Genomic DNA, 144,179 nt, shown 5'->3' with positions numbered 1-144,179 from the left:
ATAAAGGTTAGAGGTGTGTAAGGGCTTATGTATGGGTATGTGATTTACTGAGGGGAGGGGACACTTGGCTGTACCTGCTCCCTGGGCCAGCCCTCCCCTGATGGTATTTAAAAAGAAAAATGTAACAAAAAACAAAGATAACTCCAGCTCACCATTTAGATGTTTTGCAGAGACGCTTCAAATTGCAGGGAGCATGGGATAGAAGGCCGAGCCATATCCTCGGTTAATCCAAATGACAGTTTAGATAGAAGATCCAGCTCCACAAATAAGGGTTAAAAATTCAAAATTTAATTAGACCAGTTAAAACATGATAGACAAAAAAAGAGAAAAAAAGAGAGATGTGCTCAAGTGATTGAGAAAAAATACGCCAACGCGTTTCAAACCTTACGGTTCTTAATCATGGCTTAAAAGTATGTTGCTGCTACTGCACCTTATATATAAATGACTCTGTCTAGAGATTGATCTATGCTCACGCCCCCTCGTTAACCCATAATTAGTCAACATAGGGAGTGGGTGCAATTAATACAAACCAAACCAAGGGAGCGGGTGCAATTGATACAAATCAAATCAAGGGAGCGGGTGCAATTGATATAAATCATGGTACACATGGAAATTCTACACCAAATGATAATTCCAGTACGTATAACAAATGAACAAAAATCAACTTAATAATAATAATATAATATATAAAGTTTAATAAATATATGTTAGGTCATTTCTATAATTCATGCCCACAGGAAATCTCGTGTCAAGGCATAAAATCCAAAAAGCTTCCCTTAGGCGAAGAGCACGGGACCAATCACCTCCCCTTTTAGGGGAGCCTACTGGGAGGAGAGTCACCTGTATGTGGCCACAAATCCGTTTACATCTTGGATTAGCTGGTATGGCCGATATATAGATGACCTCCTCTTGGTATGGACAGGGCCACGATTTGAGGCAGATCATTTTCTACATCATATTAATTCTAATGAATTAAATCTCAAATTTACATTAGAATGGGGTGGTAATACCATTAATTTTCTAGATGTGTGTTTAACCGGTGACGTGGTTGGAGCCAAGGTGGTTACGTCTTTGTTCCGTAAACCCACGTCTGGGAACAGCACATTACATGCTTCCAGTTGCCATCCTCGACATGTAATTCGTAATCCCCCTGTAGGTGAATATATTCGTGCGAAAAGAGCCTCTTCCAATGAATTGAGTTATGACATCACACGTAATGATATTACCAATAGACTCAGAAGAAGAGGTTACTCTAATACCATCTTAAATAGAGCCCAAAATATTGTAAGCTCAAAAAAACGTAGTGATTTATTATTCACCATAGATTCAGATGTTTCATCCCATAAGCCCAAAAAATACGCTAATTATGATCCAAAGCATATTACATTTTCCACTGCATATAGCACTGAGTTCACACACATAAAGGATATTTTAATCAGGCATTTACCAGTGCTTTATGAAAATGACATCCTCAGTTAGATTCTCAGAAATGGTGTTAAAGTAGTAGCGAAAAGAGGCTGTACACTACGTAATCAATTGTCTCCTAGTGATTTTTCAACCAGTGATAATATACGTAGTTGGTTACATCTTAAAGGATGTTACAAATGCTCTAAACCCAGGTGCAACTTGTGTAGTTACATCAAGAAAACTAATTTGTTTAAGTCACTAAGTAATCGCAAAAGCTACTCTATAAAAACTTTCATCAATTGTGATACAACGCATGTCATATATTTAGCAACATGTACTTCATGTAATGTACAATATGTCTGGTGCACTACCCGAAAGTTTAAAAGACGTATATATGAACACATACATGATTTAGGTACAGCTCTTTCTTCGCTACGATCCATGTCTGGTTTATCCAAACATTTCAGTGAAATACATAATGGTAATACAACAAACTTAGAAGTAATAGGCATAGAACGCGTTCACCCCCCTAAAAGGGGAGGTGATTGGTCCCGTGCTCTTCGCCTAAGGGAAGCTTTTTGGATTTTATGCCTTGACACGAGATTTCCTGTGGGCATGAATTATAGAAATGACCTAGCATATATTTATTAAACTTTATATATTATATTATTATTATTAAGTTGATTTTTGTTCATTTGTTATACGTACTGGAATTATCATTTGGTGTAGAATTTCCATGTGTACCATGATTTATATCAATTGCACCCGCTCCCTTGATTTGCTTTTGATTTGATTTGTATCAATTGCACCCGCTCCCTTGGTTTGGTTTGTATTAATTGCACCCACTCCCTATGTTGACTAATTATGGGTTAACGAGGGGGCGTGAGCATAGATCAATCTCTAGACAGAGTCATTTATATATAAGGTGCAGTAGCAGCAACATACTTTTAAGCCATGATTAAGAACCGTAAGGTTTGAAACGCGTTGGCGTATTTTTTCTCAATCACTTGAGCACATCTCTCTTTTTTTCTCTTTTTTTGTCTATCATGTTTTAACTGGTCTAATTAAATTTTGAATTTTTAACCCTTATTTGTGGAGCTGGATCTTCTATCTAAACTGTCATTTAAAAAGAAAGCTACATCTGTCCTTGAAAGAATTATGTATAATTTCTATGGGTACATCACTTCGTCATGATAGCTCCCCATCTCACGCTTTTTTCATCACTCTCACTTTTCTTTATATTCCTCCTCTTTCTATGTATCCCTTCTTTCTCTTATCTCATATCTTCTTTTTCTGTATCTCTCCCATTTATCATTATCTCTCTGTTTCTACCCATCTATCTTGTTTCTCTTTATCTCTCCTTCTCTTTCTCATTATCTCCCCTTTTTTAATCTATCCCATTTCTCCTCATCTCTCTTTTTTTCTCATTATTTGTCCCCTTTCACATTAGTTGTCATCTTTCTCTTTATCTGTCATTTCTTTTTATCTCTCCTTTTTTTCACTATCTCTTCCATTTCTCATTATGCCTCCCAATTTCTTTACATCTCTCCTCTTTTTTCCTTATCTCTCCCTCACTGTGTATCCTAAAGGGAATATAATGATAACACAATTGTAACCTATGGTAAATATTTAGTATTGTTTTAAATTCAAATAAATTGATAGTGTCCTTTGCTAAATCCAGCAATATCCCTGAGTATGTGTAAGCATGAGTTTGTGCAAATGTGAAAATTTGTATAAGGATATATGCCAGTGCTTAAGGGGCCAATGAGGCCACTTGGCATTACCTATATTCTAATCATCCTGCAGGTCAAGCTAGAGAAGTGTGCACATTTCATACCCACTGGAGAAGTTTTCAGTTTTGTAACTTGCCATTTGGCACATTTGGAAGTGTTTGGAGATATACGTGGAGTACACCTCATAACAGAGAGTTGCTGCATCTTCCCATATGCAGCATGTCCACATTCTGATCCAGGTAATGATCACAACGCTAAATTAAAAAACATCAGGTTTAATCTTGACAAAATCTAGTTCAAAGTGTCTGAAGTTTGATATATGTTATAACACCAGATGGAGTATGACCAGATAAGGATTCAAGCCATCAGCCAAATGCCTAATCCTCAGGATAAAAAGAGTTGGCAAAGACTGTTGGGCATGGCTAAATATCTTGCAGGATACACACCTGAGGAAGCAGAGATAACTATACCCCTAAGCAGACTGCGTTGAAAGGGTATCATTTGACAAAAAGACCAAGAACATACCAAATCTGTGGAATCCTTGAAGCAAGAGCTGGTTACAAGACAGCCCATTGTACAGTACTGCAAAATATGATGGTGATATATAAAAACAAAACATAATAACAATGACTATGCATAGACTGATTCTCCAGAGAATACTATTACAACTGCAAATATATGAGTTTAACATTATACACACCCCAGGACACAGCAATTTCCTGTCAAGAGCTACTATAGATTCACCAGGAACAGATGAGCTCACGCTCTTTGAAGAAAGATAATTTTTATTGCTCATGAGCAACTGCAACTATTGCGACAGAGAATTCTGTCCTACATGTAGACATTAACAAAAGAGTTATGCTTCAGAAAGCATGATAGTACGGACCCTACTGGTGCTTTGTAACCAAGCAATTACAGAAATAGGTTATTTTCCAGCTCAGCTGTTAATTGTACAAAATTTTTTTGCAAAATGATCCATAGTTAAATAAATCTTTTTAACTAATTGCATGAAATTATGATGCTATTATCATTATCATCACATCCCTTCACTATAGAGACACCCTTTTCAGATCCAGCTCAGCCACTCCATTAATGGCAGAGATATCAACGCATTCAAACCTAACCACGTTGATGAAGAAGCGGAAGTCATATAAAGTATGCATTTTTTTTAAAGTTGAATACAAAAATACAGTATGCTTACCATTTAGAAAGTATTAATAGCACTAAGTAGTCAACTTTCAAAAGAGAAACAAGAAATGTAAATTTATGATCGCGTGAGGTCAATCAGGGCGAAACAGCTTTTTTTTTTAAAACATGTTTGCAAAATAATGTCAGTATAAAATGCATAGACCTGGTTTATTTTGCTTTACTTTTACCATTGTTTATGATGGAAGGGTTTGAAGTATTTGTTTTCTAAAAAGAATGAGAGTAAAATTCTACAAAATAAATCTACTAAAACTGCTAACCTACATCTGAAACTATGTTCTCATATAGAAACTGGTAGTGGAGCTATGAATAGTTTATTTAAAGTGTGAGGGTTGTAAACGCACTCAAACGCACTCAATACATTTTAAGTAGCAGTGATTAAGGTTCAAAGGTTAAATATAGCAAACGAGTATGCAGTGTCTATGTGAGTAGTAGAGTCTACAGGGTGTAGTTTAACAAGAATAAAATGTAAGATCTGGGTAGCAGGAGAAAACACATGCCAAAACAAACTGTATGAAGTCCACATGTACATCCTGTATAATGAGAACTCTAATGACACATGGCTAAAAAGAACATGCGTGCTGTTTTATTCAACAAAGTCTGTTGATTGCTATCTTGAGACAATTTGCTCGTTACCTTTTAACCTAATTGGAAGCAAAGCAGTAATCATTAATATATGAACAGAGTATATATCAAAAAGACTAATTACAGACATTATTTATATGTAATGTTTTAAATGCAATACATTCTGTATCTGAAACCTGTTAAAAAATAGCTATTTAGCTATTAAAGGTATAGAAATAATGTATTCACAGTTTTTTGACAAGCCGTCAAATACGGGCATATGGAGGTGAAATAAACTTAAACCAGTATAATCATAATGGTTAGATAATTCATATAATGGTTTAGAAACATGGGTGCATGCTATATGATAACTATGAGTGTGTCCCAGATTATTAAAACATTTTCTAACTTCAGTTAAAATGAGAGCCACCACTTTTTTTACACCTTTAATACTGAACTAAATGTAATTTAGTACTGAGAATGAAGCATATGGAGAAAAAAGAATCTGCATAAATGTCATAAATACCATATGGTAAATGCTAAGCATTCTTGGACCCACTCATAGGTTTCACTGATTCCTTATCTATGATAAGGAAAATGTCTACCAACCCTTACTAAGCAGATGAAGGGTGCTTGGAGAACTCTACATGAAGACACAACTAGATCTTTCTTCTTATCCATTAATGTTTTACTATATATATATTATATTGGTTCAGACATTTAAATGACCTCTCCCAACATTTAAAACTAGTACTGAGAAAGAGTCAAGAGGAAAATTATCATTATTTTCTTGAAAATATATTAAAATATCACATGGTGTCATGTTTACTTTTGGTGATGGCCACTTTTGCTGTCTCTCAAAATTCTAAGTGAAACATTTATATTCAAATTATTACTATATCACGTAAAACGCACATTCAAAGGGTGTAATTTGTTCACTTAAACAAAATTTTCTCCTGTCCATGAATATTTTAACTAGCTTTGTTCTTTATGGGAAATTAACGAAAACCCACAAAAAAACAATTTCCAATCTGTTTCATGAAGTAGAATAGAAGGTGATAGAGGAGCAGTAGAGCAGCGTATTCATTAAAATGAGAAAGCTTCCATTAAACCAATGTTATGGTTTTTTTTTGTTGTGATCTCTAAGTGACTCTTGAAGAAAGAGGTAAGCAGTTTGACTGAGGAAAGCATCTATTTATTTTCTTCCAAAGGAAGTCGCCTTTACATTCCCACTATCCATCTGAAACAAAAAATCTACAACAGATGGAACCCTTTGTTTTCTAATGAAAATACCTATTGATAATGAAATATTCTGAAGTATACTTTAAAAAAGCCAGCACGAAAAGGCAGACTTGAAGATGTAGCACACAAATGCATACCTCACAGATGTGCCCCCAAACAGCATCCAGTCTATTCTAATATGATGAGTGTTTGAGTGTGTTCGCAAATACATAACCTTGATTTTCCTTGAATGTCTTCTATGTGTTATTTAAGTAGGCTTGATTTATTTGAAATAAGCACAACCTAAACAAAATTTTACTCCCTTAAATTTAACAGAATAAATAAAACTGAATGCAATACATTCCATTTCAATGATGTGCATACCCCAAGCTTCTATGTATAACTCTAGTCCTTAAAGGAAGTCAATATTTGGATATCCCAGCTTGTGCATTTCTATTTAAAAAAATGAAAATACTTATTTTCAGCCAAAGATGCACAGAATACCTGGCTTGTTTGCAGCCCTTCAAGCTAGAGTTGTGCAGCTGTAGTCTATATATAACTCTTTTTGACAGTAGCTGCTTGCTTGGCTTCATGCTGCAGTGAAAGTGCCCAGCAATCTTATAGCTGCTTTTAATTAATTGTGAAAGCCTACAATGTCCATCAGTTGGAATAGTTACCTTTACCACTAGGTGTAGTATATGTGCTGCACAATCTGAACCCACAAAGTCGCCATCTCTAACTGCTTTCACCACGTTTGCTGCCCATCAGTAACCACCATTCCCATTTTTACTTCTGTGCCTGCCTGGTCCAATCCACCAGCATCTTCCTAAGAGCTGCCAAAACCTAAGCTGATGTGTGCTGCTTATCCAGAGTCTGCGATCTCCCCAACCAGTCCTGGAGGCTGCAGCTGCTGATTGGGGGACTGTGCGCCCTCTCGCAGCTGTGCCCGAGGCGAGTGCATCACTCGCCTCACCCTTCCCTGTTGCCTCTGCCTACACAGGCGACAGGGGTCCTGTAATTGTCCTCTAATTTTTTTTTTCTTTCCATAATTGTATTCAGGATGGTTGTGATGGCGGTGATGGTAGTGCTTATAGTAGGAAAATAAGTGGCGCACATCTCAAAAAAAAATGAAAAATGAAATATGATACTTCACAATTTATATTTGTTTATAACTTTCAAACTCTCAAGCAGGGAGATGAAAATGAAATAGAACAGTGTATAGTGTAGTCATTTTTAGAAATAAAATGAAGTATGAATATAGCTGGTAGAGTGGCCCCTTACTTTAGTAGAGCAGTTTCTGCTCAGATTGGTAGGCACAGACAACCCCTTGAAGTGGATTCCACAGTAGAAAAATCAGCCTTCCAGGAAGGGGTTACAAACTGGATCTCAAGAGAATGTAAAGGGGATGGAGACACAAGTTACGATGATAAACTTTATGAAATAGTATAAAAAAGTAGAATCTTACAGTATAAATTGTTGTCTAAGGTGAGCTGAGTCTATCGGTGGAGGACACCGTGGGACCTCCCAAGTCTGAGTTCCTCCTCCAGTAGCGTCAGCTTGCACATTTACACTATGCATTTTGCGGCTTTCTCCAGGTGCTTAGCAAAAGTCTCCATCCCCCTCTCCTTATATCGAAGTTCATTGGCATGACAGCCATTACCATCTCGGCTGTCATTTGTATATATACAAGAACTTAACCCCATTCTTCCTTTTTGGATAGAAGTTAATAATGTATACCAGGTATTTTATATACATGTTCTTCAAATAAAAAACATTAAAACAATATATAAGTGTGTTCTCTTTATACAAAATTATAAACAAAGAATAATTGGTAAGCTTATGCATTTACTCAGAAACAATCAGTTGGCTGACCACCGGTTATAATATCATTGTACTGTATATATACACTTGTGCTTGTTATATACAATCTGATTCTACATTTTACATTAACTTATAGATAACAGAGTATAAATTCAACAGTAAATATTAATACATCCTAAAATGAATGACAGTAAAAATGTCAATATAAAAATGGTGCAATCTTATCATTTTATTCCCCAGGAAAAGAACATCTTTTTGAAGTCTTGCTGCTTTGGTTTGTGATACATGTTTTTCTTTGCAGAACACCGCAAAGGTTTGTGTTCTGTTAATAAGGTGAATTATTTTTTATGTATTTCATGATTAATTAAAAGTCTAGAGTTTAAGGCTACTTTTTTACTTGATAAAATGCCTCTTCACACTAGTTCACTCTAACAGGTCTATTTTGAATTTGTCTCCAATAAGTGATGTAAAGAGTATAGTATATGTGTGATATTTGGCAATTATCCTTTTGGCCAAATATCCAAAATTTCAGAGAAGTCTCTCTGTCCTAGGTGAAGGGTATTTGTCCACTAGTAACTGCTTGTTTAATACAACATGGAAATCAAATCTTTCCCAACTTCTTTTTCACCGGAACAATTGGTGAAGTCAAAGTACCATGACTAGGTACTATAATTCCTTGTCCATTCAGCCTTTTTTTTTTAAGTTCAGCTTCTACACCAGCTTTCAGTGAAAAAGGTTCTGGTCAAAGACTTAAAAATGTTGGTTTACATCTTCCTTCAAAAATAAGTTTACCACCATGCTTTTTACCTCGCCTAATATTTGGTGCAAATTTAGTTTTCAGTTGAATGTTTTTTCTTAGACAATGTACAAATGATGAGTCTGCGAACCAAAAGCTTCTAGCCACTGTCTTCCAAATAAAGGTGGTCCCTCTCTCTTTTGTATGTAAAGTGGTAATGTTTTCTTTTTATCATTGTGAATCACACCAGCTTGTACACGTGCTAAAGGCTTAATCATTTTAATTGAATATGTCTGTAATCTCACTTAGTGGTGATTTCCATTCATTGTCAATGATTTAAAGTCTTCTGTGATGACTGAAACTGCTGCCCTTGTATCTAAATCCATATATAGCTTCTTGTTATTTATCATTACATCAATGGGTACATGTTACCTTTGTCGGTTTTGACAGTTTCAGCAAGAGTCAGCTTTATTGACATAAAAATTCTACATATTTTAACATCTGAATGATAGACTAGTACCAGTTTGCATCTTTAAAACAACATGTAGCGATCTTGTGAAACTGACCACGGCAACGGAAAGACTGTTTTATCCTACTGCTGTACTGCTACTTGTGTAATCTCTATTTATATCTTGTTGATCCTTACTTCAGTCTAAAAAATCCCCCCTTTTATTGTTTTCTCATTTAACTGGAATGCATCATTTGTAACAAGCTCTATCATACTGTTGATCTCTAATGTGTTTCTAAAAGTCTCTTCAGTTAAAAGCCATTTTTGGGGTGGTATCACATTGTATTCCAGTTATCAACATATCTCTTATGGCTAATTTCCTCAATACAAATGAATATTCTTTCATATTTTCATTAGCAGCTTGCTTTCTGCTATAAAAACAGCACCATATCCAGTGGTGTCGGTTTAGAATGCCTTTGTTGTATTAAGTGTCTCAAAGTATCATAGGTTTAGGGTCCTATAATAGTAAGAAAGACTGTAACCACTTTATCCTTAGGTATATTATTTGCGTTTAGGAAACGGATGAAACGTTCATACCCAGGTGTCCACTGATCAGTGTTGTTGTATATACTTCTCCTCTCTCAAACCAATACCACCAATTGATATGCGTGGAGAATAATCCGCTCTGCGTTGTGTATTAATGATAAATGTAATACCCTTGTTACCTCCTCCAAGAACTAACATATAACCGTATCCCCTTTTCCAGATAATATATATGTCTAGTTCTACTAAGGTTTTCTACCTGATATTACAATAAAACAGCCAACCCAAGATTCTTACGAGAGAGAGAGCTTTAATTAGAATCTACCCAGATTAATGTTACAGCAAAGACAAAACCAGAGTTACAGTGATATACAGATGACAATCATTCATACCACTCACAAACATCCCATCTATCTAATATCTGCTGCTAAGTGTGTATGCTGTGTGGGTGATGTGCCAAAGGTGAGACTCACCAATCTAGTCTTTTTCTATGTGTTTCTACAATGTCTTTTTAAGGGATTTCTCTATTGATGTGTAAATGAGATCCCTGTCCTGTGTTCCCAAGACCCACCGTGTGATGTTATTGACTTGCTATGTTTCCCATGCCTATCTCCAGGTGATGCATTTCCTTCCTTCTCTACATAGTGTATAGGTGTGATATCTTCTTACAGCTGTCTTTCCTGTTACTTCCCCCCTAAGTGGCTTGCAGCTATCATACATACATATATACACACATAAACTTAATCAAGCACATATTAATTACAAATATACATACTTTGTATTTACCCCAACAAGTGTAAGGGTTAAAATTAAGAATTGTACCATTAAGTGCCATTGGACAATATGAATGTTCAATTGTTAACAGCAATCACACTCCTGTCAAATCCAGATTGAAGCATGCACTGGCTGACTTAGCATGATATGAGTGTGATTGCTGTTGACAATCATATCTCTCTCTATATATATTTATATTGTTATTGAATTTTTTTGTCCAGTTTTTGTGTGTTACTTACTTTTAAGAAAAGTGTGGTTAACACACCAAAATTGGACAAAAAAAACAAGTATATTATATATGTATGTATATATATGATTGCTAACAGCAATTACACTCCTATCATGCCCAGGCAGCCAGTACATGCTAGAACATGAGCATGATAGGAGTGTAATTACAGGCCCCCTATGCCATGCTATCCCCCACCACTTACACATCTATGGTATAACACACATTCATTCATTTACTCAATCACAAACATTCATCCACTCGTTCATATACTCATTCTTTCACATACAAATCATTCACAGATACTCATCCATTCCCTTAATCATGCATACTTGCTCATACACCCTCCCTCACCACCTTATCTGAACTGCAGATCAGAGGTACAAATCGCAGTGGCAGGAAATTATTTTTTCATTCATCCTTCAATTATTGTATTGTATTTTGTATTGTCAAAACTTATGTAGAGTAGACATAAACCAAAGGGGGAAGAGACAAGACCTCCAAGGTAGTGGGGTGAAATGCCAGATGTTTTTTGTGGCTTAACAATGCTTAAATATTGGCTATTGAATGACTAAATGCTGTTAAATGAGAAATATGTCTGGTGTTTCATCACCCTACCTTGGAGGTTTTCTTTCCCTGTTGGTGGATGTTTGCTCTATCTATGTTACATTGATTGAAGGATGGATCAATAAAACATTTCTGCAGATCCGATTTTCCTCTGTGTGATTCCTTTGGTGAGGAGTTCATCCTATTTATATTCATCCTATTTATTGTTTAAGTTTGAGTCAAATCAAATGGCAGTTATAGCATGGAAGAATGTAATATTGGTTGTTTGATCTGTTTGAATCATTATAATATGGTATATTAAATACCATATTATAATGATTTCATAGTTACATGTCAAATGATTTTATTATAATGTTAAAACAATGGACAGTATAATAGACTAATTTATGTATGTTTTGATTTTTGTTGTATAGTTAAACACTCATATGAATGCTGTAAAACTAACTTTTATATTTTATGATAATTATTTTAAACTTGAACTCCCAAGACATGACAATACATTTAAGAAGCATCTGTTAGAATTTATTCAGCAGCTGTTGAGAACAGTTTCAGAAATGTACACATTTGCTGAAATGCTGATAATATGCAGTATAAAGTGTTTGTTGCATTGGTCGCCTGCTTCTGCTCTCCATTTACATTTCTGTATTTGCTCAATAAACAGGATTACCTTTGACTGCAGTGGCATCGACTCCCGTGCTAGGTCTTCCAAGAAAACCCCAAAAAGACACAACAACCAAGGTTAGGTTTGAAAAGGTCACAGTGGGATAATTTTCATGCAGACCTAAACCAAAATAGGTGCATTAACAGGGAAATGACCAACAAACTGAAATCAATAAACAAATTAACATAAACAATTAACCATTTAACATAACAACCCCCCCAACCTTTCCAGGTACCACACCACGCAAGAAAGGACATACTGGGATGGCCAAACCCAGACATGAGGTTCCCAGCTACACCTGCCAGGAAACCTCCCACCACGAGTACCATGCTCTCTCAGCAGTATTAACCCTCTAGGTAAATGGCAAGCTTCCACACTACCATGACAAAACACATTACAAAGAGGGAGGGATGGTGGTCAAAACAACAAGAGATAAGATGACAACAAAAAATGTCACCCAACCTCATGGAAGATGCACACACAGACACACAGTTTATTACAATAGTTTGCAGTTACATGTATGTAGGTAGTGTGTATCGTGCATTGTAAACCCAATACCAGTTTAACCCACCAAATAACGACACGGAGACCGAAATTGGATAAAGCAGGCCACAGCACAATTTTATTATAAAACCATAAAACACTGTGTTGGCCCAAAACACCATAAACCAATAAGAATAATATACAATAACCGATAAATAATAAATACAAATATACAAATATACATAACACATTACAGTAACATATTCAAAACATAACCAACACAGGAACCGAATTAACCCCGTCCTTGCCAGCCTCTCACACTGCACAATCCAGACCACAGGTACTCACCTCCCCCCTCGTCCAAACAAAATTGACAGCTAACTTTCGCTGTCCCACCACCAATGCTAACCACCAGCCGTCCAACAAGCTCGGTGGGCACGTCCAATAAAACACCAGAGGTTAGGGGAGGATTGAGCCTTCCATTACACCAGCATCCAAACTCCATCACTTACCAAAACCAGACCGGCAAGGACACACAAACCGCCACTAACCCCGCTGTTTAACCCCTTAAATCAGCGGGGGCCCCCACCAGCACACGCCATGGCCTGACCGATAGCCTCCTGCAGAGCCAAATTGAAAAGATCCAAACCGATGTCATTCAAATGAACGCCATCACTCCGAAACAAATTAGCCGCGTCCCTCTCAAACACCCTATGCCGAACCGTCACGCCATTAACGCTAGCCACAAACTTGGAAATCCAACGATTAAACTTAACCCGCGACCGCTCCAGGGCCCGCTGGTTAGTCGCCACCCGCCAAAAATTCCGAGACACCACCTCGGACCATACCAAGCGGACATCAGGAAACAAAACAAGAACCCTAGCAAGGTCCCGAAGAACCGTGTCCCCCAGAGACCTGACCGGGACTACCCCAAGATCATTCCCCCCGAGGTGAATCACCAGGACAGAGGGAGGACCCAATAACCGAGACAACCGGACCAGCTCAGGGAGGAGATGAACCCACCGCATCCCCCGCTTCCCGAACCACCGCACCTCAACCGCAAGAGGAGAGAACCCCAACTGCTCCCTGTTCAGGCGAACTGCCGCCCACCTCCTGGCCCAGAAGATGAAGGAATGTCCAACGAGCCAGACTTGAGGGAGAACCACACCTACAAAAAACAGAGAACATTAAACAGGCATATCCAAACGAACATACGACCTAAAACGACCCGATCGCCAGCGCCCAATACGTTGCACAGAGGAATCAGGCAAACCAACCCGGGTAGCCTCCGTGGCTGCACCAATCCGAAAGGAATAACCCCCAAAAGACCCGGCAGGAACACCCAAGACCGACAGCGACTTCCGAAAAACGCTGACAAACTGGAAATGGGATAAAAACGACCCATCCTGATGCACCAACAGCGGACCCCCCACCGCCGGGCGAACCAAGAGAAACTCGTGAACTGACGACACCGGGCAAATAGGTGAGCCCGCAATGGCACCTAAACGAACACAAGACCCCCGACCCAGGACATCCGTTTTTGAGCGCCGAATGCGAAAGCTCAGACCACCAACCCCCAAATTCACATCCTCCGCCAAAACACCGCCAGGCACACGCTTACTAGGGCTAACCAACTCCCCTATCCGCATAGCCCCGAAAAAGGCTAAGCTAAAAGCCGCCCTGAACAACCGAACCTCGAAGTCCGAAACACAAACAGAACCCAACACCCCACACAACCGAACCAGCAACTCAGCCGAAACCGGCCTCCGAGTATCCCTCGCAACAACCCCCTTGCGCCATCCCCTCAAGGCCTGGCGAACAAGGAAATCCTTGGTAAAATCGACGATGCCCATCAACTTACACAAAAAACTAAGACCCGACAGGCGAGCCGAAGCCGCAGACGGGGACACCCCGGTCGAGTCCCACTGACACAGGAGGGAAAGCAAGCCACGAACCCGAGCAGCGTGATCCGGGAAACCCCCACAGCCGTCCTCAAAGGCCGCCCACTCGTCCCACACTTTACCATACCTCCCCCAGGTGGACCTGGAAACCGAATTGCGAATCCACTCCGTCACTCGTCCAACCCAAGGGACCACAGGTCCACTGGACACGGGACCCCGTCTTCGTCCGCGAACGGTGCCGTAGCTCGAAACTCCGCCCACTGAAAGCGAGAAAGAGCATCAGCCGTCACGTTTTTGACACCAGGTATATGCACTGCCCTACAGGTCACATTCAGACCCAAACACCGCAACACCAGCCGACGCAAAAGGCGAACCACCGGAGGAGAGGAAGCCGTCAAAGTATTGATAGCCTGAACAACCCCCAAGTTGTCGCAATGAAACAGAACCCGCCGATCCCGGAGAACATCACCCCATACCTCTACCGCCACCAAAATGGGAAAAAGCTCCAGGAACGCCAAGTTCCGGGTGAGCCCCGACTCCCTCCAGGAGACCGGCCATTTCCCGAAACCCACTGACCCAGCCGCATCCGTGTAAAGATGCAACTGGGAATTAGAAACCTGGGGTGCCTGCCAATACGACCGACCATTGTAGGTATCCAAAAAGGACCCCCAGACAGCCAAGTCGTCCCGCAGCGGACGAGTGAGCCGAATAAAATGGCGGGGCCGGACAACACCCGCCGTCGCCGCAGCCAGCCGCCGGCTAAAAACCCGACCCATCGGCAAAATGCGACAAGCGAAGTTCAACTTCCCCAACAGCGATTGCAACTGACAAAGCTGAACCTTCCTCATCCCCCGCACCCTGGCAACAAACCCCTTCAAGTCAACCAGCTTATCAACAGGCAAGCGGCACTCCATCGCCACAGAATCGATCTCGATTCCAAGGAAACTCAGACAGGTCGAGGGACCCTCCGTCTTGTCGGCCGCAAGAGGAACTCCAAAACGACACATCACGGCCTGCACAGTGTGAAGGAGACGAAGACAATCCCTCGAATCCCCCGCCCCGATACACAAGAAATCGTCCAGATAATGCAGGATAGAAGCCAAACCCGCCTCCTCCCGAACAACCCACTCCAAAAACGTGCTAAAACATTCGAAATAGGAGCAAGATATAGAACAACCCATCGGGAGGCACATATCAACGTAAAAACAACCCTCAAACTGACAACCCAACAAATGATGGCAGGCCGGGTGAACCGGGAGAAGGCGAAACGCCGCCTCAATATCCGTCTTCGCCAACAGGGCGCCACGACCCGCCGACCGCACCATGTCAACCGCCTTATCAAACGACGCGTAAACAACCCGAACCATGTCAGCCGAAATGCCGTCATTAACCGAACTACCACGGGGGTACGATAAGTGATGAATCAAACGAAACTTACCAGGATCCTTCTTAGGAACCACCCCGAGCGGGGACACCCGCAAATTTGCCAAAGGCTGCACGGCGAAAGGGCCCGCCATGCGCCCTAACTCAACCTCCTTACGCAACTTGTCCCTAACAACATCCGGAAATTCCGCAACAGAGCGCAAATTCCGAAAATGAACCGAACCAGGGGCATCCACAAAGGGAATCCAAAACCCCTCCGAAAACCCCCGCAACAAAATGTCAGCAGCCCGCCGGTCCCTATATTGGCTTAGCCACGGGCGCATCGCGGCGACGTCCACTGGTGTCGTCGCCCTTTGATCCCACATCTGTGCGCTCGCCCCCCTTAGCCCGCTTGAAGCAGCGGGAATGGGGATGGGCTCCGCCACAGCCGGAGCACTCATGCTTGAACCGACAGGACGCACCAAACTTACACTGCCCGTCGTTGAACTGGTAACAGCACCCCGGCCGCCGCTGACCAGCCGTAGAGGGCATGGCACCAGATACCCCCCCGGCCCCCCCAAGAAACGACGAGAAACCACCCTGGTGCGTGGCCGGCCGAGTCATAATGGCCAGCCACAGACCAATGTCCATCTGATCCCAACCGATAGACGGCCGGACCGCCAAGCGTTGGCGGAACTGCTCATCGTACCGCCACCAGCCCAGACCCCCATAAGTCCGACACGCACTCCAGATGAGATCTTGATACGCAAAAAGTGCCGAACATTTCTCAGGGCACTTTTCGCCTATCACACTAGCCAAAATAGAAAAGGCGCAAATCCAATTCCCAAAGGTCTTTGGAATCCGCCGATACCGATACTTCTCTTTTTCCTTCTCCTTTTCCTTATCCTTCTCCTCCGCCGCAGGGGGAGGTGCCTCCTCCAGCGGCAGAAGGGAGAAAATCTCCAAAAACTCCCCTTTCCAGATCTTGTCTTTAACCTCCTGCTTCAAATGCAGCCCAAGCGGGCCCGACCAACACATGTAGGCCGCCCCCGGAACCCCGGGGGCCACCGGGCCGGACGTCCCGGCACCAGCAGACCCCGCCACAGCAGGCACAGAAAGGGAAACCGAACCTAAAGACCCCGTGCCACCCCCAGGTTGCTCCCACACGGACCTAACCTGACTATCCAGCCCCGACCCCGACGGACCAGCACCCCTGTCGCGCTCCCACGCATCCCTGTCGCGCTCCCTCGCGCGCGCCCCGGGATCCGGACTCCTGCTCCGGTACCGAGCCCCCCCACCCGACACGGGGCTCAGCCGAGCAGGAGGGCGGGCGCGCCGGCTACCCGAAACGCGCCCGCGAGACGGTGCCTCCGCGGCCCCACCAGACCCGGCAGGCACCACAGGCATCGCAGCCTGGGGAAGCAGGTGAGCAAACTGCTCACGCAGCGCCCTACCACCGTCCTGGTCCGCACCAGCCCTGAGAGCAGCGAGGATCGCCTCCACGTCCATACTCCAGGCCGTCACACCGAAGCTCAAGCAGGTAAGACTGTTGTCCGTGTCTGTAAAAAAGGACAGTAACCGGGGTCACCCAGAGGGCACCTTATATCACCTAGGGTCTCCCACCCCTCAATTAACATACCCCAATCAAAACACGGACATGCCCTGAGCATGCACTAACCCACACACATACATGCTCCCTGTCCATTTAGCTACGCTGATTCCCAGGGGCCTGGTTAGCTAATGCAAAACAGAGACACAGGGGTCCATAGGGGGCGAAAACATCCCTTCAGTCACATTTCAAGCACACATCATTTCCTCCCAATCTCTAAACAAGTGGTGGGGTCAATCAATTCACAAACACAAAATCAAAGAAGTTTAGTTAGGTGTCTAAAGGAGTGCCACAATGAGACATGTCAGTGTGACCTCCTACTGATGTCAGCTGGACTACCTGCAGGCATGCCGCAAGGGGGGGTACAGGTAGCCAGAACCATAAAGTTCCCATGTATGATCATGTCCAGCGAGCTCCAGCTGGATTCGGGAATGCTGCAGGCAGGGGTTGGTTCAAACCAACGTGCTCATATGTGGAAAAATGCTACCATTGATTTCAATGAGAGCACTCTTGTATGGACTTGTTTGCAAATTGTGGCAGTTCGTAAGACTCCCTGTAAACAAGGAGGGACCCCCAACAAAACAAATGACAATAAAGCAATAACCTCTGAATTTTCATTGAAATTTCATTGGTTATTTCACTCTTACTCACCTACTGCCTTATTCACACTTTTTCTCTCTCTCTCTCCCTACCTTCTCTACTGACCAATTCTGTATCTCTGTCTTGGTGTCATGCAGCTCCGCTTCTGATCCATCTTCTCTCTTGTTTCTGCTTCTCAGTGGATAACAGGACAGGGACATGATCTCCCATTAAACTTCTGCTAAATGGCGGGGGATGCCATTCGCTAATTTTCAAATTGCAATTTTAATAAAATTTGCATATTTCAGCAATTCATATGAATCACCGAAAAAAGGGAGGGACCTGCAACAAAACAAACCCTTAACTCAATTGACTTTTTAATGCATAAACACTCTAGAAAGAAGTCCCAGTAGCAAAGGCGTATATAGGGTATGGCAGCCATGGCACGTGCCATGGGCGCCATCTCAAGGGGGGCGCCGGTGAGCGGCTTTTAAATGCCGCTCACCGGCATTTTTTTTATTTTTTTTGATGCGGAGGAGAGAGAGGGGCGCCTAGCAACCGCTCGGCGCCCCTCATTCTCCTCCACGAGCCCTCTACCCCCGTCCCAATGCCAGCATTTCACGCAGAGCGCCGCAATATGCCGGCATATTGCGGCGCTCTGCATGAAATACCGGCACCAGCGAGCGGCTTTTAAACACTGATGCGGAGGAGAGAGAGGGGCGCCTAGCAACCGCTCGGCGCCCCTCGTTCTCCCCCGCATCAAAAAAAAAGAAGACAGCGTTTAAAAGCCGCTCGCTGGTGCCCGCTGCTTCACTGCTGGGCGCCGAAATATGACGTCATATTACGGCGCTCAGCAGTGAAGCAGCGGGCACCAGCGAGCGGTGCAGGAAGACAGAAGCATCGTCCTCCCGTCGCTGGGCTTCAAGGTGAGAGAGAAGGGGGGGGAGAGAGGGGTTAAAAAGTGATGAGGGAGGGAGTTAAAAAGTGATGAGGGAGGGAGGGAGTTAAAAAGTGATGAGGGAGGGAGTTAAAAAGTGATGAGGGAGGGAGGGAGTTAAAAAGTGATGAGGAAGGGAGGGAGTTAAAAAGTGATGAGGGAGGGGGTTAAAAAGTGATGAGGGAGGGAGGTGTATTAAAGTGTGAATTAGTGAGTGACTGTAAAAGTGTTTGTGTATCATAGATGTATAATTGTGGAAGGGCAAAGATGGCACTAGCAGGAGGTTTGAGCCTTGGGGACCAAGATGGCACAGGCAGGGTGTATATGGGACAAAGATGGCACTGGCCGGACTGTTTGGGGACAAAGTTGACTTGTGCTGGGCTATTTGGCGACAAAGATTGCAAATTTTATGTGTGTAATCTGGGTGCTGGCCAGGTTCTATGTGGGCAGTGTGGACGCCAGGGCTGGCTTTGGGGTGTGCAACCTGTGATCTATGCCTGTAACTTAGGGGGTTTTAAATATACCTTTAATGCTGTGTTTTTATGTGAATTCCAATTGATCTTTACCTGCAAAGCTGGGTTTTTGTGTTATTCTGTAGATCCATATCTGCTATGCTATGTTTCCATACATTATTTATGTGTACCTGCAAATACAGGGTTAATATGTCTTATTCAGTTGATCTATACCTGCGATGCTACATTTCATATATTATTATTGTATACCTGCAAATACAGGACTTGTATGTCTGATTCTGTTTATTTGATATATACCTTCAGTGCTGAGATCACAAGTGAATTTCAATTGATCTGGGTTTGTGTGTTGATCTATACCCGCTATCGGCAGCAGGGACTAATATATATATATATATATATATATATATAGGCAGCAGGGGCTAGTAAATGGGTTTTAGATATTTGGACAGGGGCGCAATTTCAGTGCTTGCCATAGGCGCTATTTTCAGTAGATACGCCTCTGCCCAGTAGTTCTCTTGTGTCAAGTAGAGTGCTTCTGTAGAAGCAAATCTCTACAGAGCTACCAACTTTCCATTTTAATATTCCAGCATAGTAAACTTTCTACCAAGTTATCAAGCCAAGGTAATGTTGGGTCGATGCTAAGTTAGATCTTGAATCCAGCCATTGGTGGAAAAAATAACGGGAAAAAAATAGCTGTGCCCATTGAGGTTACAGATACGAAGTCCTTTTATGTTGCATATGTACAATACCTTTTTCCCATTCATTCAAGAAATTGAGTGATACAACAAGAACTCCTTAATCAAACATGATCATATTCATTAGTATAAGAGCCATTGCAATCAGTGAATTAATTATGCTTAAATTACCATCCTTCACAGAATCTATGAAACACAATTTAGATGCTAACAATGCCAGATAATGAATACTATACAGTTAAACACTGGGTTATGATAATAAATGGCTGAAAATATTTTTTGTCAAATCTTTAGGCCACTGCCATAGTAATGAATGTGATAATGTTAATTGTTTTTGGTGGTAAATTTTAAAAAAAGATGTCAAATAAAGTCTATACTGAAAGAAAGGGTGGGAAAAGCTGATTGCCTCCTGGATCAAGTAGTTCATAATTCTATTGTCTGCTGTGGACAATGAACATTGCTTTTAAAGCTAAGGGTTCAGCTTCATCCAAAACATTAATCTGGCATGTAAGGCTTATCTGACATGTTATTCTTTATCTTGAAGTTTTAATCACTCAAAAACAATAAGTTTTAATCACCCAGAAACGCTTAAGTTTATATTGCAACAACCTTGTACTGCCTGCTTATGCATCATATGACAATTTAGTGTTCCAATACAAAATGTAAAGAAATATTTCTGGTGAAGATTTGCTTGTGTTACTTTTTTAAAAACAGTACATGCACCAAAGCAAAAGGAGTCATATTCTTCCATAGTAAGAAAATGTTTAATATAACAGAAAAACATAACAGAAAAACATTCAGACTTTCCACAAAAAATAGATTGGACATCATATATATATATATATATATACGCAATTCAGATCATAGAGCACTAATGCAAAAATGATTTCTAATTGCTTAAAGCCATGTACACGTTTTTGTGACATTGTTGGCAACCGTCCCGTTTTCCCAGGATGGTCCCCCTTACTTTCAGTGTCACAGGAAGTCAGCAGTTGCGGTCTCCACTGTCCACTTGTGCATCCCTGTCTTCTTTTCTCCAGCTCTGCTTCTTCTCTTGCCTCTTTTTGCTCTACAGTCTTCTTTTTTCTGTCTTCTTTATTCGTCTGTTTATCCCCGGTATCAGCAACATCAACCAGGCCTCCTGGACCACTTCCGCAAAATTGTGGCGCCTCTGGGCACACCCCGTCCCTGAATTGGTCCACGTGCCTCAGCCCTTTTGTGGAAGTACTCTGAGAGGTCAGAATAATGAAGGTAGATTTGCAGAGAAAGAGAAGCGTTTCTGCACCTAATCTGTCTGGATTATTCTGGGCTTTCTGAGTACTTCTGCAAAAGGGCGAGACCACAGAGAAAGCCCCTTCCCCCTAATTGGGAGAGAGGGTATGCCTGGAAACACTGCTCTTTGCAGGAGGCCTGGTTCACAGAGCTCATAACGGGAGAAATGGATGACGAAAGAAGAAATAAGACCAAACAACTTTTAATTATAACTTAATGAAGCACTGCTTTTAAACAAGGCTGGGGTGTGAATTTGTGATCTAGCACACATTCTGTGCACATCCCAAACTGTCGCCAAACAGCTTGCCAGTGCCCCAAACAGCTTTTCAGTGCCATTGTTGACCCTAACCAGCTTTCAGTGCCCCATACAGCTTGTCTGTTTTCCACAAACAGCCTGCCTGAATCATCTTTGCCCTGAAACAACTTGCCTGTGCCATCTTCGTCCGAAAACAGCTTAACAGTGCACCAGCTTGTCTGTACCACCTTTGTCCACAAACAGCTTTTCTGATCCATCTTTTCCACAAAATTGTCAGCCCCCCTAAACAGCCTGTCTGTGCCAGCTTTGTTCCCAAACAGCCCGCCTGTGCCCCAACCCACACCACTTGCGCCACTTGGTGTGCGTGTCTCTCTCTCCCTCTCTGTGGTGTGATGTCACTTCCTGCACGTTGGATCAGTCACACAGCATGAATGCACAGCTGTGTCTTTGATTGCTCTTGGGCTGTCCGTATATGAATATTTGGTGATTTTATTTAGCCACTGTTGTCTTTCGATGTATCTTGACAACCATACCACTGTCTCCTGTCACAATCTGTGGCCACTACGATGAGTACTACTTTTCACTCTTCTATACGTTGAATGTAACTATATTGTTCATCTGTCATGATGGCACCGCTGTTTCTACTCATGTCTTGTGAACACTGTATACCATGCAAGTTTCTTTTTTTCATTTCTCTGCATATTGTATACCATCGTACTATTTATTTGTCAGATGATGCTATAAATAAATAAAAAAAGAATTGGGGCCTTATTGTCTTCAATGGTATTTATGGGACTTGAATGTAAACCTTTCATATTCAATGACAATGTATTGCATATTTTAAAACACATTTTAAAACATATTTTAAAGCACAACCAAATCCAAGATTTACAATCCACTGGCATCCGAAATAACGTGGTTTACTGTTCACTAAGGTGGCATTTTCTTGTCTAAAACTTGTAAAATGATATCCTCACAAACAAGTGATACGTTAGTAAGTTGTTTTGTGAGTGTTAATATGTGAGGACATGCAATCTCAGACAAGTTGTGCAGACGCTTCTTGTATGAACCCAAAACATTGTACTGCCTGTACTATCTGGCAATACAATCTTTTGGGTGAAAATGTATTAATTTGGCAACACAAAGTCATACCTCACATCTACCAAGATGATGAGATGTTTTTCTTTAAATATATATTTTTTGCGGAGGAGAGGTTGATATCTTCATAATATACACAACAGCTGCATCTGTAGCTTTACTCAGCACACCACAAATTAAAGTTGTGTTGTAGACACTCTGGTAAATGAAAGTTTCTTGTGCATTTAAATAGACGTTAGGTATTATGAAATATAAGACACTGTTAGCTATATCACAGACATCTTGAATATAACTGTGAATAAAGTTATAGTTCAAAAAAGTAGAAAGCAACATTGATTGAGTTAGCCTGATTTAGCATTGATAAGTATTTATTCTATTTTAAAACACTCAAATGCATAAATGAAATGTTTGTTATCATAAAATTAATTTTAACTAGGGCTACAAATACAATATATATTGTAATAACACATTATCTAGCCACTTATTCCTAGAGAAATGTCATAAACATTGGTTTTACTTCCATGTATGGCATGCACTCTGTCATTTTTATAGAATTATTTTTTATATCTATCAATTAATTCTGGAACTCACAGTAAAAACGTGATTGGTACTAAAACTTTATTACAGTCTTTACTGCATACTTTTCAGGACATGTTTTATACTGTTCCTTATGCTTAACAACTAAATTACCTTGTTTGTCTCAAGATTTCACAGTTGCCATCATTAATCCAGTACCTTTTTTGCTCTCATGTCTTTTGGTTAAGGTTGTTCCTTTTTGAAGGATGAATTACAAATGGTAATTTATGTCAGGTATAGTGTATTTAAAGTTTGATACAATAATTAACAATTTAGAATATCTGAAAAATAGAACAGTCAGGTCTTAAATGCAGGTGTTAACTGTCAGGCGTTATGACAAACACGTGTGAATACTTTGTTTTAATTTTGCTCCGATAAGATGATAATGGACCTATGAGGACTTAATTGAAAGAAGCACAAACAAGCCTTTTTAAGAGAAGAGGAGTACGAATAGTAACCCAGCACCTGGGTGCGTAGTTGTAAGGTTCGTCTTACCAGGAGGAATCCGATATGCAGGACTGGAACACACTTGCTCAAAAACAGAACACACGCAAGGAGCCTGGTGGGGGTAACAGGGCCCTTGGTAGTGTAACTGTAAGCACGAGTGGTCAGAGAGAAGCCGTTAAGCAGACCAGGGTCGGGACGCCAGAGGTACACGTAGTCGGTATGGATAGCCAAGGTCAGGATGCCAGAGGTACACGTAGTCGGTTGGATAGCCGGGGTCAGGATGCCAGAAGAACACAACGTAGCAGGGACAGCCAGAGTCAGGATACCAGAGAAAACACGGGAAGCCGTTTAGCAGACCAGGGTCGGATACCGGGAGGACAAGGATAAGGTAATTAATGAAATACAGGAGGAGCTCACGATATACGGAGAACATCAGTATAACTGAGCACTGAGGACACTGTGTGAGAGGTTTAAATAGCCCGGGGGGGCGTTCCCCGACGTCCGGGACGTGAACGCGTCCTACGTCGCCATAGCGACGCAGCGGAATCCAGCCGGCGGTCAGCTTCATAAATATTCATGAAGCGGCCGCGTGCGCGAGCGGCTGCTTCGTATTCCAGTCTGCGGTGCCGGCGTTTCTGCCGGGGGAGAGAAGAGGACGGTCGGGAGCTGTTCAAGGTAGGTGCCTTACAGTAGTGTGCATGCGTGCTTTGATTACAGCCGTGACACACAAAAGTGAGGTTTCGTCAAGGGCGCAGACAGACAGACAGACAAGTCAAGCAAAGCTCACCCAAAGGAATCTACCATAAAAGGACACTCTGAATTTAATAGCAACACTCATGGACTCCAATATGAAGGATGATATTCCTTATTTATAACCCTTTTAACCATACCTCCTCCTTTGTCTTCTTTGCTGCATATGGATAAGCTGGTTGTGAGTTCACTAATTGAGGCTACATTATTGAGGTTTGCGAGGAGAAGTTAACATCCACAATACAGGGGCTGTAGGCCTCCCCTTCAGGCAAGAGTTGTCTCTCTCTCCCTGTTTAGCTCATTATATACCAATTTATGTAACAATATTCCACTTTGTTTTCTTTCTGTTGATTTTCTTCTTTTTAAGACCAATCTGGACTAAGACATTGAATAGCTGTATTTATCTATAGGGCAAGTAATTACTTCTTCCAGCAAATTATCTTTCCTTGGATAAGTAGAACAACTCGAAATAAGGGGTTATGATTAACAATAAACCAATATTTATTTATAATTTCTCTGGAACCTTGTTGGTAAATGTAGACAACAAGATGCATGTCAAACCTACTACTTATACTCTTAGTTATGCATGAACCATTAATTTTGTTAATCATGAACTTCCTATTGTTATACTTCAGTGTATTGCTATTAGTACCAATATACCTCTTTCTATCCAACATCTTCAAAACCTGTTACTATCGCTTCCTTATAGCCTTTCTTATAATATGTCTTCTTAATCCCCTCTAATGAAGAATTTTCTTCCTAATTTTAACAAACTGCCCTTTAGGGATATTATCAACCGACTTCTGATCATGATAGCTAGTGGCTTTTAAACATGTACTTTTAATCTATGTTTTTAAAGAATGTAATTATTCTAAATTTCTTCTTAATTTTGTGGGGAATGATAAATCCAAAATCAAATTAGCAAATCAATCTGTTCCATTCTAGCTCCAAAAGAAAAAAATCAAACCAAGGTAATTATGATTTAACTCAGAAAAAAACTGGCCTGAAGAATCTACATACCCCCCACCAAAGTATAAAGAAATCATCAACATACCTTCTACAGCGGTATTGATTGGCATGGCTACATGGACTAAAAATACAGGTCCCCATTGCCGTGCCACAAGTCTGCAAATAAAAATGGCCATTAAACAAAAAATAATCAGATTTTAAGATAAAAATATAATAAAAATAATAATAATAGCCCTAATAAATAACCTTTGTGGAATACTCAAAAAAAAACAGAGGGATCTAACATATTCATAACTTCATTTATCCGTTCTTGATGTCTGTTAGATCTATAGAGGACATGGATATCTGCTGAAAGAAGGATGTCCTCTTTCCAGTGTGTCCTCCTGAGTATATTAATTAATTCAGTACTATCTATAAGTTACGGTGGCATTTGGGGAACTCACACTTGGAGAAAAGGATTCACGTAAAGTGATAAATTAGACATAAACCCTATCCCTGATGCGATGTGTCAGATAGGTGGATTTTCAATGCATTTATGAATCTTAGGTAAATGGTAAACCTTGCTATGCAGGGAAACATATTTAATAAATATTTATATTTATATAAGGCGGATTGCAGCAGAGAGTAAAGCCCTTTAAAATGATTTTTTTGTGGGGTCAGAAGGTAATCATATGTAGTAATTTTTATCTGACAAAAGGCCTAAGGCCTCATTTTTATAGGTACTTTTATTTTGTATAACTACTCTACCACCACTTAAGCAGCAATGTGATTTGACTAACTGTAAGGATATGGTCTGACATATGGTAGCTTCCACTGTTCTGCAGAACTTTTACAGAGCAGTTCTTGATCTTTTTCATTTAATATTGTAACATGTACTCAATGTCCTCCTCATTTTCCTCTGTATTGACGTCAGACCATTGGCTTGTCTCCTAGTCTTCAGACATCCTGTGAGACCTTATTTTTCCTCCCATTATCCACATTTTTTATTCTTTTGAATTTATTCTAACCCTTGTCCTATTTATTAGAAGGTGCTTCTAATGTTCATATCTACATAATACCGATAATTTCCTTTCTGATATCCAGCTATGTGAACCTAATTCTTAACTGGATTCCTTCCATAGGGCTTTATTAGACCAGAACATAATCTTGATTGTCTCACTTAATCTTCCGTAGTTTCCTTTGTATAATATCTAATTAAATGTTTTCTTTTTATTTCTACCTACTCTTAAACTTTTAATTCTGGTGCATCTCTAAAGTGTTCTAATTCACATTTATATTCCTCACTTTCTTTCTGTAATGAACACTGCTCTAGGATTGTGGATTGTATACCATCTCTATCATTTGTCCTTATATTAGACCTTTTCTTTATACTTCATCTCTTTGGTATAATATGTGCCTTAACATATTGTTCTAGACTGGCTATATCCCACCAGTTGTTAAGTTCAAATTCTAAAGTCTTCTGAAGTCTTAAATTAACTCGTAGTTTGTGTTATTCAAATTGTCACTAACTATATTTCTATTTATTTTCTCTTTAAAATAACATTCCATAAAATAACTACATATTTGAAAAATACACACACACCTAAAGCAAATTATACTTTAATGACCTGAATAGTTTGTATCTTTATCTTAATAGCTGTTGTAACAATAACACCACCACCAACCCCCCCCCCCCAAAGTCTACAGATACAGCACTATATATCTATAAATACTCTGCCAATTATAAAGTACCCACCAATAGTGGAGCTTTACTTATTTATTTATCTACTTATTGGGATTTATAGTGATTTTATTCTTACAATTACCCTCCTTTGCATTTTCTTCATACGTTTTTTTGGTGAGAATTTTAGTGTATTTTTATTTTATTTGTTCCTATATACTTACGTTTTCCTCATTTTTGCATCTCTATATCCGTTTATTATTATTGAATATAATTTACAGCTCCGTCTGTTGAGCTTTTTACACATTTTAGGGTACTTAGCTTTTATTACTTTTGTCTAATGTGTTTGTTAATTGGATTCCTAGGTATGTAACATTTTCATTGTGCTAGTCATACTTAAATTCGATCCTCATCCTATAAATAACAGGTGCTGACAATTCCACCGGTAATGCCCGAGACTTGGTAATGTTGTTATTATAAGGCATCATGCCATAATTCTAGCACAATTGGGCAATATAAGTAATGACTGTTCAGGAAAATGCAATATCAATAAAATATCGCCGGCAATAAACTGATTTTATGTTCCATATTCAATGGGGCTTATTGTAACCCTACATAACATACTATAGCGTTTTAAAAAACCTCAATGAAGCCAGTTGAAGGCATTTTTTGCATCTAGGGATAGAAGCTAACTTTAAATTGAATTTACATGATTTCTAAGATCAATAAAATGCTGACCTGGTACAAGTCCTACATGATCAGCAAGAATTAAATAAAGGAGAATGATATTTAAACACGCTGCTAATATTTTGACATATAATTAAGAGTTTGTATTAACAATGAGATTGGGAGAGAATGTACACATACATCTTGTGGCTTACCAGGGTTTTGGTAATGATATAAGCTCTTAACATTTTTTCTAGAACTTCACCTTCTACAAAGATATGCTGAAATATATGTATCAGGTGTGGGAGGAGCACCTGTTGATTTTTTTTATTATAATAAATATTAGTCATCTGGCCAGGGGGCTTTGTCAGGCCAAACAAGCTGCAGTATCCTCCAATGAAGGTTAATAGATGCATCAGCCTTTAACTCCTTGACGACAATTGACGTGCCAGGCACATCACGATAAAGCAGTCAGTTAATGACATTTGATGTGCCTGGCACGTCATGACTTTAAAGGGAAGAGGGATAAGTGATATACAATCGATTTCTTCATCCAAACAGTCATGCTGTAATGCCTAGATGTCGAACCAATCGACCCCATGTGGCCCCCTCCCCCAGAAATCAACATCCGCCATATATTGTATGGCAGCGTACGCCTGGTTTAAAAAAGCTTAGGAGGCGATCAAGGATGATTGTGAGGGAGGCATTCAGCAACACCAAAATCCCACCCCAGGACGCACTGTGACCGCTCCAGAGAGCATCTTGCAAGATTGCAGATGGTTCCAAAAAGGTGTCTCCAGACCCTCCTGAGAACTCCCGTGCAGGCTGAATACAGGTAATGCATTCAAATTACATATATATATAAAAAAATTTATGAGCAATTCCTAAAATTAGCGCTATATCTTCACAAACAATTCTCACATGGAAAGAGTTAAAATACTGGCATGTTAAAGTTGCTAAACCTCCTGCTAGACACCTACAGGGCTTGTCTATCTTTACCTCTAAGCTGTGCAGCAGAGGCAATGCCTGGGTCTAGGAGAAGGTTGAAGTCCTCACATAAAATAAAAAAAAAATTTAAAAAACATTTGGGTTCAAGTTTCTAAACCTTTCTGTGGAAAGTGTGTGGATCAGTGTTTGTGGCATAAAAATTAGCTAGTGTAAGAAGGTTATTGTTAATCATTTTGGTTAAAATAAAAAACATTTCCTGTGGGTGCACGTGTTTATTAATTAGTTTGAAACACAAGCCTATAGAAACACCTTTTTGTTTTATTAGTGACCATTGCTGAATAGTTTTGGTGGATAAAACTTGGAATATAAATTCGGCAGATTTACTTTACTAATGCTAATTGTTAAATGTAAAATGTAAAATGTTGGATCTATTTGGTGAACCAAGAGGGACCAGTTGGACACTAGCAAGAAGAGGTGGTAAATATAATGGTATTTTTATTATTTTAACTAGAGGTGAATGGTGTCTTCTTCTGTGTGTGTCACGTTCTACCCAGGCTGCGGAGCTGCATATCTGTTTTGCTTCAGTTTCCCTGTTTTGCTTCGATCCATTCCTGGATTTCCTTTTGCTCTGTTCTAATCTTCCATTCCTTGCTTCTGCTTCAGCTCTTTGCTTCAGCTCTGTTTCCTTTATAAGGTGTGCCCCACCCGTGTGTTCTGTTTGTCTCAGTCTGCAGTCTAAGGTATGTCTCAGTGCTATGTGTTTGGTTTACATGTTTAGTTTGTTTCGTACCACTGTCAGCAGGGATTAGTGTTAGGACCCACCGTCATTGGAGTACTTTGGCGTAGTGGTGGGCTAAGCATACTATGGCCATATGATGTGACGGAATCTCCAATTGTTATCACAGTTCTAGGCTAGTTCCTGTATTCATGTTTGTTTGTCTCTTATGTGCCTTTGCCCTTCTTCCTTGTATCATCTGAGGATTCTGGTTCCTCTCTCCTCTCCCTATGTCCTAGTTTATATGGCCTATCCTTGCTTAAAGGAGAAGCGTCCGAGGATTCCGGCTCCTCACTCCTTCCCCTGTGTTCCTTGCCTTGTCCCCTGTCCTTTGTTGTGCCCTGTATCATGTATGTCTTGTATGGTTATGTTTCGTGCCTGGTCTCCCTGTCCCTTGCTTCTTTTGTTTCTGCTATATCTTTTGCTCAGCTTCCATACTCCCAGCCTGCAGCATCCCGCACGTGATTCTAGTGATATGTTTCATGCCTGCTCCAGGGTGCCTGTAGGATATCACTTTGTTTCCTTATGGACTACATCTGCTGCTATATTAGGGCGCTGGTATGTGGCTGCACAACCCTAGGTGCTCAACACTTGGGTGAGTGTGGTCGCCCTGCTACCAGGCCCTGTCCAACTCCACTACTGCACTGTGACTCCTGCACGCAATCTTTGGGCGCGCTGGGTCCTTTCAGTCATCTGTTTGGACCCAGTCCGTGACAGTGTGGAGTGAAAAGGTTAACATTTGGTGAATATTGAATATTATTAACACATGCTGTTTATCTTTAGTAATGTCATTTTGACGAATCTGATGAAGCTGGCATTAATGCTTGGGGCTTGGGTACCCTACATGCTCCGTCTATAGTTAAATCTAAATCCAAGCACTGTGTTGCTAATGTTTTAAACATCTAATGCAAATAATTAATTAATTCACCCTCTCCAATTACATCCTATCCAATTTCTCTTACACATATACTGTATTTGGGGTTGTCTATTTGGGCTATACTCCATGACTGCTGTCTTATTCTAGGGCATAGAATTAATTTGCCAATTTGATGAACTCATTACTATATTCAGTGATTTTGTTTTCAACATGAGACATACAATCCCCAGGCTCCTGGACTTCATAATATATTTAAACACGTGCTAACAATGCTTTTATCTCCTTTAATGTCACAGGCAGGGCCGGCCTTTGGGGTGTGCGACCTGTGCGACCGCACAGGGCGCCACACTCCAGGGGGCGCCGCCGCCACCGTAGCGTACCGCTGCCGCCAGCAGCGTACCTAGCGGCGGGGGGGGGGCGAGCGGCACCCGGTGCCGCTCATCAGGGGGGCACCCGGCACCCCTCCAGAGACGGACAGTAATGTCCGCCGCTGGAGGAGCAGGCTCGCAAGGGAGCGGTATCGGAGGTCTTTAACAGACCTCCGGCTCCCTTGAGTGATTTTAAGCCGGTTCAAGGATCTCCCTTGAACCCGGCTTAACATCACTCAAGGGAGCGGGAGGTCTGTTAAAGACCTCCGATACCGCTCCCTTGTGATCCGCGCGGCAACAGCTGCTGTGCGCTGGGGTTTGTTGTCAGATCCCGGCGCACAACACTGAAGCCGAGCCCACCGCTGTCCGTGCCCTCTGACCCGGAAGAAGACAGAAGAACTGAAGAAGAAGAACGAAGAGGAGGAAAAGGAGCTGTAAGGAGGAAAGGTAGGAAAGCATTCAGTGAGAGTGGATTGGTATGTGTGTGGATTAGTGTATATATGTGTGGATTAGTGTATACGTGTGGATTGGTGTATACGTGTGGATTGGTATATACGTGTGGATTGGTATATACGTGTGGATTGGTATGTGTGTGGATTGGTATATATGTGTGGATTGGTATATATGTGTGGATTGGTATATATGTGTGGATTAGTATATATGTGTGGATTAGTATATATGTGTGGATTGATATATGTGTGGATTGATATATGTGTGGATTGGTATATGTGTGGATTGGTGTATACGTGTGGATTGGTGTATACGTGTGGATTGGTGTATACGTGTGGATTGGCGTATACGTGTGGATTGGCGTATACGTGTGGATTGGCGTATACGTGTGGATTGGCGTATACGTGTGGATTGGCGTATACGTGTGGATTGGCGTATATGTGTGGATTGGCGTATATGTGTGGATTGGCGTATACGTGTGGATTGGTATGCGTGTGGATTGGTAAGTGTTTGAGAGTGATGGGTGTTATGCTGTACCATTTCCAATGTCTTTTTCATGATCTAATTATGCTCTAAAAGTACATCATAACTCCCATCATTCTATACTGTTCCATACAGTGGCAGAGCTGGGAGGCAAAGGCCTTGCACCCCCACCGCAGGACTCCTGAAAGGTAAGTGAACATCAAAGAGGGAAAGGGTAGATAGTTAGGAGGGCGTATATAGGGAGAAGGGAGTGAGACAGGGGAAAGGGGGTAGATAGGGAGAAGGGAGTGAGAAGGGGTAGATACGGCAGAAGAGAGTGAGAAGGGGTAGATAGGGCAATCATACTCCTATCATGCCAAGTCTGCGAGTAAATCCTGGAATCTGGGTATGCCTGGGCATGATAGGAATGTGATTGCTGTTAATCATATATATATATATGATATATATAGACTTGAAAACCGAAGTTGTTTGTGTGGTTATTTGGAAAGTCCCTGGAGTGCCGATAACTATTTTTGGACTTTATATATATATATATATATATATATATATATATAATATTATTTAATTGTTTTTTCCTATTTTGGTGTGTTACTTACTTTAAATAAAAGTGTTAGATTTTTTATGGTGTTGGGGGGGTCATATTCGGTTTTGGCCAGGTAAATGCTGCACTTTCGGTTTCAGTCCAGAATTCGTTTCGGTGCATCCCTACTACTAAGCCAGACAATTAAGTGGTAGGCCTAGACCACATCAATGTTTGGCGTAGTATATAGTGATTGGGGTTTTGTTACAAGTTTTTATTCCTTTCTTTTTTTGGGATGGGGGGGAGCCAGAGGAGTAGTCCGCACAGGGCGCCAGAACACCTAAGGCCGGCTCTGGTCACAGGCTTTGGATCATATGTCTGATGTTCATCATCGCTATAAACCTGTTCCAGGTTGAATAGGTATTTCCAGTGGTGGCTATTTATACCTGGGGAAATTTATAACTCTGTATGTCCATGGTTTCTTTTTAAATTTTATTCCCACAGAGTTTTCTACAAGCCCAGTAAAAATCATTCTCTAATTATTTTATCTTTACCCCTAGATCTGTAACCAAAAAGAGCATTTTAAATGCTCATTGAATGCATCGTTCCTCTCTAGACATAGCTGATGAAAGCACAAAATGTATTTTGGTGAATTGAATATGAGTCATTAATTAACTGGCAGAGAAAAAATTGTGGGTTGTTTGGATGGCTTATGTGTTCAAATTGAAAGATCAAAAAAAAAAAACAGACAAGTTTATGAGAAATTTTCCATTAGTCTTTTGCTGTTATCACCGTTTCATAATGAAGTCATTCAATCCCAGGGGTTTTTGGTACCTCAAGTCCCGGAGCAATTTTGCCATTTTTGCACTATGTCAGTTCAGCGATTATTTTCTTTTCCTGTGAATAGTGTACCCATGTAAACTATATATTGTTTTTTCAAGAAGAGATAGAGCTTTCTTTTGATACCATAGTTTGATGATTAGCTGAAAATTTAGAATGAGAAATGTAGTAAACACTAGCGAAACTTAGAAAAAAAACTCCTATTTTTTTTTATAGATTTACCCTCTGAATCCTCACAAAGTTAGGTAAAGTGATGGAAAATCCCCTCCAAGTTTATCAATGCAGGCATCCTGATTTCATAAATACCTAATTTATATAGATTTTCCATACTTTTCCAGCACTTATAGGGAACATACTATAAGGTGTACATTATTCATAGAATTTCTATGCTTATGGCTTAACGGTTTGGGGGTTGTGAACGGGGGTAGGAGGGTTATACTGGGTAGATGTTGTTTTAGGGCAATGGGATGTAAGGGTTTTTTTATTTTTTTATTACACATTTCTTAGGAGTTTTAATAAGACATGTGATTTTTAGTGTATTGCGGATGTTTATATGAGAGTGCCCTGCCGATACTAGCTGCTCAGTTGCCTTCATTCGTTTACAATAAGCCGCAAATTAAGTTACAGTGAGGATCTCTGCTTTTAATATTGCATGGCTGTAACAGATGTTTCATTTTAGCTTGCATACTTTGTCAATTTCAGGGATTTCTGTCACTAGTAATAGCACATTTGATCAAGTTTTAACTTGTGAGACATCTGTGGGTCATATTTATGGGGTATTAGCATGGAAAAAAACGATTATGGAATAAGAATAAAACTATAAATTTTGTTGTCTAGATCATATACTTGTAAATCCTGATTAAAACATGCACACACACTTTTCAAAGGCATTTTTCCATTATACCATTTGATCATATTTAAAAAGGTTTGCTCTAAGCTATGACTAATGCTCATACTTGGGAACTTGTGGGCTCCGGCGACCAGGAGCCTATCATTGCGGGACGCGGCAAGGACCCCGCTCCAGTGACCCGGAAGATTTGAGTGTCGACCCAGAGAACCGGAGAACCAACGCTTCTCCCGGAGTTCTCAGAGTCAAACCTGGAGACTTCCCAGGTATGTTAATGTCTTAGGGAATATGTGGAGAATATTACAGGTACAGTTTACTGCCTGTGACATCCCCACTAAAGAAAAATTCATATTACAGCATACTGTGGGTACTTTAATATGCATGCTTCTAACAGCAAAAAACCCTTGCCTGAGCTTTGCTGCCGCACTCTTTCTCCGTGGTCCGCACATTTGCATGGGTGCCTTGCCTGCAGTGTTAATAGAGTTGCATGAATGTAACAGTAGAGTTGCAGTGTTCGTAGAGTCATCTCTGGAGCCAACTGGTGGTAACTATATCCAATGCAAGAAGATGTGGTGGGTGCGAGTATGGTGGGGGAAGGGGCAAATGCATTTGAAGGGATTTCTAATCTATAATGTGCATTAAAGTACATATGATGGCTGGAGTGTCACTTTAATGTTGAGCAGTTGTACACCCACACAGCTGGGTGCTTTAGACCATATAAGCTTTCATGCTACTTTAAATTCAACCACACTACAATAATACAAACTGATAACCACTAATCAATTAATTAACCTATAATCACATAAATAAACTTAATAACCATTAGTGTATTTTTTCTGTTAATGAAATATAATTGAAATGTGGTGTTTTGATATTTTGCTTTAAAAATTATGTAACCCGTACATATGTATGTATTAAAGATTACTTGAATGGAGAAATGGTTTGACATGTTAAAGTCACACTTTTTCTTTAAAGAATTTCCATGAGTTTTCACAACTTGGCGGCAGTCAGAGTTAATATTAATGTAAGTACAAGAGAATACACCACATTTTGTCACTGTTTGAATGAATATGTACATTATTAAAAGTCATGTTGCTTAATGAGGATAAATGTACTTATGAAACCGTTATAAAGATGAAACTCCTTTTGTGTAATCTCCTACATGAAAGTCATAGCAGAAAATGAATCACATAAGAATAATTACGTTGACAGATTTTTGTTAGTCTCCTTTTCATCTTGCAAACCGTGTAAAAAATATGAAATTTATTTCAGTAAATAAATTTAAACATAGATCAATAAAGATTTTAAAAAATATCAGAATTATTATTCAGAGTTTTTATTCAGAAATATTGCTGTTCCAACTGCTAGGCTGAATTTAAATATATTGTTTAATAAAAAAAATCTGCATTAGAAACATAATTCCTCGTATTGTTGAATGCTTAAATCTTTCATACAAAGAATTTTTTATTCGTATGAAAATTTGCCTTGTTTATATTTTTGCTGGGAACATTCATAAGCTGTTACCATAGAAACTGAAAATGTATTTGCTGCTTTTATGTCATATATCGTTCCAGTGCCAACTGTGTTGCATATGGCTGGTAACGTGGACCTAAGACGCCAACCCTGTAGCTCAATTATCCGTATTTCCTTGCAATGCATTTGTTTGGAAACATCAGTGCATTTTTACATATATTTTAAAATGAAATTGCCATCTCTTTTAGTTAATATATTTGAGTATAATTTTATTTATATAATATTTTCCTGTAGTCCAATGCAGTATCAATTATAAGTATTATTGAATCTGCTTCATAGGTACAGTCTCCTAGAAATCATGGTTTTGAAAATATTTGAACTGATTCTTGCCATGACAGATAGCATTAGAAGAATATCTTCATTGTTCACTCTGAACAATACAAATACATTTAGCATGAAGACATGCTAAACATTGTATCCAAAGTTAGTATGAATTTCTGATAAGAATAATAGATAAACAACAAAAATAAACAAATAGAAAATTAAATGAAAATCCTATGTAATTAATAGTGCTTCCTCTGACAATTGCAGATAATTAATTGTATGGACTGTACTCGGGTCTACTTAAGATTCAATTTTGAACCTCTTATGGAAAGGTGAAAGAGTTCTAGACACAATATTTGATGAATACATCACACTAACCAAATGCTTTGGTGTGAACCAATATATATATATTTTTGTGCAAGTAAGCCATTTAGGTTATATGGTTTGCTTACAGAAGCATATTCTACGAGCAACCATGCATCAACTATTTACTAAATGAATCAAGTCAGAAAAAACAGCCCGCAGAAATGTATATATTACAAGTTATGGGTATTAGATTAATAGGGACAGAACGTTGATCCAGGGATTTATTCTGATTGCCATATTTGGAGTCGGGAAGGAATTTTCCCCCTGGTATGGGGCAATTGGCATCTGCTTCATAAGGGTTTTTTTGCCTTCCTCTGGATCAACACAGTAGGGACACAATATGTATATAGGTTGAACTTGATGGACTTTGGTCTTTTTTCAACCTTATGAACTATATCTCTCAATGGTTTGGTTTTCTCCAAGCCTCTTTGACAAATCTAATAATAAAAGAAGGTCAATACATATATTTCACTCATTACTATATTGTATTAGATGTTTAGGGGGCTATCTATAAAGAGTTTGAAAAGTGGTTTCCTTATGAACCAATTAAATAGTTAATCTAATTAGACAATTCTCTTAGATACTATGGTGATAAGAGTGCTTTAGAGTGCATTTTTTATACATAAACCCCTTAGAATCTTGTTATTCTTAAATTCATTCAAAGTGCACCCATATTATTATTGCAGGTGGATATTCTTTTCTGGGGTTAAAAAATATAGCTGTTAGATGTTGTTTAAATGTACATTTAAACAATGAAATGCTTCAAACAACTAAAGACAGCTGTTTGTATATAAACCTCATAATAATCAGCTTACCTGTCCCAGAGCTTTACTGAGATAAATTGTTAGCTTACTACAATGAATATCTTTCTTCCCTTGGCACCTTTATATTTAATAGTCCAAAGTATTAATTTTTTTCATGTCTGATAAGGCAGAATGAACAAAAGAAAAATGCTTCTTTTTACATGGATTTTTGCATCAAAACATTGAAATAAGCTCATATTTTGTAACTTAATTTAAAACAACATTGGGAAGTTATAAACACAGCATGAGTCCCAATATTGTAATTAAAATCAAAACAATAAAAATAAAGAACAGATTTGTTTTGCAATATTTTTTCACTCAAGTTGAAAAAAGCAACCAACTAGCAGATTCAGCAAATGCTCTGAAAAATACCTTATCTTATAATCGAGGTTGTATTATAATCAGACCTCAAATAGAGGTCTGACTATGAGACTAAGATCCAGGGGGCTGCAGGGGACCTGGATCCTCCTGTCTGGTAACCTTAGCTGCTGCTGGCACTTCCACCGGTGCTTCTATGACCGCGTGTCGGCGGAGTCGAGCATACCTTCCCCGGCTGCCAGAGAGGACCTTCTCTGGCAGCCGGCAAACGTCTGCTCGATGGACGCAGACAACCCCCCGCTACTGCTGGCACCGGCGCTGGCACTTCTATGACGGAGCACCGGCGTCACATGACTTTCTGGTGCTCACTCATAGAAGTCCCGGTGGCCTCCACCCGCTGCCCCACTAGACACCAGGGAGTCAGAAGCACTGGTAAGTTGGGAGTGTTATATGGCTTTTCTGGAGGCAGAGTGCTCCATTCTATGCCTTTTAACCCTCTTTATGCCACTCTGCTGCCTCCAAAAATGCCTTATACGCCCTATATGCCACTCTGCCTCCAGATATGCCTTTTAACCCCCTATATGCCAGAGTGGCATATAGGGGTATAAGGCATTTTTTTTCTTCTTCCTCTTATTATTATAGATTTATTTTCCTTATCACAATGTGATTAGAAAGGTGGGCTCCATTGACTTGCATGGTTGAAAATTTTGGCAACTTCTTATTTTTTTAAAGGACGCATCACCATCTTGCAAGTGGCAAAATCTCACAGTGGCTGTTGTGACCGCTCTCTGGAGCAATAGCCAGTGCGTAGAGATGAGGGAGCAGACCTCGCATTCCCACAACAGGATGCAGGATACAGGATGGAGGCTGGAGGAAGAAGGATGGAGGAAGAGGTAAGAGATGGGGAGAAAGGGATGTTTGTGTATGTGTATGGGCCGGCGTGTGTAAGAGCAGTATCGTTATTTGTTAGCTAGTGTGTAAGGGCAGTGTATATGTGTGTGTGTAAGGGCAGTGTACATGTATATGTGTGTGTAAAGGCAGTGTATGTGTGTGTGTAAGGGCAGTGTACGTGTAGTGTGTGTGTATAAAGGAAGTGTACATGTATATGTGTGTGTAAGGGCAATGAATGTAGGTGCAATTGCTTGTATTGGTGAGATTTTTTTTAAAAAGTGTCAATGTTGTTGCATTTTTTTCCCTAGAGGTAGAGATAGGCTACATGACAGAATTGTCTTTACTATTTATTCCACATATATCTGGTTAAATAATATTGAAGCTTTGGCTATACTCTTTGTGTGTGAAAGAAAATGCCACACAAAACCCCAAGGACTAAAGGATTCTACAAAGTTCAGAGATCTAAATATATGTTACTTACAGTAAAAGATAAAGCTAAAACCACTTAACCCCACTTGTGATTATTAGTTTCCACAAAAACATACACATTATATATATATATAGATATATATGTGTGTGTGATAGACATGCATTTTTAACTAAATAATATGTACTTATCTCTTTAAAGTAAAGACCATGATTGAAATATGATTTCAAAATAACAGCTGAACTGGCAGTTAGTTTTTATTCTTTAATATTAGACCATGCTGCTGATATATATTAATATTAGACCATGCTGCCAATATATTTAAATATTAGACCATTCTGCCAATATATATATATATAAATATTAGATCGTGCTGTCAATATATAGAAATATTAGACCCTGCTGCCGATATATATATATATATATAAATATTAGATCGTGCTGTCAATATATATGAAACAATTATCACCTTTGCCTCTATATCCACTTTATACATGGATCCCTTGAAAGTAATTGCCCGCTGTACAGGACAGCCTTTAGTTGTTAACCTTATTTGCATGTGCCTACCCAGAATCCCTTGTGGTTGTGAAAGCACCATGAGATTTCTGAGGGAAAAGCAAGCCTTCTGGCTTGTCTGGTGTCTGTAGATGAGTGTTTAATAATACTTCTACTACCCCTTAAATTTAAGTGGAAGGGTTTCCATCACCTTTTACCCACCATAACTTATGTAATGATATATATATATATATATATATATATATATATTAGATCATGCTGCCGATATATATAAATATATATATAAATATTAGACCCTGCTACCAATATATATATATAAATGTTAGACCCTGCTGCCGATATATATAAATATTAGACCTGCTGCCAATACATTTTATATTGAAAAAACTGGACCTCCCTCGGGCCCCACTCCCTAGCATGCAATCACTCCCTCTGCTCCCACAGCCAAAAAAATAGTTGCCACGCTGAATCAGAATCAGACATACAAATCCTGTATTTGCAGGTATACAATAATAATGCATGGAAACATTGCAGGTATAGATCAACTGGAAATTACATGAAAAATTAGCACTGAGAGTATAGATCAAACACATGGACACAGCACTGTAGGTATTGATCAACTGAAAAAGACATACAAACCCTGTATTTGTAGCTATACATAAATAATTTATGGAAACATAGCATAGCAGGTATGGATCAACAGAATAACACACAAACCCAGCTTTGCAGGTATAGATCAATAGATTTCACATAAAAACTCAGCATTAAATTATACATAAAACCCCCTAAATTACAGGCATAAATCACAGGTTGCATACCTCAAAGCTATCCCTGGCATCCTAACTGCCCACATAGAACCTGGCCAGCACCCAGGTTACACACAAAGGACTTGCCATCTTTGTCCCCAAGCAGCCCAGCATGAGTCAACTTTGTCCCCAAACTTGTTGTGTGAAGAATTAAATGTCACACAAAACCTCAAGTACTCAGGGTTCTGCAAAGTTCAACAGCTCAGAGCTACTATTGTCAACAATATATATATAATACATTTACCATTTCAAGGCGGAACACTTAACCCCACTTGTAATCATCAATTTCCACAAAAGCATAGGTTTGCAGATGATCAGAGTAGGACAATAATGCAGACAAAATGCACTTTTCCTGTGCTTTGATCATGTTGAAAATTGCTACAGTAAAGCAATCTTGTGTCTCATGCGAAGACAGGACTATTATGGCATATTTATACTGGTAAGTGCACGGTCAGACGATCAGCACAAATCCTATATTTCTGTAGCAGTCCCCACTTCTTTCAAGATTATCATTTGTTAGCAAACAGTACTGTATTTGCTAGATTATAAAATTACACTGTTTATAAAATGACATCCCAAACCTTAGATCCTAATTAAAGACAAAAAAGGCCAAAATATAAGACAATACTTAAAAGACAATTTTTAAGACATCAAAACTATTATTTTTGCCACTCATATGCACAATTGAGCTCTACCACTTACTTATACATACATTTATCCAAGTAAAGGATTTGCAGGCGTGGGGGAGAGATAAAATTATGGTTTTTAAGCACCTTTTAGAAATTGGTAGAATCCTCTTCATGTAGCACATCCTATAAAAAAGAGTGCAACAGGACCCAAAGTGCATGATGTATAAAATGTAATTTATTCCACAACACAATGGATGCATTCACAAGATTAAAATTTTAGTTGGCAATGAACAAAGCGGATATGCTTTTTTTGGTGGTGGGAAATTGCGGAATAAAATAAATCATGCCTCTTTTTGCACTCTTTTTTATAGATGTGCAATCTAAGAAAGTTTTACTTTATTGAGAGGATAGTAAAGCAGCCTCCCAAAAGAAGTGGTAGGGGCTAATATAGCAAGGGAATTTAAACATGCATGAAATAACAACTATATGCCTATCCTGAATCTAAGATAGTCCAAGGACTAACTGAAGTTTGAGTCTTTACAATGGCATAAAGGGTAGACTAGTTGGGCCAAATAGTTTTTATCTGCCATCAAGTCCTTTGTTTCTATGAGAAAACAGTGAAAACCTGATTTTTGGAGGCCGATCACCACTTGATTCATGCAGTCCGTTTATCTGTTTTAAAATCTCCTGGCACTCTGCAGAAAGAAGATATACAGCAGAGGAGGACAGTCTCACCATAGTAGGTCAGAATTACAGCTTGGGTCACTGTCCTTGGTCAGGCCTAGGGTAGTAACCTCCATAAATCCACCACTGCTTAGCCTGCCTTGATGCCCTGATGATGGCCCTTATACCCACACTTATACGTTTCCTTGATTTTGCCTGGAGTCTGTAATACCGGAGCAGATTCTTTAAATGTCCTTGTTTTATTGTGTTAACTTTACATACCTGATTATCAGAACACACTACCAATGCCAGCTTGTATTTATTCTGTTTAAATTTGTTTTAAAATCGTTAATTTAAAACTAAACTCAAACCAAACTATTTAGCTATTGGGTTTGGTAATTAATTTGTATTACAAAATACAAACGCAATTGACATAACTGATTTTCTTTTGGTGGTTTATTCATTTATGGATAAATCATCGTTCAAACTGACATGGCTTATTTGCATTAAGATGGATTTTGTTTGGTTCATTGTGTTATAGTCAGCCAAATTAAACCCTAAGGATGTTTTATTTTTTTTTCAATAGGTGAATAGATTCTGCATATATAAGTATAATATAATCAAAGCCCTGTGCAAATTTAGCCAGTGAATTCCATGACTACACCACAGCGTGTGCTGATTCAAAGTCTTAACTACTGCGAGTCTAATAAGATCAAAGTAAGCATGAGGTTGAAGTTACTCACAAATTAAATATGCTACACATGTGTAGAGATCTTCATTGATTTAGTCTTGTTACAACCAAAATGTATTTTTGTAAAGTTTAAATACAATATTTTAGTTGAGTAATTATGCAAAGAATTGTAAATAACCTCCTCATGATGCAGGGCATTACACCTTGCAAAGTGTTAGAAAGTGTCAAAATGGCTCTAGTAAAATACTTTGAGTAATCTACTAATATATACTTTGTTCAGCAGTTTTGAAGTCTAAGACTGTTAGTAAACAGAAATTCTCATATTTTTATATTTAACATATACTTACTTAAATGGATTAAAATCTTAGGACTATGATGTGATTTCAAACTCAAGACAAGTAAATGAATACATTACGAACAGTTTTCTTGTTGTCTCTACTAATTTTAATGGGTAAAACAGAAACACATGAAGAGATGAGCAAAGAAAGGAGACTTGGACACGAAAGCGACTAAGGTACGGACAAATTGAGTGTGAGACAGCATGAGTGAGTTAGAGAGAGTGAAAAAACAACAAAATGCTTTATTTTCATTATTACATTACATTACATCCCAATGCACAAGTCTAACACATACTCATATTAATCCAGCAAGAAAAGGTATCATAAATATGTATATAATTGGGATAGGAAATCATTGGGATGGTAGTAATGCACGAAATACTAACTATGCACAAATGTCATATATACTTACATTTCTTAAATTTGGGTTGTAAAAAACCCAAATACCACCATATGTACCTTATTTTTTATATTTCTATTAAGTATGTCAAAGATCTAGATATGTCTTTTACAGTTGATGATACCTAATATTGCATATTATCTGATTGCTAACGTAAGGCACATGGAGAGATTATAGCATTTCTTGTACACTCACTGAGATAATTGTCACAACACTCACTTGCCACCTTGCACTTGCTGGCTGTCAAGCAGCTGTGTGCCACTTGAGTCTGCAACAACCACAGTCGCAACTGTGACAAGGCTGTTCACTCTAGGGGGCCCAGATGACCCCTGCGACCACTTCTGCATGGGCTTGCAGTTTACCTCTGTGTTGCTCGCACACTGTATGAGCAACCTCTTTTGTACTGCCCAGGAGAAGCAGTAATGCAGTGGGGTCCAGTTACACCATGTTACGTGACCGTGTGGGACATGCTACATGGTAAAGATGGGGGGCAGGACAATTTGTGTGTCGGGGCCCTGTGGTTTCTAGTTATGCCCCTGGTCATGTGTCTCCCATCCCTGAACTAACGAGAGCAGAAGGATCCACAGCCCTTCTCGCCCAAATATGCAGCAACCAAAGGTAAGAAAATGGTGTATATAAAATAACAGAAACGGGTAGAGGAGGAAGTCAATATGATACATAAAGGGGGAAAGAGATGGAAGGCATAGAGGAATAAAACATATGAAGGAGGAGAGAGTTGGCAGCATGGATGAATATGAGACTGTATTATATTCCTCCATGTCTGCAATCTCTTTCCCCCTTTATGTCTTATATCCCTCAATGCCTGCCATTTCTTTCCCATTGCCTTGCCTTATATTCCTCCATGCCTACCATCTATTCTCCCCCTGCATGTCTTATATTCCTCTATGAAATATAATTCCTTTGTGCAGGTTAACACTAAATGCAGATAGTACATGTTTTAATTTTTTATTATTTAGTTGTGGTGTCTTGATCAGGTGTGTATGAATAATATAGTGTTAACATTTAAAGAAAAACATTAGAAATTGCAACACTTGAATCAGACAATGCAACGGTATTCTTCTATTAGGCCTTTGCATCAGGTTTCTCAAACCTTTGCATGCCTGCACTTTGTGATAATGACAATGCCGAAAAAATGGTCGAAAAAAGGCTGGGTATGATGAAATTAAAATGACCCCCCCCCCAAACAAAAAGTCTGTATATTTATAAAAAAATATGCTCCCTGTTAAGTTATATGTTGCCATCTAAGTTATAAGTTGACATCTGCATTAATTTAAATATTGTATTTAATTTTTTTGTATTTAAAAATAACTTGAAGATGCTGTTACACTTAGACAAAACATTAATTGCACGCTCTGTTAAGAAAATGAACCATTGATCTGTGACTGTGGCAAAATTTTACATGGGTGAAAAATATATTTCTGAGAAGGGTTTGGGCATTCAGCAGTACCAAGTATGGCTGCATCTATTTTCTATCCGTCTATCCACCCAACTAATCTTAAAAAATATTATAACTATTTATATCCTATATTGCTATGGCCCACCAAGAAAGCAAGCTCCTATTTTAAAGTAACATTCATTATATGTAAAAAACAAAAGCCATTGAGCACAAAGATGTTGCAAATGACCCGGTAACAATCCAGAAAATAATGGATCGTCTCCGCATTCATAATAGACGTTGGAATAGCAAAAATGCTGTCCATTATAATAATTATGAGATATAAGCAACAGTACATTGATTTTTTTTCCCTTTTGTATTCAAGTATTTTGTATTTTATCTCTCTCTTTTCTATTATTGCACTCAGATATACGTAATTAATGCTCTCTTTAGAATCATTACTTCTATTTTGTGGTCAGTATGTCGAAAAAGGGGCGCATGAACATGTGGAAAAAATATATAAAGACAGACTGCAGCTTATTCCTTATTTCTCCTGAAGAAGCCGATGCTAGTTGGCGAAACGCTTTGAGACATTCTTATACATACGGATTCTTCAATACAGACGTTTTTAACCCTTCACTCTCGATTGATACTTTTTTTACCTATCGTTTACATGCAGTGTAAACAGTGGTTATGCCAACTTGTCTGTAAGTTGTTCTGCTTTTTTGATTAAACATTTATAAGAAATTACTGCACCATTTGTGGTTTCTCACCTATACTGCAGAAGAAATACATTCTTTCTGATGAGCCTCCTTTCAAGTGACCTTTGTGAGTGCACTTAACACATTTATTTAAATTTTTGTTTTGAATTTATTACACTATTATTATATATTTTTTTCCACATGTTCATGCGCCCCTTTTTCGACATACTGATTTTGTGAACACTTGTGAGGAGTGTTGTTTGGGAGCAGCAGAACGTGTGGGGTATATATTTATTTATTATCACATTCACGTGAAGGTGGTTTCTTTTGTTTCTTCTATTATGTGGTAAATGTGGCAGGAGTTTGCAACAGCTGCTGACTCAAGAACTGGAAACCGTTATACTTTAAATACACACACATATACAGTACACAGTATGTGTAATATATATTAGACATGTGCAAATGGCACACTAAGTTCCATGTCAATTCATTGCCCAATGCCCACACTCACACTCTTATCCACGTTCACTCTCTCACGCTCTCTAAATGTTTCCTTACATTTTCTGCCAACCACTTACACCTCTGCATCTTCTTCTGCACCATCTTTTCTCTTTTATTTTCTATCCTCATCATGTGAACTTCCCCCAAAATGAGAGCCCTTTCATTGATGTCCTCTCGCTCAATCCTCCAATCAGGGGGGGGATGAGAATGTAGGAGATGGGCGCACTGCACGATGCAAGTTGTGTCATAAGGTAGTGATCACAGTGTAGCTTTGAGTCAGGGGCAAACTGGCGGCATTGGCAAAACAGCAACCCCTACAAGCAGCAGCAGCAGCTTCCAAAGCAAAGGGCGTGGTGAGGACTCAGCCTTCTCGAGGAGTGTAACTGGTTCCCAGGGACAGACAGGGCAGGGATATCACCAGCCTACTCTAGAATACTTGGGTGCTTTTCATTCAAGGAGCGCGTCAAAGCAGCAGTCAAATCAAGTGATACAACCGCTTGGTAAGCTTATTGCTGACCTTAGTGCTTCCTTCTCCATTGTGATGTACCATTGGAGACTTAAAGCACTCTTGAGGAACCCGGATTGTGGCAAAACGCATGCGTGGAGGACTACAACGTCACTAGGATACACGTGGAAGTAGAAGAATTATGAGTCAACATGGACACTATCAAACATATGTATCATATTTGACTCTGCAGGTCCGCTTGTGTGATTTCTTCTACTTGAATGTAGGCAGATATTTGTTTTTAATGTTATTCCATTAACTATTATTTTTTATGCTCCTAAACAAGGCCAGCACCTCATATTCTCACTTAATTTTGTATACCATATTATAATTTTTATTATACTACACTATGTATGCTGTTTTATATGTTTATTATTGTGTTACATGGATGTGATCATGAAAACTTAAACAACACTAAAGCCAATCCTAAATGAGAATTATTACTTTTTTCTTTTTGAACAACTATTTTTTTCTTCATTTCTATTTGAGCGTGGCACTACATTGTTTTGTTTTCCATCTTTAATATAGCTTGGATCGGGCAAGCTACCGTGCCACTATCACAGGCTTGGAGTCCTTTTCTTCACTGTGCTACATAACCCCCATGTAGTTAAAGTATAGATCAAATAAACACCACATGGAAACACAGCATTGCAGATATAGATCAACTGAATAAGACGTACAAAGCATGTATTTGCAGACCATTTGTAGGCTTGTGCACGAGGAAGAAAATCATTTTGGATATTTTTGTTTGTACTGTAGGATGGGGCAGCACAGTGAAGGAATGGACTTAATGTTGTGTTTCAGTCAGGGATCCATTCAGTCTGGCTCACGCGCACCCTCATTCTATATAGTCCCAAAACAGTAATGGATAGACTGTAGGAACACACACATATATACTACCCTTTCATAAACACATGCATAGCCACACATTTTCATGCTTGCCCCTACTTAAACATCCTGGCTTACACTTGCCCTTGCATGCACACACTCGCTTTCTCTAACTTTCAAAACACAAACATACCCTCTCTCCCCATTTCTCATAATTTCTACCATCAGATGGAGACTGCAGTGGGCACACAAATGACACCACAATATGCCAACCTTTTTTAGGCAAAAAAGAGAAGACTTTCTATTCAACTACCAAACAAAACCTCTGGTCTATCTCCGCTGCATATGTGATATTTTAATAATTTGGACCGCCAGTGAAGAGGAACTTCTCACTTTCCATGAGAATTATAAAACATTTCACCCCAGCATCAACCTCATAATTAGCCATTCACCCACAAAAATTAACTTCTTGGACCCCACTATCAGCATTAAGAACAATTCTATTCACATATCCCTATTCCACAAACTGTCTGACAGACGAACATACCTGAAAAACAACCATTTCACTCTAAACACACAAAAAATATAAAAAAATTATACAGCCAGGCCATAAAATACAACAGCATTTGATATGGCAGACTGTGACAAACACCTCCAGAAACCAATTACACACTGATGACAGACTCAGGGAAATATTCCCATGGCCCCTCTTACTCTGGACGTCACTTTTTCCGGCCTACAAAGAAGGTGCAAACTTGCGCACACATTTACAACACGGACAAGATCCCTATACCAAACTCACACTCACACCATAGGATCAATGGTGACTTCCCTTCACAAATCTTCCAGTGTGAGATTAACAGCCCTCTATGTGGGTAAAACAGGTCAACATAAAATATTTAATTTACATAGATTCAATAGCAAGAGGAAAGAGACTCTCCAGTGGGAGAACATTTTTGCCAAAATGGACACAGATGGTCTTGATGGTATTATTTCAATGGAAAATTAAACTAATGCTCAAATTCAATAGCTGAAATGATGGCCTCAATCTAGCCAATAAAGTCATCAACTAGACTCCACTTGTCTCCTGTGTTTCTACAGCTAACAGGGTACCAACTCTCACCTTTTTTTTCAAATTTGGCTACTTGTAATTAAAATATATACAAAATAACCTCTGATGGAGCAGACATTTTAAGAAGAATGTAATCCCCTATTAAGTGTTTTTTCAAAAACAACATATATAATAAACAGTGCTTCACATCGTATCAACTGAGGGAAAGACTGTTTTATGTGATGGTGTCGCCCTTAACACATAATACATTTTATGATGTGCCTGCCACCAAGTACTTGTTCAATATTTTATGTAGTTGGTCTGGAGAAAAGTAACATGATAATAGACCTCGTAGCTGTGAAATACTGGTTTGTAGAGGATTGTGTACAGAGTGTTTGTCAAATGGCAGCACGATAAAAAAAAGTGATTCAGGCTCAAGTCATCCATTAGATAACATCAGCTGATACACACTGTAATATAACAAACTGAAAGGCTTTGATGTAACCATACATGTTATATTTATTCACCTGTCTAATTGGGCTGAGAATCTGTTTAAGTACCTGCCATCTTGTAGCGAAAAATGTAATCTGAATCAATTAATTGTCATCACTTTGCGACAGCAGCTCAAAGTATGTGTGCATATTATTGTTTGGTAGAAGATTTTAGAACCACTTCAAGTATTTGCTAGACTATGATAATCCTTTTGACCCAACTGTGAATAAATATTCTATACTATCAGCTGTCACACTGAATATATCCCACTAAAGTATTAATGGAGTGGGATGACTACGCTTATAGCAAATGTAAGAGCTTGGAGAGCTGACAATCTAAGCTCTGTATCTTCTAACATTGTAAGAATTAATTACATTTAATTGTTATCAAGGAATTCATTTTAATAGTTTTTATTCTTACTTTTGAGGCAAATTCGTCAGGACATTTTTTTGTGTTTTTTTTCAGCTTCACAGTGCTATTACCTATGAAATCATGCTGATATGTTTATGTTTAAGGAACTAGTGATTCTATGACCCACCATATCAAAAGCTTGACAACTTGTAAAAATCTGTCAACAGGTACACAATTTATTTTCTTCTTTTCTTTCTATTTGAGAAGTGATGACTACTTGGTCATTGGTATACTGAAAAGGTCCTTGACAAAAAGTAGAAAATCATTATTTTATTATGAAACATTAGTGTCAGTTGTGTACATATGAACATTACTAAATCTTAGGAGATCATGTAAAATATGGATGTTATTTTAAAAAAAATTCAACAGATTTGTTATACTTTATATATTTTTTAACCCCTAATGACAACTGACGGCCCGGGGCACGTCACCCGAAAACGAAGGGTTAACCACAATTGACGTGGCAGGACTGTCATGACTTTAAAGGGGTGCAGAAAGCTTGCTGTAATGCCTCGACGTCGAGGCATTCAGCAACACTGCGATCAGCATTAGGGGCCATGTCTGGCCCCTCCCCGGGGCGTCCGCACATTTTAAAAGTGTTTAGGAGGCGATCAACGATCACAGCATCCAGCAACACCAAACACTCACCCCAGAAGAAGAAGAAAAAAATAGTTAAAAAAACAGTAACATTTAAATAATTTCCCACTGATGTCACCATCAGGGGACCCTTCAAGTTCCAAAAAATGTAAAAAATAAATTAAAAAAGACAAAAAAAATATATATATATAAAAATATATTTTTGTGAGCAAGTCCTAAAATTAGCACATTAGCTTAAAAAAATTATCGCATGGAAAGAGTTAAAATACTGACATATTAAATGCCCATGGGGTGTCTACTTTATTAAAGAATGTATGATTTGATGGGTTAAATTTGATTGGTCGGGCTCAACAATGTCCCAATTAACATGGGGAGAAGGATGGCATCTAATTTCCAATTAGAAAAATACACACGTCCCAAATGTGGGCTTTTAATTCCCCCAAAAAATGACAAACCCATGCATCTGAGTATCACTGTACTCCGTAGATGTTGCTGAAAACATTTTGGGGTGTCGTGTGACAGCGATATATACCAAATACTGTTAGTCCAATAAAAAAGGTATTACAAGATTCTGCAACATTCTGTTTTTTTGCATTCTTATACCAGGAGCTGTAAATTCATACCTAAAATAGGTGTGTGGGGAAGAATACACACAAAAATACTTTGCAAACTTTGAAAAAATGCTGGTTGTAAAATGTGTGCATGCAAATAGCTAAAATACCAGCATTTGAAATACCCTGGGGTGCCTAGTTTTCAAAAATATATGGTTTTATTGAGCACACTGAAATGGCCAAGCTCAAAGGTGTACCAAATAGGACATGGGCAGTGGATCACCAAATGTCAAAGTTCAACATTAAAAAATGCGCATGCCCCAAATGTGGTCCTTTTGCCCCCAGACAGCCAGGCAAACCTATTAATGTGGGGTATTGCTGTACTCAGGAGATATTGCTGAACACATAATGGGGTGTTTTATGACAGTGACATATAACAGAACCTGTTAATTTATGCCTGAGGTAAAATGTGTGTGAAAAAAAAAATGCAAAAAAAGACTACCACAAAGTTTGACAAAGACTGGTGGTAGAATTAGTACATGGAAAGAGTTAAAATACCAGCATTTGAAATACCCTGGGGTGTCTAGTTTTCAAAAATATATGATTTGATGGGGTAAATTGCATTGGCCGGCTTCAAAGATATGCAAAATAGCACATGGCGGGGAGGAATTACCATATTTGGAAAAAATGGTTTTGAAATAGCAAAACGCTACCTGTACTTACTGCCCCATAACGCGCAGAAAAAAGCAAAAAACCATTAAAAAAAACCATTATAGATGAGTAAAAGATTTTTCAACTAAAAGTTAGAAAAAGTCATTTTTTTCAAAAACGTTTCACCATATTTTATACTTTTTTAAAATAGTAAATAATAATATACAATCAAAACAATGTCATCTAAAGAAAACCCTTCTTGTCCGGAAAAAAACAATATATAACTCTAATGTGGGTTCAGTAAACGGGAAAGAAGAAAATTACAGCTAAACACGAGCAGTGCAGAAATGTTAAAACGGTCATTGTCACAAAGGGTACAAAACATACAATCAGCCTTTGTCACGAAGGGGTTAAAAGCTGACCATTATGGCACACTTTAAATTTCATCAGGATCAACAGATCGAATGTTGGTTCCCATAAGGGTATGTTGAATCAAATTCAACCAATTACTCAGTAATATATCTGGCACACTGCAGGCAGAAAATTCCCTATATAGGGGCGCATGTACATGTGGGGAAGAAAATAAAAAATAATAGTGCAATATGTCAAGTAAATAATATAGTGTAAATGTGTAGTGGGTGCACTCACAAAATACAGATGGTATACAGGCTCTTCAGGGTAAAATGTTCTTTATTTCTTCTATTTCTAAAACGAATATAAAAGAGAAAGGCCAATGGTGCAGAATCCTCCTGTCGTGCTATAAGGAAATTGGAATACACTTACAGGATAGTAGATTTTGCCAGGCACTTCAACTCATAAAAGTTCAGGGATTGGGTAAAAATCCAAAACGCACTGCTTCTGTCAGGTAGTTCTCGGGTACTTCTCAACGCGTTTCGCCTCTCGGCTTCCTCAGGAGAAAATCAGTAGGTTCAGCTTTTGCAGTAAAAGTTTTGTAGTGTCCGTGGTGATTAAACGTCTATTTCTAAGTCCTATCGTTTCCTCTTTGTAACTTCCGGGTATATCGTCACTACGTCGTCAACGTCGTTGTCAGGCAACCAGGACGCTTCTAAAGTTCTTCTTTGGTATGTCTCTGGCGTCTCCAGGCAACCCAGACACTGTAGTTCTGGGTAAGTCTATAACTCCTCCCAATAGGCGTATATCAGTCTTCTCCCCACTGATGCTGAAGTCTCGATCGTCGCGGAGATTTTCAAACGAGATCGTTAATAAAGCTTTTGGTAGTGCTCGTTTCGAGAGTGTTTTTCGGGGGAGAGAAAGAATATACCAGGGGTCTTATTTTATGTACATCTTCACATCAAGACGTATCGGAGGAAACACGGATAGGTATGAAAGAGAAAAGAAGAGACTATACTAATATATATAGTGTAGAGATGAGACAAATGTAAAGCAATGTGTGTGTTAATGAAAGAATTTATAGAGAGACATATATAGATGCAGATATATGGTTTTTAATTTGAGATTCTTCTAATGTATTGTTAAGTTTATATTAGGTTTTAGAACTGAGAAAAAAATATATTTTTTCACATACTATTATTTATACTTTATACTATGATTAAATAAGCATTAAATTGATCATTCTATAAATTAATTAATACCAAATTAGAGTGGATAATAAATTTAAAATAATGTTGGGTTAAGACATAAATAAAAATAGATAATTAAAAACTGAATAAAAATTTATTTTTAAAAAATTATTTAAAAAAATATTTTTTTAAAAATAATGATTTAAATAAACTATAGATGCCTAAGTGAAACTTAGAAATGTGCAAACTTCCAAGTGCTGCTGTAGATAGATAACTGTATTATATAAATTAGTTAAAAACACATGAATTAAGTTATATAAATTAATTAAAAAATTTAAAAATTAATTAAAAAAAAGTTCAAAATATTAGTGTTAATAATCAATCCATAAAAGTGAGTATATCCAGATCGGTGTTCAGTCCTCCTTTTTTATAGGTCTGGAATTTAAAAATCCATTCCGTCTCTTTTTTGGACAGAACTGAATTTATGTCGCCTCCTCTCCAGTGTGTTGTTACCAGGTCGATACCCAGAATTCTAAATTCTGGCAGTGAGAACATTTTACATGTATTGCAGTGTCTGGGTACACTATGTTTTATATTTTCATTACGTATTCCACCTAGATGTTCTAGTATTCTGACCTTCATCTCTCTTGTGGTGCGTGTATATTGTTGGCCACATTTGCACTCCAGTAAATATACCACATTTTTGGTGTTACAGTGAATGAAATTTTTTATTTGATATTCCTTCCTTGTGTTATTGCATTTAAACGTTGTTATTTTCTTTTGTTGAGCATTGCATGTTTTACAGACTTTACACCTTCCGCATCGGTGAAAACCAGGAGATTTATCTGTGAAAAAATTCTGGTGAGCTTTCTTTTTGTCTATGGCAGGTAAAACACTAGGAGCTAGGGTGGTCTTTAAGTTGGCTAATTTTTTGTAGATAATTTTGGGTCTATCCGGTAAGTGGCCCTGTAATATATCATCTTCCTTTAGGATGGGCCAACATCTACTTAGTGCTTTTTTAATTTGGGGTGCTCTATCATTGTACTGGGTGAGGAAGGAGAAATCATAGCCATCATTATTAGTTTGTTTTTTATTTTGATTCGTGAAATCTTCTCTTTTTTTACTCTGTATTGTTTGTAGACTATCTGTTAGAAGATCTTTCGGATAATTCCTTTCTTTAAATTTATTTAACAGGAGGTGACTCTGAGTCACGAAATCATCTTCATTCGTACAGTTTCTACGTACTCTAGTGATTTGTCCCTTTGGTATATTCCTAAGCCAACTTGGATGGTGGCGACTGGAAAAATCAATAAACCCATTACCATCTGTGAGCTTGAAAAAAGTTTTAGTATTTATTCTGTTATCTTTAATAAAAAGAGTAAGATCTAAAAAGTCTATTTGTTGTTTGTTCACACATGACGTAAAATTAAGATTGTATTTATTTTGGTTAATATATACTATAAAATTCTGTAAATCTTCAACACTTCCTTGCCATATTATGAGTACGTCATCAATGTATCTTTTCCAGAGAACCAGATTCGCGCCAAACGGGTTGTTGTTCCAAATATGATTCTCTTCCCAATCCGCAACATAGAGGTTGGCGTAGCTTGGCGCGAATCTGGTTCCCATGGCAGTACCGCATGTCTGTAGATAAAAAATCTCATTAAAAGAAAAATAATTATGTGTAAGGATAAAATGTATACAATCAGTAATAAATTTGCTCTGTAATGTGTCCATATAAGGATCTAGGATTAATGTACTCCTAATAGTCTCTATACCCAGTTCATGTGGGATGACTGTATATATTGAAGTGACATCCACTGTTGCCCATATATAGTCCATCGTCCATGTAATATCTTCCAATGTTTTTAGTATGTGTGTTGTATCTTTTATATACGAAGGGCTCATAGTTACGTATTTTTGAAGAAAGAAATCTACATATTGTGATACATTGTTGGTTAGTGAGTCTATTCCACTTATAATTGGGCGTCCCGGAGGGCTTGTCATGTTTTTGTGTATTTTCGGTAGAAAATAAAAGATTGGTATTTTTGGATATTTTGTATCTAGGAAGTTAAATTCGTTTTTATTTAAAACTTTATTATTGTGTCCTTCCTGTAACAGTACTCTCAATTCATTTTGAAATGATTTTGTAGGGTTGGTATGGAGTTTTTTATAAGTGTTTTCGTCATTTAAAATACGTAATAATAAGTCCTATCCATAATAACCGTGGCCCCTCCCTTGTCGGCTGCTTTAATTACTATTTGTTTATTATTTTTTAGGGCCCTCAAACTTTCTTGTTCTACTTTAGTTAGGTTGTGTTGTCTCTTGTTTTTTTGTTCTATTTCACTAAATTCGTTGAGTAACATATCTGTAAATACTTCAGTATGGACACTTTTATCCTGTTGAGGGAAGAATTTTGACCTAGGTTTTAAAGATGTGTGCATAAAATGATCTCCTTCTAGGGGTTTTATGCTATTAGTATGTTAATTTTTCAAGAAGAATCTTTTAATAGTAAGTTTCCTTAAAAATTTCTGGGCATCTATAAATAAATGAAAGCTATAAGGTCCTCTATTTGGTGCAAATTTCAAGCCTTTGTTTAGAAGGGACAATTCCGTTTGACTTAGTTCATGCTTTGATAGATTTACTATTTCGTTCTTTACACTATATTATTTACTTGACATATTGCACTATTATTTTTTATTTTCTTCCCCACATGTACATGCGCCCCTATATCCATGTCTTTTTCTGTTGAACACTGAGAGGAGTGTTGTTTGGGCTGATGCAGTATTGCGGGAAGTATTTTATTTTATTTTTCACTTATCTTTTGACTCACTACCTGGTGTTTATTTTTTACCTTTTGGTAGAAAATTCCCTATGCCGTGCAAAATATAGGTCCGTGCGATCGACTCTATTGGTCGCCTGAAGGGGCCTCCTCTGGCATCAACCAATTGCTAGAGGAGGCCCCTGCCGGCGACCAATAGAGTCGCTCGCATGGCCCTATATTTCCTGATGGCAAACCTACGGATTTCCTCTCCCTCTAACCCCTGTGATGCTGCGTAAATAACAGGAGCGGAAATCCATATGTTTGCCATCAGGAGTTAAGGACCTTTTACATCTGACCGCAGAACTTGGCCTGAGGAGACCATGGTCTCCCCACTCCAAGAGTTAAAGGTCTGTACGAGTGACTCTATTGGTTGTTCGTATAGACCTTTAACTCTTGTAGCGGGGAGACCAGTGGTCTCCCCCGGCCAAGTTTCTGCACCAGGATTTTAAAAGTCTGTACGAGAGACTCTATTGGTCCCCAGCAGGGGGCTCGCCTGCCATCAACCAATGAAGTGCAGGTGGAGTTTATTGGTTGATGGCAGAGGAGGCCCCTTCCAGCGACCAATAGAGTTACTCGTACGGACCTTTAAAATCCTGGAGCCAAAGCTGCTGCATAGTGCGTACCGTGTAAACCCTGTATTAACCCCCTTCTACAAAAAACGGCAAAAAACGGCAAAAACAAAGAAAATAAATGAACATGAAGAATGTACACGAATATTCGCCCGAACCGAACACAGGAACGGGCGAATATTCGTGGAATACGAAGATTTTTTTCCCCATGAAGACGCACACTAAGACGAAGACGAGCACAAAGAGTTGGCCGGCGCCCAGGTCTACTAAAAACTGTTATGCAAAGCAGGGCTCATAACAACTTTTTGTTTGGACCATTGTCATGACAACAGAGTGAGCTCACACATAAACATGTTTTGGTTCTTTTTTTGTATGGTTGTAGAGTGTGCATATGTTGGTGTTAGCGTGTGTTAGTAAATGGCTTTAATATGTGTGAGTGTATGGTGTTAACATGTGTAAGAGGATGTTTATAGCATGTATGTGCAAGTTACTGTATAGTATTAGAGTGTGTGTGTTAGTATAAGCGTGTGAACATATGCTATTAGAATATACAGTATGTATGTTAGAGTACGGTGTTACTATGAGTGTATTTGTTAGTATTTGGTGTCAACTTGTCTGTCTGCTAGTGTATGATGTTAATGCAAGAGTGTGTCAGAGTATGGTGGTAGAGGGTTGAGGGGAGCTTAGTGTTAGCAGTGCAAAGGAAAAGAGTGTGTGTAAGTATATGATGTTAGAATGAGTGGGTGTTTGCATGATTTTAGTTATGGGGCATCAAAAAAATATTGCACCTAGGTGCCACTAACCCTAGGGTCACCCTGTCCCACTGCTTTTGCTACTATTGCCTCTAGTTGTACAGCCCAGCAATGTTTTGTTGCATTGTCTACTTAACTTTAAGTATTATTCACTGTCTTTGGGTGGTCGTTCATTTAAGGTTTTTTAATATTTCAATATTAAGTTAAGTTGTACATTATGGATAATTACTCACTTATTCATTTAGTGTTACAATTTTAGGTTATCTCATTCTCATGACCAGTTCATTGCATGAAGCTAGAATTTGTATTTTAAATGAGTCATAATACAATATGATCTGTAACTTTTAATGCTAACTCCTCTTACAAATGTTGATGCAAATGATGATTCAAATCGTTGCAAGTATTTTAATATGCACGTATGACTATTTGAAAAAAAAATTCACTTACCAGAAGAAAATGGCACAGCTCCAGCATAACATTCCCTCTCCACTTTACTCTATTTTCCTCCAGGAAAGAGCTCACATAGAAATAATTAGGAGTGCCAAATGTCAACGTAGGTGGGACCCTCTTGATATCCTCTGCACATGAATGAAAAAATGTAAACCATAATGTGACATTAAAGAGCATTAAAGTACATATGATAAAAGCAATGTACCTTTAACAATGCATGTTTTGGTACCTCTGAAACACAGAAATGTGTATACAGTATACACAGTATGTATCTAGCTTAACCATGAATGTAGTGCTATGAGAATTCACAATATATACCTGCAGATAATAACACCGTTTTGAGCCAAGTTGTTAATTACAGAAGATATAAGACAAGAGTCTACATCAATATCCTTTCAGCTACATTGTACTTTCTAAACTGCACAGCAAGATTCAGTTTATCAAAAATACCAGTCAATAGAGCAAAATGAATGAAAATCCATTTAAAGTGTATCACACATACTGAGTGTCAAATTAGGATAAAAATGCTAGTTTATCCCCTTGGCTTTTTGTTAAGATCATTCATTTTAATTTCCAGACGTATATCATATAATGTCTGAACTGGCAAATGTTTTGATTTTGCTTATGTAGGGCTATGCATTATACATGTGGTCTGCCAACAACTTATTAATACATCTTGCCCGTTTCATATAAGCAGTCAATGTCTCAAATGTATAGTGCTGGAAATCCCACAGTAAACATTTTTTTTCACAGGAAAATGCATAATATTATACATTTATGTTCATTACACTGTTTTTATTTATTTATAAACTTACAAAGTGTGTAAGAAATAGACAGAAAATCCAAAACCTGAGATGTATTTGCAACAATAAAATAAGCTCCACTAAAATCAATACCAGTCTCTTATTCAATAAATGGCACACACATGTTGCTTGCCCTCAAACACAAATTCTTGAATATAATCACATACTAGTTTAAGTCAAGCACATTTGTCAAGTGATACCTTTGTTGCATGTGATGTATGTTCTGTTGTAAATTGACTTGCTCTATTAATTCCCAAATGCATACATGCTGGAGCTGAATCCTGAATGCCAATGAGAAAGCATAGTGGAACCAATACCATGCAAATATATACATACATATACTGTTTAATGACAGAAGTCATGTTATTGCAAGATGAAAGGGATAAGCAACATACCACTTATATAAACGTATAGAAGATGTGGCTCAGTGCAAAGACTGATGACAAGTCCTATGCATCTGGTCTGACTACTGGTCTGATTACTCCCACATCGCAGGATTAGACAATAAAGTATACAGTATATATTAACATGTTATAAAGGCATGAAGATGGCGTTAGAATTGTTTTGTTCAAGTTTCTAGCATGTTTAGTTTAACTTGGGCACATAAATGGGGATTTGGGTTAACACAAACAACCTTTAAATTAATGTATGCTCTAAACCTTTTTGGCTGGATCATATACCTAGTTTCTCATATGTATTAGATACACCTGATTTCAAGGGGTGGGTAATCTTACAGCTGGGATCCACCAGCCCTGAGAAGACAAATTGTATACATTGGACATATGTAAAAACAGCAAAGGGGATGATGGGAGCTGGAATCTACCGCAGCATGCCAAAGGTTGCCAAAGCGAAGATGCTGCTCTCGCCCTCCATGCACAAAGCCTGCCAAGCGCATGTGTCCTCCGGGATGAAGAGGATTCAGCTGCCTCCTGCAATCTGATTGGATGGCGGGGTAAGCGGACACAAGCCAGCTCTCTCATCAGCACCAGTAGCTGACCAGGCTCCCGTTAAAAGCATCTCTGTAACAAGCAGCCGGTACCTTGGACTCGGAGCTAATATGCAATACTTTACTGCCAGAGATGATTTCTATATATAACTTTTTCCTTCCCCATCCATTTAAAGTTATATGTTCTCTCCCGGCACGTCTATAACTAACTGTATTGCAGTTTTGTCTCTACTTTGGGTTTACTGGGCATTTAAAGTAAATAAGCAAATAAGACACTTTGGATGGTTGGAGTTTATCGTTTTTTCCGTGTTTACCGGTTAATTTCAGCTGAGACGTTGGATAGACAACATCCACACGGCACTCAGAGAAACTTGGATGTCGTTTTCCACGTTTGATCGCCATGAACGTATCATTTGATGCAAGTTGCCAATTACTGTCTGGCCAGTGTATCCCTGGCTGAAGAGCGACCCCCACCCCTAATACTACCCTTCACAGAGCGGATCTGCTTGTGCTTCGCCAGTGATTTCGAGCGCAGCGCCCAATGCAGTCTCTTAACATCACCCCTGAGCAGTTTGCCAGACTTCTGCGGGAGAATAACGTGACGAGGGAGCAGTTTATTGAGCTTTACCAGCTGCAGCCTCTGGTTTACATCCCCGAGCTTCCCGTCCGCACTAAAATCGCCTTTGTGACAATATGCGTGCTGATCTTTGTGTTGGCTCTCTTCGGGAACTCCTTGGTCCTTTATGTAGTGACCCGGAGTAAAGCGATGCGAACAGTCACTAATATCTTTATCTGCTCCTTGGCTCTTAGTGATCTCCTCATAGCCTTCTTCTGTATCCCCTTCACCATGCTGCAGAACATCTCATCCAACTGGCTGGGAGGTGAGTGTGTGGCACCAATGTAAAGAAAGTGTCACTAAAATGCCACTTTTGTATCTCTTTTGTCTTTGCAAGTATATATACATTTGGATATGTAGTAGTTGGTGTAGTTCAGCCTGTGTTATGTTACATTGAGCTTAGCAGCAGTGTTTTTATTCCCATCGATTTACCATAACTAATGAATTAAGTATAAACCTTTAAATGACCTAGACTGGCTAATGAGTCACATTAGTTATTTTTCCCAGAATTTAGATTGCCCTGCCTGTCACATTCTGCAATGCACTAAAATGACACCTACAGGATAATGGTTACATTTTGGTCTAACTTTGTGTTGGAGGTATATATGTAAGAATTGTGTTATTAACCCGATAGATTTTAATAATTAAGTAAAGAGTAACTTGATTTTAAGGTCTTAGAACATTTCACCATGCAGCATTTAGGTCATCATCCAATATATATTACAGTTCAAGGTTCTCGATAAATTACACTTAATTGTGCAAAGTATTTGGTGTGGAACCAATCAATTCTTAAGACCAAAGATCAATTTCATCTTTGACATACTGGTTAAGGAAATGTCAGTTTTTACATTTCTTAATGAGAAAGCATCAAGTCAGAAAGAAATACCTTTACTTCTAACCATAATTCACCATTTAATGACCCTTACACTAATTTTAATTAATGCTTGTCATCCCCTTCCTCAATAAACAAGCATCATCATCATCATACAAGTTGGTGATAATGGGCTTGTAATGCTATATGTGTGTTTGATGAGACTGAAGTGAGATGGACCTTATTGCCAAAAGCTAGAGTAGTTTTCTTTGTGACGTCACTGCAAAGTATTTTAATCCACTGAGAAATAAATGTTTTAGATTTAAGAAAAATGTAAATGTACCTTGCCTATAAGAGTTTGCATAACATTAAGGCTAGACAGCCATTTCATATGGGAAATATGGTAAACAGTTTTAAGCAGTTATCTTCAAACTGGGGTGAGTAGTAGAGCATTAGTGGACCTCAACATGATGCAAGGAGAGAAATTGTCTCCCCAGCTTTTCCCCTGATCATGTCCATGTCCCTGTCTCCTTGCCCCGTAGCTCAGCTTATTCCCTTGTATCTTCTTGTTCTTCTGTCTTCTTTGTTCGCTGCTTCTCATGTCTTCTTTCTTTGTCCGCTTCTCTGTGGACATGGCCTCCCAGTAAACTTTGGCAAAATGGCAAATGGGCACACCCTCTCCCCCATTCCTCCAATCAAAGGAGTAGGTGTGTCTGGTGGCCCGCCATTTTGTGGAAGTATACTGGGTGGTCATGTCCCATAGAGAAATGGACAAAGATAGAAGTCACGAGAAGCAGCGGACAAAGAAAGAAGACAAAAGAACAAGAAGAAGCAAGCCAAGAAGTGGAGGAGAGAAGGACATGGAAGCGGTCAGCTCAAAAGGTAGTGAGAGTGTGAGAGAGTGTGAAAGCATGAGAGAGTGTAAGAGAGAGTGAGAATGTGAGTAAATATAATCAGTGAAATTCAAACAAAAACAAAACAAAGAGCTCAAAATTCGCTATTGAATTTTGTTGATTTTTTGAGGTCTCTCTTTGTACAAATTCATTCGAATTGAAGAAGTTGGCAAATTTAATAAAAATTTAAAATGCACAAGTCAATTATCCATCACTTAGACCTGACACAGACATTTGTGGCTATAACGCTCCACCTTTACCTCTAATGTGTTGGCAATCCCAACATACTTTTTATGTCTGAAGTATGAATTTAAAGGGGAATTACTGCCATTTTCTTATTACTAGAAATAACATTAAAAAAATATTTTGCTGTTTTTGTTTTTAACATAGTTCTAGTATTTGCATAATTATTATTATTATTATTATTATCCTTTATTTATATAGCGCCAACAGTTTACGCAGCGCTTAATACAATACATAAATTCAAGGGATATGACAAGACAAGAATTGACAGACTAAGACAAACCGATACATTTGGTGGAGAGAGCCCTGCTCGCAAGCTTACAATCTAGAGGGAAATGGGGTGACAAACATAAGGCATAGAGAAAGGGTGAGAGGTATTGTGGGAGTTGTATCGATGACAAGGAAGTTCTAGCAGCTAAGATGGTATGCTTCTCTGAAGAAGTGGGTTTTTAGATGTTTCTTGAAAGTTGGGAGGGAGGGACAATGCTGAAGGTTCCTTGGGAGTAGATTCCAGAGATATGGGGCAGCTCGAGTGAAATCTTGTAGACGGGAAAAGGAAGAGGTGATGAGTGAGGAGGAGAGCCTTAGCCCATGGGAGGAACGTAGGGATCGAGTAGGAGAGTATTTGCTAATGAGGTCAGAAATGTACGGAGGAGCAGTATTATGGATGGCCTTATATGTCAGTACCAGGATCTTAAATTTTATTCTAAAGGTAATTGGGAGCCAGTGGAGGGTTTCACAGAGGGGGGAAGCAGAAGAGGAGCGACGTGCAAGGAAGATGAGCCTAGCAGCGGCATTTAGGATAGACTGTAAAGGAGAGAGTCGAGACAGTGGAGTGCCAACCAGAAGAGTGTTGCAGTAGTCAAGACGGGAAATGATAAGGGAATGAACGAGTGTTTTTGTGGATTCTTGGGTGAGGAATGGGCGGATACGAGAGATGTTTTTTAGGTGCAAGCGGCAGGATTTGGCGAGGGACTGAATGTGAGGGATGAAGGAGAGCTTTGAGTCAAAGATGACCCCAAGGCATCGGGCCTGGTTAGTAGGAGAGATAGTCGTGTTGTTAATGGTGATAGAGAATTCAGGTAGTGGAGTGGAGATGGAGGGAGGGAAGATAATGAGTTCAGTTTTAGAAAGATTAAGTTTCAGGTAGTGTTGTGACATCCATGAAGAAATAGCAGACAAGCAATTGGTAATACGGGACAGGAGAGATGGAGAGAGATCAGGAGAAGACAGGTAGATTTGGGTATCATCTGCATATAGGTGATACTGGAGGCCAAATGAGTTGATTAGTGTGCCAAGAGAGGAAGTATAAAGAGAGAACAGCAGAGGGCCAAGGACTGAACCTTGGGGGACACCAACCGAAAGTGGAAGGGGTGATGATGTCTTGCCAGAGAAGTTGACAGAGAAGGAACGGTTAGACAGATATGAGGAGATCCAGGAGAGAGCTGTATCTCGAATGCCTATAGAAGTAAGTGAGTGTAGAAGAAGGTGGTGATCAACAGTATCGAAAGCAGCAGAGAGATCCAGTAGAATTAGAATAGAGAAGTGACCTTTTGCTTTGGCAGAGAGCAAGTCATTGGAGACTTTTGTTAGAGCTGTTTCAGTAGAGTGAAGGGGTTTGAAACCAGACTGTAGAGGGTCAAGGAGGGAATTAGAGGAGAGGAAGTTAATGAGGCGGTTGTACACAATCCGTTCAAGCAGCTTAGAGGTAAAAGGAAGCAGAGAGATAGGGCGGTAGTTAGTCAAACAGACGGGATCTGAGGAAGGATTCTTTAGAATTGGTGTGATTAGCGCATGCTTGAAGGCAGATGGTACAGTTCCAGATGATAGAGAAAGATTAAATAGGTGGGTAAGTGATGTACCAAGGGATGGATATAGAGACTTTGTGAGGTGTGAAGGGATGGGGTCGAGGGGACAGGTTGTTGGGTGAGAGGAAGAAAGAAGAGTGGCTATCTCTTCTTCGGTTGTAGGGGAAAAGGCAGTTAGTATAGTAGGAGTGGAGAGAGTGGTGTTGAGTGGTGTAGGAGGGAGTTGTAAGGAAGAGAGGTCTTTTCTAATAGTCTCGATCTTCTCTTTGAAGTGGGTAGCAAGATCTTGGGCAGTGAGAGAGGTTTGTGGTGTGGGTGTGGAGGGACAGAGAAGGGAGTTGAAAGTAGAAAAAAGGCGTCGTGGGTTGGAAGAAAGAGAGGATATGAGAGTGGAGAAGTAGAGCTGTTTGGTGAGAGAGAGGGCAGAGTTGTAGGTGTGGAGCATGAATTTATAGTGATTAAAGTCTTCGCTGGATTTGGATTTTCTGAAGTAACGCTCAGCCGTGCGGCAGCACTTCTGAAGAAACCGTGTGGTTTTGGTATGCCATGGTTGGCGTTTAACTTGTCGGGGGTAACTTGTAGTAATTGGAGCTATGGTGTCGAGGGATGAAGCAAGTGTGTTGTTATAAAAAGAGGCTGCTGTGTCTGGGCAGGAAACGGTTAACATGGAAGGTAAGAGAGGTTCAAGTGAGGCTGACAGTTGGGTAATGGTATTGTCTGGTAATGGCCTACAAGTATGAGCTGAGCGCTGTAAGTATGTCTTGTTAGGAGTTAGCACTGGAGAAAAGGATAGAAGGTGGTGGTCAGACAGAGGGAACGGGTAGATGGAGAAGTCTGAAAGGGAGCATGATCTGGAGAAAACCAGGTCAAGTGAGTGTCCCTCGGTGTGCGTAGGGGAATTAGTCCATTGAGAGAGACCAGAGGAGGATGTTAGGGAGAGGAGTTTGGAGCTAGCAGAGTTGTTAGATATATCTAAAGGAATGTTAAAGTCACCCAGAATAAGACAGGGGATATTAGGAGAGAGGAAGAAAGGGAGCCAGGCAGAAAGGTGGTCAAAGAACTGCGAGGTAGGACCTGGAGGGCGATATATGACAGCAATTTGAAGAGAGAGTGGAGAGAAAAGACGGATTGTGTGAGCTTCAACGGAACATAATGAGAGGGAGGGAGGGCTTGGTATATTCTGGAAGGTGCAGTGAGGTGAGAGAAGGATGCCTACACCACCACCCTTTCTGCCATCAGGCCTAGGAGTGTGGCTGAAGTGTAGTCCTCCGAAGGAGAGTGCAGCAGAAGCAGTAGTGTCATGGGAGGGGATCCAGGTTTCAGTAAGAGCTAGGAGGTTAAAAGCATGGGATAGAAAAAGGTCATGTATACAAGCAAGTTTGTTGCATACCGAGCGGGCATTCCATAGGGCACAGTTAAAGACGGGAGGTAGCTTAAGGTTGGAGATGATAGGAATAAGATTGGTTAGGTTGCGCATGTTGATTGAGTTTGCTGGTTAAGAGTGATGGGAATAGGGAAGACTATGTGGGGGACAGGAGTAGTAGAGCAAGTATAGGTAGGTTTCACATAAAAAGGTTTAGTGTAGAGGTACTGGGATAGCTTTGACGGCAGAGAGATGGGGAGGGATAGGATCTGGAATGCTTTAATGGGGAGTAGTGGGTAGTAAAGGGATCTACAGTTTGGTGCCCTCTACAGGCGTGTTCCAATAGAGCTGGTACTTAACTGTCTATATATTAGAACACCACTGGGGCGGGTGGGAGAGGGGCGGGGAGGGCGGGCGCTTGGGCTTCAGTTGATTGTGGGGAACATGAAGGTGGGTATTGCAGGTTGTGAGGGCTGTAATAGAGAGTGTTAAATAGTGTTAAAGTGGACGGGGGCAGTAAGAGGGCAGATATAGGAGATAAGGGGTTAGTGGAGCAGAAAGATAGAAAGTAAAATATAACACACTTAAGTAGTGACAGGCATGACATAAATTTTACCAAATAAAAACAAATAAAACAATCAGTGGAAAAATGCTGCAACTCCCAGTAAGGGCATTCCTAGGCCATAAAGCATAGATAGACAGAGAAAAGGGTAATAGACAATTCAGGCACAGAAACAGGAAAATGATAATAACAATACAGAAAACAATAACAGATAACTTAATGATTCCATGCAACTGCATTTTAGCCATTTGTAAGTATTCAATCTTTATTATCTTAAACCAATCTAGTAGACAAACATCCTAACTCCTTATACGGCCTGTTTTAAACAATAGAATGAGTCGTTTGTGGTGTTTGAACAGGGAAAGTAACCCAAAATCACAACTGTCAACAATGGCAGCCTCAAGACCTGTTGGAGGTTTAATAAAACAAATTTAGACAAAACCAGATTTTTGCCAATGCTAACCTACATCATTGTATATAGCACTGTATTTTATGTTAAAATAGGAAAAATATTGTTTTCCCATTGGAATTCCTCCATGAAAAAAAGCCTGAAGCCATATATTATTTGCAAAATCCAATTAAATGACATTTTCTACTTGAGACATGTCTCCTGCACTGCCCAATTGACTGATGACTCTTATAACATAAAAGGAAAATCTACAGTTCAAGACTTTTTAATATTTGTTATAATGTATTCTGAAATATTGTGACTTTCCGGCCTTTTCAAGAAACATTATCTGTGTAAGAATAATTATGATAATTTAATGTACAACATTTATTTCTCATTATACATCCTAATGTTGAAAATATGATGTTCTCTCACCAGGATATTGACTTCATCTAAAAAATAGCATCCTCTCTAATACAGTTAACAGTATCGTGTAATATTATGTATAATAATGTGTATAAAAATGATAAGCTATTAAGTCTCTATAGTGAGGACTGATTGGTTAAAACACAGTCACAATTAAGACCAGCAAGGAAATGATAATGTTTGCTTTGCGTCACTCACCGAGCATTCAATGGAAAACAACTGGGTGCTACCGTTACCGATGAAATGTTATAAGAAACTGTACAAGCTTAATGTATTTCGCACCTTACTGGGCAATTACTCATAAGCATTTATCGAGTTTAAACAGTATCAGTTTAACCAGTCATGTGAATTAACAACATCCAGTCAAAATACGAGCATATAATTGATATATACAATAAGCAATTATGCTTGTGAAAATGTGTTTAGTCCTAATGTCAGCCAATCAAAACTGAAAAATCATTAATGTAAAGTATTCAATAACACTTGTAATGTTATGTGATAATTATGTGTATATGCATTGAAATTTAACAGTGCATGCAAGACAGGTAAATGGTTCACTGATTATGGAACTTTGTATGCAGTGTAGTAGTTATCCAGAATAGTTGTATAGGGTTACAAAAACTCCCCAAACTATTAAGATTCAACAACTAAAACTCGGTAGAGGAATCCCATCCTATTTTCCATACTAAATACATTCTGAGTCAATTATAACTACAGTTTAGAGAATGTTACTGACTGAAAACAGTGCAGACATTCTTTAATTATTGGGGTAAGAAAATTGAACTTCATTTAACACTTCCTACCAGCTGCCTCTATTGGAAACATGGAGCATATTGTGGGATGCTGTATTATTCTTATTTGTATCATTTATTGTTTTATATAGCACCATCATTTTCCACAGCACTGTACAATGGGTAAACAGAACATAACAAGTAATATGTAACATAACAATGAGCTAACAATCTAGAGGGAGTTAGGGTGTAATACAAAGGAGGTAAAAGTGCTACTCATAGGGATGGACTGGAACCCCTAGTATTAGCATTGCAGGAGAGGCAATAGGAAAGGAATATAGGAGAAATGGATTCAATGTGTAATGTAGGCATCCTTAAATAAATGGGTCTTAAAGGATTGAAGGACCAAAGGCAGAGGGGAAGGCAGATAAGCCGGGAAAGGCATTCCAGAGGATATTTAGAGATGAGTGATGAGATGTAGGTAGGGGAACCACTATGAAGAGCTTTGAAAGTAAGAGTCAGGAATTTGAAATTAATCCAGAAGCACACAGGCATCCAGCGTAGAGACTGACAGAGGACATGTGATAGTAAAGCGATGGTTGAGGAAGAATATACATCTGACAGCAGCATTCATGTGGAGGGCGAGACGGGTATGATGGAGACCAGCTAATACAAAGTTACAATAGTCAAGGTGGGAGACAATTAGCACATGAATAAGAGCCTTAGTGTCATCTTATGTTAAGAAGGGATGAATGAGGGCAATGCTTTTAAGATGGAGACAGGAGTTTTTTGAGAGAAACTGGATATGGGGGATGAATGAGATGTCAGAGTCAAGGGTGACACAGCCAGTGTGAGGGGACAGGGGGATGATTGTACCAATGTCATTGAGGGAAACCTCTGAAGGAATGCTAGCATTGAAGGGAGGGAAGACGAGAAGTTTGGTTTTGAAGAGATTAAGTATTAGGGAACACGCAAACATCAAGTTAGAGACAGAGTAGAGACAGTCAGTTACGTGAACTAAAACAAAGAGAGAGCTCAGAAGAGGATAGTTAGATCTTGGTGTCATCAGCATACAGATGGTATTAAAGGGTGGAGGAGTGTTTAAACTAGGGAAAGGGGGGGAGGGAAACTACAATATAGAAGGGGAAGATAGTGTAGATAGAGAGCTGGGGCTTATAAATGTACCTGGGGGTGGAGCGGAGGGAGGGGTTAGAATAGTTAATAGGGATAGGCTTCATAGGGAAAAAAAACATACACCTCTAAATTGTATGCTTACTAATGCCAGAAGTCTGACCAATAAAACTGACGAACTGGAGTTAATAATGTCTGAAGAAAATTATGACATAGTGGGTATAACAGAGACATGGTTGGATGATAGCTATGACTGGGCGGTTAACATACAGGGTTATAGTCTATTCAGGAAGGATAAAAAAAAATGAAAAGGGGGAGGAGTTTGCCTTTATGTAAAGTCCAGCCTAAAGGCCACACTGCGGGAGAATATATGTGAGGGAAATGATAATGTGGAGTCATTATGGGTAGAAATATATGGAAAGAAAAATAATAAAATACTGATCGGGGTTTGCTATAAGCCACCAAATATAATGGAAGCAGCAGAAGATCAATTATTAAAGCAAATAAACAAGGCAGCAAATCACAATGAGGTGGTTATTATGGGGACTTTAACTATCCCGACATAAACTGGGAAACCGAGACCTGTGAATCTCATAAAGGAAACCAGTTTCTGACTATAAGTAAGGATAATTATCTGTCCCAAATGGTACAGGACCCGACCCGAGGGGGCGCCCTACTGGACTGTATATCAACCAACAGACCTGACAGAGTAACTAATGTGCAGGTCAGGGGGCATCTAGGAAAAAGTGATCACAATATGATACATTATTACTTGTCCTTCAATAAGGGAACTCTTAGAGGAGCCACAAGAACTATGAACTTTAGGAAGGCAAAGTTTGATCAACTAAGAGAAGCCCTTAACACTGTAAATTGGGAAAATGCCCTAAAAAACAAGAGTACAGACACTCAATGGGAGATTTTTAAGAATATCTTAAATTCTCACTGTGAAAGGAACATACCGTATGGGAATAAAAGAGTCAGGAACAAGAGAAAACCAATGTGGATAAATAAAAATGTAAAGGGGGCAATAAATGGCAAAAAAAGGCACTTAAGCTACTAAAACAGGAAGGCAGTGAGGAAGCACTAAAAAGCTATCATTGCCAAAGAGAGTAAAACCAACCCCAAAATGTTCTTTAACTATATAAATAGTGAAAAGGTTAAAAATGAAAGCGTTGGCCCCTTAAAAAGTAATGAGGGAGAAGTTATAGACGGGGATTAGGAAAAAGATAATCTATTAAATATATTCTTCTCTGCTGTATTCACAGAGGAAAATGAAATGCCAGATAATATACAGCAGGATGAGATAAATGCCCCAGTACATGTCGCCTGTCTAACCCAGGAAGAAGTGCAGTGCCGCCTAAAAAAAACCAAAATAGACAAATCACCAGGTCCAGATGGCATTCACCCCCGCGTTCTAAGGGAGTTAAGTAATGTAATAGACAGACCCCTATTTCTAATATTCAAGGACTCTATAGTGACAGGGTCTGTTCCCCAGGACTGGCGCATAGCAAATGTTGTGCCAATATTCAAAAAGGGGACAAAAAGTGACCCGGGGAATTATAGGCCTGTTAGTTTAACTTCTGTTGAGGGTTTCCTAAGAGATGCTATTTTGGAGTATCTCAATGAAAATAAATGTATGACTCCATATCAGCATGGGTTTACAAGGGATCGGTCCTGTCAAACTAACCTGATCAGCTTTTATGAGGAGGTGAGCTCAAGACTGGATCGGGGTGAATCGCTGGATGTCGTATATCTTGATTTTTCCAAAGCATTTGATACGGTGCCACATAAAAGGCTGGTACATAAAATGAGAATGCTTGGGCTGGGGGAGAATGTGTGTATGTGGGTAAGTAACTGGCTCAGTGATAGGAAACAGAGGGTGGTTATTAATGGTACATACTCTGAGTGGATGACTGTTGCTAGTGGGGTACCACAGGGGTCAGTTTTGGGTCCTATTCTTTTTAATATATTTATTAATGACCTTGTAGAGGGATTGTATAGTAAAGTATCAATCTTTGCAGACGATACTAAGCTCTGTAACGTGGTTAACACAATAGAAGACAGTGCACGATTACAAATGGATCTGCATAGGTTGGAGACTTGGGCTGGGATGTGGCAGATGAGGTTCAACACAGATAAATGTAAGGTTATGCACATGGGGAAGAAAAATCCAGGCTGGGAATATGTATTAAATGGGAAAACACTGGGGACGACTGACATGGAAAAGGACTTAGGAGTTTTAGTTAACAGTAAATGTACCTGTAGCGACCAGTGTCAGGCAGCTGCTGCTAAGGCAAATAAAATCATGGGGTGCATCAAAAGGGGCATAGATGCCCACAACAAGGAAATAATTCTACCACTGTACAAGTCACTAGTCAGACCACACATGGAATACTGTGTACAGTACTGGGCACCAGTGTACACGAAAGATATAGTGGAGCTGGAGAGGGTTCAAAGACGGGCAACCAGAGTAATAAGGGGAATGGGAGGACTACAGTACCCAGAAAGATTATCAGAATTAGGGTTATTTAGTTTGGAAAAAAGATGGCTTAGGGAGGACTTAATAACTATGTATAAATATATAAGGAGCAGTACAGAGATCACTCCCAGGACCTATTTATACCCAGGACTGTATCTATAACAAGGGGACATCCTCTACGGCTGGAGGAAAGAAGTTTTCTACACCAGCACAGACGGGGGTTCTTTACAGTAAGAGCGGTGAGATTATGGAACTCTCTGCCCGAGGAAGTGGTAATGGTAAACTCAATAAAAGAGTTCAAAAGGAGCCTGGACGTGTTTCTTGAAAGCAATAATATTACAAGTTATGGATATTAGATTAATAGGGACAGAACGTTGATCCAGGGATTTATTCTGATTGCCATATTTGGAGTCGGGAAGGAATTTTCCCCCTGGTATGGGGCAATTGGCATCTGCTTCATAAGGGTTTTTTGCCTTCCTCTGGATCAACACAGTAGGGACACAATATGTATATAGGTTGAACTTGATGGACTTTGGTCTTTTTTCAACCTTATGAACTATGTAAAAGCCAAAAATTGAGGTAACTTTGCCAAGTGAGGTACTGTAAAGTGGGAACAGAAGGAAAAGGAGAGGGGAAGTGTTACTGGGAGACACTGAAGTTACATTCAGAATGGTAAGGTATGAACCAGGAGAGAGTAGTGACCTGGAGACCAAGTTCATGAAGAGTTTTTAGGAGAAGAAAGTGGTCTACAGTGTCAAAAGCAGCAGAAAGATCCAGTAGGATTAACATAAAGTAGTGACCCTTGGATCTAGCAGTGAGGAGGTCATCAGTAAGTTTAGTAAGGAAGATCTCAATAGAATGTTGAGAGTGGAATCCAGATTGAAGAGTGTCAGGTAAGGAGTTAGAGCCAAGAAACTTGGTTGGGTTTAAACAATTCATTCAAGAAGTTTGGAGACGAAGGGAAGTAGAGACATGGGACATTAGCTGGACAGATCAGTCCAGTCCAGGGAGGGCTTTTTTTGAAGATAGACGTTTTGGTAGTATGCTTGAAGAAGGGTGCGACAGAACCAGTAGAGAGGTAGAGGGTGAAGGGATGAGCTAATGTAGGGACAAGAGCACATGAGAGAGCCTTGGTAAGATGAGAAGGGATCAGAGCAGGAACCTTATCTTAAGTGACAAGTGAGAATTTGTTTAATGTAGAAGAGGAAGAAGAGTTCACTGTATAGGTTAGGGAGTCATAGGGACAGCAAGGACAGGAGATGAACTATGCAGATATATCACATCTGATATAGAGGCAGTAAGGTCGGTGGAAGGGGGTAGTTATGAAAGGCTGATAAAGGGAATTGAAAGTACTGAAGAGGCATTTAGGGTTGTGGTGCAGGGAGGGGATAAGGGAGGTGAAGACTTCCTTAGCAAGAGTAAGAACAGAGTAGTCGGAACATTGCATGAATTAATAGTGTAGGAGGAAAGATGTGGAATGAGGCTTCTGCCAACTATGTTCTGCAGTACAGGAGCAACTGTATGTGAATCTGATGGGTTACTCTTGTGTGCCAAGGTTGAAAACTTGAGCGTAGTAGTTGCAGCTACATCATCAGATGTGAGAGAGGTAGCTTCTGATTTATCCGTCTGTGCCCCAGGACCTGGCTCTTTGCCTGCTTGTGTGATTTGTGGTCTGTAAGATTGTGTTTTAGAAGTGTGTGTATTCCCTGCAACTGGACTCAACTATCAAATACACTACCTGAAATTGGTAAACAACCTCCCCAGTGCAACATTAAGACCAGGGCCGGCCCAAGGCAAAATGCCGCCTGGGGTGAATTTTAAAATGCCGCCCCCCCTTATCTACCCTTCCTCTCCCTCCGTCCCCCCCCCCCCCCTTGTACTTACCTTTCAGCAGTCCTGCGGCGAGTCTCCCTGTTCGGTCTCGGTGCCGGCTTGTAATGCTGAGCGCCGGAAATCTTCCGGCACTCAGCATTACAAGCCGGCACCAAGACCGAACAGGGAGACTCGCCGCAGAGGAGAGAGAGAGGGGCGCCGAGCGGGTACTGACAGCTTGGTAAGCAAAAACCACTCGGCGCCCCTTTCTCTCTTTCGCTTTTTAAAAAAAAAAAAAGGGCTTGGGGCGGCAAAGTGACGCCCCTTAAAAAGTGCCGCCTGGAGTGGTTGCCCCACTTGGCTCCATTGTCGGGCAGATCCTGATTAAGACCCTATGCTACTGTTGCCATTCAGTGCCATCTGCCCCATACTCTTCTGAAACTGTATACATATACACAGAATGTAGGGTAAAAATACTGTGTGTTGTACTATGGGATATTTATGTATAGTTTCCAGTGCCAAAGATTAACACTAGAGTCTAGATTGTAAACTCGTTTGAGCAGGGCCCTCCTCACCTGTTGTCTCTGTAAGTCAAACTGTTATGTTACATACTACTTGTTATGTCCTGTGTACCCATTGTACAAGGCTACGGAATTTGATGGCGCTATATAAACAATAAATAATAATAATAACAATAAAACAGTCCATGGTCACAATGAGTGCCAAATTATTCAGTAAAGCATTGGGGCTACCAGAACTTGGATAATGCAGTACTGCTTAAAAACACAAAGGCTTAACTAAACATAATGGGTTTGCATATATCTACTTTTTAGGAGATTTAGGGGAGCTATCAGGGATCATGAAAACATTTCAGACTGCATATCAACATAGGGGCTGGGCGCCATCAGTCAAGGTCATATTTATCCAGCATGGAGCCCCCAGTGTTTAAATATTCACCCCATGTCCCTACCTTAAAGCAATGCATCACTTTCATAATGAAGATATGGATGGGAAGTACAATGTGAGACTGCAGGGCCCCCATGGCCCATTCACAATAAACAAGGACTAATCCTATACAGCTAGTTGTTGGCATTGGATGGGATCTTTTTATTTGGGTACAGCCTACATAACTGAACAGAACAAAACTGAGTACAAGATATTTTGTAACACACCATATGGTAGTTTTTTTATATTTGCAACAATGAATCTGAACATTTCCAGGCTCTTCTTTGTGAACATCTTGTATCCCAACATGTATTCTCAACCCCTCCTTACTGGCTGCTCATTTCCCGTATTTACATTTTGATTTATAAATTTTGCAGAAAACAGGAAAATACACAAATACAGAATTGTACCCAGTGGAATTTATTAGTTTAAATATTTTTGCCAATAAATAAAACGGCGTGATAGTTACAAAGTGTGTTAAATAACTAATTATGTCATATAGTTATTTTTTTATTTAAACTCATCCATGTCTCACTGTTAACACCAGGGCTTTGCACTCGGCTGATTAGCTGGAAAAACATGAGTGTTTCTAATTAATAACAGCTGTCCAAAGTAAAGTGCCAATGAATTGAACAATTATCTTTTACAGATGTGTCAAGTGTCATTATCGTCACACATTTTATTCAATTCTTTCTTGGCTGAATAAGAAAAATGAAAGAAGAACTACAAGTTAATAAAAATAGTTCAAAGATCATCATTGTGATTTTATGAACTGATGCAACATAACATTAACACATACAGCTTATTAAAATTCATTTCAGTTGAAGGATCGGGGAGAGACCCACACGCTGCCATACTGCTCTAAGTACTGGTTAGAGCAAAATGATGCCGCTTTTGGTGATGTCCTCTCCCCCAGTTGCAGCATTGGGAACAGGATATCAAACTAATTGTAATATTACATAAGGATAAACTGAGTAAACACAAAATGCAGTTTTTAAATGATGCTTTCATGTATAGAAGGAAAAAAAGCTATCCAACCCCACTTGGTCCTATGTGGAAAAGTAATTGTTTCCTTAGTTACTAAATAAACCGATTAACTAAATGTAATTGCTGGGTTCAATTTCACTAGAAACACCCAGGTGTGATTAGTACTAGCCCTTTTGAATCTAAACATAAAAAAAAAATAATAATAATAATTGCAAAATGAAGTCGGCTAAAAGGTCTCAAAAAGCAACACACGACACCGGAATCTAAAGACGTTCAAGAACAGACGAGAAACAAAGTCATTGACATCTATCAGTCTGGACAAGGTTACAAAGGCATTTCTAATGCTCACAGTGAGTCATTATTTATAAATGGAGACAACAGTGGGGAACATTGGATGTGTGGTGACATAAGTATTGTTGTCATTGTTTTAGCCAGTTGAACTCTTCCTGTATTACATGTCTTTTGATATGTTAACGAGGGCACACCTACAGTGATTCAATATGCCTGTGGAATGAAAAATCTTAGTTCAGTTTCTCTCTGCCCACCATCCTGCATGGATGGGGTAATCGGTGGTGTGCTGGGTTATGTTGGACCTTTAGGTTGCAGGTTAGTCTTGGAAAGTGTTGCATTGTATGTTGGGCTGTCACTCATTTATTGTATGTTACTGTGTTTCTGTCTCTTATTAAATATCTGTTAAATGTAGACGAACCTTTGTGTTATATTTTTATATTTGGTTTAAACACCACAGGATGGCCTCACAAAATTTATCCAGGAGCGCATTGATGACTCACCCAGGTCACAAAAGAACCCAAATTGTAAAGAACTGAAGGCCTCACTTGCCTCAGTTAAGGCACGTGTTCACAATTCCAAGATAAAAAAAGAGACCAAAATAAGCACAAAGGCTTGTCTTAGATTTTCCAAAATACATCTTGATGACCCCCAAGGCTTTTGAGATAAGTCTGTGGACTGATAAGTCAAAAGTGGAACATTACATAAGGTGTAAAGCTTACACATCATTTCACAATAAGAACATCTGTCAGGAACTGGGTCCATACAGACGACTGTAATGACCCAGGGCACCCAAAGATGGAGTTCAGGAGTTCAGTATGCAATAGCAGAGTCACAGGACAGGGCCTGGTGTAGGGCGACTTTACTCACCTGGGTATCGAGCATCTAGGGTTGTGCAGCCACATACCAGCGCTCTGATATAGCAGCGGATGTAGTCCAGAACAAAGCTAAGATATATCCTGCAGGCACCCTGGAGCAGGAATGAGACATAGCACTAGACTCATGTGCGGGATGCTGCAGGCTGGGAGTGTGGAAGCTAAGCAGAGTAACAGCTGAAACATAGCGAGCAAGGGACAGGGAGACCAGGCAAGAAACATAACCAGACAAGATATACATAATACAGGGCACAACAGGGAAAAAGACAAAGAATACTCAAGATCCGACATGAACAGGACAGGACACCCCTCTACCGGGGATATAAGACAGGACAGGACACCCCACAGGTTACATCACAGACTGACACACATAAATACAGGAACTAGCCTAGGACTATATGATAACTATTGGAGATTCCGTCACATCTTATGGCCATAGTATGCTTAGCCCACCACTACACCAAAGTACTCCAATATACGATGGGCCCTAACACTAAACCCTGCTTACTGAGGTACTAAACAAACCAAACATGAAATCTAAACATAGCAATGAGACATACCTTTAGACTGCAGACTGAGACAAACATAAAGAGCAGAACTAGAAGCAAGGAATGGAAGATCAGAACAGAGCATAAGGAAATCCAGGAATGGATTGTAGCAAAACAGAGAAAGTGTAGCAAGACAGAGGTATGCAGCTCCGCAGCCTGGGTAGAACGTGACAACATCATACCAACAGTTAAACATGTGGTGGTATTATGATGGTTTGGGGCTGCTTTTGCTGCTTCAGGAGCTAGGCAACTTGACAAAACTGATGGAGCCATGAATTCTGCTTTCTACCAGAAAATCCTAAAGAAGAAATTCAGCCATCAGTTCCTGACGTAAAACACCTAGCGCAGTTGGGTTATACAGCAGGACCATGATCAGGAGCACACAAGCAAGTCCACCTCTGAATTGCTCAAAATAAAAAAATGAAGGTTTTGAAGTTGCTGAGTCAAAGTACTGATGTAAATCCTATAGAGATGCTATGGCATAACCTTAAAAAGGCAGTTCGAAAACCCTATAATGTGGTTGAATTAAAACAATTCTGCCAAGACGAGTGGGCCAAAATTCCTTCTCAGTGATATAAAAGACTCATGGCCAGAGTCTGTCCAGACACTTCTGAGAACTCTGAGCTCCCCCTGTAGATTGAATACAGATATTACATTCAACCATGCAAGTCAATGGAGTCCTGCTTAATAATGTAAAAATAATTCTCCAGTGATGTTACAATCAGAGTAACCATCCAGTTCCAACAAAATGTAAAAAACAAAAGTTCAAAAATATATATAGTCTTAAATTAGTGCTGTATATTCACAAAAATCATGGCATGGAAAGATTTAAAATATTAGCATTTGAAATACCCTGTGGGTCTAGTTTTCAAAAATATATGGTGTGATGGGCTAAATTGCATGGACTGGCTTCAAAGATGGCCCAAAAAGAACATGGGGGCAGAATGACCAGATATGAAAAAATGGTTTAGAAATAGCAATATGCTACTTGTACTTATTGCCCTATAACATGCAAAATAAGCATAAAATAAAAAGCATTGGGATTTCTAAACTTAGGACAAATACTAGAATCTATTTACCAGCTTTTTTCATTAGCTTTTGTAGATGAGTAAAATAAAAGTAAAAGTTTTTAAATTTTCACCACATTTAATTATTTTTTTGTAAATTAGATGATATGACCAAAATAATGGTATCTAATGCTGGTCACATTATCACAGCACTGTAACTTTTCTCCCACCTCCCTCTCTATACATATTAAGTTACCTTAGTCTTTCCTGATATTCTTTACTATTCACCAGAGCCTCCTATGAACTCAATATATCAATATCATTCTGGAAATGAGGGTCTTCAGAACCATACACAATATTCTAGGTGAGGTGTTGTGGTCGTGGCCTGTTTTATGCAAAATTATGCTAATATTTCACAATTTAGACAAAACACATCTAACAATACAACAATAAATTTGATTCAGGAATACAGTTAAATTATGTAAAGACGAATACCAACAGATGTTATGATATATAATGATATACTTTATTAATACCTCTAGCGGTAAAAACAATATATCGAAAAAGGTTACCATAACAAAGTTACAGACTGTCAACAATTATATTCTAATAACATTGTAATAACATATGTACTTAACTTCAGAGAGTATCAGCATATCAAATGACTCCTTTGGTGTTCAGTTTCCAAAATGGCTCTAGATACCAGGATCATATAGAAGACTTTAAAGGATTCTTTCAGTAGTTGTTTTCTAATTCTTAGTTACAATACTAGGCACTAAACTAGTCCTAGCTTCTTGGCACTTAACTAGCCCAAGATGGAAGAGCAGCTTTCTATTTCATACTTTTCTCTGGCAAACTTTTACAGCTCCCTTAGCTTCTGCCATGCTGCTTCCTTCCTGTCCTTCCAGTCTCCCCTGCTCCTCCCCCTTCTTCCTGGAGTTCCTGATATCCCATTGTTCCTGGCATAGCCCACATGGCTTTTCATGTAGGTAGCCATTATCTATGGTCTTAGATAAACAATAGATGTACACATCACTCACTCTCTAGTGCTACCTGGTGGTAGAGGTAAGGCACTTCTTAAACAATAGAACTAATTGGTATTGTAATGTATGCCACAGTTAGGGGAGTGGTTTATCCAAAGGGAGATACAGATATTGCGTCTGTGACGTGAATCACTAATAATGGACGATGCAATCCATGTCCACAACATTCCACCTCTTGATTCACATCATATAGTAATAATACATAAATGTATCTCTCCAGAAAATAATCCCCCCACCATGGCACTCATTTCACAGATATCTTGTACATACAAACATATAAAAAACATAACAGTTATAATAACCCTAAATGTTATTCCCAAAAGATTGTCCAACTGAATCTTTCCCTCGTGTGACACTCCTCTTGCTCTTGATCGATCTTGATCCTGTCAAGACAGCAATTCCAATAAAATCCCTGCGAGTGGAACTCCATGCTCCCATCTGCGTGAAATGTCTTATCCTCAATAGAAAGCCAGGATCTCTTAAAAAGGACACCAATCTGCTAAAGAGAAAAGAGGACACGGTGAAGCATCACACTTATCATTGCACTACAAATCATGCACAACAGTACATTTGCTGCCTTCCTGACTAAAGCCTAGTCCTCCATCTTCCTAGAACAGCATTATCCCTCGGTCATCCTTATACTACCAGGGCTGATTTGGATATCCAAATGGATTTCTAATCCAATTCAGTTCCCGGGGTTCTGAAAACAATACAACCCTCTTCCACAAAGCAAACATCAATGTTTCATTTCTTTACATCAACCCCTCATGTTTCATACTCTGACATCCTCTTCAACCCAAATTCCCACACTATAATATTTTGTAGTCAGTACTTTACTAAAGAATAATGGTTGCAAACCCTTTCCCACTCTCTATCACTACTGGGGACAGTACTCGAATGAGCTCTCCTAAAAACTCTTTGCACCACTCTACCATCCTAGTAGCTTTAGGTGGTAGGCAAGGGACCACTATATGCTTAGTGGTAATTGGATAATACAAAAGTCCATATATGCAAACGTTCATCTCTTTTGGTTCTTCCTTGAATTCTTTTAACAGTCTCTTCTTGCTGGATCCACAACAAGCCACAACTCTTCTGGCAATTCAATCCACCTCTAGGTCTTCAGTCTCCACAGCTGAACTGCCTAATCTGCCCATCTTTTTTTCTTTAGGGCTACTTTGTGCGGCCACCCTCTTCATGAGGAATCAACTATTCATTCTCTTTCTCTGAGTAAATTCACATGTTCTGTGAGCCATTTTTTTAACAGGTTTGCAGCTGCAGGAGTACGGAATTACAATGTACTCTGTGACTGGCAACCTTGCTCGATGTTTCTTGTTTGTATCTTTATAATCTGCCACTGTTAATTGTTCTTGCATTATGCTCAAATATACTCAGTCCACTGTGTCTTGATGCACTACCTGTATGTATACAACTTCTTCTTCCAGGCAGAGCCAACTTGTTTGTTCACCACTGGTGCAATGAGAATTAAAGAGAGCATTCGCTTATTCAATCCCAGCCTGCCACGTGTCTGCCTGTTTACATATACATTCATCTGCATTGACTTACTCTGAACCGCAGCACTCACTAATGGTGCTGCTGCATCCACATCCAGATTGTCAGCAGTCAACCCAGAGTCATCCGGCTTTTAAAACAGGCAAGACAAACGTGTTAATAGAGCTGCCAGCTGGTCGAATATCTACCTCTTTTCTGTCCTCCAGGCTGTCGGTTCTGCACATGGCAAACCGGCATGGCTGAGGAAGAAACATTTACAGGTTTTACATGTTCCCTTAAGTGGTTTTTACTAGGGACGCACGAAAACAAACACCCCTCACTAATAGTTTCCGTACTGTCCCGTTTCATATGATTAACCCCTGACTTCTGACTTGCAAATTTGGAAAGAGTTAAAACACCTGCAGGGACTTCAATTGTCAAAGGGCTGTCCTGCAACACCTCTTTAGTTTCTGCCCCCTTTATCCATACCCCATTCTGTTTCCTTGCCTTATCCCTCCCCCCAGCAACCTGTTGGCACCGATCTCTAGTTGATACTGTTGCCACATTTACCACTGGGAGCACACCATCTTGTAATAATGGGGAGGTCATGGCCCTGTTAATCGTCCTGCCATCTTTATCATTAGGTAGGGGTGGCTCTTCTAAATGTACATTGGTATGTATGTTTAAATGTGGAGAAGTCTTTGTCAGTGACTCACTAATACTACAAGGGTTGTAAGCAACTTTGTGTACCTGCCTAAGCCTTCTCACTACCGATTTCCACTTTTTAAACATCTCTGCAGTAGAAATACCATTTATCTCTTCTCTGGGTACACCATTCTGTAACAAGTCATGCCACATTTGCCTTCTAGTCATCCTACTCGGATTCCCATCCGACTTTTGTGCTGAAAATTGCACTCTAGCCTTTTCTGCTGTATAAACCCTCTTAGTGTCCTTGGTTTCCATGTTTAACTCTTCTATCTCAGCCAATAGGGTGGTTACATGGTGTATTTTTCTATTGTTTCCCATTCCATAGAGCAGAGATAGCAGGGGAACTTTTAGATATGGCGGTGCAGTCTTTAGAAGCTTTGACCGCATGCTAGCTGTAAAATCCTCCATATCAGGGCCTTCCCAATTACCCTTGTTCAATCCTGCAACACAACCCATAATCCTTACATGATTTATGGCATCTTTAATTGTTACCCATGGGGTCGATGGCTCAATATCTGAGTGTGATGGATAAACTTGTAATAAAGCATGGCGAACCATGTCTACCAATGAAAAGTTCCCCCTAATCTCTCTCACCCTCCGTAATGCCTGCATGAGCTGCAGATTCAGTGTCAGCTGCCCCATACTTATGGCTTCCCTTGCATTCAACAGCACACTGTCAGCTCCTCCATCCCACATGCGTAGTAACCACTCGCCCACATTTTCACCCACTTGCTGTTTATGTGTCTTAGCCAGCTCAATGAGCTCCATATGTGTGTAACTCTTTACCACTTCCTTCATCTCATCACGTGCACCATTTCTCCAACCATGCTCCCTATCTTGGTCGCAGTGTATTCTCCTTTTCAGCTGTTGTATAATGATAGGACAGGCCTGTCGCCGGTCCAGTTCATTATCATCTTCAGAAAAGGACACATACGCATCATCGGATGACCGGAGAGTCTCTGCAGGATCCCATGTGGGATCTGCCACCATTGCTCGCACCTTACTTACAGGCTCTAGTTTTCTACATCTCTGCAACCTCCTGTGCTTGATCTTGCTTACCATTAAGTTAGTACATTTCTCTTCTAGAGCAGCCAAATGGCACGCATTACTACGCATACATTCTTTGGTCATAACTAAAGAATCTTTGACTTCCTGCAACTCTCTCTTCAATGCTTCATTTCTCTGCACCTCGTGGCTAAGGGCCTGCACAACTATCCAGCCTGTGGTGGCAGCGGCTTTCCGCTCTTTCTTGGAGTAAACTCCTAGGTCTAAACGTAATGCCTGCACACCAAGTTCAGTACCAGCATCAGGATAGACTGGAGCTGCATATTTTATCAGTTCCTCAGCAATGGCTTTCCAACTACCAAATTCTGCCCATACAGGAATTGTTCCATATTTTGATCTTTCTTGCCCTGCTACAGCTGCTTTCTGTTTGAGTGTTCTGAACATCTTTACACACTATTACAAGCGAGTTCAATGCACTAGACTCTCTACTGTAATATAGGGGTTATGCACTAGAGTTTAAACACACAAACACATGGCTTTAGAGCACTAGAGCGTAAACATACAAATCTGTAACTTTATGCGATAAATGCAGAGTAAATACACGGTATTCTCATTAATAATCTTTACTGTATCCTGCCGACTACGCCAATTGTTGTGGTCGTGGCCTGTTTTATGCAAAATTATGCTAATATTTCACAATTTAGACAAAACACATCTAACAATACAACAATAAATTTGATTCAGGAATACAGTTAAATTATGTAAAGACGAATACCAACAGATGTTATGATATATAATGATATACTTTATTAATACCTCTAGCGGTAAAAACAATATATCGAAAAAGGTTACCATAACAAAGTTACAGACTGTCAACAATTATATTCTAATAACATTGTAATAACATATGTACTTAACTTCAGAGAGTATCAGCATATCAAATGACTCCTTTGGTGTTCAGTTTCCAAAATGGCTCTAGATACCAGGATCATATAGAAGACTTTAAAGGATTCTTTCAGTAGTTGTTTTCTAATTCTTAGTTACAATACTAGGCACTAAACTAGTCCTAGCTTCTTGGCACTTAACTAGCCCAAGATGGAAGAGCAGCTTTCTATTTCATACTTTTCTCTGGCAAACTTTTACAGCTCCCTTAGCTTCTGCCATGCTGCTTCCTTCCTGTCCTTCCAGTCTCCCCTGCTCCTCCCCCTTCTTCCTGGAGTTCCTGATATCCCATTGTTCCTGGCATAGCCCACATGGCTTTTCATGTAGGTAGCCATTATCTATGGTCTTAGATAAACAATAGATGTACACATCACTCACTCTCTAGTGCTACCTGGTGGTAGAGGTAAGGCACTTCTTAAACAATAGAACTAATTGGTATTGTAATGTATGCCACAGTTAGGGGAGTGGTTTATCCAAAGGGAGATACAGATATTGCGTCTGTGACGTGAATCACTAATAATGGACGATGCAATCCATGTCCACAACAGTGAGGTTTGACTCTTTGTTCTCTTCTGTGTGTGTGTGTGTTTGCTTTGGCGCATCTAATAATGTGTTTTGTCTCCTTAAGTCTACCTTTATATTTGCTAATACCTTATGTGTGCCACATCTGTAGAATACCACAGGGATTTCTTTTTTCTTTTATTCTTATTAACAAGTGTAATGCAAAGTTCTGCTGACTCCATTTAAAGATGCCCAGGCCAACATAGACTCACATACATATATTTCTATTTTAGAAAAATCATCCTTTCAAAGATCTAAAACTTCTTTGTGCAGTGCAACACCTGTCCTTACACCATGCGGATTAATACAGTGCTTTCTTCTAGAATACATATGGATTATTTACTGTAATAATATGGGTTGTCTTCCTAAATGTGACTGGGAGGTCCACATCTCAACTCTTTGCATCTGTTTTCTGAATTTGTCTTTTAATTAATTTAGTTATATGTATTTGCTGTAGCAAAAACATAAATAAACATGCCTACATTCAAACTTATGTAATGACATATACATATAAAACATACACATGAAACGTGCTAATAATTTAAAATCATGCTGTTTTCCGTTGGTTTGATTAAAAATTCATGCCAACTACAATGATACTGCATCCTTCTATTATACAGGGCTCAGCTTTAGTTAGAATGTATAGCCTCTGCAGGGGGCATTGATTACTATGCACAGAATAGAATATGAAAAAGCATTTGAAATAGACTTACATTTGGGTTATTTGCCTTAAACTTGCATGAACTTGCTGTTTAGTGAATAGATCTCAATGTTAGCAAAGTCGCTTAATTTATCAAGGAGGCGTTGTCTTATTTTCACAATTACAAAAAATGAAAAAACAGATGTTGAGAACGCTGAAAATTCTTTAAGTTAAATAAGACTTTGAATTTGATTTGAGTCAAGTACCATGTTTTTAGAACAGGAGCTGAACGTCATTAAAATATGACTTAAACTTCTAAGTCAAACTATTGTCACCTGCTTTTTTTATATGGCTATAAGGTACGTCCAATTGGAATTCATTATTAACTGCAAATTTAAGAAAAATAACAATTACATTGTTTATGTTGCTCTGCCTTTTGATAATCCCCAGTTTCTTATCTCTTAATTTTGCAGGTGCCTTTGCTTGTAAAATGGTCCCATTTGTCCAGTCTACAGCTATTGTAACGGAAATCCTCACAATGACATGTATTGCGGTTGAAAGACATCAGGGCATCATACACCCACTAAAAATGAAATGGCAGTACACCAACAGGAGGGCGTTCACAATGCTAGGTGAGAGAACTTAGGCAATTTTATGTATTACCCCTTATCTTTGAAACTACCATGAGTATTATATTTTTACTTTCTGAAGTAAATAAATAATTTTCTAAGCATGTATTATAAAACCTGCCTACACTTACTAGCAGTCTTCATGTATTGCCATTATAATTTTAGTGAAATTACTTTTTTTAAGTGCTTATGTTATTTCTCATAACCTTCTGTATATTGTTTGCAGGTATTGTTTGGCTCATAGCTTGTCTGGTTGGTATACCAATGTGGAATGTACAGAGACTGGAGGTAACTAAATCTGTTGCTGTAACAAAGTTTGCCCATATTCATTTATTCTAACAATTATACTAATTACAATTATAAACAAATACAAAGTGGTTTAAAATAAGTTTATTTTGTAATTTTCAGTTATTTTGTACACCTTGTTTTGGAGGGATGTTTACTTTAATGTAACTATTGTGGTAGGAATAACAGAACCTTTTTGATTGGGCAGAATGCAAAGTGCTAAATACGCTGAACTAAACTTTTCCCTAATGTCCTGTAATGGAGTGTGAGTACCAGAAAGTATTGATTTTATTCTCTTTGCTCTACTTTTTTTTAACATTGTTTTCATTTTTATTATTGTATAATTGTTCAGTGTAGTACCTAATTTCTAAGTTGTATAAAAATATGAGGAATTCAGTGTCCAACTAGGTCTGCTTGAGTACATGTAGAAAACATAAAAATACTGACATAGATCTAACATGATTTCTCAGCTGATGATAATTATGATCTTTTGTTGATCATATCAGCAATAATTTACACCACGCTTTATAGAGGAATACTGAGTGACAGAAAACAGAATCCCTAGTATGGCATCCTTGTGGTCACAAAAGATTGCTGTTTTGACAATGGCATTGTCAGCGACTAGTTAACTGGATGACCAGGCTTTCATAACTTCATTGATTTGAATTGGTCATCTGACTTTGATCAGATTAAAGTCAATAGAGAATGTAAAACACTTGGGGCCAATGGTGTGTATATATATATATATATATATATATATATATATATACACATTTTGCAATTCATTTCCATTGGGCATGGATGGGATTATATATTTTTGAATATTTTCTTTAGGCCACGAATAAAGATCAATGTCTTTGCAAATCATGAATGGGTTTGTATTTATGTATACATATGTGTCTTTGTCTTATAAACACAATAGGGTTCACCTATAAATCTCCAGCCCCCATCCTGTGCTCAGTGACATCGAAGGGTGTTAATGTTTAATAGATAGCTATGGAAGCATGGAGTTCAAATTTTATTGCAAGACAGGAGGCTCATATTTGCTTGACTTTCTTTACTGTCACCCTAGCAGCAAAGTAAAAATAGAACATTGGTAACCAATCATAAAAAAGTCCAACAGTATAAGCTTGGATGCAGCCCCTCCTACTTCCTCTTTCTTTGCTGCTCACCATGAAGTCAGGTCAGCCCTATTACATTGTAATTTCTGTGTTATGCAGATATATTGCATAATTATATATATTCCGTGTTTATTGCACTCTAATTGATATATATAGTTTTTTGTCTGTATATATTATTGTGTTTGGTCCTTTTGTACCCATTTTCTCATATTTTGTGAGGTACTTATATTTGTATATTTCCGTTATTTCTCCTTCGTTTTTTCTTTTCTTATTTGCCCCTCTCCGGTTCTTATTTACCTTTTTACTTAGCTGGGAGCTTGCCCTGGCTCCTCTGCATTGTGTTTTTTTCCTCGTGCGTCTGCGTCTTTACCTTTTTTCTTCCGTTATTCCGTTTTGCCGTCTTCCTTATTGCGGCCGCCATCTTCTTCATCTCGTTCTCGCGAGACTTCGGGCGCCATTTTGTTTTTTCTCCGATACTCGGCAACGTTGCCGCGCAGTTGTGATTTAGTCTTCTAACAAGCAGGTTCTTCTACCTCGTGTCCAGTGCTTGAATTAAGCTCCTGCTCCTCGTTTCAGTTACCGGAGGAGTTATTTTCCCTCCGGACATTGCCTAGAGGCTACCATCTACAAAAAAAAAAAAAAAAAAAAAAAAAAAAAAAAAATCGCTACTTTTAAAGAAATCTATATTTACTACGGTGAGCCATTGTTTTCTGTGCCTGGATCTACTGCAGTGTATCCCCTAATATATGGACATTGCTGGCAGACTCATCCTGTAACCCTTTCATTGCTCCTTTTTTATTTATCATAAAATATGTCTGAGGATCCTAGTCCTTCTCAGGACTTTATTTTATCCTGGTTGGAAGCTAAGTTCTCTTCCTCCATGGAATCTATCATGGCTAAAATGGCACATACGGTTCCTGCTCCTGCTCCACTAGATCCCTCTCTACCGCAGGAAATATCTGATGGTGATTCAGAAAAATCTGAAGTATCCCATACATCAAAACGTCCCTGGAAAGGGAATAGTATAACTGCCGGCAAAGGCAAAGGTCCTGCAAAACGCCCCAAGTTGCTTCAGGACAGATCTCAATCATTAGAGCTCGAGGACGTTAATTCCGGGGGTGTTCTTCAACTCCTCGATGAATGGAAAGCGACATCTTCGGATGACTCGCAGCACTCAGATTTTCTGGCTACGTCCAGAGATCGTCACTCACAATATATACGTGAGTCGACTGTGGGTGAGCCCCAGCAGAAGTCTACTAATGAGACGTCTTTATTATGCCAAACCGCTTCTGCTGATACTCCAGTGCATGACCCTGCAGGGGTTCTTTTATTTGAGCCATCCAACATGCGCCATCCTAAGGCTACAGAATGGGCACCTCCAGAACACCTGAGTTTATACCTACAACGATGGCTACGCAAACCATTAGATAAGGAGGTGCGTAACAAATTAAGAGCAGAATGTCCTCGCCCGATCATTCCGGGAAAAGTAACGGTCACTCCTGAATTTGACCAGAATGTGGTTTCTCTCCTCTCCCAGAGAGGTCGTGACCCACGCAAAGGATTGGAACAAGGCCTGAAATCCACGCAGGATAAACTGTTGGATATAGTGGGTCCCATTACTCAAATTTTATCTTTGGCGGACCGTGCCCTTCTTCAAGATTCTATCCTAGATCCTCGACTTATCAGAGATTGGGCCCTCAGGGTCGTTTGCCTGCTAGGCAATGCAAATGTGGCTATTTCCACTGAACGAAGAAAGGCGGCACTGCTCAGAATGGATCCTCGCCTAGCGGAACTGGGCTCCAAAGAGTTGGGCTCTTCTGCCAATGGACTCTTATTTGGCGATACTTTCGTGAAAGAATTAAACAGATATGTTTCTGTCATGACATCATGGACAAAAGCCAAGTCTTCCATGCGCAAGGTCTTCAACCCAGACACCCGTTTTTCCGCCAGGGCTGGACGACAGAGGGGCCGTGTCTCCAGCCGCTTCACGCCCACAGGCTCCAGGAATTTCCAGCAACAAAATACCTCTTTCTACAGAGGATCATACCGTCCACGTGCTTCCTACACCCGTGGTGGCTACAGAGGGAGAGGTTCTACACCATCTTCCAGAGGCCGCTTCAATTCCGGTAAGTACTGTGTCTCATCATCATCATGCTTCCCTTCCACAGGTAGCAGGCAGAATATCCCGTTCCTACCATTATTGGCAGGAGATCACATCGGATCCTTGGGTTCTTCATACGGTAAGGGGTTATCTAATAGATTTTGTTTCTCCTCCCCTACAAGATCAGCCTCCTGCTCCGGTTTTCAGACCCACTTCTGCTTCCGACCTCATAGACAACGAGTTATCGTTGCTGCTAGACAAAGGGGCCATAGAACGAGTCTTCGGTCCTCCCGTTTTTGTCAGCTCAATTTTTCTGGTCAAGAAACGCACAGGCGATCTCCGCCCGGTTATCAACTTACGGGCTCTCAACAAGTTCGTGGCCTACCATCATTTCAAGATGGAGGGCATTCATCTATTGAGAGACCTCATGAAAAAAGACGACTGGTTCACTCGTCTCGATCTGAAGGATGCATATCTGTCGGTCCCCATTCATCCTCATCACCGCCAATTCCTTCAGTTCCATTGGAATCATCAATTATGGCAATTCAATTGCCTTCCTTTCGGCCTCAGTTCAGCCCTTTGGTGCTTTACCAAGCTCCTCAAGCCAGTAATGGCTTTCTTCAGATCCAGGGGCATAAGGTCCATAATCTATTTAGACGATATCCTCCTGTTTTCCCATCATCCAGGACTTCTCCATTCCCAAACCTCATTTGTCATAGAGACTCTTCATCTCTTGGGTTTCCTGGTCAACATGCAGAAATCAGAGTTGATTCCGACTCAAAAAATTTGTTTCCTAGGATTCGACATCGATTCTGTGTCCGCTCTTCTTTGCCTTCCAAAATCCAAGATCGCCAACATCAAGAAGGAGATTCGCGCTCTTTTGCGCATCGATTTTTGCCCCTTACGGAGACTTTCTCGTATGGTGGGCCTCCTCTCTTCTTCGATCCAAGCGATCTTCCCAGGTCCTTTGTACTACAGAGCGCTCCAACGACTGAAAGCATCCTACCTCAGACGGATACCATCTTACGACCAACCGGTTCATCTCACTACAGAGGTACGTCAAGAACTCCAGTGGTGGCTGCTCCACATGCAAGCCTGGAACGGCCGGGCGATTTTCGGCGCTCAACCGGATTTCGTTCTAGAATCCGACGCCAGCATGCTAGGTTGGGGAGCGAGATCATTCACGGAGGCCACGGGAGGTCGATGGTCTCGAGAGGAGAGTACTTTACACATAAATCATCTAGAACTGATCGCAGGATCCTTCGCCATTCGCAGTCTGGCAAAAGACCGCTCGGACTGCTGTCTTCTCTTACGTATGGACAATTTTTCAGCAGTCCGCTACATAAATCGTTTGGGAGGAACTCGTTCCAAAGGTCTGACGGAGATTACGAAACAAATTTATCAATTTTGTTTCGAAAGAAACATATCCCTGTTGGCAGAATATGTTCCGGGAGTGGAGAACCAAACCGCGGATTGGTTTTCCAGGAATTGGCGAGATGCCAGCGATTGGATGCTCCACAGAAGTGTCTTTCGTTCCCTCGATTCCCTCCGAGGTCCTCTTACGCTGGATCTATTTGCATCCCGCATAAACCATCAGACTCCAAATTTTTTTCAGTTGGCTTCCAGATCCGGAGGCTCTAGCTACGGATGCTTTCTTACAAATTTGGCCACCATCGGGAGCTTATGCTTTCCCTCCTTTTTCTCTCATTCCCAGAGTCATCCAACACCTCCTCAGGACGCGAATATCTCTCGTCCTAGTGACTCCATTGTGGCGCTCCCAGCCTTGGTTTCCAGCTCTTCTGGAAATGTCGATCCAGGATCCTCTAGCTCTCCCTCTTTTCCCATCTCTTCTCAGGGGACCAGAAGGTCAATCCCATCCTCTGATTATCGAAGGCCGTCTCTCCTTGGTTGCTTGGACGATTTCCGGGGATTTCACCCTGTCCAGGGATTATCGCAGGACGCTAGAGACTTGCTCAGAGACTCTTGGGCTCCGGGTACACACCAGGCTTATAGAGCCGCATGGAAGTCCTGGTCTGCTTGGTGTGTGGGACGACAGACTGATCCCCATTCTGCCCCTGTAGCTTTCGTATTAAATTTTTTGGCAGACATGTTTTCTTCTGGTAAATCTTATAGTTCTATTAATTTGTCCCGTTCGGCCATTTCCAGTGGTCATGTCGGATCCAAGGAAGGGCCCATTGGAAAGGATCCTTTAGTTTGTCGTCTTCTCAGAGGTATTCGGTTACGACGACCTCCGACTGCTAAATACGATTCCTTCTGGGATGTTTCCATTCTCCTTGATTTTTTGCGTCAATGGCCCGATAATGATTCTTTGACTTTACGTCAATTATCGGCAAAACTTACCTTGTTACTTTGTTTACTCTCTTTTCGTCGTGTGTCAGATGTTAGGGCTTTGGAGGTTGGAGCAATTTCCTTTTCTCCTGAAGGAGTCATTTTTTCTATTCATAGACGTACGAAAACTTCTTCGACTTCTATTTCTTATCCTTACCTCTCCGAGGATCCCAAACTTTGTATCGCTAGATGTCTTCAGACTTACCTTGCTGTTACTCGTCCTCTGCGTCCAGTTTCAGCTTCTCAACTTTTAATTTCTTATTCTAATCCTTTTCTTCCGGTTTCTTCTCCTACTTTGGCGAGATGGATTCGTTGGCTTCTCACGCTAGCGGGTATTGATCTTCATTTTGGGGCTCATTCTGTCCGAGGTGCAGCGGCCTCGGGTGCTTTCTTCGCTGGAGCTTCTCTCTCCGACATTCTCCACACAGCTGATTGGTCACGCGCATCCACTTTTCGGTCCTTTTATTTTCGGCCCTTATCTTCGGCTGTATTGCCTTTATTGACCCGACGTTAAAAAAGCAAATATGAGCCTCCTGTCTTGCAATAAAATTACACAATTATTCTAGACTCGATGACCGAATAATTGGAATTTTAATAAAGACAGGAGGCGAATATTTCCCTCCCTCCCACCCTTTTTCTTATATATATTTTGCCTGTATTATTGCCTTTTGGTGAAAGGTTTCTACCTTCGCTATATCTATATATATATACATATATATTTTATTTTTCTTGGTATATTGATTATTTGATGCTTATGGCATTCAGATGCTGTCACGTGTCTCTCTTCTTTTTCAGTCTAAACATTTCTGTGGGATCTCCTGGTTCCAGTTTTACCTGATGTCCAGGGCTTCAATTTGATGCTCCGATCAAGTTTCTTCAGAGGTTTCTTAACTGTTTCGTCTTCCGTTCCATGGTTCGCAGATTGCAGAAAGAGGAAGTAGGAGGGGCTGCATCCAAGCTTATACTGTTGGACTTTTTTATGATTGGTTACCAATGTTCTATTTTTACTTTGCTGCTAGGGTGACAGTAAAGAAAGTCAAGCAAATATTCGCCTCCTGTCTTTATTAAAATTCCAATTATTCGGTCATCGAGTCTAGAATAATTGTGTAATTATACCCCCATGCCAGCCATCTCCTGCCCATTGAAGAGGGCTTGAAGAGGTTAAATTGCCAACTAACGTTTTGGGGAGAAACAGAGCCCATTCCATTCCTCTCCTACTCGCTTTATCCCCTGTTGTGTGAGATGCATGGGTTTAAGTGATACCATTTCAGAAGCTTCTGTCCTCAACCCCAGATTGTAATAGTTGTTCTTTTATTACATTTTTCAACCAATTAACTAGATACTTTCTATGCCTTTTATTCTCACATGAAACATAAAATCATGTGCATTACTCCTATATTTTATTTGTTTACCTTTTATACTTAAGAAGAAACATATGTCTCCCATATCTCTTTCTTGTATGTTAGTTATTGACGTTATTGCAAAGCTTTCACATTAAAAAATATAACTCATTTAATGAGGAAAATCTCTAGTGAGAACAAGTAATAATCTTTAATACCATAATGATTCTTTATGATTTAGTTGGAACCAGGCCCGGACTGGGACAAAAAATAGGCCCGGGCATTTAAGCCCGAGCAGCCCATATTTATTTATTTATTTATTGTTAAAGCCCACCCTTCATGTACCATCTTTGCATTTACTCATTCACACAAATCATTAACACATTCATTAATGCAGTCTCACAAATCATTCAAGCAATTCATCCACACATGAATTCATTAATTGTCATACGCATTTACACAATTCATCCACACATTTATTCATTCATTCATTCTCATACGCATTCACACTACCTCCCTCCCCATCTTATATGCCCCTTCTCACTATGTTCCCCCTTTTCACTATGTACCCCCTCTCACTATCTATCCCCTCTCCCCATTTCTCACTATCTAACCCCCCTCTGCCCCTTCTCACTGCACCCCCCTCCCTCACCCTACTTACCTTGTTGCCGGAGCAAGCAGCAACTGCGGCCGGGCCCGCGGCAGGACCGGACTGACTGGGCCCATGCGGCCTCTACGGCCGCATTAACGCAGGGCATAAGGGGCACCTGCCCCTTAAGCCCGCCGCAACTGCGACCGGGTCCGATTTGTATATATAGTTTTGTGTGTTTGTTATGCAAAAGGTGGATGTAAGCGTGTCTTTTTTGAATCGAAGAGAATACTAGCAAACTTTGTTGCTTCTGTATTAGCTCTTAAGTTTCAGTAGACAGTACATCGCACTTTGCTTTTTAAGTGCTCACGTTACAAAAAGCTAGATTGCTGTCCATTTTTATGTTTCAAATGTTGCTTTTGGATAGTTATTTTTTTGTTGAAATTATTTTTATTAAATAATTTTTAAGCACCATGTGTCAAAGATACATTCATACATGTCATGCATTTTCTGAGCCACACTATGGAAAATAAAACAATGTAACCCGATTGGTGTAACTTCCACACCTGGTCCGTTGATGGGTTAGTGTTGACGCTCTTAACCTTGTCTATTTACTTGTTTGCGTGTAACTGGAATCTGAGGCTCCAGTGGGGTTGTCTTGAAATGATAATTAATGCGGTGACAAAAGGTACATCCATCCTCTGCATAATCTCCAGTTCTCTTCTATCACTTTTGAACTTGGATAGGACTGGTCTTGGTGGGCTAAACCACCATCCTACCCAGGCTGTCCTCATCTGGTCCTCATGCAAGTGGACCAAACCTTGGAGCTCTTGTGATTGCTATTTACAGTATATCTTTGTTACATCTCACTAACCTGAGAGATTCCCCCCACGTTTTTCCTTCTCTGACATCCCACTTTTGTAGCAACTCAAAATACTTCCTAAAAAAATATCTATTTGCTGAGACTGATCAATGCTGTTATAAACTTACTTTTAGTAGAGATAACATCACCATAGGGATAACTAGAGTAGCACCACATGTACTTAACATTTTTATTTATTTTATGATAAATTTTTTGTACATTCATTTAAACATGCGGGAGTCTGTCTCAAGCTGTCAAGAAAAGTGGTAATTGTATTACAACATTTACAAAAGGTTACTATGGTGATGGGAATTTATTTTTAAGTTTGCTATAGAGCCCTCAATATATATTTTAAGCGTTGTTTTCTGGTGGGCAGAGGTGCTATTAAACAATATATAATAATGTATTAATAATAATAATCTGTACATTGTTATTTAGCTTCCTAATTGAGTACATATACCCTGTTATGGGGAAATAAATGAACTGTTTTTAAATATGTCATCATTTCACTAGAACATGTTTTCATTTTCTATAAAATGTCAACAACATAATTGTAAATAAGACATGAAGGATTAGGAATAATGTCGAAATGTACAATTTCTTTCAGCCTTTATTTTGAATAAATACAAAAAATAGTCTACAGAATGACAAATACGATTTGTCTATATTATATTCCTGGAACCAAAGACTACATCAGATGTAATTATCTGACGAAGGAGACCTCGATCTCTATTATTTGATTTTTTTATCCTCCTTCTGAGGAAAATTGGCATGTGCTTAAATTATTTTTTTTTCTTTGCTCCCATCTGGATCAATGCCATAAGATAGTATATATCTTGTTTTGTTGTTGTAAGTTTATTCTATGCTACAAACCTTTCCCATCCTTGTCTCTTTTCATTGTCTTTTATAAGCACATCAGTAGAAAGATTATTATGCAAATAAATTATAATACTTTTTGACTATATCTACAAGGTTGCTCAGATTATTTTAAGATAAATCTATCATGAACCCCACGTTCAATTTTGAATCACACATAAGGAACATTTATAGCCAGGTCTGTAAATAAACAGCAGGTAATTTTCAATTTTAGTGTTAAATATTTCAGCAGTATTGAGGGAAATAACTTAATTTATTTATCACTTCATCAAAGTTACATCAAACATTAGAAGGATAACACATTATCCCTGTGGACAATATACTATTGTATGTAGTGGAATGATTTTATTAATGGAAACACTTAGAAATCAAAAATTATCCTATTATTTTTTCGTGACATGGGATTGTTGAATAAATGTATGTTTTTTATATTTAATCTTTATTAATTTAAACTTACTTGTCACCAAACCATCTCACTATAAGCAAAAGAGCATGAAAACTGTATTTCTATTAGCTTTTTTAACATTTTGTCAGTTATTTTTTATTTGACTTTGTACTAAATGGTAATCCTACTCATTAATATTATGAGACACAGTCTGCACACAGGATTCGGCAGGAGTAGGATGACCTTTACCGGGGAGGGGGTAGGTTTCTCTTTATTCCTAGGTCTTTTTTCAGCAGAATTGAAAATCAAAGAGCATTATATCAGACAAATACTGAGAACAAAAGGTCAAGAGTACAGAAATAAACATTTGAAACAATATTTTTTTTTCAAAGAGGAAATAGGTGTTACAATAAAATAAACATTTAAAAAAAAATATTTTTACTGCTCCAAGATGTTACAAGAAAATAATCCTTTTTTACGTCACATTGTTATCTTGTCCCCAGGGATGCTCACTCTTTGCCTGTGATCATTTCTACAGGGGCAAAGAGAAGCACAGAAGTGGTGGAAAATAGCAGTAGTCCTGAAACATTGTGCATATTGATAACACGAGTAGTATCATCTGAGCTAAACATCACAAGGCTTGTGACTCACCTGACCACAAGGTGGAAAATGCTGCTTTCCAACATTTTTTTCATACATAACAAAAAGTTCTTGCTGTGTGTATCTCATCAATGGATCTGACATATAATTACATTTATTACAGTTTCCAGTACCCAGACTGCATAACAGGATGACTGAACAGTAACAGCCTGTGTGGGCTACAAAATATCTCATGTGCAACAATGACTCCCACAACAATAAAACGCTTCAAATTTAGTAACTTGCATGAAGTGACAGTTTACTGCAGAAATTAGTGTTTCCATAGCAACTTCAACTATGATCAAACATTTTCAAAGTCAAGGAAGTATAACTACGAATCCATAGACGAAAATATTTCTAGGTGGGATGTGTTAACAACTACAAGGACCTTGATGAATCCTTTGTCAGATAGGGGTATATTCACTCCGACTCATTTTGGTACAATTTTAACAATTGTGCTGCCATTAATGTAATGTAATATGTACTGGTACCTCTCTGGCTATCAATGAGTAGCTATCAACTAAATGGCACACTCCATGTCTCAATGAGGGTGGTTTCAACGTTAGAACAACTAACCTTTAAATGAAAATACAGTTCAAAATAATAAAAAAAAAAACAATGAATAAATACAATTTTTAAAGCAAATCCTTAAGCTGTAAAATGCGCTTTTTCAGTTCATTTTGTATTACTTCCCGAAATTGTGCAGAAATTATAGATAGTTCTAATTAAATGAAGTGCTAGGGACTCCAGCTGTACGCAGATATACCACTTGATATCCTGTTCAGCAGCAGAGCTGTATGGAGGACATGAGTATATCCTTTCCAGCGTGAGGGCAGTGCAATTAACCTTAACATCTCTTTGATGGAATGGGTTACTGCTGCAAGAACATAAGATATATGGAATTAAATATAGAAAGTTGTGGCTGGGAGACAGAAAAGAACAGAATGAACCAAAAAGAACAGCATTACAATAATTAATCAAAACACTTGTGGAATTTTTAGCAAGCATCTGTTATTTCTCAGTCAAGAATGAATATTTGACTTTTAAGTAAAATGACAAAAAGCAACATTGTGTATTAATAATTTTTTGGCCATGCAAAATAACAGTTAGTGAATCACAATTAGGGCTGCAACTAACGATTATTTGTCACGCACAGCGTAGAATAGAACCTGTAATCAGGTAGAACAGCGTGTGCAAGTCCAATAGACAGATCACAAAAAGTCCAGCACAGAATAGCCGATGAGCAAGCCGAGGTCAGGAAGCCAGAAGTCAGGATCGTTGTAGGATAAGCCGAGGTCAGGAAGCCAGAAGTCAGGGTAGTCGTGAGGGTAGCCAGAGTCAAACGCCAGGAATCGGTAACAGGAACAAGCCGGGTCGGTAACGGGAAATCAACAGAAACGCGTACTGAGCAGACACTATACAAGATAGGTACAACCATCAGAAGGCAAGGTTGGGATGTTTCTGAGGCTCTTATATAGACCGAGGAAGTCCAGGCATCAATTACCGAATTCCCGCCAAAAATCCAAAGTGCCGTTATGTCACTTCCGGTTCGCGGCCATCTTGGGATTGGCGGATCGTAAAATCCTAAAAGGAGTCGTAGTACCGGCTGGCGCCACTAGGTGGCGTGCAGAGGACCGAGTGCACGCAGCAGGACCGGACCTGGTTCCAGCAGAGGACGACCGACGCGTGGAACTGCGAGGTCTTCCCCTTCCTCGCGGCGGCGGAGGCTGTCTCGGAGAAGCGGGAGGTCTCCCTCTCCTCCGCGGCGGTTGCGGCTCCCGCGGCAAGGCGGGAGGTCTCCCCCTTTTCCGCGGCGGTTGTAGTTGCTGCGGCACGGTGGGGGGTCTCCCTCTTCTCCGTGGCGGCTGCGGTTGCCGCGGCACGGTGGGGGGTCTCCCCCTTCTCCTCGGCGGCTGCCGGTCCGAGGACCCAGAAGCACCGGCAGCCAGGTATGTGACAGTACCCCCCCTTGAAGGGGCGGCCACCGGACGACCTTTGGCAAGACCCACCCGTCTCCTGGCGAGGAAGACCCGTACCAGACGAGGAGCATCGAGACGAGCCGCGGGTACCCAGGAACGACTCTCCGGACCAAGACCTCTCCAGTGGATCAGATACTGCACGCTCCCTTGTTGTCTGCGAGTGGCCAAAATCATCTGAGGACAACGCCGAGGTGGATCTGCACCAGAAGTCCCCGGAACAGTAGGTCTTGTGGTAGTAAATCGATTGCACACCAGAGGTTTTAGAAGCGAAACGTGAAAGACTCGAGGAATCCGAAGGGTACGAGGTAGGAGAAGTTCGTAGGCTACTGCAGCCCAAATATTAATTTTATACTCACAGTTAGACGAGTGTCACAGCCATGACGATGCTAAGAAAATGGGCGGAGCCAATCGACCGTTTGGCTCCGCCCCTTTCCTCCTCCCTGTCCCTCCCTGCAGTCACTGCCGATTGGCCCCGCCCCTTTCTTTCTCCAGCAGCGATTGAAGGGAGGGACTGGAAAAAGGAAGTGGGCGGGCCAATTGGCAGTGACTGCAGGGAGGAACTGTAAGTAGCAACTGCTGCTGTGACTCCTGTGAGTCACACTAAACGGATTATAACACGAGGGGTATTTTTCACAGCATTTGCTCTGAAAAAACCCTCATTTTATAATCGATAAAAATCGATTCAACTAATCGATAATGAAATTCGTTGCCAACGAATTTCATTATCGATTATCATCGATTTTATCGATTAGTTGTTGCAGCCCCAATCACAATATATAATTCAGTACAAAAGTCCAATGGACAAAACATATAAGCAGAAACAAGTTATAAATTGATCTGTGTTTGTTATGTATTCCCAATGGCCAGGCAATACAGAATAATCCTCCACACAAACTTACCTTAGATGCTGAATTCCTGTAGAGTGTCTTGGGAAGTTCAGAGCCAGTCACCAACAGTGTCCATGTATGCTAGGGAATCATCACTCTTGATTGTTAGGATCTGACAGTAGACTTGCACACTCAGGTTCACATAAACTTGTTTTTTTAACGAAAATTAACTGTTTTGATTGAAACAAACCTCCAAAAACAAAGGTGATCCCCAACGAAACTAACAAAAATGAATTGCAAAAAATTTTTACATTTATTTATTCATTTGCCTACTGTAGATGAGTTATCTCTCACACATTTTTGGGGAGGTTGCCATACAGTATTAAACAAGCTATGATTAACATTTTGGCAGCATTTCCAGAAAATGGTTAAGGTTCAAAGTGGGTACATGTATTAAGCATTTAGAGCCCAATAATTCTAAGGGGTGCTGCTTATTGAGTATTAGCAAATTCAAACTCCACAGCAAACAATCAAGGAAAAGGCCAGTGGCGGAACTACCGGGGTCGCAGGGGTCGCGACTGCGACCGGGCCCCGGCGGCAGGGGGGCCCAAGCCAAGGGGCCGCCCGAAATCTTTTTTCCGTTTTTTTTTTTAAATAAGGCAGGGGCGTCCAACATGCGGCCCGCGGGCCAAATGCGGCCCGCGAGACCTCGAGGTGCGGCCCGCGTAAGATCGGCAGCCAGGGCAACCGATCTTACGCGAGCCGCACCTCAAGCCCTGCTACTTACTTGTGGGAGGGTCTTCTGGACTGCACAGAGGAAGCGGAGTTCACGTGACATCCTACTTCCTCTGTGCTTTAGCAGAGAAGGCAGAGGGAGGCCGCGCCCCCTGCTGAAGTCTGTGAGCGGCATCGAGGAGCTGCAGTGCAGGTAAGGGGGTGGGGAGGGTGTTTGAATGAGTGTGTGTGATTGAGGGAATGAATCTGTGAATGAATGATTATATGAATAAATGAGTGTGTGTGTGATAGCATGGATGTGTAAGTGCTGGAACCTAGGCATGCTGGGACTATGATTGCTGTTAGCAATCACACTCCTATCATGCAAAGTCAGCCAGTACATGCTGAAACCTGGCTAGCTGCCCCCCTTGTGTATTGATGCTGCCAGCAGTATGGGGTCTGCACATCACTTACAGCCACCCTGTACCAGCGTGTATTGGCTGACTTGGCATGATAGGAGTGTGATTGCTAACAGCAATCACAGCGAGCACAGTCCCATCATGCCTAGGTTCCAGCATTTACTGGATGGATGTGTAAGTGCTGGAACCTAGGCATGATGGGACTGTGACTACTGTTAGCAATCACACTCCTATCATGCCAAGTCAGCCAGTACATGCTGAAACCTAGCTAGCTGCCCCCCTTGTGTAGTGATGCTGCCAGCAGTATGGGGTCTGCACATCACTTACAGCCACCCTGTACCAGCATGTACTGGCTGACTTGGCATGATAGGAGTGTGATTGCTAACAGCAATCACAGCGAGCACAGTCCCATCATGCCTAGGTACCAGTATTTACTGGTTGCCTGGGTATGATAGGAGTGTGATTGCTGTTAGCAATCACACTCCTATCATGCCAAGTCATATTGCTAATTTTGTCCAATTGTGTGTTACCTACTTTTATTAAACATGTGAGTTTTTATTATTATTTTTAAAGGTGGGGGTCATTTTCGGTTTTGGCTAAGTGAACCCTGAATGTTTTGGTCTAGAATTTTCATTTTAGTTCATCCCTAGAATAAATCTAGGGAATCCTGAATTTGTAGTCGCAAAACTTTCAAGGCCCAGAAATCAGTGAGAGGAAGAGTAAAGGTTTTGTGTCATTTTACTTTATTTTAATCTGCATATTTTATTAAAGGCCATATTTTTTGTCACAGTGAAAAATGAGTGCAGCCCGCGCGCGTATACAATTCTGATGAAGTGGCCCACTGCAGAAAAAACTTGGACACCCCTGGATTATGCCCTTTGTACATGCGCCCCTTTTTCTTTGATTTTTTACAGATATGATTCAATATGTAAATTGAATTTGTTGAATTTTGTGAAAAAAATGTTTTGGGTAAAAATCATGTTTTTGGGGGGGGGGTGAGGGGGTGGGGGGGCCCTTAACAGATTCTCGCACCCGGGCCCTGAGGCGTCTAGTTACGCCCCTGGAAAAGGCACACAAGGTTGCCCACAGGTATCTATACTGAAAAAATCTCAGATCACTCTAAAATCAAACGTTTAATTATATTTTTAAAAATCTCAACCAAGACACCAATTTCTATTAGAGAGGTACAAATATGAGGAAAAGAAAAACAAAGATTTGTCCAACATATCCACCACCCTTCAGTAAAGTAAATCTTTCATACATTAAGTAAGACTTTTTTTAACATGAAATTAAAGTAAAAATCTCAGGAGGAGCATAATTAATATGCAAATGACAATTACCCATTTCAATGTCTGTAAGGAAAGCTGTGCATTGATTTACCTTTTCAGACAAGCAAGTTTTATATAATAATTTAGAACAGCTTCTATTGCAGGCACTGCGTGTGTGCATTACACACCCTTCCTATTCTCCTGTGGTTTTTCTCTATGCAGCAGGATACTGTCTCACATACTGACCCCCCTCCTCCTCACTTCCTGTCAGCATGGTTTTGACATCTGCCAATCAGTGGAGATAAGAAAATGACTGGAGAAGGTAAGTAAGAAGGTGAGGGGCAGGTAAAATGCAGGGGGGGTGGAGGCACAGGCAGAACTGGGGGGCAGAGAGAGGGGTGTTTTTGGCTCCTGCGTTTCGTTTTCTAATTTCACAGAATTTTATTTGAAACGAAAGGGCAGGAAAGCAAATTAGTAAAACAAAATAAATTAAAAATTGTTCAAAATTACTTTAGACCTTATACATAAGTCTAGTCTAGATTCAATGGTTAATCTAAACATTAACTGATGTTATGGTCTAGGGATGTTTCATTGTTAACATATTTAAATATTTATGTGGCGAACACAGTATCTTAATTGAGTTCAAAGGCTTTTGAAGTAAACATTTTTATTAAACAGCTTCAACATTGGAACAAAGTTCAAAGAGGTCTTTTTGTTATTGGTGAACATGCTCTCATGATTACCTGATATTTGTGACATATTCTGGCAGCCGGCCTGAAATCAATCACACCTTCATATTCCTAGCTAACCCAGCACTATATATATGCTAATTTAATATAATTAACACATATTTAAGCAGTTGTATCATAACTATGATGCTCATGTGTAGGGTTTTTAAATTTAAATGTTTAGCAAAACGGCTAACAGATTTGTTTAACCAATCATTGATAATAGGAGTAGCTCCAGAAGATTGGAAACTGGAAAATATTGTGCCTATTCACATGAAAGGCAGTAAGGAGGAGTCAGGCAATTACTGACCAAGAAGTCTTATATCGGTAGTGGGGAAATTAATGGAAACTATGTTAACAGAGAAGATTTCTAAGCATCTAAAGTCACATAGGTTTCAAGACCAAAAACAACATGGGTTTACCTCGGGAAGATCATGCCAAATCTTTTTGACTTTTTTGATTGGGTGACTTAAATAATTGATCAAGTTGGTGCAGTAGAAATTGCATTTTTAGATTTCAGTAAGGCTTTTGACAGTGTCCCACATTGAAGACTTATCAACTACAATCTCTTGAGTTTAGATCCCAATATTGTTGAATAGATTAGGCAGTAGCTTTGTGACAGACAACAGAGGGTTGTGGTCAATGGAATATATTCGGAGGAAGGTCTTGGGTACCTCAGAGAACTGTACATGGACCCAGAGCCACACCAAGGCAGGTGCATGGGGTGGACGGGACCCAGGTCCTCTGGGTGCAGTCTGGCTGATGGGCAAGTCCTTTGAGTGCAAAGTGGGTGGTGAGGCAAGTCCTATGTGTGCAATATGTGTGCTGAGCAAGTCTTTTAGATGTAACTTGGGTGCTGGGGCAAATCCTGTGGATGCAATCTGGGTGCTGAGCTAGTCCTATGAGGGCATTCTGGGTACTGAAGTAAGTCCTGTGCATGCAACCTGGGTGCTGTAGTAAGTCCTATGAGGACAATCTGGGTTTAGGCAAGTCCAGTGGATGCAACCTGGGTGCTGGGGCCAGTCCTGTGAGTGCAATCTGAATGCTGGGGCAAGTCATGTGGAGCATAAAAACCCAAGGGCAGAGTATAGAATATTTCATACAGTCCTAACATCAACATATGAGGAAAGGGGTTCAGGGGCAATTATTTTAGAAGATGGGTAGGTTGTAAGAAATGAAGGGTGCCTTTAAAATGGGACATTACATTTATTGCATAATGTTTTGGGGGCGATTTGGGTTTCTATAAGGTGAGATATCTGGTTTTACAATGTAAGGTAACTTGCATAGTAATGCATTACAAAGGGTTTGGAACAAAGGCTCCAACAGAGGTGGGATACCCCACAGGGGGTCAGACAACTGAATCCGATGTATATTAACATAACTGTGTGCATGTTTGCATAGACTACCTGTCTCCTCCGTAATTGGGTCATACAGGAAATCTCTGGAAAGAGGGGTTGGGTGAACCACTTTCTGGGAGGTACAAGGAATTCTGGGATGACTAGTTAGGGGCTGCAGGAGAAAGAGCAGTCTGAGAAAAGGAGAGTCTGAGAGAAAGAAGAGTCTGAGGAAAGAAGAGTAAGAGAGAAAGGAGAGTCGGAGAAAGAAGAGACAGAGAAAGAGCGCAGTGAACAGAAGTGTCCTGGGTCAGGAGACTCAGAACAAAGCTGCGCAAGATGGCGTTCGGGAGAAGCCTGTGAGCTGAGAGAGGTTTCCCAAGAATGTGCTTAAGTATCCCTTTTGTTTTGTATTATTATCAAACGTTTTCTGTATGTTATATGTTTTATAACCTGTAACAGTGGCCTAGTTCAATATCAATATACATTTTTCTATACGCTTGTATTTGTGCTTTATTCGTCACACATTCCCTAAAAGAATAACCCTGTAAGAGGGTCAAAATTTCTTACATATTGGCGAGCCAGGTAGGAGGGATTTAGTGTGATTTATGAGTATATTTATAAGTGTATATATTGTGTATTGGATTGGGATAATGTTCAGGTTTTGCATATACAAATTTGAGTGAATTCTGCTTTGTTAATGATGGAGGGTTTATTGAAAAAAGTTGCTAGGGCCACAAACCCTGATGGTATTATTAAGTATATAGTAGGAACCTCAGATCCATGGTTCCAAGCTCAGGAGTATGTGGCCAAGGCAATTTATGAAAATAAATTATCCAAATCAAAGGGGAAAACGGCTCTGAATTTTGCTGCCCGTTGGATAGCGGAGCAGTACAAATCAATGAAAGAGCAAAAAGAACTTTTGGAAGCAAAAGTTCTAGGTTTAAACATTGAACTTGAAAAGTGTAAGATTTTTGCACAGAATGCTGCAGCTTTATGTGTAAGCAGCCAGCAGACTTTGCAGGAAAATGAGGAATTGCGTAGTGCAAATGAGCGGCTTACTCAGAGGCTGAAGGATGCAGAGGGGGAGATTAGGACCCTGGCAGCTTGCAGTAAGAGGGAGGCTGATCCTGTGCATTGCACAGCTAATGGTAACACCTTAAATGTACAGCTACAGAAAAGAAATGATGTTGTGGCTGCAGTCAAAGTGTTAAAAAATGATGATGTGAATGAAATAGATGGGCAAGGTTTAGATGAGAAGCACAATAATGCTAATCATAAAGTCATCCGAAATCACAGCAAAATGATTGCAAAGCCTGTGTCTGTATTAAGCCCCTCGCTTCAGAGACAGTTATATCAAATCAGGCTCCAAAAGAATCAAGGACCCATAGGTAAAAGGGAACCCTTTAAATGTTTTGCTTGTGGTAAAGTAGGGCATTTTGCCAGAAATTGCCACTCTCGCTCTGCCAAAGAACACCATGTTCAGGAAAGAGCCATGGTTGATAATTGGAGGCAGGGAGATAAGATTTGTTTTAATTATACTAGGTGGGGATCTCAGGGAAGAGGTAATGGTGTTAGAAAAGACTACATGAAGCCCTGGGTTCCTTACAAGGTTATTAAGGCACACAAAGAAAGAGTAGAAAAAGAGAAAAATGAGCTACAGTGTAAAGTAACAGAGTATATGAAGGAACTGGACACTGTAAAGACAGAAGTGTCCAGAATAAAAGAAATGCTAGGAAACAAAAAGATAGCTAAATCAGAAGAAAACTAGTGTGCTCTTCTAGATTTGTTGTAACATATGATGCTAACTTATTTGTTTAAAGTTTTGTTTTTCAGACAAAGAGACGATACTAAATGAAAAAGGAAAAAAGAAAGGAGACAAACCTGTGAGGAGATCGGGACATTAACACGTGTGATTTCTTGCAGGAAATTCAAAATATTAATAGAGGACCTTAATATCTATTTTTATTTTTCTTAAGGATAAGCCTCTAAATTCGTTCAGTGCAGTCAGGTGGGCAAAATTTCAAATTATTTTTGTTTTATTAGTTTAGGACGCCTGCACTGCCAGCTAAAGATACCTTAATTTTTGTTTGTTGCTGGATTAAATACATTTAAAATCATAGATTAGGTGAATTGTTGCCAATATGGGGTTTATGTTTTGATCACAGTGGAGAGATGTGATTATGTAACATTATTGTTGGTCTTCAGCAGTATATATTTTTGCTGCTCTAGATTTTTGTTTTGTTTTAATTTTTGTTACAAACAAAATATAGCCTCAATCTGAATGGCAACAGACTTTTTATATTTTATTTTATATAGATTGCATCCTGCCAAGACATTGTGAATGTAATGGTAACATTCAATCTCCTTTTTGTTCTCTCTCCATCTTCATAGAGATTGTTTAAAATTAACATTCTCAAAGTGGATGCTGAAGATACCACATGGTTACTGTTGTTGTGAGGAAGTCTTAGTATTTTAGTATCTGTTATGTACTGTATGTACTGTATGTTTTGTGTATTTTATGTGTTTACAATGTTTTAGATCTGTAAAGCAAGATATTAATGCTGAGACAAGAAGGATAAGAGAACCACTAGTAATTTGGGCAAGATAACAATACACACTTTCTGTGTAGATTATCTTTTAATTTCCAGAAGCCATGGGCGAATTAACAAATTATCAAACACCTTCAAGGGCTGAAGCACAAACCCACTCCAGTTATACAGGTTTCAGTAAACGTGCGCAAACACCTTCACGAGTATCACCTCTACACGCATTCAATAAACAGAGTTTCTCTCTGGTGTGGTCTCTTCAATACACTGTGTAAGTGAACAGCAAAGGGAATGCTGTTGGTGTGAAAATACACCAGATGTCACGGTGGGCAGAGGTCAGAGGCCTAGAACAAGGCATGCAATTTGAGGGTTAAAGGAAGCTATGGTGGGAGCAGCGTTGGTGGCACAGGTACCTGAGAGTGATGGGAGTGAACACAAATGGTTGCAGTGATGCCAAGTCTGTGAGGGTAATGGAAAGTTAAAGATATGGCTGAAGGAATTCAAACTATTAGTGAAAAATGATAACTGTGAGTGCCTCTATGATTTGGATAAAATATGCCTTACAGTACCCTAAATTTTAAATATCTGTGGTTGTCAGGTCACTCGTGTCTCAGTGAAAACATACAATCTTTCAAACCACACGTGGTAAATGTACTCATTTATTTATTTGAGAGGGCTCATTTTCTATGTGAGTCATTCGCCCTCTAGGTGGGGACTGTAAGAAATGAAGGGTGCCTTTAAAATGGGACATTACATTTATTGCATAATGTTTTGGGGGCGATTTGGGTTTCTATAAGGTGAGATATCTGGTTTTACAATGTAAGGTAACTTGCATAGTAATGCATTACAAAGGGTTTGGAACAAAGGCTCCAACAGAGGTGGGATACCCCACAGGGGGTCAGACAACTGAATCCGATGTATATTAACATAACTGTGTGCATGTTTGCATAGACTACCTGTCTCCTCCGTAATTGGGTCATACAGGAAATCTCTGGAAAGAGGGGTTGGGTGAACCACTTTCTGGGAGGTACAAGGAATTCTGGGATGACTAGTTAGGGGCTGCAGGAGAAAGAGCAGTCTGAGAAAAGGAGAGTCTGAGAGAAAGAAGAGTCTGAGGAAAGAAGAGTAAGAGAGAAAGGAGAGTCGGAGAAAGAAGAGACAGAGAAAGAGCGCAGTGAACAGAAGTGTCCTGGGTCAGGAGACTCAGAACAAAGCTGCGCAAGATGGCGTTCGGGAGAAGCCTGTGAGCTGAGAGAGGTTTCCCAAGAATGTGCTTAAGTATCCCTTTTGTTTTGTATTATTATCAAACGTTTTCTGTATGTTATATGTTTTATAACCTGTAACAGTGGCCTAGTTCAATATCAATATACATTTTTCTATACGCTTGTATTTGTGCTTTATTCGTCACACATTCCCTAAAAGAATAACCCTGTAAGAGGGTCAAAATTTCTTACAAGGTGAAACCTCATTGAAGTATTGTGTACAGAAGGATATAGATATGTTGGAGAAAGTTCGGAGAAAGGCTACTAAAATGGTTCATGTATTACAGGACAAAACTTACCAGGAAAGGTTAAAGGATCTTAACATAGCCTGGAAGAAAGAGGTGACACAGGGGATATGATAGAAACACTTAAATTCTTAAATGAGCCAACATGATAAAGGAAGAAAGGTTATTTAAAGAAGAAATACTACCATAACAACAGGACAGTCTTAAACTAGAAGACTAGATGGGCTGAATGGTTCTTAACTGCTGTCACATTCTATGTTTCTATGTTTCTGTTAATTTCTTTAAAAAAAGAAAAACTGTAGCTAGTCTACATAAATCCATGTTTACAATTAGACATGGGCACTGGTGAAAAGTTTGTGTTTGCTTTAAGGGGAAAATCTTTCTTTGTATTCAACGCAATTTGTCCATCTCCGGGAAGGAAGGGGTAGCAGAGGGAAGGGGGCATGGGGATTTATCTTCGATGAGTTAGCTTATGCCATGCATTATAATACAGTATATTTGCATAAAACAAGTAGTCTGGACAAAACGGCTATCAAATTATAGTGTTGTTAGAGACACAGTTACAACTCATGGAGATGTGTAGGTTTTAAAATGTATATCAATAAATGCTGTATCTGTCTTGTACCTCTTTTAATTTGTATAAATGTGATTTGGATACATTTTCCCAGCCATTTTACTTAATTGAACCTATTTAATTATTGTCATATGACCTATTTGTCCAGAGAGTTCCTTTGATCTGTTTAAAAAGGAATTCTCTGTATTGAATTAGGCTCCATAATATGTATGTAAGTTTAAACTTGTAAATTTACTATGTGCTCTGGGAGTTGAATCACTTACCGCTAAGAACTTACTATGTGACCCATCCCCCTAAACTTTGGATTCAGATGGGTCACTGAATCTAGCCCATGGACGCTACAGGTGACATTGCAGACATCCCTGGAGTATACTTACAGTTTAACAAATAGATTTCTTAGAGAGAAGTTATGACCAAACTTGTAAAAATATGAGCCCTTCTGTATATACCTGGCCAATTATCATTCAGATAATTATAGATTACCCCAAGGTGGCAGAGTTCCTTTCGTATAATCTACACATTGACATATAGATGTATTGTGTATTTTTCTTGTTTAATGTAAACACTGAGTTCTCAGAAAACATTCCGAAAGTAAGTATGCCCCCTATTTTTTCCTTCATGCAGTTTTATGTTTTCTGTTACTAGATTTTAGATTAGTGCATGCATCATTAAACAATGCAAGTATTTACCTTTGGGTAGGTTAGAGTTAGCAATAACAATAAATTGTGTTAAGTCTCAAAATGTAGCTTCACTGAAATGAAAATAAGTAGAGTTAATTGTAGAATTAATGGCAAGCATTTTATTGTTACATATTTCAATCACATTTATCTTCTCTGCAGAATTGCGATGTGTGACAGAAACAAAAATCCACTAATTTAACAAGATTTAGCTTTTATTATTAGAACAGAATAACCAGTTGCTCCATAACATCACATCAGTAAGATGCCTGCAAAATGTTCCTAATCTATGTTATGTTAATGTATCTAATATATGCATTTGTGTGCTTCCATATTGTTACATTAAAGGTTAAGGATTTAATGAATAAGAAATACAGGGGTAAACCTAGGGTATTTCTTTGGCACCCCATAACTAAAACACATGCACTAGCTCTAGCTTTCTAACACCCACTCATTCTAACACCATACACTTACTCATACACACACTTGCTTACTCTCTTCCTTTCCCACCATCATTGCAGCGTGCACAGTTCTTCCTCATCCTCTCACCCTCCTAATTAGCTTGAGGGATGAGGACTTCTCCTGCCCTACTATCTATGGACACCTGGGTGTTGTGCACCTGTGGTGTTTGCCTTAGTACCCCTGAAGTTCTACCTAAAAATAGGTCCTCATTAACAAAACTTACCTATATTGCCCAGTCAGCATTTCTTTTTATAAAACAGTTTCTGAGCAAGATGTCTACATACTAAATGAGCTCTTAACAGCAGTTACCACTACAAGCCGTGTAAGAAGAAATGGAAATCACAGCAACTGCACGAAACTCCCAGACCATCAGAGATCAGACCAAGTTCAGTGACCCATTCGATAAAAGAGTTATTCCAGGGCAGAGCAGTAAGCAGCAGAAAGGGGAATCAAACATGGTGGACTCTCCTTGTCACATGGTGAGGATGCGGGAGCAGAGCAAAACCCGGCAGTGGAGGAATGGCAACTGTCCAGACATAATGTAGTGATGAAGGAAGATATGATTTACTTACTAGTAGAGTTAAACAGCACTTTTCAAGATGAAACTGGAACATTAAGGTTGGATCTGCACGTTCTATGAGATAAAAGTTTTATCCATGGAGGAGGACAGAGAGATATACAAAGTTACTATTCAGGCCCTGAAGGATTTCTTACACCAACAGCAGGTACAGATATGAGATATTAAGAGGCAGGTGAAAGATCTTGATACCGGGGACAAGGAAAAACATACATATTGGTGGGGCAGATCAATCTTGTTCAAGGCCATAGCTGCAGGGGTGTACCTAGAGTATTTGGCACCTGGGGTGGATCCTGTACGTGGCACCCCCCACACACACACACTTTAAAACTGCATTTTATCGTTATATATTGAGGCACACATTGACGGGAGTACAGCATAACTGTTATTATATACCGAGGCACACATTGATGGTGGTACAACATAACACCTATCACTATATACTGAGGCAGAAATTGACGGTGGTACAGCATAACACCTATCACTATATACTGAGGCACATATTGACAGTGATACAGCATAACACCTATCACTATATACTGAGGCACACATTGACGGCCGTACAGCATAACACCTATCACTATATACTGAGGCACACATTGATGGTGGTACAGCATAACACCTATCACTCTATACTGAGAAACATGTTGACGGTGGTACAGCATAACTGTTATCATTATATACTGAGGCACACATTGACAGTGGTACAGCATAATCCCTATAACTATAAATTGAGCCAGACATTGACAATAATGCAGCATAACCCCTATCACTGTATACTAACCCAAACATTGAAGTGGCCAAAACTGAAAATGAGCCCCCCTTTAAAAAACAAACAAAAAACCCACACTTTTATTCACAGTATTACACCAAAAGTGGACATATATATATGATTGCTAACAGCTGGTTAGAGGGAGATGCGGTGAGGTCTGATTTTATAACACGCTGTACCAACACATTTGTGTTTATCCCCTTAATGTCCAATGACGGCCCTGGCACGTCAGACACAAATGGTCATGTAATGCCAGTGGTGTTGCTGTAATGCCTCGATGTTGATCGGCATCAGGGGCGTGAACATTCTGGAGAGCAGTCACAACTGCCAATGCAAGTGATTTTGCCACTCGCAAGATGGCAGCGCGTCCTTTAAAAATAACAAAGTTGGAAAAGTTTGCTAGAGGGTCCACCCTTCCAGGTTGAATACAGGTACTGCATTCGACCATGAAGGTCAATGGAACCCAGCTTTTTAATCACAAAGTGATTAGTAAAATATTTAAAAAATAATAAAAAAAATCTGGAAAAAAAATAGCTAAAAAAAACCAAAAACAAATCTGGTAACATTTCAAAATAATTATGCAGTGATGTCACCATCAGTGGAACTGTCCAGTTCCAGCAAAATGTAAAAAAAAAAGTCCAAAAAGAATAAAATAAATAAAGTTTATTATTATGAACAAGTGCTAAAATTAGCACTGTATCTTCCCAAAAATCTTGACACGGAAAGATAAAAACATTTCAAATACCCAAGGGGTGTCTAATTTAAAAAGAATGAATGGTTTTATGGGGTAAATTGGAGTGCCTGTGTTCAAAGATAGGGCATAGGCACAGACTGACCAAAATGGGAAAAAGGCGCACTTCCCAAATGTGGCCTTTTTGCCCCCAAACACCAGACAAACCCATGCATGGGTGGTTTCACTGTACATTGGGTATTTCTAAACTCAAGACAAATAGTAGAATCTATTTAGCAGGTTTTTTTCATTAGCTTTTTTGGATGAATAAAAGATTTTTCAACTAAAAGAGAAAAGTGTTTTTTTTCAATGTTTCATCATATGTTATTTTTTTCTATATAGGAAATTAGATGATATGATTATAAATGGTATCTGAAGAAAGCCCTTCTTGTCCTGAAAAAAATATAACGTATAACAATATATAACTTGTGTGGGTACAATAAATGGGTGAGGAGAAAATTACATCTAAACACGAGCACCGCAAAAGTCTTAAAACAGCCTTAGTCGCAAAGGGTACAAACAATAAAAAACAGTCTGGTCCTTAAGGGGTTGTTATTGGTTTCTTTTATACTAGCGCATTACTTTGTTTGTTTTTTTTGCATTATTTGATTTAGCTACTACATTGAAATAGTTGGAAATATACTTTTTTTGAGTGAGGTTACATTTTTTACTATTTCAGCTGGTTTGGAAAAAAAGCATATAGGTAAAGTGTTGTCATCTATATATATTATTCTAGCAAAGCTATGAAAATTGTCCCAGCTTCACAAGGTGGAAAAATTACCTTCAGTATAGTATATTTTCTATACCTGCTGTTTCTATTAAAACACAGGGTATAAAAATCCCTTTGGAAATGCCATAAAATAAAATGGTTACTATATGATTGGCTTAGTATATTATTTACTGACATTTTTGGTAGGTTTTTAATATTTTTTTTTACTTTTTCAGGTTAAATTTGACTTTTTGTTTGAAAAACAATATTTTTGCTGCTTGGAAGAATGGACAAGTCAAGTTCACCAGAAAATCTATACAACCTTTATCTTAGTGATTCTTTTCCTTCTGCCCCTCACACTGATGCTTCTTCTCTACAGTAAAATTGGCTATGAACTTTGGATTAAAAAAAGAGTTGGAGATGCTTCAGTGCTTCAAACAATACATGGAAATGAGATGTCTAAAATTTCCAGGTTTGTGTCTCAATTATTTATTTTTAGTCAGTTAAAATTTAAATGTTCCTGCAATTAATAAACTAGGTAAAATTTGTCCCAAGTCTCACTTTATGGTTTGAAGTTTTTTCTCTTTCATACTGCACTTAGTAGAGAGAGGTGGCATTGTAGGTGAGCCGCTGCCTCACTCCATTGATCGGTCCCTTGGTCAGCAGTAAATGCATGGAGGGACTGACCAATAGAGGTAAAAGCCCCCGGGAAAGCCCTTCCTATTTGCACTCCCTCAGTCTCAGTAGGCTGACTGAATCTGAGTCCTAGGAAATGACATAATTTCCTGGATCTAAGATGTGGTTGTGAGAACCACAATGGAGCAGTAGAGCTGTCACTGGCAGTTGGACTGCCATCTCCTGAGCCAACAAAGGTAGGAGTGTGTGTAAGTATGTTAGTTTGTGTAATTATGTTAGTATGTTAATACATGTATAAGTACGTTAGTCTATGTAGTTAAGTATGTTAGTATGCTTGTAAATCACTGGACACCAGTCTGAGAAAAATATATGTGATGTAACATAATAAGTATGGGCCTTGAATGGTTTGTAGGGTTTGTGAATGGTGTTAGTGCCCTGAACTCAACTACTATTTAATAAAAAAGTAAGAAAAAGTCTCTTTGTCTCATTTAAAGCATTCATGTGATGCACTCATTTATTTTTTACTCATTAATTGTGGGAATGCAGGTGACTTACAGTGAGTTGAAATATTTTACCACCTTTGATATGTATTATGAGGGAACTACTCCAGGAGGTTTCTTTTAAATGATAATCTTGTTGGCCTTACATAGTGCATTGTTTAGTCTGGTTTGTTGTCTTTAAAGCAATCATCCCAAAAAAATGTAGAAGCTCACTAGGATTGGCACTTTGTGATGAATAATAACTAGTTGTATCACAAATTTTGCAAGGAACATCTCAAAATGTTTACTTTAAAGATAATATATTAAGCCCAAATTACATTTCTATAGGGTTGTGTAAGGAGACACTATAATTTGCGCATAACAACCCCTGTCGCTTTTGAAAGCTGTACCCAAGGTAACCATGCCATTATGCCTAGAATGTCTACATGACAACATATCTCCTAGATACAAGAGCTAATTGAAATGATGTAAACAACCCCAAAAGGATCTTATCTTAATATGTTAGACTATATTGATGCATCCAGTGAATATGATCCTTGGAAATTCATGCTTGTAATAAAAATATATGGCATTGCCTAAGTACCCTGAAGTAATCAGCACCGCTAATGATCCTTCTAAACATTCTGCATTCATTCAGGAAGAAGAAACGTGCAATCATAATGATGGTAACAGTGGTTGTCCTCTTTGCAGTATGCTGGGCACCTTTTCATGTTGTTCACATGTTGATAGAATACAGTAAGTAACTGTTGGGCCATACTTTCAGTAAGCAATTCAATTTTACCAACTCTCAGTGCTTGACAAATAATTTCAAAAATAGAGTATAGTAAAAATGTCCTGCTAAAAGATACATTTTCCATGATGTGTGTTTTAACCAGTGATTTAGTCATTTTGTAAATACGGAAAAAATACCTTAGCATTTACATTATTAAAAAAATATTAAGCTCCAGCGGAATTGTCTATGATAAAATCATCTAAAAAAAAGAAATTCTTCCATGAATATAGCCCTTTCTAAAAATCATACTTTTAAAAAATTTTGTATTTTTTTATTGTATGTTTTACTGGTAGGCGCTAAATTAACTGCTATCGATTGTTTTGTACAATTAAACAAAATTAGTAACCTCACTAGAGGCTATAGCCACAGAAGCTGAGGCAGAAGCAGCCACATAATTGCGGTGCAAGGAACACTCTGCGCACCTATCCATTGCATCCTGTAAAGAAGATCCATCATCCGCCGGTACCACGGTCCTCTTGGACATCTTGGCGATGGCCATATCGACTATAGCTATGATTGAGAAAATGCAAATTCCCTTACGTCCTAACTGGCAGCACAAGAGGGGTATTACTGCCCCTGTGAACAATTAGGACAGGTGGAAAATTAATGATTTACACAATTAAATAAGCAATTAACCCCCTTTACCCCCCCCCTATAAAGGGAACTCCACCCCCTAACTACAGTGTGCTTTTTTCTGTCCTTTGGACATATTGGGACAGGTGGTGGTCTCTGTGTGAGACCTTGTGTTAGCTTGCTAACCTTTATTTTACTTTTTTTTCAGGTGCCCTCCTGTTTGGATTGTGTATCCTATTTTTATCTGCTGCCCTGCTGTGCTGCAGGACGGCCTCATTTCACCCAGCATTATCTGTGTGTTTGTGCTGGATCTATACCTGACTGGTTTGGATGTCTCCTCCCAGCTGCTTATGTTCATGTCTGCTGATCTAGTCTGTGATGTTCTGGAGTTTCTCTATGCCTCCCCTGTACTCGTTTTAGCTGCTGAGTGGGAGGAATCCATTTCTTTTCCCTCAGCAGCAGTAGTAATCCCATAGATTACTTGGATTCCTGATTTTCTTTTGTGGCGTCTGATGTCATTTCCGGGGGGCGTGGCTTCCCGTTTTGGCTCTCTGCCAGTGTATATTAACCTGTTAGTGTCCTTTAGGCTGTCTCTTGGCCTTCCTAGAGTCTCCTGTCTATCTTTGGCTTTGTGTGTAATCCTTCCCTTGCATTTTCAATCTCAGGGTAGGTATAACTAAGAAGATTTTTATGTTTAATAAAACTCTTTATATTATTTTGGTCATCTCTTTTGCAGATGTCATCCCGTACTCCAGAGGATCCTGCTCCTGAGGGGCGCAAGTCCACTGCCAAGCGCAGGCATTTTACCTGCCACGGGTGTGATACACCTCTAGACGATGCTTACCCTTATAGTCGCTGCTCAAATTGTAGAGATCCCCCTGAGGCAGAACCCAATATACATGATATGATGATTTGGGTTAAAGATTTTGTTGGATCCTCTATCAAGAGATTTGAGGATACACTCCAGATAAAGAGACCTAGGGCCAATGTTCCATCTAATTTTTCTTAGTTGGCGTGTGCAGAAAATTTCTCTTGTGCAAAAATTTTCAGAGACCAAAAAGTTTGTGCGCACAATATCCGCGCTGCATAAAGTTTCAAAAAAAATTATTATTTTTTTCTTTTTTGGTGAAAAACTGTTGTGCACACAATTTTTGGACGTGTGCGCTCTCTTAAAAAGCTATGTGCGCGCGCACAAGCACACAGCTTAGAGGGAACACTGCCTAGGGCCCAATCCCCTCCTAGGTTGGTCCCTATGTCTGAAGAAGCTTATCTCACTGTAGATGAGCATGACTCTTCTGAAGAAGAAGAACCTGCTTCATCGTTCTGGTTTCCCATTGAGAAAACCCAACGGTTACTAAAGTCCACCCGGTCGGGGGACCAGGATGTTGACCCTAAGGAAGCTCCAGAAACCACCTCTAGAGGGCTAAGGGCCTTCAAAGTGGATGAGTCTCTCATTAGGTTAATTGAGACTGAATGGAAATTCCCCGAAAAAGGTCCAGTTATCATCAAGCGGTTCAAATCTATGTTTCCGCTTAATGTAGACCAGCAGCGTCCATGGGGTCCTCCCCCTATAGTCGATATGGCCATCGCCAAGATGTCCAAAAGGACCGTGGTACCGGCGGATGATGGATCTTCTTTACAGGATGCCATGGATAGGCGCGCAGAGTGTTCCTTGCGCCGCAATTATGCGGCTGCTTCTGCCTCAGCTTCTGTGGCTATAGCCTCTAGTGAGGTTACTGATTTTCTGCGCACCAGTATGTCTCAAATCCAGTCGGATATTGATGCAGGTGTTCGAAGAGACGATATCTTGAAGCAGTTTAAAACAGCTCAACTGGCTGTGGAATTCTTTTCGGGTGCTGCGCCTCAACATCTGAAGCTAGCCTCCAAATCTATGGCGCTATCTGCTACTGCAAGGAGACCCCTATGGTTAAAACCCTGAAAAGCGGACAACGCCTCCAAATTTTCGCTTTGTGGGTTGCCTTACGAACCTGGCAAAGCTTACGAAGCTGTTTGGCAGTGAGCTGGACAGGATCATGGAGGGCCTTTCTGACAAGCAAGGCAATCCCTCCCCCAGCAGGCTTCTAGAGGGAGGGGCAGACAGTCCAGAGGATCCAGGTCCCAGGGACCTTCTAGATCCCAATGGCGTCAGGGGACTCAGAAGAGAGGAGCAGGTCGCTCCCGCGGGTCCTATGAGAAGAGAAAGGACCTTTGTCGCCGAGAGTCTGGCGCCAGAGAGTCCAGAGGTAACCCCTCCTCCAGTGCTAGACCCCTCGATGGGAGGTCGCCTATCTTTTTTTTCTGGAGGCTTGGGAGAGGTCCATACCAGACCCTTTTGTTTCCCTACCTCCTCTGAATTTTGTTCTGACAAGGATTCGCTCGCGCGAGAGGCAAAGAGTCCTAGAGGCATCTATCCACGCCTATATACAGAAGAAGGCGTTGGAGGAAGTTCCTCCAGAAGAGCGTGGATCCGGCGTCTATTCGCCAGTCTTCCTAGTGCCCAGGTTCACAGGAGACTGGCGGATGATCATAGATCTTCGCTATTTGAACAAGTTCATAGCGAGAAAGAAATTCAGCATGAAGTCCATCCGCTCTGTAATAAATATCTTACCGCCGGGAGACGTGATGGTCTCTATAGACTTGAAGGACGCTTACCTTCATGTTCCTGTTTGCCAAGCCCACAGGAAGTATCTGCGTGTGGCTGTATACCTTTGTGGTGAAGTGAAACACCTTCAGTTCTCCTCTGCTCCTCATACCTTTACCAAGGTTGTAGTTGCCGTGGTAGCACTCTTGAGACTAGAAGGCCTAGAAATCGTCCCATATTTAGACGATTGGCTTCTAAAAGCCGCTTCTACAGAAATTCTGTATTCTCATCTTCAGCAGGCTCTGGCTTTTCTCCACCAGTTAGGGTGGATAGTAAACTACCAAAAGTCTGAGTTGGTTCCATCCACTTCCAGGAAGTTTCTGGGGTTCATAATCGACTCGACCTGGATGACTCTCTCTCTGTCTCTCGACAGACACAATCGGGTTGTCAGAGCCACCAGTTCTCTAAGGACCCCTCAGTTGGTGTCCATCAGAACGCTTATGAAGATGTTAGGGCACATGTCAGCGACTGCGGATGCAGTCCCTTGGGCCCTTTGGCACCTACACCCTCTCCAATCAGAAATTTTGGGCATTTGGAATCGCAACCCATTAGGGTTGAACAAAATGTGCACCCTGTCTCCTCAAGTCCATCGCTCCCTCTATTGGTGGGAGCATCTGAAAGATGGGAGGTCCTTGATTCAGCCAGCCTGGATTCTGTTGACCACGGACACATTCCTTCTAGGTTGGGGAGCCCATCTAGAGGACATTCCAGTACGAGGTACTTGGTCCCGTCCAGAGAGCCTTATGTCTTCGAACTTCAGAGAGCTCAGAGCAATCAGATTGGCGCTCCTTCACATTGCTCCTCAAATCCGCGGCAAAGCGGTGAGAGTTCGTTCAGACAACATGACGGCGGTTTATTACATCAACAAACAGGGTGGCACGAGATCTCAACCTCTTCTCAAGGAAGTGGGAATGATCCTATCATGGGCAGAGCAGAACCTCTCCCACCTCTCTGCAGTCCACATTCGGGGATCTCTCAATGTGGTAGCAGACCGTCTGTGTCGGGGTCTCAGTGTTCCAGGCGAATGGTCACTAAACCAGGAAGTATTTCATCAAATTACTCTTCGGTGGGGAATGCCAGAAATCGACTTAATGGCTACGAGGTTCAACGCCAAGGTGAAGATCTTCTGCTCCCTATAAAGGGAGGACAATCCTTGGGCGATAGATGCTCTGTCCATCCCTTGGAGGTTTGGGCTGGCTTACATCTTCCCTCCAATTTCCATGATACCAAGGGTATTGATGAAGATCAGACAGGACCAGACCTCGATTATTGCGATAATTCCATTCTGGCCAAAGAGGTCATGGTTCACCCAGCTCATGGGGATGAGTCAGGGTCTGTACTGGAAGCTTCCAATATCAGAGAACCCTGTGTTTCTGGGCACAGGTTCTCGCCTAGATCTGAGAATTCTCAATCTGACAGCCTGGAGATTGACAGCTCCCTATTGAAGGATAGTGGACTTTCTTCTGGGCTCTTGAGGACTTTGTCTCATTCGAGATCGGAGTCTACTTCTGTCCCAAGAACCCCTTATCAGGAGGTTCCTTAAAGGATCCGAAAGGTTAAAACCTAAGATCCTGAGACCAGTCCCTCAATGGGACCTTACTGTCGTGCTCAGGGGGTTATGCTCTCCCCCTTCGAGCCATTGGAAAGCATGGACATGAAGTACCTTTCTTGGAAGGCTGCCTTCCTAGTGGCGATCACCTCTGCCAAGAGAATTGGTGAGTTGCAAGCTCTGTGTGCCTTTGAGCCTTACACCCTATTCCTGCCTGATAGGGTTCTCCTAAGGTTCCTGCCAGCTTTTTTACTGAAGATTCCTTCATTTCAGAACATTAATCAGGTCATTTCTCTACCTGTTTTTCACCCGGATTCTTCAACAGAAGAAGAATCTCTTCTACATACTCTTGACGTCTCCAGATGTCTGCAGATCTATCTACAAAGATCCGGTGTCTTCAGGAAAGATGAAAATATCTTTCTACAGTTTTTTGGCAGGAACAAAGGATCTAAAGCTTCTAAACCATCCCTGAGCTGGTGGATAAAGGAAGCCATCAGAGAATCTGTCACGAACCGAGGACACAGGTAGATAAGGAGCCCAGGTGCAGGGGATACGAGGGGCTCTGTCTGTACCCCACGATGCATGATGGCTTGGGGTTGGTACACACAGGCACAGGAAATAACTCAAAGACAGAAGATGCGGATTAAGAGTTGTATTGCATATGATGGTACAATATATATATATACAAAGAATGTCACTTGGCAGGAAGCCCACGGGTTGGGGCACACACGGTAGGAAGCCCTCTTGCAGGGCACACACGGCAGGGAGCCCTCTCGTTGGGGCACACACGGCAGGGAGCCCTCTCGTTGGGGCACACACGGCAGGGAGCCCTCTCGTTGGGGCACACACGGCAGGGAGCCCTCTCGTTGGGGCACACACGGCAGGGAGCCCTCTCGTTGGGGCACACACGGCAGGGAGCCCTCTTGCAGGGCACACGGCTAGAAGCCCACTTGCAGGGCAAACGGCTAGAAGCCCACTTGCAGGGCACACGGCAGGTTGCCCACTTGCAGGGCACACGGCAGGTTGCCCACTTGTAGGGCACTCGACTTGGGAGTCCACTTAGTGGGGCGCTGGCCGCAACTCAGGAACACGGCAGGTTGCCCACTTGCAGGGCACACGGCAGGTTTCCCGCTTACAGGGCACTCGACTTGGGAGTCCACTTAGTGGGGCGCTGGCCACAACTCAGGAACACGGCAAGAGACAAAGCAGGAGCAGATCAGGAACCAAAGCAGGAACAAAGCAGGAACAAATCAGGAACCAAAGCAGGAACAAATCAGGAACCAAAGCAGGAACAAATCAGGAACCAAAGCAGGAACAAATCAGGAACCAAACAGGTAGTCCTCAAACGTCAATGTCAAGGCCCAGACTGCAGGGCTGGGCAGGTTTATAAAGGCTGTCTTGATCATGAAATCAACTGCAGCTGGACCTGATAACCAGTCTGAGTGGTTCTGAGTGGCAAGGGTGGCCACTAGTGGCTGAAAACGTAAAATGAGTAATACAAAGTTTAATCAAGTCCATACAGCGAAGGGTGAACGTTACATACCCCCACCGCAAGGAGCAGCCTCCGGATGCTCACAGACCTGTGGTCTCATCATCTTTCTTTGTGTCTGGGTCTTGGTCTCTGTGTCCACCACCAATTCCAGTACTGCAGGTATCCCCGCGGACTCCTTGTATTGGCCTTGACATTCTGTCACGAACCGAGGACACAGGTAGATAAGGAGCCCAGGTGCAGGGGATACGAGGGGCTCTGTCTGTACCCCACGATGCATGATGGCTTGGGGTTGGTACAGACAGGCGCAGGAAATAGCTCAAAGACAGAAGATGCGGATTAAGAGTTGTATTGCATATGATGGTACAATATATATATACAAAGAATGTCACTTGGCAGGAAGCCCACGGGTTGGGGCACACACGGCAGGAAGCCCTCAGGTTGGGGCACACACGGCAGGAAGCCCTCTCGTTGGGGCACACACGGCAGGGAGCCCTCTCGTTGGGGCACACACGGCAGGGAGCCCTCTCGTTGGGGCACACACGGCAGGGAGCCCTCTAGTTGGGGCACACACGGCAGGGAGCCCTCTCGTTGGGGCACACACGGCAGGGAGCCCTCTCCTTGGGGCACACACGGCAGGGAGCCCTCTCGTTGGGGCACACACGGCAGGGAGCCCTCTCGTTGGGGCACACACGGCAGGGAGCCCTCTCGTTGGGGCACACACGGCAGGGAGCCCTCTCGTTGGGGCACACACGGCAGGGAGCCCTCTCATTGGGGCACACACGGCAGGGAGCCCTCTTGCAGGGCACACGGCTAGAAGCTCACTTGCAGGGCACACGGCTAGAAGCCCACTTGCAGGGCACACGGCAGGTTGCCCACTTGCAGGGCACATGGCAGGTTGCCCACTTGCAGGGTACTCGGTTTGGGAGTCCACTTAGTGGGGCACTGGCCGCAACTCAGGAACACGGCAGGTTGCCCACTTGCAGAGCACTCGACTTGGGAGTCCACTTAGTGGGGCGCTGGCCGCAACTCAGGAACACGGCAGGTTGCCCACTTGCAGGGCACACGGCAGGTTCTCCACTTGCAGGGCACTCCACTTGGGAGTCCACTTAGTGGGGCGCTGGCCGCAACTCAGGAACACGGCAGGTTGCCAACTTGCAGGGCACACGGCAGGTTGCCCGCTTACAGGGCACTCGACTTGGGAGTCCACTTAGTGGGGCGCTGGCCGCAACTCAGGAACACGGCAAGAGACAAAGCAGGAGCAGATCAGGAACCAAAGCAGGAACAAATCAGGAACCAAAGCAGGAACAAATCAGGAACAAATCAGGAACCAAAGCAGGAACAAATCAGGAACCAAAGCAGGAACAGATCAGGAACCAAAGCAGGAACAGATCAGGAACCAAAGCAGGAACAGATCAGGAACCAAAGCAGGAACAGATCAGGAACCAAACAGGTAGTCCTCAAACGTCAATGTCAAGGCCCAGACTGCAGGGCTGGGCAGGTTTATAAAGGCTGTCTTGATCATGAAATCAACTGCAGCTGGACCTGATAATCAGTCTGAGTGGTTCTGAGTGGCAAGGGCGGCCACTAGTGGCTGAAAACGTAAAATGAGTAATACAAAGTTTAACCAAGTCCATACAGCGAAGGGTGAACGTTACAGAATCCTTCTTAGCTCAAGGCTTGCCTCCTCCCGCCTTTGTCCACGCTCACTCTACCAGAGCGGTAGCTACCGCGGCTGTTGAGAGGGGCCTCATCCCTCTTCAACATATTTGTGCTGCAGCCTCCTGGAGTTCTAACTCCACTTTTATAAGCCATTATAGGCTAAATTTAAGACGTTCGGAAGACACTGCCTTTGGGCGGTCTGTTCTGAACGTCGTTCAGCCGGAAGTCCCTCCCTCATAGGTAATCTTCTAGCTACTTCCCCTCTTGTGCTGCCAGTTAGGACGTAAGGAAATCGTTAATTTCGAACGATAATTTGTTTTCCCTTAGTCCTAACGGCAGCACACTAATATCCCTCCCTTTTTTTATTATTCTTGTTATAGCACACTGTGGTTAGGGGTGGAGTTCCCTTTATAGGGGCGGTAAAGGGGGTTAATTGCTTATTCAATTGTGTAAATCATTAATTTTCCACCTGTCCTAATTGTTCACAGGGGCAGTAATACCCCTCTTGTGCTGCCGTTAGGACTAAGGGAAAACAAATTATCGTTACAAATTAACGATTGTCTGGCAGCCTTTTCTGATAACATTCTGCATTCATCTTGCCATCAATTTGCACTAGATTGCCTCTGCATTTGGAGCTCACCCCCCCCCAAAACATTGTACCACCATGCTTCACAGTGGGTATTTCGTTAAAGGCCTTGTTTACCCCTCTCAAAACATAGCGCTTATGTTTCTGATCATATACCTATTTTTTTGTCTCCTCACTCCAAATTACAGCGTGCCAGAATCTGTGAGGCGTCTCAAGGTTTTGTCGGGCATATTGTAACTGGGCTTTTTTGTGTCATTGGTGCAGTAAAGGCTTCTTTCTGGCAACTCGACCATGCAGCTCATTTTTGTATCATCGTATTGTGCTACTTGAAAGAACCATACTGTGTTTTTCCAGAGCAGCCTGAATTTCTCCTGAGGTTACCTGTGGGTTTTAACTTGTATCCTGAACAATTCTTCTGGTAGTTGTGGTTGAAATCTTTCTTGGTCTACCTGACCTTGGCTTGGTATAACGAGATCCCCAAATTTTTCCACTTCTTAATACGTAACTGAGCAGTACTGACTGGTATTTTCAAGGCTTTTGATATCTTTTTTTATATCCTTTTACATCTTTATAAAGTTCCATTAACTTGTTACGCAGGTCTTTTGACAGTTCTTTTCTGCTCCCCATGGCTCATTATCTACAATGCTCATTGCATCCATGTGAGAGCTATCAAACTCATTGACTATTTATACACAGACACTAATTGCAATTTAGAAAGCCACAGGTGTGGGAAATTAACCTTTAATTGTCCTTTTAACCTGCGTGTGTGTGTCACCTTGTGTGTCTGTAACAAGGCCAAACATTCAAGGGTATGTTATCATTATGATTTTAAAAGGAACCAAACAACTGTATGTTAATAAATGGCTTCATATGATCACTAGCCCTAAATTTTCATAATCCGTGTCAAAATGTCACATTTTCTGCCAGGGTATGCAAACCTTTAAGGACATGATGTGTATACATGGGTGTAGTGCAGCTTTGTGTCATGCTCTACCGACATTAATTAACTTAATTGGAGCAGCTGGTAATTGTGTGTGAATGTGTTATTTTTCTCAAAGCCTGTATTACTGATGAATTGTTTGAAGGTGAAATCAATAAAATAGCTGAAAGGCCAGTAATAAGCAGCACAGCTATACAAGTAATTTGCAATACTGTTACTTAAAATGGAAAACATGTGTTGCTTTACAAAAATGGTAGTAGACTGTGGAGATGGTATAGTCAAAGTCAAAAACTAAAAGAATGCATGGGACATACATAATAAGTAAAACGTGGTTCATATAGTTAAGATTAGTTAGGCCAATTTTGGGTTTTTTCACCTATGTATAAGTTTTATAAAAAAAAATTGGTTGGTGGCATGGATTGAGAATATATTTTATAACATTTAAACCAGCATGTATAAGTAAGAAGATTATAGCAGGTTACCTTTGAAGTATTATTTAAATTTAGCCTTTAAAATGGGGTTATGGGGATATTTTCATGCACAAACACTAAATGTATATACAATATAGAAAGAGGGAATGAACAAGTTTTTGTAATGTAACAGATTGATTTTTCTAACATTTTCAGGTAATTTTGAAAATGAATATGATGATGTCACAATCAAGATAATATTTGCCATTGTACAAATAATTGGATTTTTTAACTCCATCTGCAATCCCATCGTATATGCTTTCATGAATGAGAACTTCAAAAAGAATTTCCTATCTGCAATTTGCTTTTGTTTCATGAAAGACTCTTCGTCTCCCTCAAGAAGGCATGGAAACTCTGGTATGACATTAATTCAGCAAAAACCAAGTTTCTCCAGGAGGGAAAATACCAGTGAAGACAATAGAAGGGAAGCATTCAGTGATGGCAACATTGAGGTCAAATTTTACGATCAGCCAGTTTCTAAAAAGACCACAAAAAGACATCTTCACTTGTTTACATCAGAACTCACCGTCCATTCCTGAGTACTGGAAAGATGATAGACCATGCGCAATTATTTTATTTTTCAGATGACAACATGGTAGAAGTATTAAGTGTTTCCAATGCTTTATTCCATTTTTTTAAAAAACAGATGAAATAAAACTGATTATAAAACTGATTTCATTTTATACAACAAATTAAGATAAAATTAGTGTTTTGCAGTACAGTTAATTGCTTCCTGATTATTACCCTTCTTTATCAGGGTTGTCTTTAACTTGGGGACCTGGGCGACCCTTGCAATCACTTCTGCACTGGCCTGCTGCTTACCTCTGTGTTGGTTGCACACTATGCAAGCAACCTCGACTCTATTGGTTACTCATACAGACTTTTAAACTCCTGGTCTCCCTGCTCTATCAGTTAAATGTCCGTACAAGCGACTTTATTGGTCGTTCGTACGGACTTTTAACTGTTGCAGCAGGGAGACCAGTGGTATCCCCCAGCCAAGTTACAGCAGACGAGCCCCCTGCTGGCGACCAATAGAGTTGCTCCTACGGACATTTAAACTCCTGGCGCCAGAGCTGCTGCGGTACGCGTTAGCCCCGTATTAACCCCTTATACAAAACCGGAAAAACCCAAGAAAAAACGAACACAAAGAATCGGTTTTTTTTGCCCAAGACGAACACGAAGACCCCCCCTGGTGCCCAAGTCTAATAATAACACATTTAATAACATTTTTATTTATTTCTTACTATGTTTAGATTACAATTTGTTTTTCAACTATTAGATCCTTCAAAGTATGGCCGGTAATTTTCTTTGTGGATATTAATTGATCTCATGTTTATTTCTTTTTAAACAAATCAATCTGGGGTGGTACACGATAATGAAATTACTCATTCCCTTAATCTTTAATTTTGCCGTGATATAATTGCGTTTCATAAGCACTGCATGGATTAAACAGATCAGGTTGTGTCATTGGAATTAAATAGTGATTTATTGTATTTCAAAAGGTTTTTTTGCTTGCTGAAAACATTCTATCAAGACTTGGTGATATCTGCTCTCATTAATGGTTGTATTTGTGTGTCTGCAATGTTTTCCATTTATTTCATTAATATGCATCTAAGCAGTGTACCAGTCTTTTATCAATACCACAGATAATATGACTAGGTTGCTTATTCTACTTCGGTCAAGTGCTTACTAACTCTTGTCATTTTCATCTTTAGAGCATCCCCTAAAGTTGGAACCAGAGGATGCTGCATAAATTATACTAAGTCTCACAGAAACATAAAAACTTAGAATTTGACGGTAGATAAGAACCATTCAGCCTATCTAGTCTGCCCATCTTCCCTTATCTAGGACTCAGTCCTTTGTATAATGGTAGATGCTTATCTTATTTGCAGCTTTATGCCTATCCCAAGAATGTTTAATATCTGACAGGATGCTGTTGCATTTAAAGTAAAATATTGTTAGATTACATCTAAATCTCTGACCCCTGACTATGGCTAGTTTTAGACTATCCAGTATTATAGAACTACTCCTGTCAATAGTAACTGGTTAAATAAGTCTCCAAAGCTCTTTCAGTAACTTTAGATGTATCCTATTGGGCCCCATGAATTTGCCTGTTTTTACTTTTTTTTAAATAAAAGTAAAATGTATGTATCATCATAATGGGATGATAGGATATAATACTGAGAATACTGAAACTATGCACAAATGAGTAGGAAAACATAAAAACATACTTTACTTTCTATTTATGAGCTATATTTACATCTCTGCCCTGGATTTAAAATAATTATGTTTTTAAAAAATCCTTAAAATATCCCTACTTACCACACCTTATCTCTGTATCTTTGAACAGGTAAGTAGAGTTCAATAAAATGGCTCTGGAAAACTTAGTCCCCTGACCACTATACCACTATACATATAGTCTCAGGTCGAAGCCATTTATCTTTAGGTATCCTGGTCAGTTTCTTCTTTCTCCAGGCATGGGGATGGTGTTTGGCTATGTCCACTTCCCGCCCCTCTCCCTCTTAGTAAAGCCACAACTGTATGCTCGCATAGCCCAACCCTATGCACTGTAAGCATTATTTCCATGCATAGCTAGCCCTGCTCTTTCACAAAGTCACTTCTCTAAAAGAGGAAGAGCTCCAGGTGACCTGCTCAAGGATGTTCCCAAGTATGGTGACCACAACCTATAAAAGAGGTACACCCCTTTTCAAATGTTGGGAGTTATGGCACAAGCAAAATTAATAACTTCACTATCCAAATGCAAGTTGTTTTTGAGTACCTTGCAACTTTAAATGTTGTTGTTTGAATAAAAATGTGAATGTCCTTGCCTGAAACTCCCAAATTTAGTAAACCTTCTTACAACAGCAACCACATTCACAACAAAAAAACAACTAAAACAGGCATCCTATCGCCCCTTTTTTCTGATATTGGGTTTAAAATATAAGAACACCCCCCAAGTCTGCGATAAGAGTTAAAGGTTGGGTAAATAACTAAATCAGATAAGGATGGAATCCTATGGGCATGTCCCTGGACGAGCTGCAGGCTGGCAGACAGCTGAAAGCTGGTATGGAGGTCCCAAGTGACATATACTCACCTGATCCTGGAAGAGCAGCAAGAGGTGCAGCCTGAGGCAGGTCAAGCTGTACGCCAGGTTTAAAAACCCAGAACTGCTCAACACCAAGTGTGGTCCTGAGTTGGAGATGCTTCTTTTGGATTTGTGCTTTACGGATATTGATAATACAATAGTATTTTCATTATAGCTTTTTGAAAATTGTACTTGCACGTTAATTTCAACCCGTTTTGTTTTAGTTTAGTCTGCTTTTGATTTCTTACCATTTATTATTTCTGCTACACCTATAACAAGGCATTTTAATGACTGAAATTATTCTTTTATAAAGTTAACAAACAATTTGTTTGTGTCCTAACATAAAATTATACATCTGTAGCTTTCTGGAAATGCTACCTTAAGTTACATGAATGCACAGCTAGCCAGCCTTAAAAAGACTAACTAACTACTGCTAATTAACTCAGCAGTAGTGCTTAAAATGGAAAAAGGCTACATGCGGCTTTGAATTGGAAAAAGCAACTGTTTCTACAACAGTCAAAAATAAAAAATACTTTTAACAAAATGATCACAAGTAGAAGAATGTACAATATAAGTAATTTAATCTTAATAAGGTAGAAGTGGGCAATCAGATTCTTTCACGCATAAACTGAGTCAGATCCACAAATCAAGCTGGGTTAAAAAAATTGAGGAACAATGTAGTTGAGAGGATTTTTCTCCATACTTGTAGCTTTATATCTTTTGCAAGCTCTACTATTTGTTGAAACCCCATTCCCTGCTTTAGAACACAGGGAAGGAATGTTTCCTGAACTTCTTTATTATATTTTCCCAATCATAGAAAAGTACAGGTTGTGTAATGAAGGCTGGGTGTTGGCCGCACATAGGCCCATTTGAAGCATTTCTACTTTTTATGAACGAGCTACTTAGGAAAAGCAATGAACCGGTGACATGGTCTTGGGCGGCCAAGGCTCATTGATGCACGTGGGGGGGGGCAAAGGATGGCTGGGTGGTCAAATCCAACAGACAAGCTACAGTTGCTAAAAACATTAATGCAGGTTCTGATACCCCTCACGAATCAAACAAAAAAAGAAGCAAAAATTCTGAATTTCGTCCAAAATGTGTGGGTCTATATTCACACACACACACACACACACTCACTCTCATTCTTGTTCACTCTCTCACGCTCTAAATGTTTCCCTACCTTCTCTGCCACTTCTGCTTCTGCTGACCACTAATGCTTCGGGATCTCTTCTACATCTTTTTCTGTTTCTTCTTTATCTTCTGTCTTCTCTTCTGTCTTCATTCTCTTCTCTATTCTGTCTTCAGTCATTAATCTGGTATATTCTTTCTTCGTCCACATCTCTGCGGACATAACCTGGCTATTTCCGCCAAAATGGCGGTGCTGTGGTGACATCCTCCCCGATCCTAAATTAACGTGAGGGCAAAATGACTCGATGTCAGGGAGGCACTCAGCCTACCAGGAGAGGCTTCTGAAGTCTTATGCAATTAAGAGAGTTAAGAAGTCTCTGCTGATTGGCTGTGACCTCATTCACTCAGAATTCTTATCCCAGGACAATGCATTGTCACAGATTGAGGCTGTCGGGACACTGCAGGACTACGGGAAATCTGGGCCATGTGATCACTCTAACTGGGGCACAGTCATACAGGAATATAAAAGAGCCTTTCCCAAACTGTTCCCACAAAGTTGGAAGCATTGCTTTGTCCAACATGGCTTGGTATGTCCCCTTCAGCATTCCAAGACATTTTGAACAATGCTATCCTGCCAAGTGCCCTGTACGAGGGCTATGCTTCCAAGAACACTGTCCCATGGTGCCAAGCGCCTTTTCCTGAGGACTATCCAGCTTGTGCCCTGTCCGTGAGCTTCCAGTCTGTTCTGTCCATCTGACTAAGCTGCAGTCCTGTCTTGGCACACAGCCTTTTGTGTATGATGCTAGAATATGTGTTATAGTATGGCAATAGCATCTGTGTGTGTTAATATTTTGTGTTAATGTGTGTGTGATTATATACCGTTAGTATGTATGTGCATGCTACTGTGTGGTGCTGGAGTGTGTATGTTACTGTAAGGTCTTGACAAGAGTATGTATTAGAATTGTGTATGTGTTAGTTGATGTTAGTGTGTGTGTGAGTGTATGGTGTTAGCATGAGTGTGTGTTAGTATTTGTTAGTATTTGTGTGGGTGTCAAAGTATGAAGTGGCAGGGGTGTCAGCCTTCCTCTAACCATAGGCTCATCCCTTACTCACAGTAACATTTTCTTTTGGATCTTAACAGACCCTAGACAAAAAGACTGCATAAGTATTTCTTTATATACTCTTTTTTATATTATTGCTGTTAAGTTAATCAGAACATAATTTGCAAACAGCTACTAGAAAAAACAATGTAAACTCTATGCATTAACATGAGGTTTAGGCTTGATTTCAGATTTGCTCAAATAAAATGCTCAAGATTTGTATTTTGTAAGAAAAATGTTCATTGTTTTATATTATGTGCTTTTATGTTTTTTGGGGGGTTTTTTTTTCCATTTTTGAACAATAGGACATATCTTTCAGTTTGTCATAGGTGTTTGCAGTTATCCTTTTAACATACATTGTTCATTAAATGTGTTATTCATACACTTTTTCACTTTGATTTCATTTTCTAAATGTCATCATAATATTTTGTCTTAGTATCCACTGGTAGCAGTGTTCAGTTGTAATTCATAGGGTAACATCAATAAGTCACATCTAAACATTTATTCAAACTATTCAAATTCCAACATACAGTGACCAGGCAAAGGGAAAATGAATTCAAAATTAACAAAGAACCTACATATCCAAAAAGTGATTGGGTCTTTTATTGTATGCTTGATTTGTAATGGCTTGAATTACAAAACTTTGATTTTCGTGTATTTAAGCAAATTATTTGTAAGCATTCCTCAACAAGTTAGTTAGCAGTCTAGTTGAATTGAGTCCAGTCAGCTTGAAACAGCTTGAAACATTGTATCCTATACGTTTTTAGCCGAAGCGAAAAACTACACGACACGATCTAAGGACGTCCCGATGAAATCACGAAGTACCGAGGGGACGGCTGCCTTGTTTTGACTTTCGCGACTACGCAATCGCGTACAGGACGCCAACAGAGATTGGACGGACTGGCAGTCGGACGATACACATGATGATGCACGCGACTATGTAATCGCGTACACGATGATATACGTGATGACGTGAGGCAGCCGAAACCCGGAAGTCGACGTGTATTTAATCGAGGCACGGACACAAACAAAATCAATTATTTCTATTGAATACACATATTATTTGATTCTTTTCTCCTGAAGAAGCCAACGGACTATTGTCGAACAGCTGACTTGGGACTGTCTTTGTTTACATTGCGTTTTTGCACACTATATATAGCTGTGCCTCTTCCAACTATTTTAGAAGCCATTAAATTCTGCTGATATTCTACTGAACCCTTGATGAGCCTGCTTTATCCAACTTGTTTGTGAGTGGATCTGATACCCTATTTATTTCTTTAATTGTGTGTACATATTGCACTATTATTGTTGTTTTTTTTCTCCCCATCTATATGTGCTCCATGGTTGTTGTATTGCTCTTCTATTTGAACGGTTTTAAAATGAAAAAAAAATTAAAGGAAGAAAACCATAGCATCTATTGTTATGCCTAAATAAAATAAAACAAAATAATTTCAATTTGCTTTTTTAGCAGGTTTGAATGACATATACTGTATATATATATATATATATATATATATATATATATATTTTTATTTTTTATTTTTTTTTGTCTGGGAGATAAAGGTGGTGGGTATGTAGGGATGTTTATTTGTTTACAAACATTTTATTTTATTTTTGTGTAAACGCACATCATCCTCCATCCCATGGGGCCTGGATGGAGCTTCGTGGGATAGGCGCAGTACCTTTCTAAATGATATTTTGGCTACCTTAACCACTTTAGCACCTTTTTTTGACGTACTGAGATTACATTTTGCAAATTATTTATCACTGGAGCATCTATTTATTTTTACTTTAAGGCTAGGGTGAGAAGGCTCTGGATTTCTTTTCCTTCTCTGTTTTTGTTTTTTTTTTGGCTTGTGCTTATTGAATATTGAATATTTTTTTCAATTTTCTCAATGTCAATAGAAAATATAAAATTGGAAAATAGAATTTTCCAAATCTTGCAGCCTTAAGATAAAAGACTTCTGCAAAGTAGAGATCACTCAACTAACATTAAAGCATCACCCATCTGACAATAGCTTATTGAATGTAATGGTTTACCACTTTGACAACATTATTGCTTCCCTCTTGTCTTAAATAACATATATCCCCCAGCTGAGCACCTACGCATGTTAGGAGAATTGTGATGTTATGACATAAAGTAAAGCAAATCATGAAGTTTGATATTTCTCATAACTGCCTGTCAAACATGAAGGAAATCTATGTACAATGTGAATCAAATGTTACTGATGATAGCATTGCCTGAAATCAGTCATTAAACTGACAAAGGTTCAACAAAGCACACCGGATTAATAAAAAAGAATAATTAAATTGGCATTTAGCCAATGTGCCTTCATTAACTCTCCAGAAAAGGCATCTGAGAGGCAATGCTATTATTATGTGCACATGTATTCAAGGTCAACATAAGGGAGGGATAGGCAAAGTGGAGCACATGCATCTGTTGGTGAACTTCAAACCTTGTTATGTTCCATTTGCCATCTGACGCCAAGAGAGCTGTTTATCTCATAGACTTGCAAAATGATAAAAGGCCACATTTCTCAATAAGTGAGAAAGCATATACAGCTTCAACAACGTGCAGTATTTTTTAATAAAAAGGTGGTAAGCATCTGGAACACTTTACATTTTAATACAGGCATCAATAAGACTGTCCTTAGAGTTGTTAAAGAAACAACAAATCTATGTAAAACAAATCTGGCAATGTTTTTGTATGATTGTTGTTATTAAGATATATATATATATATATTACGGTATTTAGCATTTGAATGGGGTCTTGATCAAACTATAAAAAAAAGTTGAATCAGGTGGACTGCTTTTGAAATGTAAAAAGAAACCCTCAATGACTACAGCTTCAGGATATTCTATAGTGCAGACAGGAGGTCTCCCAAAGGGGTAAGTATAACCCAGTGTTGTAAATGACATTGGAACACTGGTCTTCCCAATAAGGATGTATAGCATCCATCTACAAGAAAAGAAGGAAAAGGAGCAAAGTGTACATGTCCCCACTAAACATGTATACATGCCCCCAACTGTCCTGATTTAGGCGGGACAGTGCCGATTTCGGGTCTGTGTCCCGCTGTCCTGCCTATCCCTTCCTCTGTCCCGCTTCACAGGGGCAGAGGAAGGGCAAGAGCAATACTCACCTCAGGTGCAGCTGTGAGGGGGCACACAGACGCCCGATCAGCAGCTGCAGCCTGCAGACTAGTTGGGAGATCACAATCTCCCCCTAGTCGGCTCAAAATTAGGGAGCGTGAGGCCTGTCACTTCAGACCTCGCTTTACTGCTCCCTAATCACTACCCGCCAGCAAATAATGCCGAGCAGGGATATGTCATCATCCCTGCGCTCTGCAGCAATAGCCTGCGCGTAGTGATGAGGGAGCAGTAAAGGGAGGTCTGAAGTGACAGGCCTCGCACTCCCACCACAGGATGCAGGATGGAGGCAGAAGGATGAAGGCAGAAGGATGGTGGAAGAGGTAAGAGATGGGGAGAAAGGGGTGTAAGGGCAGTGTATGTTTATGTATGTGTTTGTAAGCTTGTGTGTGTATGGGCCAGTGTGTGTGTAAGAGCAGTATAGGTATGTGTTAGCTGGTGTGTAGGGGCAGTGTATGTGTATGTATGTGTGTGTGTAAGGGCAATGTATATGTGTGTGTGTAAGGGCAGTGTATATGTGTGTGTTTAAGGGCAGTGTACATGTATATGTGTGTGTGTAAGGGCAATGTACATGTATATGCATGTATATGTGTATGTAAGGGCAGTGTACGTGTATATGTGTGTGTGTGTGTGTAAGGGCAGTATACATGTATATGTGTGTCATGACCGCCGCGCGCAAGCAGTCTTCTGCACGCGCGTGTGCGGCAACGAAGGGATGGCTGTGACATTACCCCCCTCTCGAGGGCCGGCCACAGGCCGATCAATCCTGGGTTTATTAGGAAATTTGGAATAGAATTTACGAAGCAAGGCAGGAGCATGACGATCCCTATGAGAAACCCAGGACCTCTCCTCCGGACCATAACCTTTCCAATGGACCAGGTAATGAATAGAGTTACGAATTCTTTTAGCATCGAGAATAGATTGGACCTCATATTCTTCTTGAGAGTCCACCAATATAGCACGAGGACGAGGGGTATACTTAGCGAACTTATTACAAACAAGAGGTTTAAGGAGAGAAACATGAAACGTACGAGGAACCCTGAGAGACGGCGGGAGAAGCAATTGGTAAGTAACCGGATTTATCTTACGAACTATAAGAAACGGACGAATGTATCTAGGAGCCAACTTCATGGAAGGCACTTTGAGCTTAAAATTCTTGGTTGACAGCCAGACTCTATCGCCCACCGAATACGAAGGAGCTAGACGATGATGACTATTGGCCTGGAGTCTATAAACATCGGCGGCTTTGGACAGGGCCAAAAGTACAGATTTCCACAAGGAGGGCAATTGCCTGACATAATAGTCAATTGCTGGGACGGGAGAAGTATTAAAAGAATCAGGTAACACCGCAGGGTGAAAACCATAAGTACAAAAGAACGGGGAAACTTTGGAGGCTTCTTGAACAGAATTATTCCTGGCAAACTCAGCCCAGGGTAATAGTTGGGACCAATCATCCTGATGATCCCCTTACAAACAGTCTAAGAAATTGCTCAAGAGATTGGTTGGTTCTCTCAGAAATACCATTGGATTGAGGGTGGTATGCAGAGGAAAAGGCCAAAGCAATATTGAAGGATTTACAAAAGGTCCTCCAAAACAAGGCTGTAAATTGAACCCCCCTATCAGATACAATTTGCTGGGGAACCCCATGAAGACGAACAATCTCCCTGATAAAAATAGGTACCAGGTCAGGAGCAGAAGGTAGCTTAGCGAGCGGCACAAAATGAGCCATTTTGGAGAAACGATCAACGACAACGAAAATGATTATTGCCTGCGGACGGAGGCAACTCTACAATAAAATCCATCGCCAAGTGAGGCCATGGACGAGACGGAACATCTAACGGAAGCAGGAGACCCATAGGCCTAGAATGGGAACCCTTGGCCGTAGCACAAGGAATACAGGCGGCGACAAATTGTTTACAATCTTTATCTACCGTAGGCCACCAAAATTTCCTCCGAATAATCTCCTTGGTACGCCGAGCACAAGGATGACCCGCAGGTAGGGACGCATGGGCCCAACATAACACCTCTTCCCTATAAGCCTCAGGCAAGAATAAGGTGTCGACAGGCCACTTGCTGTGAACTGGGACCCTAGATTGTACCTTAAGAAGATGGGTAAGTAGTGTAGACGTCACGTGGGTAGTAACAGAAGCAATGATTTGAGAAGGAGCCAAAATGGGTTCAGGAGGGGTTGCAGTGTTAGTGACAGTATCAAATTGTCTAGACAGAGCGTCAGCTTTGATATTCTTAGAACCTGGAGAGGAAAAGTGACCATCTAGCTTGCTGAGGATTGAGACGTTTGGCCCTGCTTAAATATTCAAAATTTTTGTGATCTGTCAATACAGTAATAGGATTCCTGGCCCCCTCGAGGAGATGTCTCCACTCCTGAAGGGCCATAATGATGCCCAAAAGTTCACGATTCCCTACGTCATAATTTGACTCCGCCAGGGAGAATTTCTTGGGGAAAAAAAGCACAGGGATGAAGTTTATCACGAAATTCCCTTCTTTGGGACAATACTGCTCCGAACCCTATTTCAGAGGCGTCTACTTCAATCACAAGTGGCTTAGAAACATCAGGATGTCTTAAAATGGGAGCAGCGGCGAAAGCAAGTTTTATCTGAGAAAAGGCACTAACCGCTTCTTGTGACCAATTGCGACAATCAGCTCCCTTCTTGGTCATGCAAGTGAGGGGTGCAACAATCTTAGAAAAATTATGAATGAATTTTCTGTGGTAGTTGGCGAACCCCAAAAATCTCTGGAGGGGCTTAAGGGCCTGAGGTTGAGGCCAGTCAGAGATCGCAGATAGTTTCTGTGGGTCCATCTCGAAACCAGAGGCCGATATCACGTAACCCAAAAACGACACTTAAGGAACTTCAAATACACATTTCTCTAATTTGGCATACAGACGATTCTGATGAAGGCATTGGAGCACAATGCGGACATGTCTACGATGTGAGGACAAATCGGTGGATCAATATGTCGTCTAAATAGACTATGACGAATTGCAAGGAGATGTCTCTGAAAATATCGTTAATAAATTCTTGAAAGACCGCAGGCGCGTTACAAAACCGAACGACATTACAGTGTATTCATAATGCCCCATGCGGGTGTTAAATGCAGTCTTCCATTCGCCCCCCTCACGTATACGAATGAGATTATAGGCCCCTCTGAGATCTAATTTAGTGAAGACGATAGAACCCCGAAGTCTGTCAAACAGTTCTGGGATGAGGGGTAACGGATACTTATTCTTTATTGTGATTAGATTCAGTCCGCGATAGTCAATACATGGTCTTAAACCGCCATCCTTTTTGGTTACAAAGAAAAAACCCGTCCCTGCTGGAGAGGTAGATTTCCTAATAAAACCTTTCATTAGGTTCTCTTTAATGTAGTCCTCCAATGCACGAGACTCCGGCAAAGATAAAGGGTAAGTACGTCCCCTAGGAGGAATGGTGCCTGGAAGAAGCTCAATGGGACAGTCGTAGGAACGGTGAGGAGGTAGAACCTCCGCTTGTTTGTTATCAAACACGTCCGTATAGGAGTGGTATACCCAAGGTACGAAGGAGGAGGAAATCGTAGAAACAGAAGCATCTTTAATCGTGATGTTGGAGAGGCATGAATTAACACAATTAGGACCCCAAGCCAGGATATCACCAGTCTGCCAGCCAATTGAGGGACAATGAGTACGAAGCCAGGGCAGACCCAACACTACTGGACATCTGGGAGATGAAATAACATGAAATCGCATCGATTCTTGATGTAGTAATCCCACGGAGAACAAAAGGGGACAGGTTTGCTGAGTAATACACGAAGGGTGTAGAGGTCTACCATCAATAGCCGTAACAGTGATAGGAGGGAATACTTGTAGAAGCGGAATCTGATGCAGACGAACAAAGTTTAGATCAATAAAGGAGCCGGCAGCACCCGAATCAATCATGGCCGAGGTAGAAATTTTCTTTTTATTCCATTCCAAGGAAACAGGAACTAGCAAACAGTCTTTAGAAGGAGCTGAACAAACCTCACCCAGACAAGGCTCCTCTACTTGAACTGGGTGCGGAAGTTTTCCGGTCTCTTAGGACAGTTACGAACAAAGTGACCCTTTAATCCACAGTACAAACAGAGTCCCTCAGTCCTGCGGCGGAACTTTTCAGCAGCTGTCAGTTTAGTGGCTCCCAGTTGCATAGGTTCTTCAGTAGATGAACTCACAGTATTAGGGCTTGAGAGGGAATCAGCAGGCGGAGAGCGATAGAAGACACGTTCAACTCTTTTGGCTTTCTGAGATTGTCGTTCCCTGATCCTGTTGTCCAATTTAAGAGCTAAGGACACAAAATCTTCAAGGTCACTAAGTTGGTCGCTGGTAGACAGTCCATCTTTCAGACAGTCCGTCATAGAAGGCAGCAATTAAGGCTTCATCGGACCAATTAACCTCAGCCGCAATAGTTTTAAATTCAATGGCGTACTCTGCTACCGAACGGGATCCTTGTGAAATATGAAGGAGCGAGAGAGAGGCTGTAGAAGCTTTGCCCGGAACATCGAATGTCTTACGGAAGGCCGACATAAAGGAACTGCAATTATATATCAGATGAGAGTCCCTCACCCATAGAGGAGAAGCCCAGGCTAAGGCTCTTCCAGTCAATAGGGAAATCAAATAGCCAACTTTCGCCTTTTACGAAGTGAACATGTGGGGGGCAAGTTCAAATTGAATGAGACACTGGTTCAAAAAGCCCCGGCAAGCATCAGGATCTCCCGAATATCTGTTTGGAGCCGGCAATTTGACAGGTGCAGGAGCGGCTCCAGAAGCAGTAGCAGTAAAGGAAGTTTCAGCCGTGGCAGAAGAGGTAGGCGTGGAAGCTGAACCGTCGGTACCCGGGTCCGAGCGACGGACTAATACTTGCATAGCACGAGCCATCTGATCAAGGGTTTCTTGCATACACTTGAACCGGGATTCATGAGACTCCAAAAGCTGTCCATGCGCAGACAAAATATTGCCCAACTCGGAGGGATCCATGACCCTGTTGTAATTTCACGACCGCTAACACGATAGCGCACACCGCAGGAGTTATTCTGCCCAGAACCCAATCACCAAAGGAAACCCTTAGTGACAGGGAGCTGGGACTTAGATGATCCCAACAGTGAGGAGGCCAGGTGTAAGCGGATAATAATAGGAATGAGTTGGGTGCAAGGGTATGAACAGCTGACGCAGATGACAGGAGCCAATACAGCAACGCCTGGTAATAACGGACAGAATGGTCAGAGAAGCCGGGTCAAAACACGAAGGCGGGAAGTCCTACAAACCGGGTCAGCAACGGAGCGGGTAGTCCAACAAGCCGGGTCAGCAACGGAGCGGGTAGTCCAACAAGCCGAGTCAGCAACGGAGCGGGTAGTCCAACAAGCCGGGTCAGCAACGGAGCGGGTAGTCCAACAAGCCGAGTCAGCAACGGAGCGGGTAGTCCAACAAACCGGGTCAGCAACGGAGCGGGTAGTCCAACAAGCCGGGTCAGCAACGGAGCGGGTAGTCCAACAAGCCGGGTCAGCAACGGAGCAGAAATTGGAAACCAGAATTCACGGGATACGGTACAAAATCGTCAGGCAAAGGATGGTCAGGCAGGCAAAATCACAGGCTCCGCCTCCCAGCCCGTGACCCAGTAGCACTGGAGGATCTCCCAGAGCCCCGCCTCTGAAGCAGACTGGCCGTTCCCCCTTCAGAACAAGCAGGAGGAATAGAAGCGGACCGAGCGCGGGTAAGTACCAGATGCTGGGAGTCACTGTTTTGTCGGGCAGTAGGATGCCCGGCAGAAGCAAGACTCCCAGCTCCGGACCTCCGTCCCCGATACCGGTGGTCGGACTCCCGACCACCCGCAACGGAGGGGTTAATGGGTTCTCCTGGAAACCGCCGCACGCGCGGCAACAAAGGGGTAAACGGGGCACTAGGAAGCCGTCGCGCGCGAGCAGTCTTCTGCACGCACGCGTGCGGCAACGAAGGGGTGGCTGTGACAGTGTGTATGTAAAGCCAGTGTATGTGTGCGTGTGTAAGGGCAGTGTACATGTATGTATGTGGGTAAGGGCAGTGTGCGTGTATATATGTGTGTGTGTTTGTAAGGGCAGTGTATGTGTGTGTGTAAGGGCAGTGCACGTGTATATGTGTGTGTGTGTAAGGGCAGTGTTTGTGTATTTGTGTGTGTAAGGACAGTATATGTGTATATGTGTGTGTAAAGGCAGTGTATGTGTATATGTGTGTTTATGGGCAGGTGTGTGTAAAGGTGTATTTTCATAATCGATTAGTTGGCCGATTATGTTTTCGATTAATCGAATAAAAGAAAATGAATGTAAATTTTTCATTTATTTAAAATAATTTAATAAACAAATGATGTTAAAAACAAACAGCAGAATAAAAAAAACTTTGATAAAATGCATTTCTTGTCTTTATTTCCCAACCTGCCCCCCCGTTATGCACATTTGAGCCCAGGCTTGCCACACTGCCTCCCACATATGCCACTCCATCTTCCCCAGACATGCCACTGTGCCCCCTGATACACCACTCCGTCCTCCCCTGGTATGCCACACTGCCTCCCAGACATGCCACACATGCCCTAAACATCCCATTAGCCATAACTGCCCCCAAATTAACCCTGAAGACCCCATCAACCACAACTGCCCCTAAATTTTAAGTGGCGATGCAAGCGTGACATTGTAAAGTGCAACTGCTTGTATCAGTTCCACGAGATTTAAAAAAGAAAAAAAAAAAAGTGTCCCTCTTTCAGATTTTGAAATGTTGGGAGGTGTGCGTATACACACACAACATTAACTAAAGAGTTGGTTTATTATCCATGACAGCCCCACTTGAGTAAAAGGCATTCTTTAAATATAAAAGGAAAAAAAACTATTTCTTGAGATAAAACCTGCAGCTGCCCTCTTCTTCCATGGTCTGATGATTCTTGCTACTGATCTGGCTGCTGAACTGAAGCAGTGGTACCAGCTAACCAGTGTTAGGAAAGTGCTCCAAATTAAATCAAAGTAACCATTTTCTATGCGTGCACACAGGGGAAAGAACAGCAGCATTTGATGAGCCAACACAGGAGGTGATTGGCTGTAAGTATATCATGTGTATGGAGATCTCCTGCACAGAAAATAGCCAAGGAACGGGCAAGGGGACAAAAGCATCTGCAAGCCACAAAGCATAAAAAATGAAAGGCAGTTTGCATAATTTGCATTAACGTAAACATGGTAGCTGAAGTGCCCCTTTAATGAAAACTGACTACAAAACACTAATAAACATGGAAATATGATAATTATCAATACTTAAAGGATTGAGATTTCAACATTTCACAGTATGTTCACAGTAGGGACAGCAACATTAGAGTGTTAATAACAACACTTAAGACTTTCTACTAAGAATATTTTTAGTATTTGCATGTATGTGATTAGAGAAAAATCAATCCAGGTATCTATAGAATGTATGGTTAATCTAGAAGGAGTTTGTTTTTGTTTTTTTAAATCCTTAATTTTAATGATAGGTTTAAAAGATTTATTGTGGATTAATTAATTCACTTTGGTCTATTGTTAACATTGCTAATCATATCTATTAGAGGATTTGGGGATTTACCGTACTATAACAAAATAGCAATATAAGGAACCTCACTTTATTATCTTTTCTCATTTTTTTTTCTATTTATATAACAAGCTGATCTCTGATCTTCCAGCGTAAACATGGTAATGCTAGAAAACAAACACATGCAGCATATTTCTTGTCGTCTAGGAGTTTCTGCAATACATTTTGTGAATTGTAAATTTTAACTAACTGCAAAAGCCATGCACTGTGAAGGAGTAGTTTCCTCCTGGAAACTTGAGTTAATCCTGTGAAATGTATTAGTTGGTCGAGTTATTTTTATTCAAGAAAGGTACACTTTATAGTGAATAAATCCCTTAAAATATCTTTGTTTGTTAAGAAACTATACAATCACTTGCTGTATGTTCTTCATGTTCTCAAAACCATCTCTTCAAAATAATCTTTTTCCAGTGAGACTGAATCTTGATTTTCTTACAAGCTGTAGTTTTTTCAAATATATGGATGAAGCAGCAAATGGAACACCACATAACCACCAGCATTTATATTGTTCACATGAACAAATTAGTGCCATCAATTGCCTTATATTGCTCGATTAATTACTAAATGTGATAATAAGGCACTCCATGCAATTGCCATTGATTTGCTCCTTACTGTATTTATGGCTGGCATGTTTTACTAAACAGTTTATTGCAATCAAACTGAATTCATTAATGTTAATAGAGACAGAATGGAAAAAGCTCATTCATGAATCATTGAATGGCATTCCACCAAATTAAAGCTCACATGTACAATTCAACTTTCCTTACATCTCAGGAAACAGTAAGCATGTGTTGGAAAAATAATAAATATGCATAAGGACTATCCTGAAAGACAACATTTCAGCCAAATACAGGTTTTTGCTGTTTTCATATATATATTGCCATAACCTCACAATGACCAAACAAACACCAAAGGGGATAGGAGGAGGCACTAAGCAAGAAAGATTTACCCCAACTTTAGAAGTGGAGCTGTAAATGAGACATCCAGGGTCCTTAAAAGTATAAGCTGTTTAAACCGGTACATGTTTGGGTGCTGGCCCTGGCTTATATGAAGTGGGGTGTTGTGGGTTGGTATTGAAACAATTGGAAGGCATTTGTTAAACAGATTAAGAATGAATGGAATAGATGTGCTTTACAAAAAAACATCCTAGTGTGGTTTTTGTGTTAAGATGTATTTGTTGATCTCTCATATTCTGTGAATTCCCGTGTACCAACTTTGCTATTACGACTAGCCTCTCATTGTATCGACCTTGCTAATATGACAACCCTCTCCATGTATTGACCTGGCTATTATGGCTACCGCCTACGTGTACCAAATTTGACTTTCCTCTGATACCTCATTTAGTAAATCCAGCACTACTACGATTACCCAAGCTTTTGACATTATTCTACTCAGACACTGTTTATTACACTGCCTAAACCCTTCCTGTCTTCTGCCTGGTGTCTCTCCTGCCCTGTTTGTCCCTTTGGAGTTTCCCCATTCGGTAACTCTCAGGGTGAAGATTTGGCTGTAGACCAAAAACAAAAATCCAAATTTCACGTGTAAAGTGTAAAAAGTAATATAAATGAATAAATAAATAAAAGAATAAATGAATACTCCCCAAGATAGCAGCCTCCAAAAAACACTCTTCCTCAAGATGCTCAACAATACAATATGGCGACCAAGGAGCGCATATACATGGGGAGAAAAAAACAAAAACAACACCAATAGTGTAATATGTATACAAAATTAAAAATAAAAAAGGTGTAAGATCCACTCACAAACTTGCTGAATAAATCTGGCTCATCAAGGTTCAGTAATAGCAGAATTTAATATCTTCTAAAATCTATAAAAATAGAAAAAGACCACAAATGGTGCAGTATCTTGACTAATCAGAGGAGGGGGAGATCTGGATACACTTACAGTTATTACAGGCACAACTAGATCATAGAGAATAATGATAAAATTATATCAGATTCATTCATACATACGCCATTTAGACCCAGATCAACATTCTATCCGGAACACGAGAAAAGTGAGCATATCCAAGTGTTTTCGGATATGCTGCTTCAAGAATTCGAAAAAATTGAAGCCAATAGAAAACGAAAATTTAATACATCTAAAAAAGAACAAGAGTCTTTAAAAAAACTGAAAGATAAAAACCAAATAGTCGTGAAACCTGCTGATAAGGGTGGTGCCATAGTCATCATGGATAGGTCTTATTACCTAAAAGAAGCTTTTCGCATCTTGGGTGACGAAACTACATATCAAAAACTATCTGGTAATCCCACTAAAGTCTTTCAGGCGGAGATTACGAGATTGTTACAAAGAGGAAAAGACGATAAGATCTTGAATATGCACAAATTTAATTTTTTGAAAATAAAGTCTCCCAATGTTGCTGTATTTTACTTTCTACCAGAAATACACAAAAATGTTTCATCGCCACCTGGTAGACCCATCATCAGTGGGATCAATTCTTTGACTAGTAATATCTCTCAGTACGTTGACTCTTTCCTACAGAGATATGTACGTATGATTCCATCATACATTAAAGACACGAAACATATACTCAGTATATTGGGAGAGGTCCAATGGCAACCTGACTACTTATGGGCAACGATCGACGTATCGTCATTATATACTGTCATCCCTCATAATCTGGGAATAGAAACCATAAATAAGGTTTTACAAAATGACATCAGTATAAATGATCTACAAAATCAATTTATTTGAAATTGTATTAGCTTTATTCTCAAACACAACTTTTTCTGGTTCGAACATTCTTTTTATTTACAACTCTGTGGCACCGCCATGGGGACCAAATTTGTACCAAGCTATGGCAATTTATATGTGGCAGATTGGGAAGCCAACTCCATCTGGGCCCATAATCCGTTTGGTGCAAATTTGGTCCTCTGGCGGCGCTACATTGATGACATTCTAATAATTTGGAAAGGATCGATGAGGGAGTTAAATGATTTTCTTCTTTTTGTGAATACTAATAACTATAATTTACAGTTTACTTCCTCTATTGACAAAACGCAAATCAATTTTTTGGACCTCACACTTTATATACAGGATAATAAAATACAATCAAAAACATACTTTAAGCCCACTGATGGGAATAGTTATATTGATTTTTCTAGTTGTCATCACCCCCAGTGGTTGCACAACATACCAAAAGGGCAATTTGCCCGCGTACGTAGAAATTGTACTGAAGAAGAAGATTTCTCCATTCAAAGTCAGATAGTCAGAAAGTCAGATGAAAATTTTCTCTTCAAGAAAAACCCTGGTTTTTTTCGCTGTGGAAAGTGTAAACTTTGCACAACATGTCACCAACAAAGCAAAAAAACCACAAATTTTAGGTGTACAAACACCAAGAAAGAATACACCATAAAACATTTTATCCACTGCAGGTCCAAAAATGTGATATATATGCTTGAGTGTGGATGTGGTACTCAGTATATTGGGAGAACGACAAGGGAACTAAAAGTGAGAGGTTTAGAACATCTGGGCGGTATACGCAATCAAAATCTTAAACATAGTATCCTGAAACATTGTCACCAGTGTAGAGCCTTCTCTTTACCACATTTTAAAATCATAGGTATCGATGTCATCTCGCCTCATTGGAGAGGAGGAGACCTTCAACAAAAATTAGCACGCAAGGAGACAGAGTGGATTTTTAAATTTCAAACTCATAAGAAAGGGGGATTAAATACAGACTTAGACATCCTAGCCTTTATGATATAAAAAAAAAAAATAATAAAAAAAAAAATATATATATATATATACTTACCCACATTTTGCACATTTTCCTACAAGGAGATGTATCTCTTTTTCAATTTGCACTCTTTTAGCACTTTACATATCAACTCTTGTACTTTAAACATAATGAATTATGTATAAAAGCATATTGCTTAAGCACTTTTTTATATATATGATTATTGCACTTACATAATCCCTATATTTTGCACATTATACCCAATAATCTAAGGGTAATGAAATATGGTAGAAATGACAGCACTTTAAATTGGCAATTTATTAATATTTGTATTTTATTTAAATAGTGATATTTGTATTGTTTCCCCTTTTTTAATGGAATTCCTAATAATGTATTTTTTTATTTTATCCTTTAAATATTCTTCTCTATAAAATCATGGCTGTAGATTTAATATATCTAAAAACAATCTCCTTGATAAAATTGTGACCAACTCCGCGATCTGAATCCGATTTCGCAAGTGCGAGCGTGTTAGCCCACATCCGACAGGGACAGGGAGCGGACGAACCAGGAGCCGGAGAACGTTGTACGCGACTATGTAATCGCGTACACGACGCAAAGGCAGACAAACAGCCGGATTGGATGCGTGATGACGCAAGACGCCCGCAACCCGGAAATAAATGGATTTAATCTAGACACGGACTTGAAGCACTTTACTTTTTATTTGTTTGATTACAAATCCATGCAAAAATCGAATTTTCTCCTGAGGAAGCCAGTATAGCACTGGCGAAACGCGTTGAGAGAGCTGATCTTATTCTGAGAGAGCATCCCATACAGTGGATCCGGGACTTTGGTTCACCTGCGCTTTTGCACACTATGATCTAGTTGTGCCTGTAATAACTGTAAGTGTATCCAGATCTCCCCCTCCTCAGATTAGTCAAGATACTGCACCATTTGTGTTCTTTTTCTATTTTTATAGATTTTAGAAGATATTAAATTCTGCTATTACTGAACCTTGATGAGCCAGATTTATTCAGCAAGTTTGTGAGTGGATCTTACACCTCTTTTTTATTTTGTATACATATTACACTATTGGTGTTGTTTTTGAAGATTTGGCTGAACAGGTTCTGGGATACTGGTGTGTGACACAGAAGACCATCTACCACATTATGCAACTGAGGATAATGATGTTCTTATGATTTAAAATGTTCTATCTAGTGTCTAGACTTCTGAGCTTCCGTGACAAAGTGGAGGCCAATACTTATAAATCATCAATAAAATCATGTTACACGTTGCCTTACACTCGTTGTTTGTTGGGTTTTTTTCAATTCCCTGTCCACACTCGCATTTCTGGAGACTAAGGCAGAGCCCATTCTTACCTCTTTTGCTGTTGGCACCAAACATGCACACAGCACACCATCCGATTAATCATTTGCATATTCTGCCAGCTTGCTGCTCCCCAGGTCCGCCATTAGTAGTTTTGGGGCCCCTTACAAAATAAATGGTCTGGGCACCCCAACACAGATAACCCCCATTCAGCACCACCAGCCATACTAATCTTTTTGTTGTCTCAGACAAGCCATTTGGGTGAAAAATATGTAGCAGACAAGCTGGTTGGAGGTGTCGTGGGAGATTAGCTTTTCGTTCACTTTTGGCTCATTTGCTTTCGGACAACAAATTCTGTTTCCTGAGCTTTGGGAAACAGGGGGCTTTTTTTACCCAGAAACAAACTTTGTGCACCCTACACTTTGCATTCTCCCCCTGGCTTGTATCTGCCCCCAACTGCTCCCTTACCATCTCCTGACATTTTCTGATCTCCTCTGATCTATCTTTGCAGAACCAGAGACAAATGTTGACAGGAGAGGTGGGAGGAGGGTCAGTATGTGAGAGTGTGTTCTGCTGCAGAGAAAAAAAAAAAGGACAGGAGAAATGGGAGGGGGTGTAGCATACTCAGTGCCTGCAATATAAGCTACCCCAAATTATAAGATGACATTTGGTTGTCTGTAGAGGCACTAAAATTGTAAATGATCATTTCCATATTAATTATGCACCCATGAGACTTACTTTACTGAGGGAGTGGTGGACATGTGAAACAGCCTCTCAGCAGAAGAAGCTTGAGGTCCACAGAACCCCTGAGATTTGTACTTTATGTATTTGCTGTATTTTCTAATACTTAAAAATAGACGTGCAAATGGGCCAAAAATGATTTGGACACATTTTTTGGTTCATTTTTGGGCCATTTGTTTTTGTGCCACAAATTTCCTCCCCTGTCCATTCGGTTTTGCGGTTTTTAATTCCGGAATGATATTCATTGTCTTGTGCCCACATTCACTATGTTTCCCTACCTTCTCTGCCGAACACTTCTGCAGACCACTTCTGCATCTTCTATCTTCTCCATTCTCTTCTCTTCACCCACATCTCTGTGGATATAACCAGGCAACTTCCGCCAAAATGGTGGTGCTGCGGTGACGTCCTCCTCGATCCTCCAATCGGGAGAGAGGACGTTACAATGACGTGACATAATTTTGCCCTCACGTGAACTGAGGACTGGGGGGATCGAGGAGGATGTCACCGAAGCACCCCTATTTTGACAAAAGTTGCTAGGTTATGCAAAGAAGACAAAGAAAGGAGAATAAGGATTAAAGATTGATGATAGAATAGAGAAGAGAAGGGAGGAGATGAAGAAGACGCAGAAGAAGATGCTTTTTGCTTCATTTTCGTTTGATTCAAGGGAGGTTTGACCTCGTTTTCAGGGCTTCGTAAGAATTGCCAACTTTACCAGAACTCGTAAGGTTCGTATGTATCGGAATGCACAAGTCTACTTAATAAGCAGTGCCTGATACATTGAACCGTAACCACATTTTCTGCGAATGTTGGCAAATATGCTAAATAAGCCTGTCTGACTTGGCAACTGTCCCAGAAAATGTGTGAGAGTCCCCACTGCACAAAAAATAATGGCTTTTGCATTGCTGGTATTTTACTGATGCTGGCACCAGCTTCAAAATGTTGATTACCGGCTGTGCCGGTAAAATACCAGCCAGGAGGAAACCCTAGAAAGGCCTTACTGCCAACTCACATAACAAGACACTACTGAGACTAAACAACAGTTGAATGGAAACTCAAATCAGAGCTGAACTTGATGAAAAGTTCGATAACGATAACGTCGAACTCCACATTTCTCAACTTAGGACAAAAGCAGTTCACCTTTTCTGATGACAACATTTGAATTCAAAATATGCTATACTCTATTGCAGCTCTGCATTCACAAGTACACACTTTATGTCATCTTTTTTTTTTAATTTGTCTTTACGGTTATTTTTTTTGCATAATTAGCCAATTTTGG

General features: G+C 40.3%; 1 protein-coding gene across 1 annotated transcript; it reads left to right on the top strand.

Annotated features, from left to right (window-relative positions):
* Positions 1-58,503: 58,503 nt before the first annotated feature.
* LOC149289372 (pyroglutamylated RF-amide peptide receptor-like) lies at positions 58,504-121,621 on the top strand. Its single transcript, XM_089490783.1, has 6 exons — positions 58,504-58,843; positions 82,736-82,894; positions 83,118-83,179; positions 109,501-109,736; positions 111,038-111,135; positions 121,239-121,621. The coding sequence occupies exons 1-6, from the start codon at positions 58,504-58,506 to the stop codon at positions 121,619-121,621; spliced, it is 1,278 nt and encodes a 425-aa protein (XP_089346909.1).
* Positions 121,622-144,179: the final 22,558 nt, after the last annotated feature.

The sequence above is a fragment of the Sceloporus occidentalis genome, unplaced genomic scaffold (genome assembly GCF_023333645.1).
Source record: "Sceloporus occidentalis isolate IW3139 unplaced genomic scaffold, rSceOcc1.0.p SCAF_46, whole genome shotgun sequence".
NCBI classification, from domain to species: Eukaryota; Metazoa; Chordata; class Lepidosauria; order Squamata; family Phrynosomatidae; genus Sceloporus; species Sceloporus occidentalis.
Note: the sequence above shows the minus strand (reverse complement) of the source record. Positions and strands in the feature narration are given on the sequence as shown.

What these genes read in the sequence shown, in the direction of transcription:
- LOC149289372 (XM_089490783.1), top strand. Translation starts at nt 58,504, where the DNA reads ATGCAGTCTCTTAACATCACCCCTGAGCAGTTTGCCAGACTTCTGCGG. An exon ending in CTCATCCAACTGGCTGGGAG is followed by an intron (nt 58,844 to 82,735) that starts GTGAGTGTGTGG and finishes TTAATTTTGCAG; the next exon opens with GTGCCTTTGCTTGTAAAATG. An exon ending in GGAATGTACAGAGACTGGAG is followed by an intron (nt 83,180 to 109,500) that starts GTAACTAAATCT and finishes TTACTTTTTCAG; the next exon opens with GTTAAATTTGACTTTTTGTT.